Below are 142,478 nucleotides of genomic sequence, written 5' to 3' on the forward strand. Positions count from 1 at the left end.
AGGTCACTCTGGACTACCCTCCAGCGTATCTACCTCTCCCCCACCTCCTCCCCAGTTTAGTGTCATCTGCGAACTTGCTGAGGGTGCAATCCATCCCATCATCCAGATAATTAATAAAGATGTTGAACAAAACTGGCCCCAGGACCGACCCCTGGGGCACTCCGCTTGATACCAGCTGCCAACTAGACATCAAGCCATTGATCACTACCCATTGAGCCCGACAATCTACCCAGCTTTCTATCCACCTTATAGTCTATTCATCCAGACCATACTTCTTTTACTTGCTAGCAAGAATACTGTGGGACACTGTATCAAAAGCTTTGCTAAAGTCAAGATATATCATGTCCACTGCTTTCTCCATATCCACAGAGCCAGTTATCTCATTATAGAAGGCAATCAGGTTGGTCAGGCATGACTTGCCCTTGGTGAATCCATGTTGACTGTTCCTGACCACCTTCCTCTCCTCCAAGTGCTTCAAAATGGTTTCCTTGAGGACCTGCTCCATGATTTTTCCAGGGACTGCGGTGAGGCTGTAATTCCCTGGGTTATTCTTCTTCCCTTTTTTAAGGATGGGCACTATATTTGCCTTTTTCCAATTGTCTGGGACCTCCCCTGATTGCCACAAGTTTTCAGAGATAATGTAACACTCTTCTAACAGCAGCAGGAACATCCCCCAGCTTCATTTGTAATGTAGATACTTCCCCATTCATGTTTTATACTTTCAATTTCAGTTGTTCACTCTCTCCTGCTTTTGCCTGTAGTGCTGTTGCATTCTGTAACGTTGAAGCCGCCCTGGCACACTGAGATGCCTTATCCTGAGCCAAATTATCCTTAACTATATCCCACACTAATCCTGGTCAGGCAGACGAACTTTCCCTGTTGGCCAAGCAAGGTTGGTCTCGTCTGGGTCCTAGTTGCTGCACATCACAGTCGTGCAGAGAATTCTTAACTACTCTGATCTTAGGCTGTCTTTGGAGTGAGATCTTCTTCCAGGTCCTTTCTTATTATTCTTCTTCTCTTCCCACAGGTCTCCTTCTTGGACCCCAGTGTATATAGTGAAACTTGAGTCTTGCTTAGCTATACCTTAACCATCATTTTACTGAAATCTATCTAACCAATCCTAATATTGTAACATAATTCTCTAACCAATTATATCCCACTACCCTAATTAACTTACACCTAGCAAAATTAATTATACAGCAGACAGAAACAATTAAAGAACCAGACAGAGACCATACAGATAAACAATAGGGAAGTGGGGACCATAATGACAAGACAATAGAGAAATGAGGATTTCACAATCACAACTATTGATAAGTGATTTCTTGCCAGAAAGGATGCTGTCAAACTAAGTTTTCTTTAACCATCTTAAGATTTGTTTCTTTATCTGGTGATAGTGGGTGCCATTAGGATGGGGTCTCCATCTTAACATCCTGATATTACATTGTTTTAATGTAATTTAGACGGAAAGTGAGGACATGACGTCCTGCTTCTCAGCTAATGGCTGCTGCTCGGCTGCTCTTTTAATCTGGCTGCAGATGAAGGCTTTAGGCTTTAGGCCTTACAATATGGCTGCAGACAAAGGCCTTATCCTTACAGTACCCCTACTATTCCTTCCCCAGTTTCCTCCCCTGGGCCCCCTCCTAAGACACATTTCTCTGTGCTCCCTAGGAAGGGTTCTATCTCCTGTTCAGCTGCAAAATTGTGCTAGCTAACAACTGGGACAGTTTCCTTAATCACTGACCACACCTCTCCTGCCCCTGTGCCTGAGGGCATGTTGCCTTAATGTGACGCTTGTACGGCAGAAATTACGGCGCTTACCATTTTCATTCAGGGAAGCTGTTTCAGAGGAACTTAGAAAACTTGTGCAAAGGGACATTATTGACAAGATTAATTCCTTGGAATGGGTTTCACCTATAGTAGTTACACAGAAGAAGGGTGGAGGCATTCGCCTTTGTGTTGACTTAAGGGAGCCAAATAAAGCTATTGTGATTGACAGCCATCCTCTTCCTCACATAGAAGAAGTATTTGCAGAACTCCGTGGAGCAAAGATGTTTTCTTCTCATGATTTGCAGAGCGCATACCACCAGGTTATGTTGCATGAAGATAGCAGAGACCTCACAGCATTTATTACACATGAGGGACTATACCGTTTTAAACATGTTCCATATGGTCTCGCATCTGACCCAAATGCCTTCCAAAAAATGATGTAATTGATTCTGAAGAATCAACATGGAGTTCAGTGCTATCTGGATGACATTATCATGTTTGGAACTACTTCTGAGGAGCATGACAATAACCTGCAGTCTGTACGAAACTGCATCAGCAAAGCAGGCCTCAAGCTCACTAGGTCCAAATGCAAATTTAGGCAAACTGGAACCCCCGTCCCTGACTGCCCCCCATCCAACCCCCCTTCTCATTCCTGATGGCCCTCCCAGGACCCCTGCCTCATCCAACCACCCCTTCTCCCTGTCCCTTGACTGCCCCTGGAACCCCTGCCCTGACTGCCCCCCACCACCCCATCCAATCCCCCCTTTTCTTCCTGACTGCCCCCCTGGGACTCCTGCCCCATCCAATCCCCTATTCCCCACCATCTGAGTGCCCTGACTCCTATCCACCCCCCCTGGTCCCTGCCTCCTTACAGCCGCGCCCCCCGGCTGGAGCCAGTCACGCGCTGCACAGCACAAAGCACCGGGACAGGCCAGGCTCTGCAGCTGCGCTGCCCTGGGAGCTCACCGCCCACCACCCAGAACACTGCACCTGCGGGGGAGGGGGAAAAGTGGGGGAGGGGCCAAGAGCGAGCCTCCCTGGCCAGGAGCTCAGGGGCCGGACAGGACGGTCCCATGGGCCGGATGTGGCCCACGGGCCATAGTTTGCCCACCTCTGTGCTAATACCACAGACATGGACAATCTAACTTTGTGGGAGGAATTTAGTGTCGATCTAACTGAGCCAGTGACAATCCGTAAACATAAAACTGCTGCGTGTGCAATTGTATGAGTTTCTGGGCATGGTAGTTTTGAGCACTCGCTGAGAGAGCCTGTCATAGGCGTCATGTGGTGCAAGTGGTATTCTCGTCTATCCTCCCTGTGCAGGGAAAAGGCCTGGGTAGGGATCATCAAATTGTGGAAGTCAACGAATGGCTATGCAGGTGGTGTAGGAGAGAAAGCTTTGGATTCTTCGACCATGGGATGGTGTTCCAAGAAGGAGGAGTGCTAGGCAGAGACGGGCTCCACCTAACGAAGAGAGGGAAGAGCATCTTCGCAAGCAGGCTGGCTTACCTAGTGAGGAGGGCTTTAAACTAGGTTCACCGGGGGAAGGAGACCAAAGCCCTGAGGTAAGTGGGGAAATGGGAGACCGGGAGGAAGCACAAGCAGGAGAGTGCAAGAGGGGAGGACTCCTGCCTCATACTGAGAAAGCGGGACAATCAGCAAGGTATCTTAAGTGCCTATACACAAATGCAAGAAGCCTGGGAAATAAGTAGGGAGAACTGGCAGTCCTGGCACAGTCAAGGAACTATGATGTGATTGGAATAACAGAGACTTGGTGGGATAACTCACATGACTGGAGTACTGTCATGGATGGATATAAACTGTTCAGGAAGGACAGGCAAGACAGAAAAGGTGGGGGAGTTGCATTGTGTGTAAGAGAGCAGTATGACTGCTCAGAGCTCCGGTATGAAACTGCAGAAAAACCTGAGAGTCTCTAGATTAAGTTTAGAAGTGTGAGCAACAAGGCTGATGTCGTGGTGGGAGTCTGCTATAGATCACCAGATCAGGGGGATGAGGTGGATGAGGCTTTCTTCCGGCAACTAGCAGAAATTACTAGATTGCAGGCCCTGGTTCTCATGGGAGACTTTAATCACCCTGATGTCTGCTGGGAGAGCAATATAGCAGTGCACAGACAATCCAGGAACTTTTTGGAAAGTGTAGGGGACAATTTCCTGGTCCAAGTGCTGGAGGAACCAACTAGGGGCAGAGCTTTTCTTGACCTGCTGCTCACAAACAGAGAAGAGTTAGTAGGGGAAGCAAAAGTGGATGGGAACCTGGGAGGCAGTGACCATGAGATGGTAGAGTTCAGGATCCTGACACAAGGAAGAAAGGAGAGCAGCAGAATACAGACCCTGGACTTCAGAAAAGCAGACTTTGACTCCCTCAGGGAGCTGATGGGCAGGATCCCCTGGGAGAATAACATGTAGGGGAAAGGAGTCCAGGAGAGCTGGCTGTATTTTAAAGAATCCTTATTGAGGTTGCCGGAAAAAATATCCCGATGTGTAGGAAGAATAGTAAATATGGCAGGCGACCAGCTTGGCTTAACAGTGAAATCCTTGCTGATCTTAAACACAAAAAAGAAGCTTACAAGAAGTGGAAGATTGGACAAATGACCGGGGAGGAGTATAAAAATATTGCTCAGGCATGCAGGAGTGAAATCAGGAAGGCCAAATCCCACTTGGAGTTGCAGCTAGCAAGAGATGCTAAGAGTAACAAAAAGGGTTTCTTCAGGTATGTTAGCAAAAAGAAGAAAGTCAAGAAAAGTGTGAGCCCCTTACTGAATGAGGGAGGCAACCTAGTGACAGAGGATGTGGAAAAAACTAATGTACTCAATGATTTTTTTGCCTATGTCTTCACAAATATGGTCAGCTCCCAGACTGCTGCACTAGGCAGCACAGTATGGGGAGGAGGTGACCAGCCTTCTGTGGAGCAAGAAATGGTTATGAACTATTTAGAAAAACTGGACCAGCACAAGTCCATGGGGCCGGATGCGCTGCATCCAAGGGTGCTAAAGGATTTGGCGGATGTGACTGCAGAGCCATTGGCCATGATCTTTGAAAACTCATGGCGATCAGGGGAGGTCCCGGATGACTGGAAAAAGGCTCCTGTAGTGCCATCTTTAAAAAAGGGAAGAAGAAGGATCCGGGGAACTACAGGCCAGTCAGCCTCACCTTAGTCCCTGGAAAAATCATGGAGCAGGTCCTCAAGGAATCAATTCTGAAGCACTTAGAGGAGAGGAAAGTGATCAGGAACAGTCAGCATGGATCTAGACTGTTCTCAGTGGTACCTTATGACAGAACAAGGAGTAATGGTCTCAAGTTGCAGTGGGGGAGGTTTAGGTTGGATATTAGGAAAAACGTTTTCACTCACAGTGGTGAAGCACTGGAATGGGTTACCTAGGGAGGTGGTGGAATCTCCTTCTTTAGAGGTTTTTAAGGTCAGGCTTGACAAAGCCCTGGCTGGGATGATTTAGTTGGGAATTGGGCCTGCTTTGAGCAGGGGGTTGGACTAGATGACCTCCTGAGGTCCCTTCCAACCCTGATATTCTATGATTCTATGATAGATGACTCAGGCAGGACTCTCCCTAGTGGGGGTGCAAGGCTTGGGACAAATCAGCCCCTACCAGCTTGGCAGCCCTGCTGTGCACCAGTGGATGGACCAGTGGGATGGATTTAGCCTGGTGCTGGGCCACCTGCTGCTGCTGGCAGTTGCCAGCACCTACCGTGGGGCTATTGTTGGCCATAGTGGCATGGCAGCTCAGGGCTCTGGCCAGGGTGGCAGACTTGCTGCACTGAAAGGTGGGTGGCCAAGCCGGGGCTGTCTCCGCTAACTGCCAACAAAATGGCAGCCCTGTGGCAGTGATGGATTTGTCTTCTGGGTCCAACCACGCCGGCCAATAGCACCGGCCTGTGAGGCCCCCTAAAGGGCAGGGCCTGGAGTGGTCTCCCTGTTCACCCTACCCAAGGGATGGTTCTGGCCCCAGGCACAATGTAGCCAAGACTGAGTGACCTGGACTTGAGAGGATGTGAACCATGAAATGTCAGTGATCCACCATGGTCAGAACACAGGATGCACCACTGTGGCTGGGCTCCACCTTCCAGGAGTCCAATATTACATACTCCAAGGGTGCACTGGTCTCTGCCAGCTAGAGAGTGGCCCTGCTTCTGGCCCCAGGTTTCTTCTGCTGAAAACTGGGCAATTGCTGCATTACTCCTGGGAAGCTTGAGCCATCACCACCCTGTAAAATCTTCTGCCAACATTCAGCTCAGTCTTTTTGGGTCCAAGGTGACCTGAAGCATCATAGAAACATCACGCTGGAAGGGACCTGGAGAAGTCATTAAGTCCAGCCCCCTGCCCTGTGGCAGGACCAAGTAAACCTAGACCATCCCTGATAAGGGTTTGTCCAACTTGTTTTTAAAAACTTCCCATGATGGGATTTCCACATCCTCCCTTGGAAGCCTATTCCAGAGCTTCACTACCATGATAGTTAGAAAGTTTTTCCTACTGTCAAACCTAAACCCCCTTGCTGCAGATTAAGCTCATTACTTCTTGTCCTACCTTCAGTGGACATGGAGAACAATTGATCTCCATCCTTTTTATAACAGCCCTTAACATATTGGAAGACTTATCAGCTCCCCCTTCTGTTTTCTTTTTTCAAGACTAAACATACCCAGGTTTTTTTTAACTTTTCCTCATCCTTTTCCACCTTTTCTAAACCTTTGATCATTTTTGCTGTTCTCCTCTGGACTTTTTCCAATTTGTTCACATCTTTCCAAACTCGTGGTTGGACACAGAACTCCAGCTGGGGTCTCACCAGTGCCAAGTAGAGCGAGACAGTTACCTCCCACGTCTTACATACAACACTCCTCTTAATGTACCCCAGAATGATATTAGCCTTTTTCACAGCCATGTCACATTGTTGACCCACATTCAGTTTGTGATCCACTGTTAACCCCAGATCTTTTTCAGCAATACTGCCTCCTATTCCCCATTTTGTAGTTATGCATTTGATTTTTCCTTCCTAAGTGAAGTACTGTGCACTTGTCTTTATTATAATTCATCTTGTTGCATTCAGACCAATTCTCTAATTTATCAAGGTCATTTTGAATTATAATCCTGTTCTCCAAAGTGCTCATGCGACCTCTCCCAGCTTGGTGTCATCTACAAATTTTATAAGCTTTCTCTCCACTCCATTAGCCAAGTTGTTAATGAAAATATTGAATAGGCATCAGACCCAGGACTGACCCCTGTGGGACCCCACTAGATATCCCATCCCAATTTGACAGCAAGCCATTGATAACCTCTCTTTGAGCGCAGCCTTTCAGTCATCTGAAAGTACACCAGTTATAAGTATCATGGGAGGCCTGGAGAACCATCTCAGCTGCTGTCTGGAACAGCACCATCTGGGTGATTTCTTCATTCACCCCAGGTCTTGCCTACCAGCCTGCTCTCCTCCTCTTGTATCTAGACCCACTGCTTCCAGGGGCAGGCTGCTCCACTCAGGGGCAAAGACCCTGGCACTTGGCTGGATGATGTCTCTTACTTTCTGGATAACAAGACTCCAAACTTGGTGTGGATCTAAAGGCCCACACCATCTTCAGACTCTTCCAGGGTTTCCTCATGAGTCTCCGGGTTGACTCCAGATGCCTAGGAACCTGGCCCACTTCAGCAGAGATGGCCGTGAATGGTAACTTCTCTATGTTTTTGTGGTCATCGGACACTTCTGGTTCTGGTGGTGTCAGCAGCCTGGACAGGGCATCGGAACACCAGAATTCCACAGAGGAGCTATAGCTGGCCAATCTGGATGCCATGGGTTGCAGGTAATGGAGGCTGATGGAGGTTAAGTCTCCCCAAACCTTACCAGTGCTCCCTGCCACAGCCACAGGGCCAGGCTGCAGCGGGGCTCAGAACTGGGCGGCCCGGGGTCGGGGCTGCTCTGGGCTGGCTGGGGTTTGGGGCTGCACTGGCAGGCTACCCGGCAAGAGCAGGGGGACAGAAGGGTCGGAGTGGGGCGGGGCCTTGGGCAGAAGGCGGTGCACACTCTGCCCATGCTGGATGCTCAGCATTGTTCTAGCACTCCCAATTTTGCAGAACAGATATGTGTTAGGGTATAGTCAGACCTGTCTGTAAAGGCCTATACTTTAAGAATTTAGATGTATGTTTATCATTTAGCTAGTTATAGAGCTATAAAAGAAAGAATCTGTGTAAGGGCCTCCTCTCACTGTGACAGTCTGAGACCCTGTTTTTAAGCTAAGGCCTGTGGCTAAGCAGTGGGAGCAGCCATAAGCTGGGAAGCGTATGGTAGTCACATTGAAATAGCGCAATCTGGGGCTGTCAGAAAGGTGATCTGATCTATCACCTCCAGATAAAGGGAAGAGGCTAGAAAATGTAAAAGGAAATTTAGTTTGATAGTTTTCTGTTTGGTAAGAACTTACTTATCAATAGATATAGCTGGGAAACCCTTATGTCTTTATAGATGTCGTTGTGAAATCCTCACTTCTGTATTGTTTTGTCATTATAGTTCCCACTTTGCTATTGTTTATTTGCATGGACTCTGGTGTTGCCGGCCCAAAAGGCCTGAGGCAGCAAACAGTGGTTCGTTGCCCGGTGTGCGTCGCACTAATTATCACACCAGGGTGGAGAATGCAGAAAAAGTTTATTTGAGCCCAAGTAAGGTGCAAAGGGAGATATTACAATCTCAAATCCTGCACACAGATGCAAGCTGTGTGTCTCTTCTTATACATGACTTCAACAAGGCATCCTCATTACCCCCATTGCCCACTCACCCCCCCTTCTACCTTCTAGTCCCCTCCCATATAATAGGCATATTGTATAGCCGGCAATTACATCAAACAGGTTAAATCATCCTTGACAGCAAACAATTTATCTCGTAACTTTTCAAGGCTGTTACCTTGGTTTACTTCTGAATTTATTACTTTGCCCCCCCCTCCCCTCTTTCTAAACTAAACACAAGTAGTAAAAAGGGGCCCTATCTTCTGGTGTCTTACACTGATAAGGAGCAGTTACACATTCCATTCTCAATTCTGACCTGGGAGTTCAATCAGAGTTTAGACATGGAGGCACTCTGGACAAGCATAAAATAACTTTGGTCCATTCAGGCCTGGTACAGAAAAGCTTCATTAATACTGTGGTTTTCTACCCTCCTGAGTTATCTAGGGATATGCCTAATGGCACCAACAATCCCCCCCTTTGAGAATACTCAACAAACATTTGGCTGAGTTTTCTCATACTTTGAAGACAAAAAACAATTAAGCTCTAGGGAGCTGGAGTTATTAATGAGGGGGTACTCAGTTCTACATTCATCCTCCCCATGGACCCGGTAGGATTCGGTATGTGGAAGCCCACACCCACTCTAACCGGTCCATATGCTTGGAAGGAGCACTGTGAATGTCCATACTTCCATCCAGAAAGTGTCCAAGTATGTCATCCCCCTGACCACAGATCAGATGGTTCCTGATAGTCTGTAAGGGCAGTGGGCCAAGTCTGGTGCTCAAGATCCATCTAAAGATACCAGATCCCACTGCAATACCTTCCCAGTCTCAGTGATTCTCAATACCATCTCTGTCAGCAACTTCTGGGTCATAGAACTAAGGGTGGAAATGACATGTAACTCACCAACTCCAGCCTGTACTCGGGATAGCTGAGCTTTAAAAATAAGGCTAGTGGCCTTTTCTAGTTGGCCCAATTTCTTATCATGTTCCCGGCTTTGAAAAATATTTCAAATGGCCGCTGTATTATCGGCCTGAGTCCACAGGGATCCGATCAATTCCCTCGTCTTGCAGAGGAAATAACCCAGGCTTTCTATTGTACTAATCTAATGGCAGCCCCTTGTGAGCAATACATACTGAAGGATTTATCCCAAAACACAGGGCGCAGCCTGTAGAATAAACCCCAAAATCTAATCAATACCACAGTCTCAAACAGGGGTCCCACAAATTTCTTCCTGCCAGTATATAATTCTTGGTTTCTACACCAGGGTCAGTCCTTAATGTCCTTTTTGGTCAGGAAATCCTGGATTCTGACACTTCACAACGCTGTTGGTGGTCAGCAGGACTTAATAAGGGTCTTTCCAGCATAGAGCCAAAGCAGTCTTTCGCTGGTGGAGCTTTACATTAATCCAGTTTCCTGGTTCCAAGGGTGGCAGGGCTCGTAGGGTCTTTATGTAGTGCGTCTTTACCTGTGAAAAAAAGAAACCTAACACATTTCATTAGTGCCTGTCAGCGATTTGCAGACTTTACAGCTGTGTGGGCACATTTAAGCCCCCCTTGTCTTGGTTGTTAGCTAAATCTTAGCTGAGAGCAGTGTCCTGAAATGGGGCTAATGCCCTATCTTTAAACTCAGCATGTTAGCTATTTTTCCTCAGTTAACTCGTTCTTCTTCCTTTTTCCTGTTTGGCTTCTTTTAACCTACAAAGGAAACTTAGCCTTCACTTATACATCTTTTTCTAACAATGAACACATATACATTGCCTTTATACAGTACATTAGTCTTATTATTTAAAGTTTGTCACATCTATCCTTTTACTAAAATAACTTTTTTCAGAGCTTTGGGACAACAAGCTAGGATAAGCACACCCACTTTGATGAGTTTATTTCATAGAGCCTCTAGTCCAATAGTTTCCCACCATCCCCAGCCCTCTGGCTAGAAATCTGAGATAGCCAGAAGGATCCCATGTACAATATGGGGAGTGGGTTAACTTTCCATGTCCTTGCTTCCAAAAACTATTGGTATGCAAGTTTTATTAACAATTTTCAATTAAAAGATTTGGCCAATAAAATTTCTCTTTCTCTTACTTAAGAAAATGTATTAGGCTTTAGTATATCATATTTTCCCAATTTATCCAAGCACTTTGTATTCCAAGTTGAACAAAACAAGTATCTGTATTCCAATCCAGACTATCCCATAAACAAAACAATTCTGGCCACGAGACGAACACCACAAGACAGAACATAAAACACAAAACATAATTTTTACTGTGCCATCAAAGGCATGATATGTTGAATGCTGTTCAGCTAGCATCAGTTTTCTCTGATTATCTGAAAGACAAAAACAGAAGTCTACCCTTTCTGGGCAATCAATCATCACTGAAAATATACAAATACCTTCGTTGATTTCAGGCAAAACAGGGGAATTACCCCATATTTTCATATATATGTTTCATAGGCAGCTTAGGTCTCAGTGACTTCTACTTTATCAGTTAGATAACTTGCATCAATACAGATGCTTCCTGACTTGCTCTTTACTTTTAACTCCTGCTTTTAAACACTGAAAGAAAACATCACCACTTATAGTGCCTTTAGACCCTAATAAGATTTCAATTACATAGCACTATATAAACATTTTTAGATAATTCAACTAAATGGGTCATAACCAAATGATTGCAATCTAAAAATTTCTTTGCCTGAATTTATTTACAAACATTTCAAAAACACCAAGAATTTTTCTCTTCAGCATTTTTACAAAGTTCAACTGCTGTTCCCTCCAGCAACTATGGAGTTAACTTTTCACTCTGCCTTAAATCACTCACTTGTTTCTCCAACAACCACTTTTCTCAACTTAAATCACTATTCTAAGTATCCTCCTGGGTATTTGAAATCCCCATGTTTATACCTATTTACTCCTTTCTTCCACTAGACCCTCAAAAGTTTCCAACTTGTTTTCCAATCTCTCCGTCTGTTGCTTGGCCCGCCTGGGCCCGATCCTTCTTTTCTAGCTGAACCGTTCTTTCCATAGACACCAATTTGCTCCACTACCAGTTTTAACTAGGAGGGTTGGCTTCTCAACTAGCCCCCACCCTTCTGGTCTTTTCCCTAAAACATTTGAACTCACAAGACTACCCGAGTCCTCCCTTGTGAGGCTTGCCACCTGGGCAAAACGCATGGCCCACTGGTGTTTAATTATTTAATTTCCTCTTGTAGCAAACACACTGCTGTTATGACTGAGCACAAATAGTTAAATTTTGGCAAGTCCCTGAAGGACTGGTACTTGCTTAGCCAGGGCTTCCTTTTCTAACTGGAAATCCTGTCTCAAAGCCTGCAACTTGCCCTGGGCGCAGGTTTGAGTTGCTGTCTGGGTCATGATCTATGCTCTTAATTGCTCAATTCTAGTTATCAAGTACATATTTGTTCTTTTTCTCCAACTACTCTATTGCCCAGTCCTGCTGCAACTGGGGGTAGAACCCCTTTCCAGTTCTCAGACTTACTGCAGCTGAGAGTAGGCTCACCTTTAATCATGTTCCTCAACATATAACACCAACAGTACCAAACAAAAGAAACACAAAATAACAAAGATAAAACAGATAGATGGTGTAAATTCTATAGGGCTCCCCCATTCTCAATTACTCACCAAACTGTGACAAATCTGTTACCAATTTATCTACTGCAGGACGTTGGGGGAGGATAAAACACACCATATAACCAAACCCCAAAGCTTCCCCAAGCCTTAAGCCACTTTAATACTCACACATATCCAGACTGACCACGTCTGTGTATAACATTCAGAGAAGGGGAATAGGTGGACGGGAGATTATCCTGTATACAGCTTTGCCCAGAATTTCCAACATGCTTCCACTCTTGGGAGAGCTGTTCTTTTACACCCTGGAATCTCCTGCAGTGTTTCTTTCAGAGATTCCAGTTCAGGTCACCAAGCCATACCAGCTCTGGGATTGCAAAGACTGTTAAATCTCACTGAACAGTTAAGCTTTGCAAATGCAATCTCAGTTCTGTAACTTATATTACCTTTAATTTACCTCTGTCTATATTTTCCCACAGCCAGCTGGGGCCAAAAGCAGTTTTTCTTTATACTTAGCATAGTCTGACCTAATACGCAGAGCAGCTCTCTTTATCTCTGGGCTTAGCTGAATTTCAAATTAACCCATTCCTAGACGAATTGCTCACACTGTGTCAGAGGCTTTTCCTTTGGTAATTAAAAGCTCCTCTGAGATATATGATCTCATCTAGATTGAAGGTACCCTCTAATGGACATTGTTTAGATGGATTTTCACACGTGTAAAGATTCCAATTCTCTAAATACCTGCAGGTTTCAGGACCATAATGTACGTACATGTACTATGCTGGGGTACCCTTAGGGGGTGAGGTAGAATGTTTAGACTGTCCCTTCCCCCATTTTCCACTTACACACACAGAGAGGGGGCCCTGTCCGCGCTAGCGGCTCATAAACTAAGAATCTCTCCCTACAGGACACTCACACAGGAGAGATTAACGAGGATGACTGACTCTTCTACACCTCCTTTCAGCAAAGAGCGTCGGCTAGTCTCTGGGAGAGGAGCCGCTTACTCTGATTGCATCCAGTGAGATGATCAGACTGTCAGTAGCCCACACAGAAAGGAAGGGGGGGAGGGAAGATGGGTTCACACATTCCTAGACCCAGGCAGCTTCCTCGCCGGACGATGCCAGGCCGAGTCAGTCCACCGTGGGTCGGATCTCCTAAAGATCCACTAGTTACTGGGCTTGCGTTAGAATACTCCTGATCATTAGCTTCCGCTTCACAGGGTAATCTGGGCGTCTTCCAGTAACAGACACTCACACTGGTTTACACACACACACACACCAAGACCATTATTCCCACGGACAATCCTCCTCCCAGTGCAGCTCTGGGGCATATGATGGGGGATTTTGTACAAGAGCTCTCTATACAAACAGTTTCAAAAGCTACCCATTCGCTAACAAAACAAAAGTAATTGAAGGATCATGTTGTAATTAAGTGATCCTTCTGGTGGCCACCTTTCCTGGCTCTCTAGTTGATATTGAGGCCAGTCAACTGTACAGAACCTTTTTAGTTTACTCTTAGTCATTGGATCCAAACCAAACACTTTCCAATTTGCTAGAATGCATTCTGGGGGCATACACCGTGCCCTGCCTGTACTCTATCCCTCCTGCTGCCGCAGCCCTGGGTCACTGGTAACTGGCTCCCAGGGCGGGTCATTCAGCAGGAACTTTGGATGTGCACAGAACACAGACAGGACTGGTTCCCATATGGTTACAGAGCTGCAGTAAAGTGGAACAATTTTCAGCTTGTGTGATTGGAGGATATCTGGATGCATATTATAAGACTGTCCTCCATAAATGAGGAAAAGTTGAGGTGCCTTTATTATTCTTTTGTTCCACTCTTTCTTTCTATGTGGAATTTGCCAATGCAATATCACTGTCTTCCTTTTAAACAAACAAACAAAAAAAAGGCAATGGCTGTTGAAAATAGCAATTCCAGTCCTAATAACCACTGGGAAGCATTTCTTGCTCAATTTTATCCTACTTTTTCTACAGCAAGTTACAGTGGATCAGTATATCTGATTTGGGAGAAATGAAGTAACAGCTGCCCAAACTGAGCTTGAGCACTCCTGAATGTTGAGGTGTTCAAATCTGGAAGGCAGGTGTCATCACGAGTGCATTTTTTCACCTTCTAATCTGTGATAACTTCAGGGATGGAGATGACAGGGGGAGAGTAGAAACATTCTGCGCTCTATGATTCTGGGGGGACTGCATGGTCACCTGTGCTGCTGAGTTCGCCACGCTGACAAACAGGAAATGAAATTCAAAAGTTCCCGGGACTTTTCCTGTGTACCTGGCTAGTTCATCGGAGTTCAAAGTGCTGTCCAGAGTGGTCACAATGGAGCACTCTGGGATAGCTCCCGGAGGCCAATACCATCAATTTGCATCCACACTACCTCAAATTTGACCCAGCAAGGTCGATTTTAGTGCTACTCCCCTCGTTGGGGAGGAGTACAGAAGTTAAGAGCCCTTTAGGTCGACGGAATGGGGTTGGTTGTGTGGACGCATTCATTTTTAAATTGACCTAACGTGGCTAAATTCGGCCTAACCCCGTAGTGTAGACCAGGCCTTGGTAACTAGTTCATTTTAGCTAGGTTGGGAGGGAGAGAGAGGTTTTATCCATATGTAAGCAGAGTCAGGATGAGCCCCACCCTGACATCTGGTGGTAAATTATGGGGAGTGCGGAAAGAAGTTTCGGTTATTTGCATTGGCACTCCCACCCCACTTAGCATACTGCAAAGCAGCATGGGATGGTTATTTTCACAGCTGTGGGACCCCCAATTTTGTTGTTATTGGGGCAGGAGCAATAAAATGTTGTCACCCCGATTAAGTAAATGAGGAACTACAAAACTGTCTTATGATAGAGGGTTTCATTGTCAACTAAATAGCACTTGTTAGACAAGGGACATGGGTTCCAAAACCCAGTCAAGGGAGAGAGGCTGGGGACAGATATCTGTACTGGGTGGTGCAGGTGTCTTGTGTGAGCCAGAAGCACCAGTTCCACCTGTGCCTCTCTCCACTGTGGAATGTCAGAGTTAATTTTTGATTCCCTTAAGAATCTAGCTACAGGTTGCTGAGCTGAACTCACTGGCACTGGGGCTCCCCTACTATGAGCTGGAATCACTAAGAGCTGAAATCACTGAAGAGCTGGACTTGCTGAGCTGAGAGCACTGAGTACTGTGCTAGTGAGTGGGGGAGCCTGAAGCAATACCGTGGAGCAGAGCAGCTGGCAGAGCGGAGTGGAGCAGTTTGTGCAGCCACTAGTTGAGTGGAGCCAAGCAGCTCGCGAGGACGGCTGGAGTGGCTCACAGGACAGCTGGTAGACCAGAGCAGCTGGCAGAGCGGAGCTGAGCTGTTTGCGGGGATGACTAGTGGAAGCAGAACCCCACGAAGAGGCAGGGCAGTTGGCCCCGAAACCACGTAAGGTGCCCCTTTCTACCCAGGCTGGGGAGGGGGACCTCTGCAGAGAGACTCTTGAACTCTGGGGCTGCACTGACCCGGGACAGAGACTTTTGGATTGTGGGACTTTTGGGACTGTGGGTGATTTGGGGGTTGCTGGACTCAAGGGCCCAGAGAGAAGGACACGGCCCAATTTGCTGGGGTGGGTCTTTGCTCACGGTTTGACCTATGATCTCTAGCTGAGGTATTTTCCCAATTTAATGCTTGTTGTTTCTCATGTTATTAAACCTTTTCTGCTACACCAAGACTCTGTGCTTGCGAGAGGGGAAGTATTGCCTCCTCGAGGCGCCCAGGGGTGTGTGTAAGATTTTCCCAGGTCACTGGGTGGGGGCTCGAACTGGTTTTGCATTATGTTGTGGGGAAGGGACCCCTATGTATTGAACCCGGCCCTTGCTGCTATTGTTTCGGCCCGGCAGAAGGGTTACACATAGGCAAATTATGAGAGATTCTTGCCTAGGTGATTAACAATAATCTCTTTTAGCTATTTTAGTTTCAATTCTTGGGGAAACAAACTCCCAACCTTGGCTGATCTATGGGTCCCTGTCTCAGTGGCCATCAGGGTCTGAGCCCCAGGAACAGGGATGCTGAGATACAGTGTGGCCAGGATGTAAACAGCCTTCACTTCTCTGCATCCACAGGAAAAGGCCACTGTTTGGACCCACTGGGCACAGAGCTGAGTGGGGACAGATGCTGGAGACAGTGCTGGGGACAAGGAGCTGGGCTGCTCCCTGTCTGGCCATGTGCCTGGCTCCGGCCTACTGGGAGCCAGTTTTGGGGGGCTCACACGCAGCTGGAGCACCTGGATTCTGCCTGGGAGGCTCGTTAACCCCTGCAGCAATTAACCCCCACCTAAGGTTAATGAGCCTGGCACTTTGCTCCCTACAGCTAGAGCTCGAGAACAGGAAATTCTCAGGGAGACGAGGGATTCACAATAAACATTTTATTAGGAATTTATCTGGGAAAATCAAAATCCAATTAGGTAAAAACTTTAACAAGACAATAAACATTCCTCCGAAACTTGTGTTTCCAGAAGTAGGAACATAGAACTGGAAGGGGGCTTCTGTGTCATTCGATCCAGTCTCAGCTATTGCAGAAAACCAAAAAAACAGGACTCCACCTCTCCCCTGCCCCATCCAGAAACAAAGCGAAAAGCCCTCCCAGGGCAGGCAGCTCAGGAATAAGCCCAGTATGTGACAATGTGAGCTGACCCCCTCCCTAAAAACAGATGAAACCCTTCCCTTCAGCTCAGTAAATCCCCTCCACTCATGAGACAGCTGGAGTGGGATGGGAGAGGATCAGATAATAATAAAACACAGTAACAATGACACTTCCCCTCCCTTGGCATCTCCGTCCTCCTGAGCCTCTGAACACACAGTAATTAGTGATGACTCCCTGGGATGGTGTGTGACTTATCCCCATTGCACAGATGGAAGAGACACACGCAGAGAAAGGAGGGAAAGCGACTAGGATGAGGTAACACTAGCAGAGCTGGTTATTGAGCCCAGCAGTCACCCCCACGCTGCTCTAACCACTAGATCACACTCCCCTCTTGGAGCTAGGAACTAAACCCAGGACTCCTGAGGCCCAATTCCCCCTGCTCTCACTACTACACCATATTGTCCTCTCAAGAACAGGGCAATCCCCCATCTCTCTGGGAATCTCCCCCATGAATTCCCCAGTCTCCAGCCCCAGCCCCTGCATTTACAGAGTCCATCCTCTCACTTCAGATCAGCAGCTCTTGTTGCTTTATACTATGGCCCCGCAGGGCCCCCCACTCTTTCCCTGAAAAACTTAAAACTCTCCTTTGCTGTGTGGCCTGCAAAAAAACCTGACAGTGGTTAGGGTGCTGGTATGTTGAGCATGCTACTGTCTCTCCACTTAGATTGTAAACTCTTTGGGGCAGGGACTGGCTTTTCATTCCATGTTTGCACAGCGCCTGGTGCAGAGGGATCCTGGGCCATGGCTAGGGCACTGTGATAACACCAATAATTAATAATAAAACCTTCCCCTGCCCTCACCCCCACCTTGAGAGGCCTTGGGAGCTGCAGAGACAACATGGACACAAAGTGCAATGGGGCATCTTCACCTCTTCTCTGACCTGGCAAGTGTGTGTAACCCTGCAGAAATGTCTCCTCACTAATTTAAACACCTGCTCCCTCCAGACCTTGAAATGACCCTTCTCCCCAGTACCCTGCTCCCTCCTCCGGCCACACTGAAACCCAAAACATCCACCCGCTGGCCCCCCTCTACCTAGACCATCCTGAAACGAAGCACGTTTGTAAGTTGCGTCAGCAGGGCACAGAATCATTACATTCAGGGAGAGCTCCTGCCACCTTCTCTGTTGCGTGTCTAGTGGGACATTAGAGAGACCTTCCACTTGCAGCCTTCCCCACAGAACGGACATTTATAGAGTCTCCCTTGTGTGGATTCTCTGATGAGCAATAAGGGTGGAGCTCAGCAGGAAACTTATCCCGCACTCAGGGCAGTTATAGGGGGTGTTTCCTGGTGTGGACTCTCTGGTGTTTAATCAGGCTGGAGCTCTGGCTGAAGCTTTCTCCACACTCGGGGCATTTATAGGGTCTTTCTCCCGTGTGAATCCTCTTGTGCTTAGTAAGGTCTGAGCCCTCACTGAAGCTCTTCCCACAGTCCAGGCATTCATAGGGTCTCTCTCCCATGTGGATTCTTTGGTGGGAAACAAGGTGGGAGCTCCGAGTGAACCCCTTCCCACACTTGGGGCATTTATAGGGTCTCTCTCCCGTGTGGATCCTCTGGTGGGCAATAAGATTGGAGCTCACACTGAAGCTTTTCTCACAGTTGGGGCATGTCCAGGGCCTCTGCCCAGTGTGGGTTCTCTGGTGCACAATAAGGTTGGAGCTGGCAGTGAAGCTTTTTCCACACTCGGGACATTTGTAGGGTCTCTCTCCCGTGTGCAGTCTCCGGTGTGAAATAATGGAGGAGAAAGTGGCAAACTGTTTCCCACAGTCAGGGCAGCCATAGGGTCTCTCTCCTGTGTGGGTTCTCTGGTGCTTTGTCAGGTCGGCACCCTGTGTGAACCCCTTCCCACAGTCCAGGCAGTCGTAGGGCCTCTCTCCCGTGTGGATCCTGTGATGCACAATAAGGTGTGAGTTGCGAGTGAAGCTCCTCCCGCACTCAGGACATTCATACAGTTTCTCTTTAGTGCGGGTTCTAAGATGGAGCATGGTTTCACTGCTGTCCTTCAAACCTCTCTGAGTGGAGGTACCCCGTCTCTTCACTGGGGGGTTCCCTGCTGCCTCTCCGGCCCGCACCGACCCTTGAAGGCTGCTCTCTGCTCGCCCCTGAGGGAAATGTTCCCTTTGGATGGTCCCAGTGCCATCCCATGTAGTTCCACTTGCTCGAGGATTTCCTGCTTAGGATTCGTCTCCTCGTTTTCACTCACCATCCCATCACCTGCCGGGATAGAGGGAGTATCCAGACAGGAGTCATCCCCTGTGCCAGGGAAGAGGCAACCTCAGAAAGGGGACTGGGAAAGGGGGGAGGGGAGACAAAATAATTACTGGGAAGATTGAAAACTCAGGAGCCCAAACCCCCACCAGCGCTTCCCCAGAGAAGAGGGGACCAATTCTGCTGCCACGCCCCGTCTGAACATTCAGGAGAAGGGAGCAATTGCTAAGAGACAAGAGCAATGAGTGACAGCTCCCATGAGGATCTGACTCCGGCTGGGCACAGTCGTGACCTGGGTGAGATGCAGCAGAGCTGGGAGACCTCACGGGGCCTCGGCAGCAATCCCAGCTGTTTATGTCGATGGTGGATGGTTTCCATGGCCATGTAGCCAATTCCTCACCTGTATGAACATTTCTCAGGGTCCTTCTTTCCTCAGAGCCTTGGGAGATCCAGGACACAACGGCTCTTCTCCTTGTTCCAGCCGGGAGATCATGTCAGGACTGAAAACTGGAAGACCTGCTCAGAGGAAGTAAAATAGGTGAGCCCAAGGGTTTATTATTATCATTATTCATGTTTGTTACTTTGTGCCAAAGGGCCAGGCAAGAGTGGGGCCTCAAACACAGAGCAGTAGTTGACCCCTGCCCCAAAGAGCTAACAATTTAGTCATTGCGAGACAGAGTTGATGCGGGGTGGGTGCCTTCGTATAAGCCAAACGGAGGAGGAAATGTTCCTGAAGGCCCTCTGGGGCGGTCAGGTGGTTCCTGGGAGGCGTGTGGTGCCCCCTGCAGGAGATTCAGGGGTTTTCATGCACTGGGGAATTTTATGACTCAGTCACAGTGTAGTTGCGCAACTTCATCCCCCTTTCTAGCCCTGCTGAGACCAGAGCCCTCTCTGAGATTAGGGACAGTCCTGGCAAGGGAGGGACACGCAAAATCTCTCTGTGTGTCACTGCACGCCCACACGTAAAGATGCAGCGAGGTATCTCCATCCTCTCCCTTGGAAGCTCTGGGGATGGAGATGAAGCCAGTAGCCTCTCCACTATGTCTCCAAATCTCCTCTCCCATGGGTGGGGGTGTGGAGGGGACAGTCGCTCACACGGGGGCTTAAGGGGCAATGGAGCTGAAATCTGAAGGACCCAGAAAGAACCCGGAGCAGAAGCTGCCCTGGGTGTGACAGTGGGGACTGGAATCCTTAACCAGCAAGGTCACGGCCTCACAATTCTCCTGCCCGACATCCCTGTCGAGGGTCACTGGCTGAGGTCCAGCACAGCCCACGGCCCCTCAGTGAAATGCACAACCGGCCCCTGGAACAGAGACATTCCCCCACTCAGAAACTGCTGCCACAGCCACAATCACAGCAGCACCGTCAGGGGCAGGGCTGGGGGTCGCGCGGCCCACCGAGAGCAGAGAACTTTCCTGGGGTGATTCCCAAAAGCTTTAACTTAAAACAATCTGCATCTGCAGAGAAACCAAGACACCCTCAGCTGCCAGCAGGCTCCCAATATTTAGCTCAGTGTTTCCCACCATCTCGCAATTCCCAGCACAGAGCTCGCCCGTTTTCCCTTTTCCAACTCGTGTGTCATTTCCTGTTACTCTCACTGGGGGGGGCGCGGAGTCAAACTGCCCTTATTCCAAACAGCCACCGTCTCCCTGCAGCTCTGGTGTGTGGAGGCACAGCTGCCCCTGCTCTAGTAAAGATGGCAACCCAGTCCCATTGTTTTCAGTGAGACTGAAGCCACGTTTTCCCTGGGGAATATGGCTGCGGGTTTCGACTGGATGGGAAACTCTGAGAAACAACGGAAATGTGGGGGCAGAAGCAGACTGAAGGAGGCAGGAGGACATGGGGGGCAGGAGTGACGTTGAGGAGGTGGCAGGGAGGCTGAGGGGTGCAATGGAATATGGGGCAGAAATGAGATAGAGGAGCAGAGAAATGGGAGAGAAGGTTACTGGAGGGGACGGGGAGGTGGGGGCAGGATGGAGGCTGTGGAGGGTCAGGGGCCTGTGGGGAGCAGAAGGGAGGGCAGAGGGAGGTGGGGGGGCAGGAGGCTGTGGGGGGCAGGTGAATAGGGAGTGCAGGGCCAATATAGGGTGGCAGATATGGGATATAGGAGACTGTAAAGGGAAAGGCCTAAAGGGACAGGTGGCCAGAGGAGACAGTGGGGAGTGTGGGGCAGGAGAGTGGCTGTGGTAGAGAGGAGGCAGAATAGTGACAGGGGAGGGGGGTCAGTGGGCAGAATCCCTCCGAGAGCAGGGGACTGAGAGGCTACATTTTTGCATGTGCACTGCTGCAGCTGAGTTTTGTCACTGAGATGTGGTGCACATGCACACTGGGAATAGGTTCACACATGCACACACTGGGAGCAGGTGCACGTACACACACACTGGGAGTAGGTGCACACACACACACACACATACTCTGGGACTAAGCAGCCTCTCCGCAAAAGTCAGAAGGGAAATAAAATTGCCACAAATGCTGGGGGGGGGTTAAGGACTTGTGGTTTTCAAGCCCATCTCCTGACCCTCTGGAGGGATTTGTGGCTTTGAGTGCTGCTGTCTGGCACTAGGCTTCGGATACCAGCCCACTGAGGGGGTTGTTTCCTCACATGGGGGGATTTCCATCCCCCTCCTGCTGGGTCTTACCCTGAGGTTCAGGCCCCACACTGAAGAAGGGGAAATGGCTAAGAGTAGGGTAATATCTCTTTAAAAAATTGTGAGCCCTCTAGTAGTGCGCACCCTGTTCTCCATTGCAGGGTATGCCTACCCAAGCTGGAAATTACACCTCCAGCTGCAGTGCAAGCAGACACTAAGAGTACGTCTACGCTACCCGCTGGATCGGCGGGTAGTGATCGCTCTATCGGGGATCGATTTGTCGCGTCTAATCTAAAATTGATCCCGATAGCTCTGCCGTCGACTCCAGAACTGCACCATGGTGAGAGGCAGAAGCGGAGTTGACGGCGGAGCGGCAGCGGTCAATTTGCCACCGTTCTCACGGCCAGGTAAATTGACCTAAGATATGCCGACTTCAGCTATGCTATTCGCTATTCGCATAGCTGAAGTTGCGTATCTTAGGTCGACCTCCCCCCAGTGTAGACCTAGCCCAAGATTACAGAAACCAGACCAGGCAGCAGTGCCTTTGTAGCTTGGCCTTGTGCGTTAGGGTTATTTGGAACCCAGCTGTGATTTCTCCATATTGTGTTTGTTGGGTAAAAAGCAAAAGACCCAACAGGTTTTTCCTTTCCCCTTCTCTTCTCCTCCTGTATTACTGTCCCTCTCCCACATCCAGACGAACCCCCCACCCCACAGCTCCCCAACAGCCATCTCCCTTCCCCAGCCACTGGGAGGACAGGATGGTCTGGAGCAGTGGTTCCCAGACTATGGTATGTGACTCCCAGGCACAGCAGGAGCTTGATGTTCTATCCACATGTTTGAGAGGGGATGTGAACCACTCAAGTCTGGGAGCCGCTGAGCTGCAGTGAACCATAGACATTATTCTGCAGCCTGTCAGGGAGGTAGAAGGGGCTTTAGGACATGTCATTCCCCAATTCGCCACAGGCTCTTTCCCTGCATACAGATGTTCTAGACACCGTGATGCTGAAAACACTCAGGGTATGGCTACATTTGCAGATGTAGAGTGCTTTGAGTTAAACTAGCCTTCGTAGAGCGCAGTAGGGAAAGCGCTGCAGTCTGTCCGCACTGACAGCTTCAAGTGCACTGGTGTGGCCACATTTGTGGCACTTGCAGCAGCATTGGGAGCGGTGCATTATGGACAACTATCCCAGCATGCAAGTGGCTGCAATGTGCTTTTCAAATGGGGTGGGGTGGAGTGTGACAGGGCGTGTGTTGTGTGTATGTGGGGGGAGAGAGAGTGGGTTTTGGCGGGACTGAGAGCATGTCAGCATGCTGTCTAGTAAGTTCAGACAGCAGCAGACCCCCTCCTCTTCCTGCCTCTCTCCCTCACACACAGCATTCCACAGTAATGGTTGCTTTGTCTCGGAGCAGATAAGCAGTGAGCTGTCAGAAACGGAGCTTTCAACGGGCATTTCCGCATTCCTGCGTCCGATTCCAAACAATGACATGAGTGGCCACTTGACATAAGGGGATTATGGGATGTTTCCGGAGGCTGATCAGAGTGCAGAAAAGCAACACCTCATTCACAATGGCGCTGCGGTGCTCCAGCAGGGGCGCAGCAAACGTTATTCCTCTCGCCAAGGTGGAGTACCAGCAGCGCTGTAGCTGCGGCGTCAGAGCACTCTACGTGCCTTGCCAGTGTGGACGGGGAGTGAGCCAGGGTGTCCAGGGCTCCTTTATTGCACTGTAACTCGCAAGTGTAGCCAAGCCCTCGGTCACTTCATTCCAGACCAGACCCAGCTCCTGCCACCCGGACTAAACCCACCGAGACAGGTTTACACCCCCCACCAACAGAGTCTCTGAACCTAACGCTGGAAAAGAGCAAAAACAAAGGAGCCACTTTGGGAGAATCCCCCTGACTTTGTCCCTGAGGGCAGCACATTCCCCCCAGCAGCACAGCAACGAGGCAGAGGAAGAAGCTGGCTTTTCCTCTCTCTGCTCCTCATGTCGTTCCCAGGAAAGTCAATCTGCCCAGGAATTGCTGATTCTTGAACTAACAGACCTTTTCCACCGAGCATCTGGAGTTAAGCTATTTTACAAAAACAAACCAATTTCGAAAATATGCTTAAACTGACTGAACAAAAAGCACATGCCTCTCTCAATCAGCCATTTATACTGTAAGGTCACTGACATAAAAAAACTCCTGATTTCATGTGCTAGATTCCTTGGATGTAACAAAGCTACTAGTTCTCCAGTTCCCCACAGATTCTTTTGGGAAAATTAGGGCTAAAGCCATATTTTGTCATTTTAAAAGGAATAAAATACCTCCCAGGCCTTGACTGAGCACAAAGGAGCAAAAATGGTCACAAAACCAATGATCTGATCTTTTTCAGGTCACCTTTAAAAATACTGGATACATCATCTCACCTTTTCATCCATAAATCACACCTTTGTACCACTAGTTAATCACACTAATGAAGACAATGCTGATGGGATGGGCAAAGTGCTCACACAAGGGTGTGAAATTTAATAGATTGAGGGCAGAAAGTGACCATTGTGATCATCTAATCTGAATTCCTGCATAAAACAGACCAGAAAATATCCCTGCATGAAGCCCATAACGTCTCATTTAGCTAGAGCAAATCTTTTAGGAAAATTCCATTCCTGATTTAAACCCTTCCACTGATGGACAATCCAATCTACCCCATTTTGGATTAAATTTGATGGGCATTTTCTCCCCAGCAAAACATTACTTATTTTAAGACTGCTTTGAAGTCTTGGGGATGTTCAGAGATTTATTATTTTAAAAGACAAACAGCTGAACATTAAGTATTCCCCCTCTGTAGGTGGCTATAGCTCTTGGTAAGGAAAAGTCATTTACATTCAGACAGGCACAAACACTGAGGGTCCAGATCCCTCCACAGGATCTCTGGGATCACTTACAGGAAGCCTCATAGTATTTACAAGGATTCATAGATTCCAAGGCCACAAGAGATCACTGTGATCATCTCATCTGATCCCCTTATAACAAACCAGGCCAGAGAAAACCCTCAAAATAATTCCTAAAGCAGATCATTTAGAAAAGAACATCCAGTCTTGATATAAAAATTGTAAGGGATGGAGAATCCACCATGACCCTGGGTAAATTGTTCCAATGGTTAATTACTCACACCATCAAAAATGTACACCTTATATACTGTGCCAATTTGTCTAGCTTCAACTTCTGGCTGTTGGACCATGCTGTATATTTTTCTGCTAGACTGAAGAGCCCATTATCAAATATTTATTCCCCATGTAGGTACTTATACATGTAAGCAGAGTCAGGATGAGCCCCACCCTGACATCTGGTGGTAAATTATGGGGAGTGCGGAAAGTGTTGCATTGGTATTTCAGTTATTTGCATGGGCACTCCCACCCCACTTAGCATACCGCAAAGCAGCATGGGATGGTTATTTTCGCAGCTGTGGGAGCCCCAATTTCTTTGTTATTGGGGCAGGAGGAATGAAATGTTGTCACCCTGATTGGGTAAATGGGGAACTACAAAATTGTCTTGTGATGGGGGGTTTCATTGTCAGCTGGATAGCGCTTGCTAGATGGGGCACATGGGTTCCAAAACCCATTGAAAGGAGAGAGACTGAGAACAGAGATCTGTACTTGGTGGTGCAAGCTCTTTGTATGAGCCAGAAGCACTAGTTCCACCTGTGCCTCTCTGCACTGTGGGATGTCAGAGTTAAGTTTTGATTCCCTTAAAAATCTAAATTCAGGTTACTGAGCTGAATTCACTGGTACTGGGGCTCCCCTACTAAGAGCTGGAATCACTGAAGAGCTGGACTTGCTGAGCTAAGAGCACTAAGTACTGTGCTTATGAGTGGGGGAACCTGAAGCAATACTGTGGAGCAGAGCAGAGTGGAGCAGTTTGTGCAGCCACTGGGTGAGTGGAGCCAAGCAGCTCGTGAGGATGGCTGGAGTGGCTCACAGGACAGCTGGTGGACCAGAGCAGCTGGCAGAGCGGAGCAGCCCACAGAGCAAGCTGAGCTGTTTGCGGAGATGACTAGTGGAAGCAGAACCCCACGAAGAGGCAGGGCAGTTGGCCCCGAAACCACGTAAGGTGCCCCTTTCTACCCAGGCTGGGGAGGGGGACCTCTGCAGAGAGACTCTTGAGCTCTGGGGCTGCACTGACCCGGGACAGAGACTTTTGGATTGTGGGACTTTTGGGACTGTGGGTGATTTGGGGGTTGCTGGACTCAAGGGCCCCGAGAGAAGGACATGGCCCAATTTGCTGGAGTGGGTCTTTGCTCACGGTTTGACCTATGAACTCTAGCTGAGGTATTTTCCCAGTTTAATGCTGCTTGTTTGTCATGTAATTAAACCTTTTCTGCTACACCAAGACTCTGTGCTTGCAAGAGGGGAAGTATTGCCTCTTTGAGGCGCCCAGGGGTGAGTGTAAGATTTTCCCAGGTCACTGGGTCGGGGCTCGAGCTGGTTTTGCATTACGTTGTGGGGAAGGGACCCCTATGTATTGAACCCGGCCCTTGCTGCTATCGTTTCGGCCCGGCAGAAGGGTTACATACACTGTGATCAAGTCACCCCTTAACATCCCCTTTGTTAAGCTAAATAGACTGAGATCCTTGAGTCTGTCACTCTCAGGCAAGTTTTCGAATCCTTGTGGCTCTTCTCTGACCCCTCTTCGATTTATCACCATCCTTCTTGAATTGTGAGCACCAAAACTGGGCACAGATTCCAGCAGTGGTCGCACCAGGACCAAATACAGAGGTAAAGTAATCTCTCTACTGATATTCAAGATTCTCCTGTGTATACAGCCCAGAACTGCATTAGCCTTTTTGGTCACAGTGTTGCACTGGGACCTCGTATTCAGCTGATTATCCCCCTCAACCCCCAAATCTTTGTCAGCATCACTGCTTCCCAGGCTAGAGCCCCCCCAGCCTGTAAGTGTGGCCTGCATTCTTTGAAGGGGGGTTGTGTGGAATTGATCATAGAGACACGCCCAGCCCAAGTCCTTTTAGCTCTGATGCATCCGATGGAGCAAACAGGTCCCTGTCAGCACTCAGATATGGTGGAGAGGTATCCACTGGGAGGACCCATGGCTAATTTGGGGGGAGGAGGGGTCAGTAATGGTGGAAGAGTTTAATACGGAGAATTAACACACAGCCCCCATTCTTCTGTCTCCTCTGTGCTGCCTCTCCTCTCCCTGTAACCTCCCTCACTGGGCAGAGCTGGTTAAATCTACCACCTTGCACTGTCTCTCCCACTCTGCCTTATCCCCCCCCTCCACCTTCCCTTCCTCACTCCATCCCCAGAACGCAAAGGGAAACCCTCCCAGGGCCTGTTCAGGATCCCCTCTGCCCCTGGTACCGCATCCCAGCTCCCTCCTGCAGGGACCTCAACAAGGGAGCAGATTCCCAAGAGATCTGAGGTTCCTGGGGCTGTTTGTGCAGAGTCACTTTCCTGCCCATCCCCAGCCCTTCCCCCCAGTTCTCTCTGTTACCTGGAGCCTCCGGCTCAGGTATTAATGTCGGGGCTGCCCTAGGAGGCTGGTTCCCACTGGAGAAGGTCACATCCCAGCTGGGCACAGAGGGGACTTTAATGAAGGTCTGTCCCCAGCACAGACTCCAGGGCTCCGGGAAGGGATCACATTCACAATGGAGCCAGCAGCAGCAGTGTCTAACCCAGGAAGCTCAACCTCCCATATCCTGAGCAGAGAAATCAGAGACAAATGCTGCCAGGGGGCTAGATCTAAAGAAACCCTTCTGATGCTACAACACCGCCCCTCTCCCCCAGACACTGAAATGCAGCACGGGAGTCTTGGGGCTGGATCAAACAAAAAACAGAGGCTGGAGACCAACATTCAACCCACCAATCAAGGGATGCACTGTGTTCCCAGCCAGCCAGCCTCAGATCTAGCCTGGGCCCATCCCTGCTCAGTATTGACAAACTCAAGCATCTAGTAATCACCAGATTGGCTTCAAAACCCTGGGGTGTGTTTTGCAGGAACCACATTTGGGCTTCCTTTCCCACGGCTCCTGGTGCCTGAGCCCTTACGGTGCCCTCCACTCACCTTTTTAACCTTTTCCTCTTCAACTGTGAGGGCTGGAAAGTGACTTAGCATTTGTTTCTGAGATTCACGTGGTCCACGGAGCTGAGGCTTTAAGAAACCCACCAAATATCATGAGACTTGTCTTAAAATCCTTAAAGTTGGCTGCACTCAGCCAAAGCGCATCAGAAACTGGTTCAGCCAGAGTCAGGTTTCCAAAGGGCAGGAAGCACAGTGGGGGCTAGGCTCAAGCTTCCCAACCCCTTAGGTTTCATGCCATTTTTCACCTGCCTATCAATGAACCTCACTTCCCCATCAGGGGGCTCAAACCAGCTCGCCCTATTGCAAACACTGGAGTTTCTGTCTCAGGCACTTTTATAGCTCCCATAGTATCTGAGCCCCTCAAAATCTATCCCCAAAGCATCCCTGGAAGGAAAGGGAGGGTTATCGTCATCCCCAGCTCAGAGGTGGGGAGCTGAGACCAGGAAAGATGAAGCGATTTGACCAAGGTCACACAGCTAGTCTGTGGCAGAGCCAGGTCTCCCACATTCCAGACTCACATCCTAACTCTTGGGTTAGCCTTCCTTTCTACCCCGCTCTGTGATGGAAGTGATTCTCCCCTGGTCCTGAAGAACAGAGAGGAATCTGGGGTGAACTCTCATGCTGCATCTCCAGGAAGCACAACCCAAAGCAAATGAGGGGGAACACAGCCATCTCTGTGCCCTTCTGATCCCGGACTGCCAGTGGGGCTGAAATGGGGCCTGGCATAACATAGGGAGGCCACAGGGCCACTCTATGTTACAGCAGCCTCCCTGGTGCAGCAGTGCAAGACAGAACAGCTGTTGTGAAGTGTGCTGCAGCCTCACCCAGCTTTGCTACAAGAGCCCCAAGGTTTGCATTTCCCCTGGGTTGCAGCACATACACGTTCCCAGATTGTCTGAGAGAACATCTGAGCTCTCTCCTTGGAAGATCAGACACTAGGGTGATGGGCACCATTGTAAGAGCCAGGATGAACATTGTCCACACAGAACATTTTCCCTTATTTAAATTAAATCAGCTTAAAAACCACTTTAGTTAAACTGGTGCAAAACCATGTGGACACTTCTGTTGGTTTCAATTGGCTAGATCAGTTTAGCTGGGCCCTGTGCACAAGCTAAGCCGGGTTTGGAGTGACATAACCTGTGGGATGACAGCTGTGACTTGAATGACGCGGAAGTAGAAAGCAGGCAGCTGGACTGTGGGACGGCGTTATCAGCACCGGGCAGGGCTCAGTTTGCAGAAGGATCTGACCCCATCTGGTTGGTGTGCACCCCATCTGGTTAAGTGCACAGGGGCAGAAATTGCCTTGATGTGCCTCTGCTTTGGGGTCAGTGTCCCACCTTCCATCCGATGGGCCCTAGGTTCTCTATGCTTGGTGCCTCCTCTAGGGCATTGCAGAGACGGGGTGCAGGGAGCGCAGGGCCATGATTTACCCCTGGGGAGGGTAAATTCATAGAAGGGGAAGGAGTGGGACAGAGGAATGGGGGGGATAACAGAGTCACTGCCTCCACCCCCACGCCTCATAGCAATAACCACTGCTAGCCCCCAACCACACAGACACAACACGTGCCACAGGAGTATCAGCATTGACTGGCTGAGGGATACGCTTAGAATCATAGAATATCAGGGTTGGAAGGGACCTCAGGAGGTATCTAGTCCAACCCCGAGCTGCTTGAGGAGGCAGGTGTCCATGGTGTGGAGCTGAACTCCACGCTGCTTTGAGAACTTGACTACACCAATGACATGGTCTTGCTGGCTCTCTTTGTCCAACATCAGCTGCAGTGATTCACCAACCTGCTCAGGCAACAGCAGCGAGTGGTGGGCAGATTATTAACTGGGATGAAATGCACTCCATGGCCATTACCCAAAGAGCCTCCAGACTACAGTAGTAAAGTATTAACCTGACCGCACAGGACATTGAGCAGGTGGCAACTGTTGATTACTTGGCAAGATTCAGGAGGATGAGAAATTAAAGTCAAGACAATAATGACTCAGTTGGGGACACCCCAGGCTCTCAATTAGTAAATGCCCTGTGCTGTAGAAATGCTGAGGATAATTATACATCCCCAGCCTGTCCTGGGGCACTTCTCAATGTTTCCAACTCTGACAATTTTCTTGGGAGTCTTGGGTTGCTTGGTGTTTTTTTCTCAAAGCCCCAGGTCCTGGAGTCCTGTAATTACAGAGCACATGGAGAGTAGTAGCCAGATCAGTCCCTTTCAACAAGACAGGAGCTTATTGTAACATGGATCCCTTCCCTGACTAGCTGCGAAGGGACTACACATCTTGGTGCAGAGCAGATCTTGGGGTGCAGGGCACAGAGGTGCTGGAACTAGAGGTACTGCTCCCCCCCCGCTTGAAGCAATTTCCATCATATACAAGATTTACAGTTTGGTTCAATGGCTCTCAGCACCCCCACTAGACAAATTGTTCCAGCAGCACTGCCTGGGCTCCTGGCTCCTACAAGAGTCCACACAGCTAATGTCCCTGTCGAGAAAACAGAACAATCACCCCCCTCCCCTAGGAGCTGGGTCCCCTCCAGCAACAACACAAACAGCTTCTCACAAGTGAGGGGGGGGGGATTCTCAGGCGCTCCCGAGCTTCCCTGCCCCACCCAGCCCAGACAGGCCCCTCCATACCCCCCAACCCCAACTCCCTGCACTGACCCCCCCCACAGCCCGGCTCCTCCCACCTCCGCGCCCGGCTCTCCGCGCACAGCCCCCAGCCCAAGGCTGCAGCGCCGGTCACGCCCTGTCCCCACCCCTAGAGACTGAATGGCAGCCCCACGGACACGCGATCCCGGGGGGGGGGGTGTGAAGGGTGCCAGGGGGCAGCTCTGCCCAGGGCCGGACTGAGTGTCTCGCGAGCCCCACGCCCACCCCCGTGGTGGGGCGGACCCGCCGAGCTCCCCCCGCCCGGGAGACGGGTCCAGCTGGGCAGAGGGCGGGGCAGGACCTGACTGACAGCGATCGCCGCCAATCCCCGCGCGGAGAGATTAACCCTGTGCTGGCCGGGGCGGAAGCTTTGTCGGGGGAACCGGCCTCCCGAGTACCCCTGCGGCCGGGCGGGGCGGCGAGGTGAGGGACGTCTGGGAGCTGGGGGGCAGGGAGGGGTCTGGCTGTGCTGAGGGGGGATGAGCTGGGGGGCAGGGAGCTGGGGTTACAGGTGGGGGGGATGAGCTGGGGGGCAGGGAGGGGCCTGGCTGTGCTGGGGGGCAGTGAGCTGAGGTTACAGGTGGGGGGATGAGCAGGGAGGGGCCTAGCTGTGCTGGGGGGCAGGGAACTGGGGTTACAGGTGGGGGGATGAGCAGGGGGCAGGGAGGGGCCTGGCTGTGCTGGGGGGCAGGGAACTGGGGTTACAGGTGGGGGGATGAGCAGGGGGCAGGGAGGGGCCTGGCTGTGCTGGGGGGCAGGGAACTGGGGTTACAGGTGGGGGGATGAGCAGGGGGCAGGGAGGGGCCTGGCTGTGCTGGGGGGCTGGGAGCTGGGGTTACAGGTTGCGGGGGAGGAGCTGGGGGAGGCAGGGAGGAGTTTGGCTATGCTGGGGGGCAGGGAGCTGGGCTTACAGGTGGGATGAGCTGGGGGGCAGGGAGGGGCCTGGCTGTGCTGGGGGGCTGGGAGCTGGGGTTACAGGTTGGGGGGGAGGAGCTGGGGGAGGCAGGGAGGAGTTTGGCTATGCTGGGGGGCAGGGAGCTGGGCTTACAGGTGGGATGAGCTGGGGGGCAGGGAGGGGCCTGGCTGTGCTGGGGGCAGGGAACTGGGGTTACAGGTGGGGGGATGAGCAGGGGGCAGGGAGGGGCCTGGCTGTGCTGGGGGGGCTGGGAGCTGAGGTTACAGGTTGGGGGGAGGAGCTGGGGGAGGCAGGGAGGAGTTTGGCTATGCTGGGGGGCAGGGAGCTGGGCTTACAGGTGGGATGAGCTGGGGGGCAGGGAGGGGCCTGGCTGTGCTGGGGGCAGGGAGCTGGGGTTACAGGTGGGGGGATGAGCAGAGGGGCAGGGAGGGGCCTGGCTGTGCTGCGGGGCAGGGAGCTGGGGTTACAGGTGGGGGGATGAGCGGAGGGGCAGGGAGGGGCCTACCTGTGCTCCCTTGTGGCCTCTGTCTCCTGCTCTTCTCCCTGCATTTGGCTCTGGAATGGTCGGAGCTAACTCTGTCCCCCGTCCCGATGTCCCCCCAGCCCCTGGCTGCCCGGTGACCCGTGTGGTTGGTTCCCAGGTCACAGTGCGTGTGAAGGGTGAGGATGTGACCCCGAGGAGATGGATGCCCCTGAAGCATTATGGGAATCTCAGCGCACCCAGCAGCCCCATCCCGCATGGGGATCCCTGGAGGAGGCGGCCCTGAGGAAGTGTGAGCTGCCAGGCGCCCCTGGAAAGGAGCCTGGAGTTGGAAGAGAAATGGGTAACAAGCTTGTGAAGGGGCCTGGGGCAGGTCTTCTCGGGGGCACTGAGGGGACAATGGGGAAGGGAGTCTCTCGGGCTGTGTGTGTGTGGGAAAACAGGGGAGTGGCTGGCTCAGGCTGTGGGGGTCTCCCCAGCAGGATTGCTGTCTGGGGAACGTGGGAGGCTGTGTGGGGGTTGAGGTGGCCAGTGGGTGTCTCTGAGATGACGGAGTGGCACGGGCAGTGGGAATGGGACTGTGGGAGCTGGGTGGCCCCGTAGCCAGCAGCAGTGAACCGCCCTTGTGGTGGTATTTTCAGTGGCATTACCCAACAGGTGCCCTTCCCCACCCCCATCCACTCCCTGAGGTCTGGGAGGCGGGTCCCTCTTGGCTGGGGAGGGATGCAGACTATTCAGACCATGACAGTCTTCACTGCAGAAGGGCCTTAGAAGCCTCAGCAGGAAAGCCTGAGGCAGTAGACGCTTATGGGACATTATTGGGGTGCCCCCAGTCTGGGACTTGAGAGGAAATCCCTGGAGCTGTGATCCATCCCCAGGGCAGCCCTTCCAGGGTAGCAATGGTGAGAGCTGTAATGCAGAGGGCTCCGTGTTCCCGCTGTCTAACCTGGCTCAGGGCTTTGTGCAGATGCTGTCAGACGGGAATTTTCACCTTTCCAGAGCTATGTCATGTCCAATGAGTGGGTTCTCCCTGGCTTGGCCTAGATACCCACCCAGCCCATTTCAGAAATTGCGCTGCTCGTCCTAGATACATATCCCTCTCTGGGTATGGCTTTGAGGGACGTGGTAACAAAGTCCCTGATCCCAAGGCTAGAGCAGTGTCCAGACTCCAGTGTAATGGTTTCGCTGCATCCACTGCTCTCCACTGGGGAGGAACGGAAACAATCAGAAGGGACTGCAAAAGAGTTGGCCCTTGTGAGCAGAGCTGGAAATGATCTGTCCCTGCTCATCTGGCAATGGCTCTACATAGCCTGGGCCGTGCTGGGCCATGGAGATCTCTGCCCAACGCAGACATAAGTTTTCTATTGCCTCGGATACCAGGCCCATGAGCTAGTGCCCGAGGTCAGAGGCCGTCATCCCTGCAGCTCTTGGGCATGGCCACCATTTTCCCTGTGAATCCTCCAGGGAGAGGGTGTTGTTCCCAGGATACACCGGTCACCACCATACTGAGATGTTCCCTCCACCTTCGCCCGAGCTGCTGCCACTGCTGTTTGGAAGGGAGATTCTGGAGCTGGGGCCTAGGGTCTTCCTGGAACCCTCCCACTTCCTACAGACCCAATATCTGGCTTGCTGGGTCTAACACAGAAACCCCCTCATGTTCCTCCCCATTGCTGGCAGCTCTGAGAGGATTTCCTACCCTGCTTGTGTCACTCCCAGTGGCCCCTCTCAGCCCCAGATCCCATTCTGTTGTAACCCGAGACCTGTTAGTCACCTTACAGCTCCCCCCTGGCTGAACCAAGGCAGGAAAGTTGGGGAGTCCAGACCAAGAATGATCTCTTAGACAGTGTCAGATACCAACCCGCCTGTGACCAGCATCCCTGACCCTTCTCCGATTGTGTTCAACTCTTGCCCCTCTGCCAATCACACTTTTACCATCACTTACAAGGTGGGATGGACCCAGCTCTAATGATGTCTTGTTTACATGTGGTGCCAGCCAGGGCCTGAGTGGCCAAGGTGCTGCCAGCAAAGCATGTGACCTCTCTGGGCCCTGGGGTTGGCAGCTTTTCCCCAGATGTTTTACGTTGTCCTGAGGTGCAGCAAATCCCCCATCAGTCTGTGGCTTTACATCCCTGCTCCTGCCAGTCCAGAGGTTCTGCTCTGCCAGCTTTACTGCTGCTCGCCTACCTGGGTGGTAGATTCTCCTTTCCTGACACTGGATCCTGTGGTCTCAGCATGCGCAGGTGGTGGTTCTCCAGCTGCTTCTTTGTGCTGTTCACCTGACTTCATCAAGCATCTGCACAGTCACCTTCAGTCTATTGTCAATCTCCAGCGGGGGGTGTCTCTAGGGGCTTGAGCCTTTGCCTGTAGCTTCCCACACACAGCAAAGTGGCCCAGGACAGCTTCTTTACTAGCTTTATCAGAGTCACAGTCCGTCATTCCTGGCTCTGGTGCCTTAGCAGCAAGGGGGGTGTCTGGTCTGAATGGCCACTCCTTACCTGTCCAGCGCCTAGGCCTTGCCATCCACTCACGTCCTCTGTGTCTTCTCGTCCCGGGGCCTTGGGATCTCTGGTGGGGGAGTGCAGGAAATGGAATCCATCCCCTCGGGCTCAGGGCCATTCTCTGGGCTTGGGGAATGTCGGAGGGCAGTGCTGTGCTGCCCAGCTGTGACATCCTCAGCTCAGCAAACTGACTCTGAGCAGCGACATATCTCCAGATTCTCACCCCAGCTCCCGCTCCCTGTGGCGTAACAATTGGAGTCCTGTGGTCCATTCCCTAGGCTCTTGCTGAGGGGTAGGTCTGCAGAATAGCACACACAGAGCAGCCGGTATCTCTAAAGAGGCTGCTCTAACACAAGTTCTTTTTTTTTTTGGTGAAAAATAATTTTTTCTGAATTGAAACTTTTTGTGAATGTTGCTGACACTTGACATTTGCCATTTTTGTGCCTATTTAAAATCAGACTCTTTAGCTAAATTTCCATCATGTAAAACCTACTTCTACATAAATTAAATATTTCAGTTATGATTTTCCTAAAATATTTTTATTTAAAGTCAGAAACCCAACTCAAGTCAAAATTATAACAGGGTTTTAGCCAAAACTATAACAAGGTTCAAAAAAGGATTAGATAAGTTCCTGGAGGATAGGTCCACCAATGACTATTAGCCAAGATGGTCAGGGATGCAACCCCATGCTCTGGGTATCCTTAAACCTCTGTTTGCCAGAAGCTGGGAGTAGATGACATGGGATGGACCACTCGATGATTTCCTGTTCTGTTCATTCCCTCTGGGACACCTGGCATTGGCCACTGTCAGAAGACAGGATACTGGACTAGATGGACCATTGGTCTGACCCAGTATGGCCGTTCTTATGTAACTTCCCAAGTGATCCATTTTCACCCCAGGGGACAAAACAAATTTGACACTTCAAAGTTGTTTGTGAAGATACCTTTCTGTTTTTCAGTCATCTCTAACGTGGAAGCGGCTATGGGTGGGGAGCATGATCACTGCCTAAAAATAGCCTGGACAGCAGCTTTGTCTAGTGGGGCAGGGGCTCCAAAGAGATTGGTTAGTGCAATTTACAAGGAGATTGATCTGCAGAAGAATGAATGAATTGTGTCTTGAACGGAGAGCAGGATTTATTAGTAGTAGTTTCAAATCTTAAAACCCAACTCAGAGTGCTCTTCCAGTGCTCTGGGTGTGTATCCTACACCATAAAAACACCAGCAGTAAATACATCCATCTCAGCCCGCCCCCTCCTCACAGCCTTAGTGAGAAGAGAGAAAGATGGGCTTTGCAGCATGCTGGCACGCTAACACGTCTGGGCTCTGATGAACCAAGTGGAGGAGCAAGATCCAACATTAGGATTCCTCCCAGAGAACCTCCTGCCAGCAGCTTCCTCCTGCGGAGGATCCAACTCAAGCACCTCTGCTGATCTCAGCTTTGGCAGCGTAGCACCAGGAGAGGTGATCCCTCATGTAACCAGGAGCCAAGAAAAGGAGAGGGCCAGGGATAAGGAGTCTGTGGGTGGAAGAAGAGCTAAAGATGTGGGACAGAGAGGGGACAGAGGGAGTTTGGAGGGGAAGTGATGGGACTGGAGGAGAAAAGCTATTGTGGGCCCTGGGGAAAGAGGAAGGAGACAGGGACGCAGGGTTTTCTGGTTGTGCCCCTCCATAGCCCCCTATTTCTGCACAGCTGACTGAGGGGCTCCTGCTGGGGGTCTCTCCAGTGGAGGATGTGCAGTCACTCCCACTGTTGGACATACAAGAGGTGAAATAATCTCTGGATTCTCTTCCATCCAGCAGGTGCTGGAATCCTGAGCCGGGCTGAAGAGCAGCCTTGCAACAAAGGGCTTGAAATGGTGCTGCCCCCGAGTGTATCACAGAGTGGCTCAGGAGAGAGCATTACCCACAGACCTGAGCAGGGAGGAGCCTGCAAGAGGCAGAAGAAGATCCCAGCGGGGAAGGAGCCAGGCCCCCCAAAGGAACATGACAGCAGATTCAGGAAACTAACCCAGCTCTTTGCACAGGGGAGACCTCAGACCACAGGGGATCTTCACCACGAGCAACACCATAGATGTCGAGACTGTGGGGAAGGCTTCAGGGAAAAGCAGGAGCTCACGGCTCACCGCAAGGTCCATGAGAGAGAGAGACGCTATCCCTGCGCTGAATGTGGAAAGAGATTCAGCTGTCCAGCACATCTCAAAACCCACCAGAGAAGCCACACGCGCGAGAAGCCCTACTCGTGTGGAGAGTGTGGCAAACTCTTTGGCTATCTCTACACGCTGACTACCCACCAGAGAACTCACACGGGGGAGGGCTTGTTCCCCTGCGACAAGTGCGGGAAAACCTTCACCAGCCCCTCGGACCTCAACAAGCACCAGCGCTCCCACACGGGTGAGCGGCCCTACCCCTGCACCGAGTGCGGGAAGCGCTTCAACCGGCTCTCCAACCTGAAAATGCACCACAGGACTCACACGCAGGAGAGGCCCTACCCCTGCGCTGAGTGTGGGAGGCGCTTTGGCCACCTCTCCACGCTCGTGAGGCACCGGAGAGCCCACACAGGGCAGAGACCCTTCCCCTGTGCTGTGTGTGGCAAGACCTTCACTAGCAGGACAGGGCTGAGCAAGCACCAGAGAATCCACACAGGCGAGCGGCCCTACCCCTGTGGCGAGTGTGGAAAACACTTTGGCTACCTCTGCGCTCTGACCACACACCAGCGGCTGCACACAGGGGAGAGACCCTTCTCCTGTGCTGAGTGTGGGAAAACCTTCACCAGCCCCGCGGACCTGACCAAGCACCAGCGCTCCCACACGGGCGAGCGGCCCTACCCCTGCGCTGAGTGCGGGAAGCGCTTCAGCCAGCTCTCCAACCTGACGATGCACCAGAGGACTCACACACAGGAGAAGCCCTACCCCTGCGCTGAGTGTGGGAAGAGCTTCAAGTACCTGGCTTACCTCGCCATTCACGAGCGCTCCCACACCGGGGAACGGCCCTTCCCTTGTGACAAGTGTGGGAAGAGCTTCAGCAACAAGTCAGCTCTCACCCGGCACCAGAGAATCCACGCCAGAGCTGCAGGTGGGGACGAGTGAGGCCATCCCGGCTGAGAGCTCCGCTCCAGGCATTCACCAGGAATATTTGAATTGGAGGAACAGAAAATGGTTCTACAGAACCCAAGGGAAATCAGGAGTCAAAACCCAACTCCTATTATCCCTTCACACACAGTGTGGGTCTTGTCTTCACTGCACAGTTAACGCCAGCTCTCATCTGGGTTTTAGCCCAACCTACTGCTACCCACACAGAAAGTCTTCTGACCCATGATTCCGGGTATTTTAATCCCAGGCTAGTTTACAAAGCTGGGAATATAGATTAGAGCTCAGGCTGTCATTAAACTCAGGCTAAAACTCACCCACATTGCAGTGAGGACACAGGAAAAGTCCCCTCAGTGCTCATAGTCTTCCAGTGCTTTCCCACAATGCATCCCGAATAATAGACAGGTTCTTCCATCATTGACTGGGAAGGAATCGTACAGCATCTCAAAACAAAGAACCACAGGTGTGTCCCCAGACCGGACACACACGGGGAAGTGTAGACACAGTAATGCAGGTAGGGCTTGCAGTAGGGACATTCGCACCTGGGTTAGGCTAACCAGGGTGCCCAGATCCAAGTGCCAATCTCCTGAATTAACTGTATTAAAACTTACCCCAATGGCGATGAGGAGGGCTAGCCTTTGCTTTGTTCTCCTGAGGGGTCTCAGGGCCTGAATCCCCCAGCAGTGCCTGATCACTTTGGGTGTGTCCACATGGCAGAATGTAGGCATGTCTGGATTCCTGTGCCTGTGAACTCCTGCTTGCCAGGCCTGTCTGTGAGTGTCCACCCTGCAGAGCCCCACACAACCCAGACTCATGTAGCCGGGTTCACATGGCAATGACAGGGGTTTGGCGCTAGGATTTCTGGGGGTGTATGCCAGGATGCTGGAGCCATTCTAGGAATTGGTTTATGGTGTATTGTGGGAGAGCTTGTCTGTCTTTCCCAAACTCCTTTGTCTTAGAAGTGTTCTTAACCCAGCAACACCTGTAGCTAAGGCACTTCAGGCCCGGCACACTTCTTGCTTCTACCCACTCCAGCTGGTGCCACACCATGGATCCAGCACGGTTGGAATTGCTGTTCCTGCTTGTGGCTTCACTGTTATTGCAGAGTACGGGTGGAGGGGCTAATGACAGCAGACAGCATTTTAGCACCAGTTGCTGACCCACAGATGGCAGCAGTGGATCTTGGAGGGGAGTTAATTCTTGGCAGACTGATGACACCTTTTGCATGCTGTAGTTGCTGTGGATTGCCTATATGTAGACCAGGGCTTCTGATGCAGGATGGCTAGCACAGCGTGGTGGGGTCACATCATCTTGCAGACCTGGGGTGACCAGCAGTGGCTCCAGAACTCCTGCATGAGGAAGCAGACCTTCCTGGAGCTGTGTGAGGCCAGTCTGTGTCTGTGACTCAATCCCCCCCTTCCACTGGGATCTCCAGTTCCCCCAGGCTAAAACCCATTTGGTCCCCACTCAAAAGCCTGTGATGCAGGACTGTGGACTCTGTGCTCGAGGTGGGGACGGGTGCTCCGTCAACAGCTCTGTAGTAAGGGCAGATAGTTGACCATCTACCACAAGGCAAAGGCTGGCACCTGACATTAGGTTTGTAATGTGCATCTTTGCTCTGCTCAGCCATCTGCTGGATCCCCACCCCACCTGCCTCTGCAAGGTCTTCTCATGCAAGGGAATGTTTTGGGTGCTTCTCCCAAAATCAGGTTCCCTGCTATACGCACACCAGAGATTAACCCAGCTAGCATCTTGCTGGTGGGCAACTTCTCTGACTGCTCGGCAGAGCTGCTCTGAGCTGCCCAGAATATGGAGCAGGCTGCATGGAATGAAGGGCGTACATAAACCAGCAGGGATTATCTAAACAGCAGCTCAGCTACATATGTGTTGCTGAGGGGATTAAAGCACAACTTTAACCCAGCGTAAACTCTCTGGGGAAGCAACCATCTTTTGTACAGCACCTAGCATGATGGGGGCCTGGTCCACCACTGGGGCTTCTGGACACTACCATAATATAAATAATAACCCCATTAGGCAAGCAAGCATGTTTTTTAAGGGTTGTGTGGGGATGCTAGGCTAAAACCCATGTAAGAACATAGGCTAAGCCAGCAGTGTAGAACTACCATCCCCTCTTGAAAGGAGCTGAGGGGGTCCTGGATGCAGAGATGATGGCAGACTGAGTTAGAGTGAATGGACGGGCTACAGCACTCCCCTTCAGTCTAACAGGAGGGGAGGCTGAGACTTGTGATGCAAAGCACCTGGATGCACAAAGGGTGGGGATGGGGTGGAGGGCTGACTTTCAGGGCCATCTGACAAACCCTCTGTTCCTGGGGGCCGTGGTGCTAAAGGGCTTTCCCAGGAGAAGCCCACAGGAGCTGGGTGGGACAAGGTGCTGTGCTGAGCACTTTGCAGAGAGCTGGCTGTGAACTCTAGACAGCAGCAGAGGTGCAGAATAGCTGCTTTGTGGAACAGGGCTGGGGTACCTTACCTGAAGTTTCCATGTAAGGAAGGAACAAAGCAGTACAGGCAGCTACCCCTCTCCAGGGAAACAGGACTTGTGTACAGCTTCTGAATAAACAGATTACACCACAATAATACTCTGGCTCCTTCTGTGCAGCCCAGTTAGCAGAACCCGGCAGGAGAAAGGGGCCTGGTGGTCCGGAGGCAGTAACGCTATTGCAGAATTTCCATGGATAATGGAAGAGCGCCTGCCCCTGTGCACAGCTATTCATTTGACTGTTTGGGGAGGCAACACTTCGAGGAACTCACCCCAAGATGTTACAAGAGAACCAGGGTAGCCAGAATTGGTGCAGGCCCAAGCCATTGGGCCCGTGTGTTTGCATCCTCACTGAGTGCCCGGAAGAGCAGTTCACGCTCTAGAGCAGGTGACCTGCTGCTCCCATGCAGACATCACGCATCCTGTAGCACTGGGCTCCCAGAGCCAGCAAAGCAAAGCCAGATTTGCAACTTCAGCTGCCACCGCGGTTAGCAAGTCGTGTGCGCTGTGACTGGATGCTGTTTTTCCTGCAGTCCTGGGGGGCTAAGGACCCCTTTGCACCCAGGCCTTGGGTACAGCAGGAAAACAAGGACCTGTAGTTCACCTTTAGTCCAGATCCTCCGCTAGCGGTAGTGGCAGTGCAAGCTGTGATGAAGATGCAGGATTGTAGTGCTGTTACCACGTGTCATCTCTGCCAGTTAGGGTGAGATGTTTGGCAGATTGTCCCAAGAAGATCTCATAGCTTTGGTCAAAGGGTTGGTGCTGAAAACCAAGGTGCCCCAGAAAAACAGCTCTGAGATGTCAGGGCAGGATGGCTGGGTGTCCCTTTGCAAATGCTCGGTGAGTTGCCTCAAGAAGAGGGAAGATGCTCTGCGTAAGGAATACAAGGGAATTAGAATCTTCAGATGAGGAATGGGCTGTGGGGGGGAGGGAACTCCAGTGAAAGCAGAGGAAGAGGAGGGAACTCCAGTGAAAGTAGAGGAAGGGGAAGAGGATGTAAATCAGCCACTACAAACTCCAACACCTCTGAAACATTCCTAATCTGGGAGTCTGGCCTCAGGCCCAGAGAGGGCAGAGAGCTGGTTATGTGGAACAAGCCTCACCCCCTTTATGATTGGAGAATTCCCCTGCTTATACCGATGCTAGAGTTGGCAGACCAAATGATCTGCATATCCGAAAAGAGGCCTGTGAATTTGCTCTCGCCTGCTGCTCCTATGTCCCAGTGTCTTGCTGTCCTGGCTACAGATCCTCTGCAGGTGCAGATCTCTGGCTTCAGCCATCAAAAGGCTGTAAAACTCTCCAGGCTCCCAGGCAGTGGAATTGCATGAAGCACAGGTGCTGCATGTCCATGCTGATGTCGCACCCTTGCAAGATGGCCCTTTTCACCTTCCCATAGGCTCCAGCACCTCGTGCATCCAGGTTCCTGTAGGCCTGTTGGGATTCCCCAATTTGGGTCACCCAGTCACTGGCAGGCTTCAGCCATTCACTCAAAGGAAGCCAAGGCCTCATCCAGCATTATGTCTGACTGCTTTGTGTTTCCCCATTAGGGCTAAAGCTGACACAACTTCATGCAGGGTCTGTATAGGGCCTGCAGCGCCTCCTAAAATTGGACTCCAACACTGGAGCAACCCCTCCTGTCCCTCACTCCTGACCACTTATGCCATCTCAGCAGCTGCCCAAAGGTGGCTATGTGGATTTTCTCTGCTCCCTTTGGTTCCTTCCATGCATCAATTTTCACTTTAGTTACCTTCTCTCCTGGTGTCTGCACCTGGAGACCGAGGAGTTGACGGCTCCCCTGCTTTGCAGCCGTTCTCTATCTGCGGGCCCCAGCCTTATCCAAGCTCTCGGTCTCAAACTTCCATATTTCACTCCTGTTCCTGCTGGAAATAACCAGTCTCTAGTCTCGCACTTGAGTGTCTAGTGTTTAAATCTCACTTTCCACAACAGGTCACAACCCACCATCTAGGCTGGGTTGGGCAGTATGAGACCAGGTAGTTAAAAGTGCAGAGGGGGCAAGTTTTTAGACAAAGCAACTGTTTGGTCCCTTTGTGGTGGGAGGGGCTTCTGGCAGGTGTCAGATGGAGAGACAGAAAGAGAGCCAAATTCACTGCCAGAAACCCAGGTCGGGTTGCCTAGTGCCCTCCCAGCATGTTGAGTGTCACCAAACCTACAGCTCTGAAAATCAGCAACTACAGAGTTAAGGAAACATCTCCCAAACTGCAGCCCCACACAATCTTTCCTCTGCCCCCCCCCCGGGGCTCCCAATTGGTATGAGGACCGCACCAAACCTGCCCTATCCCAAACAGTGGTTGCTGTTTCCTAGGCTGTGTCTAACAATCCTGTATCATCATTCCTCTCATCCCCTTGCAGGGCTAGTAGGATCAGTGGCCAATCCAGGATGCATTTGCAGCTGGTTGTCAGCGTTCGCCCTGCCAGCTGAGGAGGGTGCAGCTGCAGCTAGAGAGCAGGAGAGCCCCCGTTTCCTGGCTGGGTCATGCAGAGAGTCATGTAAATTATCCCAGTGGTCCCTCGACTCGAAATCTCACAATCTATGATAATGTTTGTAATGGGTTGTAGTGTTTTAGGGCCACTAGAACAGCTGCCCCTCTCTCCTCAGGGGTGACAGGGAAATAGAGGAGCATTTCATCCTCTGCATGTTCTCAGTGCCTAACAGAGCCCCACCCTGCCTTGGGTTACACACACCACGCTGCTGCATGCTAGTTCTGGCCAGTACTAGCAGTCTCGTACAAGGCTCAGTCCAGGTTCACAGAAGTGATGTTCCTGAAGGATCCCTTACCACAAGGATGGATGGATGTAAGCAACTACTGAGTCCTCAGGGGGGTGTTTTGACTAGGGAAATTCTCAAGTTCAGGTTGCACTGAGCTATCTCGTGTTCGCTAAGTCTGGCTTCAACTCACCCTTTTTCCTAGTGAAGACAAGGCCTTGGAGTTTCCCCTACACTGCCCTTGGACATTTTCCCTGCTGTCCTCCAACACTCAGAAAGGATACAGGCCTGTTATTTCTGATGAGGACAGGCTGGGGCCTTGCTCAGAGGGGATTTCTAGACAGTCTTCCTACATACATGGATTTTGGAGCACTCTGGATAATGGGCCCTAGTGCTCCTCTATAATACAGCCTGCACCCAGGGAACTACTTCCCAGAGTAGCCTCCTGGAGAAGGACAAAGGCAGAGGGTGGCAATGTGCCCATCAGCCATTCTCTAAACCAGCTGAGCAGAAGACTTGAACTCACGCTCCTCGGCATTGCCTTAGTTCATAGGCTGTGGTCCGGCTTCCTAAGCCACCCACCAACCATAACAGGAGTTGAGCTTGTCCACAAAGCTAATGACCAGAGTCAGTGCCCAGGCTCCTGGTGCACCTGTCTCACACTGCCTGCACAAATCACTTTCACTGGCACATGAGCCCATTTGTAGAGTCACACAGAACCTCTAGTAACTGCTGAAATATTGCTTCCCTGGCCTGGCACAGAGCATTGGTCACTACCTGGGGTCAAACCCCATTGGGTAAACTCTAGTTGGTGGGGTGTGGCACAGGGGCATGGATTCAGCCACAGCTGTGTGCCAAGAACATTATGAGAACAAGCAAAGTGTATGGACCCTTTACTCCAGGCGCTGTATCTCTGGACCCCTGAGAGTGAGTGACCCCATTTTCACCAAAAATCCTACCCGGGGCCCTGATGACTTTTCATGGCAATGTGTGCTTGTGTGTGGACTTCAGAACAGTTTTGAAACACAGGCTCTTAACATGCGGAGTCGACTCCTGCTTCAATATGATGTGGCAAAGGGCACCCCATGCTAAGGACCCAGGTGGGGATGGGCTGGACTCTTAATGAACTCCCTCCCCAGTTAAGGTACAGGCAGTGGTGAGCTGGAGCCAGTTCACACCAGTTCGCAAGAACCGGTTGTTAAATTTAGAAGCTGGTGTAGAACCAGTTGCTAAAGGGATGGCCTGGCTTCCCCAGGGAGCAATTTAAAGGGCCTGGGGCTCCCGGAAGGGTCTGGAGCCTCAGGCCCTTTAAATTGCCACCAGAGCCCCACTGCTGGAGCCCTGGGGTAGGGCTGGGGGCTATTTAAAAAGGCCCGGGGCTCCCCCTGAAGGGCCAGGGCAGTAGAAGCAGGGGAGCCCTGGCTCTTTAAATAGCTCCCGGGGCCCCAGGCTGCTGCTGCTACCCCGGTGGGGGAGGAGGGAGGAGAAACTTGTGGGTTTTGAGGGGGACAGTGAGGGGCAGGATGTGCGTTGGGGTTGGACGGGGGGGGGGACGACACGGGCACCTGGGGCTCGTACTGTACTCACCTCGTGGTTCCCTACCCGGTCTCCGGCAGCACTTCAGCAGCGCGGGGGGGGGGGGGGGGTCTTCACTCGCTCCAGGTGAAGAACCTGCTGCTGAAATGCCACCAAAAACCCGGAGTGAGTGAAGACACACACCCCGCCACCGAAGTGCTACCGGGGACCTGGTAGGGAACCGATTCTTTGGCTTTTGGGAGCTCATCACTGGGTACAGGCGTTAATAGACGTGTTTGTGCAGGGCTGTAACCCCCTGCACATCGCCCCCAGCCCATACAGGTCCCTGCCTGAGCCCCTCCAGCTGGGACCCCAGCTCCCTGCCCTGGCCCCACCTTGTAACGCCCGGCCCCCTGCACAGCCCTGTAACTCCAGCACAGAGCTTGCACCCCGCTAGGGTCTGCGGGGAATTGCCCGCCTCGGGCTGTGCCCATCCCCGTGGAGTGGGGGCGCCGGGCTCCCGCTGCCCCGGCTTCCGGAGACGGGCCCAGCTGGGCAGGGCGGGGCAAGACTTGACTGACAGCGATCGCGGCCAATCCCCGCGCGGAGGGATTAACCCTGCGCTGCCCGGGGCGGAAGCTCTTTGTCTAGGGAACCGGCCTCCCCCTGCGTCCGGGCGGGGTGGCGAGGTGAGGGGCGGCGGCCGGGAGCTGGGGTGATGGGTGGGGACAGGGCCTGTCTGTGCTGGGGGATGGGGGTGGGGACAGGGCCTGTCTGTGCTGGGTTATGGGGGGTGGGGGCAGCGCATGTCTGTGCTGGGGGATGGGGAGCTGGGTTATGGGGCTGGGCAGTGGGGTGGGGCAGGGCCTGTCTGTGCTGGAGGACGGGGGTGGGGGCAGGGCCTGTCTGTGCTGGGGGATGGGGAGCTGGGTTATGGGGCTGGGCAATGGGGTGGGGCAGGGCCTGTCTGTGCTGGAGGACGGGGGTGGGGGCAGGGCCTGTCTGTGCTGGGGGATATGGGACTGGGCAGCGTGGTGGGGCAGGGCCTGTCTGTGCTGGAGGGCAGGGAGCAGAGGTTATGGCTCGGTGGGTGTTTGGGAGAATCATGACTAAGTCTCTCTTTTCCCCTCTGTTTGTTGTGGTTCTGACTCTCCCATCACACAGTAACATCCTGATCAATTGTTTTGCTGCAGCCCCCACAGGAGCCTGGACGTGTCCAGTGGGACCGAGGGAGAGATGCAAGTTGGAGAACTAAAGCGCAGGCCCTAGCAGGGATAAGCTGGTCCCTGAAGACAGATGAGCAGCTCCTGGGTCTCCACATCCAGGCTCCGCGAGAGAATATGGAAACAGCAGAGCCAACGGGCCCAAAAGCAGGGAATGAGCTGGAGAGAGACGGGAAGGAGCCAGTCCTGGGACCACCCATCTCAGTAAGTCCTCGATGGTCCCGCACAGGATGGCGACAGCTGAGGACTGAGCAGTGTGACAGGATGTCCCAGTATTGGAAAGATCAACTTCAGGAGGAGCTACAGCGCTTACGGACACCTGCTGAGGTTGTGCCGACATCAGTCCCTACATCAAAAAACCCTCCGCTGCTGGATTTGAACCCAGAGGAGGATATTGAGGCCTATCTGGCTTCCTTCGAGCAAGTGGCTGAAGCCTGCCAGTGGCCCAGAGGAGAGTGGGTGACCCGCCTTGTGCCAGCCCTCAGCGGAAAAGCTCGGCAGGCCATTAGCAGCCTGGATGCCAGAGATGCTGGAGATTATGGGAAGGTGAAGGCAGCTGTCCTGCGAGGGTGTGACATTGGCATGGAGACACAGCGCCAGCGCTTCAGGCAGTTCCGCTACCAGGAGGCCGAGGGGCCCCGGGCAGTTTTCTGCCGACTCTGGGAACTCTCCCATCGATGGCTGAAGCCGGAGATCCGCACCAAGGAGCAGATCATGGAGCTGCTGATCCTGGAGCAGTTCCTGACCATCCTGCCGGAAGAAATCCAGAGCTGGGTTTCTGAACATTGCCCAGAGACGTGTGCCCAGGCAGTGTCCCTGGCTGAGGATTTCCAGGTAGGACTGCAACAGGTGGGGATATGAGAGCAGCAGGTTATGAGCAGGTGCAGGGGAATGTCCAGGGGGCTCCACTGGGCTCAGCACTGGGGTTGGGGCTGTTTGGGGCTCAGGGTTCAGCTGGGTCCCCAGCCACAGGGATTTTCACAGCTCCCTGCTCTGCACACCCTGCCATTCTCTCTGAGTATAAATGTCACTGCCTCCCTTATGCAGAGTCATGCAGGACCCTTGGGCAATAATTTCACTAGTACCTGCAACCGCTGGGAGAGTGCAGTGACGTGACGTCTCTCAACATCTGAATTGATAGGGAGCCTCTTTAACTGACTGGGGCTCCGTGTGAATCTAGCGTGTGCCGTTAGGAGGCAATGCAGCGTGGCCTGATCCTAGAGACCCAGCCCTGAGCATCCTCTGTGTGTCACATGCAGCCGTCATGTCCATGGGGTAGGAGTGTCTCCTGAGCTGCCTCACCTCCCAGGACGTGAGTGGCATAGTAGCTGCAGGTACTAGTGAAATTGCGGAAGGGTCCTGCGTGACAGGGCATGGCTTCTTTCCTTCAGCTCCTCCCAGAGATGGCATCCTGGGGAGCCTGCGTCTCCCTGCGGTCCAAGCTCCTCCCAGGCTCATACTGCACAGCCTCAGCCTCCCATTAGGTACAGGACCTGCTGGCCAAAGCAGCGTCTGTCTGAGGAGAGGGTGCCCTTTGCCACAGGCACTATTCAGGTATGATTCCTCCCCTGACTCCCAGCCCCTGGCTGCCCGGTGACCTGTGTGGTTGGTTCCCAGGTCACAGTGCGTGTGAAGGTTGAGGATGTGACCCCAGAGGAGATGGATGCCCCTGAAGCATTATGGGAATCTCAGAGCACCCAGCTGGAGCCACCGCAGCCCCATCCCGCATGGGGATCCCCGGAGGAGGCAGCACTGAGGAAGTGCGAGCTGCCAGGCGCCCCTGGAAAGGAGCCCCGAGTTGGACAAGAAATGGGTAACGAGCTTGTGAAGGGGCCTGGGGCGGGTCTTCCCGGAGGCACTGAGGAGACAATGGGGAAGGGAGTCCCTCGGGCTGAGTGTGTGTGAGGACAACAGGGAAGTGGCTGGCTCAGGCCGTGGGGGGCTCCCCAGCAGGACTGGAGAATGTGGGAGGCTGTGTGTGGGGTTAGGGTGGCCGGTGGGTGTCTCCTAGATGACAAGTGGCCCAGGCAGTGGGAATGGGACTGTGGGAGCTGGGTGGCCCTGTAGCCAGTGCAGATGTGAACCCTCCTTGTGTGTGTCCTGTTCTGTGGTGTTACCCAGCGGGAGCTGTCTCCTCAAGGCCCATGTCATTCAGGGCTTCCCATGCATCCTGGCCAGCTCTGGTGGAAGCCCCTTCCCTCACCCATCATGGACTGAGCGCTCAATTGAGAGACTGAGGCAGGATGGACCATTCCTCTCCTCTGGGTAGTGAGTTAGGGGGATGGGGGTGTGTCTTATTTTCTCCCGGTTCTGGCCGGCTGAGTGAGAATGAGGAGTATCTCAGCAGGAAGGGCCTACAGGAAGCTTCAGGGATGTTATCATGGAGGCCCAAAAGGAACATGACCCAAGCCTGGAAATCCCCTACATCTGTAATCTGTCAGTGGGGCACCCCCCTCCCCCACCCCGAGTAGCAATGGTGGGAGCTGTAGCATAGGGAGGGCTCACATGTGTTTCCCACCATGTGACCCAGCTGCCAGGGATGTTACAACCAACAGGTGGGTTCTCCCTGGCTTGGCCAGTCCTAGGCTTGTACCCTGCCCAGCCCCTGTTGCAGTGCCTGCAGCTGCAATGCGTTTTCAGGAAGAGCACAATGGGTTGCATCCCCTGGTGTCCAGGCTGAATATCCTGCCTCACTGGCTGTAACACAGGAACCTCTCATGATTCATTTCCTTGTTTTGATGGTGGTTTTTAAGGAGTGTCCTGCCCCCCACCCCCACCCTCTTGCCTAACTCCTCCTCCAGGTTGGGTAGCCCTTGCCAGCCTGAGACCTCTTAGCTGGTGTTAAGTAGCCCTTCACCTGTGACCACCATCCCTGACCCTTCTCCGGCAGGTCCCTCTGCTCTGGGATTGTCATGGTCAACACGTGTCCCTCTGCCAATCACAGCTTTCCCATCACTTCCAAGGTAGGATGGACCCAGCACTAATTATGCCTGGGGTATGTGCGGTGCCAGCCAGAGCCTGAGTGGCCAAGGTGCTGCCAGCAAAGTAGGTGATGGCTCTGGGCCCTGGGGTTGGCAGCTTTTCCCCAGGTGTTTTACATTTTCCCCAGTCACAGCCCATCCCCCATCAGCCTTTGGCTTTACATCCCCACCTCTGCCAGCCCAGGGGTGCTGCTCTGCCAGCTTTGCTGCTGCTCTGGTGGTAGATGCTCCTTTCCTGACACTGGACCCTACAGTCTCAGCATGCGCAGGTGGTGGTTCTCCAGCTGCTTCCTTGTGTTGTTTACCTGGCTGTATCCAGCACCTGCACAGTCACTTCAGTCTATTGTCAGTCTCACACAGACTTTCTCCAGGGGGTGGGTCGGGGCCTCACACCCAGCATACAGGGCCAGGATGGCTTCTTCACTAGCCTGATCAGAGCCAATCAGTCTGTCATGCCTGGCAGCGTAAGGCTCTAGTGCCTTAGCGGTGATGGGTGAGCTGGTTGGCATGGCCATTCCTCCTGTGCCCTCTACTCCGGCTCAGATCACTCTGTGTCCTTTCTCTCTGGGATTTTGGGATCTCTGGCAGTGGCAGGAACTGGGGCCTATCTCCTCTCAGCTCAGGAATAACTCTGAGAGCATTGGCATAGTCGATGGTGTAGTGAGAGACTGCCTGGAGATGGAACCCACCACTGCAGAGGGCAGCCTGGGAACCCTCGTCTTAGCAAGCCACTCACCCAACCCCAGCTCACTGCAATGTAATGCAGTCGCAGTTTGTGTCTCCTGGACGGGTTAAGCAGGAGATGCGAGTAGCACCTCTACTGTCTTCAATGGAGCTACTCAACATTTCTTTAACAAACTTTTTTTAATTTTTGGTGTACAAGTGGACATTTTTCTAAAGCAAACTCTTTTTGCAAATAATTGCTGACACTAATGACATTTTTCACAAAATTATTCATCCCGGTTTTTAAATAAAATATTGCATCTAAATGTTTTGTTCATATAAAGCCAACCATTTCGATAAATAAAAAAAATTGTGAAAGTAGACAATGGGTCCCTTTCCAAACACCACTTTGAAACATCATTGTGTCCGTTTGTTTTTTATCTGGCTCTAACCTGTAAGTGGATTTCTGTAGGGAACATCATTGTCACCTAAACAGCAGGGCCGTTGAGTGGGGCAAAGGAACCAAAGAGACAGCGCGATCAATTAGCAAAAGAACAAATGAGTTGGGTCCTGAATGAGAAAGGGATACTGCAGTGAGGGAGAGAAAGGTCTGTTGTGGGGTGGGCGAACTTTTTGGCCCGAGGGCCACATCTCGGTGGGGAAATTGCATGCAGAGTCATGAATGTAGGGCTGGGGCAGGGGGTTGGTGGGGGGTAGGAGGGGGTGCAGTGTGCAGGAAGGGGCTCAGGGCAGGGGGTTGGGGTGTAGGGTGTACAAGGGGGCTCAGGGCAGGGAGTTGGGGTGCAGGAGGGGATGTGGAGTGCAGGGGGGGCTCAAGGCAGGGGGTTGGAGTGTGAGGTTCAGGAGGGGGCTCAGGGCAGGGAACTGGGGACTCAGGGCAGGACGAGCGGTGCCTGCAGGCGAGGGCAGCGCACGGAGCCCTCTGCCCCCCCACCCCAGGGCCACAAGAACATGGTGCCAACCACTTCCAGGAGTGGCCAGGGGCTTGCAGCACCACGGATCCGGCCCGCAGGCTGTAGTTTGCCCACCCCTGGTCTATAGTCAGGAGAAGAGGGAAGAAGAGAGAGGTGGAGCCTAAAGGGGAATTGAGGGGCTGGAGCACAGGGAAAGGGAAATGTTGGGAGTTGAGGAAAAGCTATCGTGGGCCCTGGGAAAAGAGGAAGGAGAAGGATGTGGGGCTTCCTGCTTGTGCGCCTCCACAGCCCCCTATTTCTGCATGGCTGACTGTTTGGCTCTTCTTGGGGGTCTCTCCGGTGGAAGGATGTGAGGAGCCTAAGCCACTTCCACTTGGAAATATGAGAGATGAAATAATCTCTGAATTCTCTCTTCCATCCAGCAGGTGCGAGGATCCTGAGCAGGACTGAGAAGCAGCCTCACGACGAAGGGCCTGAAAACCTGCAGCCCCCCAGCATATCACAGCAGGATTCAAGAGAGAGCATTAACCACAGACCTGAGCAGAAAGGAGCCTGCAAGAGGCAGAAGAGGAGCCCAGCGGGGAATGAGCCAGATCCCCTAGGGGAATGTGAGAGTGGATTCAGGAGACTAATCGAACCTCCTGCATCGGGGAGACCTCGGACTGCAGGGGACCTGCACCATCAGAACAGCATTCACAGGACAGAGAAGCCCCATAAATGTCGAGATTGTGGGGAAAGGTTCTGGGAGAAGCAGGCGCTCACGGCCCATGGGAGAGTCCATGAGAAGGACAGACCATATCCCTGTCCTGAATGTGGAAAGAGTTTCAACAGACTGACCCATCTCAAAACCCACCAGAGAACCCATACGGGAGAGAAACCCTATTTCTGTGCCGAATGTGGGAAGAACTTCGGCCACCTCTCCACGCTCATTACACACCAGAGGCTGCACACAGGGGAGAGACCCTACTCCTGTGATGAGTGCGGGAAAACTTTCACGAACCCCTCGGACCTCAACAAGCACCAGCGCTCCCACACGGGTGAGCGGCCCTACCCCTGCGCTGAGTGCGGGAAGTGCTTCAGCCAGCTCTCCAACCTGACGATGCACCAGAGGACTCACACACAGGAGAAGCCCTACCCCTGCGCTGAGTGTGGGAAGAGCTTCAAGTACCTGGCTTACCTCGCCATTCACGAGCGCTCCCACACTGGGGAACGGCCCTTCCCCTGCACTGAGTGTGGGAAGAGCTTCAGTAACAAATCCTCTTTGGCCCGCCACCTGAGAATCCACTCCAGAGCCGCAGCCATGGACAAGTGAGACCCTCCCACCAGAGGGCTCCGCTCTGGTCGTGTGTGTATAAGAACGTGAAGCAGGGCCTGAGAGAAGCTAGCCCCATGCCCACTAACCAAACCATCCCTGTCACGGACACCAGGGGGTGTGAATTGGGGCTTCACCTTAGTCCTCTGAGGTGTCCCGATTCCGGAACTGCCCCAGCAGTGATTTGCTCCTTCCTGCTTGAACTAGTGAGGAGAGGGCCACTCTAGGGGCTTGTCTGTGCTGTAAATTAACTTCTTGTAACTCAAATGTTGTCCCACACTCAAGTCCCATCCACATACAGTACCTTTAAGTGGGTGCAGTGGTGCTGTGACCCCAAGTTGGCCAGCCCAAGGAGGGGGCATAGGCTAAAACTGGAGCACAACTCATCAGCTGCTAACACAGCGCCTCTGTAGTGTGGCTCCAGGCTTGTGTCACGTGCATATCGCTAGTTCTCCAGTGCCTAGCCCACGAGTCCCCTAGCGTGCCCAGAAAGGACAGAAGTTCTCCCACTACACACTGGGATATGCGTGTGCGCAGAAGCCATAGCACTGTACTTGGGGGAGCGCAGAACCTATGTGGGCATAGCAGTGTGGCTGTTCTCAGCTGAGCTCGGCTCACTCGAGAGGAGTCACTGGAGCACAGATAACTCAAGATAACTCTGTAGTGAAGGCAGACCCGGTGAGATTGGCAGGCCTCAGTCCCAGCGGTACCAGGAACAGCACTTCAAGGGGAAGGCATTGGGCCAGCTCTACCTCCCGCCCCACTGCCAACCAGTTCTGCCTCGATGGCCCCGCACGGCCACCTTCTTCCACACTCTGCCCTACTCAGAGGCACCCAGCCTCACCAGCGCTTCAGAGCCCTCTATCATCTCTCCCCAGCAGCTGCGTGTAACCGGGGCCCAAGCCTGCTGCATTGACTCCCTGCCTCCCGCTCACCTGACTGGCTCTTCCAGCTGACTCTGATCTCAGCCTAAGCATTTATGTTCTCCGTGTACATTTCTGTATTTAGTCATCGCCCCCCGGTTTTCTGCTCCTGTCCTGCTAACTCTTTCTGTTTGCTGTCCTGTCTCTAGTACGTTGCGTTGTCCAGACCACACCATTGCTCCCTGGCTCAGCTGCCCATCAGCACAACCGCTGATTCAGTTCTATTGGTGTGAGATTTTGATCAGACGACCCCAATCCTGCACTGAGCTCCACATGGGCAGATTCCTCCGGCGTGCTGCCTGGCTACTGGGGTCCCCAAGCGTAGCTCAGTGCAAGATTGGGGCTTTAATTTTAAATCTTCTGATCTTCCCTACCTCATTGGTTGCCCTTCTGAATTGCTGGTATTTTTTATTTATTTCCTGCTGATTTGATTGTAATGTACTGAAGAGCACTCCTTGTCAATCAGCCACGGCTCTGCACACTTCATTACCTCTCTCTCCCTGTTCCTTTGGCTCAGTTAAACCCACTCTCTTGGTTTGGCCCTTGTGTAGCTGCCCATTGCCATTCTCACTGTTGTCCCCCTGGCTTCTCGCCCTGTCGAGTCCCAACTCACTGCGATGATGTTTTATCAGTCTCCCTGGCTGGATTTAGTTTCTGGCTGAGAACAGGGAGAAGGGGTGGAAAGTGGGACCTGCGTGGTGGTGGCAGGTATCTAGCACTCCTAGGAAAAGCTAAGGGGTGCGTCAGGACACTTGGTAACACATGTGATCCAAGGACAGCCCTTACATCTCCAGCTGCAACCCGGTGCCGCTCTGCTTTTCTCCCTGCAGCCTAGCCAGCAGTACACCATGGGAATAAGTGGCCCAGCGATTCACAGGGGCAGTTTTACTATTACAGCGTTTACATTGGTAAGTGAAGAACACTTGCCATCCCCACACAATTTCCTTGTTGGGGAGGCAACATTTGGAGGAACCCAGTCCAAGATGTTGCAGGGGGAAGAACCAGGGTAGCTAGAACTGATGCAGGCCCCGCATCTTTGCATCCACACTGAGTGCCTGAGAGAGTTACTCTCACTTGGGAGTAGCTGTCCTGCTGTTCCTATGTAGATGTTGAGATACCCTGTAGTTTTGGGCTCCATGAGCCAGCAAAGCAAAACCGGACTTTAGACTTCAACTTCCACTGTGGATGGTGAGTCCTGTGTGTTGTGACTGGATGTCTGCTTCCCTGCAGCTCCAGAGGGGCTAAGGAGCCCACAGCACATAGGCCACATGTACAGGTGGAAAATGAGGACCTGTAATTCATCAGTGTAGCTCCATTGGCAGAAGCAAAAGTGGAAACTGTAGTGTAGACAGGACTTTGGCATTGTTACCACTGTGTCATCAACCCCTAACCAGCAAGTGACTTATCTCTCTTTCCAAATACCAAAAAGCTCTGATGGAAGAAGGGGCTCTGAGAGCATCAGAGAAGATATGCAAGCTTCTGCTGAGAAATTTCAGCTCCTACTATGATCTGCCCATTCCTGGATGCACACCTTCAACACCGGTCTCTCTGGGTTGCTACCTCCACGCTTCCTCTCTGGACACTTCCCTGTCAATAGTGGGTGATCCTGGCTTTTTTAACTATTTAAAGGGCCTTGCAGATCTCTTCAAAACCTGATTGACTACACCTCGGTCTCCTGGGTTTGAAAAGCTACTAACCCCAATAAATGCAATATACATAATAGTGTTCAGTAACCCTGCTACGTCTCTGCAGGAGGGAAAGCCTAATCCGATAACAGCCCAGCCATGCTTCTCTTCCTGATCGCAATCTACCCCCTCTGCACGCCTGCTCCCTGTCTCTTTCAGAGCCACCCAACAATCTTCACATTAAGCCCCCAAAAGCTCCAAACAAGATGTCTAGAGTGGCCCTCCATGAGTCCCAGCTTCTATGTCTCTGGGCACCCAGTAGTCCATGTTCTTGGTGCCACAACATACCTCATCACAGAGTTTCACTTAACAGTTATAACACCATCTCATATCTCACAATTTCATGTTAACATAGTCCCTTCTCTACAACTCCAGTGAATATGGAGGGAGGAGAGGATGATCCAAGTGCAATACATCAAAGTTTGGCATCAAACATGGGAAAGTTGCATGGTCCAGCTCCTGCACTCCCATCACTGGAGCTCCTGAACCCCCATAAGGGGAGGACACTGAGGCTATGTCTTCACTGACAAAAAGGGGGGGGGGTTAACAGTAGGATAATTGAGGTGTATTAGCTCTCATGCTGTACACACACAGTGGAGTTACTGTGAGGTAAACCAGGCAAAGTCAACCATGGGCAGGGGGCTTCGTTCTGACCTCACCCATCTGCCTTTTGAACACTATAAGCAGCTTGTCTCCACTTAGGATTTTACAACACAATAATTATCCCCAATTGTTATCTCGCTGTTTAAAAAACGGGCACCACTGTAAAATACACAGTAAGCACAAGGCAATGCCTTGGGATTAGCCATGATAAGAAGAGGCATGCAGATAGATCTCATCCTCCCCCGAAAGGCACATAAAGTTCACACTGCATAGAAAAATGAGTGACTCTTAAGAAGCCATCCTGGCACAGCTCTAGGCAGGTGCTCAGATACTCCCTGGAGAGACTCTATGTGAACCTAAGACTGGCCACACTGGATCAGACCAATGGTCCACCTGTCTTCCCATAGTAGCCAATGCCAGGTGCTTCAGAGGGAATGAGCGGAACAAGCAATCCTTGAGTGATCCATCCCCTGTTGTCCACTCCCAGCTTCTGGCAGTCAAAGGCTAGGGACACCCAGATCATGGGATTGCATCCCTGTCTGTCTTGGCTAATAGCCATTGATGGACCTGTCCTCCATGAGACCAACTATAAACTGAAGTGACTGTCAGATGCTGGTTTCTGCCATATCTGAGGAGCAAGGAAGAGGGTGTGAAGTCATCTCACTGGGACAATAGCTTTGCAAACAGATCAGAGGTTGAAACAGCAAGCTCAGCAGAGCAGCACATGGGTGCTCGCCTAGCCCCCCAGGTCCTGGCAGGGGTGGGAATGTAACACCAAAAGCTAGCAAGGGGGCTCTGGGAAGATGGTAAAACTGTCAGGAAAACCTTGGAACACCAAGGGCTAGAGGCACCAGGTGCATTATTGTCGCTATGGACCTTGGCTCTTGTAGTGCCCAAACTTTAGATGGGGCTAGGTAGACCCTGGACTTGTACATCAGAAGGGACTTGACTCAGACTGATAAAGGTTTAAAGTTTTGCTGGTCCTGGATGTAGGTTACATGGGATGGGAGGGAAACCCTGTAACCACCACCATCAGGAAAAGGGAGAAAAATTATGTGCAGGTTCCTGTGTTAGAACCAGAGATGGGCTATTGGGCAAATGGGAGGTTCCAGGGGACAGCAGGGACCCCAGGCCTCAGCCCCAAAATCCCCCATCCAAACAGCAGTGGCAGCAGCTGGAGAAAAGGTGGAGGGGACACTGCTGTGAGATGACCAGTATATTCTGGAGACAACACCCTCTGCCTGGAAGATTCACGGGAAAAGGCTGGCTGTACCCCCAGAATAATTCGTTAGAGCATCTGTTTGCAACAGACTATTAATAGTAATTACAGCTACCACAACCTCTCTGCTGGTGAGATTATCAGGCCCCAAGTGCCCTAACACCTTTCTCTACTGGACAGAAGAGAGGTCATCGCCTGTAGGGCCAATCCCAAACATTCAACAATCATGAAAGTGGCTTAATGATCATGAGATTTTTTTTAAAATCAGAATTTTTCTTCTGGTCTGTGAGTCTCCCACCCCTGAGTAAGTCTGAATGTACCAGGATCAACATTTAACTGGAAGTGCACAAGCAATAATGCTCTAGTTCAGGGGTAGGCAACCTATGGCATGGATGCCAAAGGCAGCATGCGAGCTGATTTTCAGGGCCACTCACACTGCCCGGGTCCTGCCACCGGTGCGGAGGGCGAGGGGGACTCTGCATTTTAATTTAAGCTTCTTAAACATTTAAAAAACCTTATTTACTTTCTTTACATAGAACAATAGTTTAGTTATATATTATAGGCTTATAGAAAGACTTTCTAAAAATGTTAAAATGTATTACTGGCACACAAAACCTTAAATCAGAGTGAATTAATGAAAACTCAGCATACCACTTCTGAAAGGTTGCTGACCCCTGCTCTAGTTCAAACAGGAATTAGTTCAGGGAAGTCCTATGCCCTGTGTTATGCAAGAGGTCAGACGAGAGGATCACAGTGGCTTCGGGCCTTATAATCAAAGACTCTGTGAACCTCCGGGTCAGCATCTCCAAGGGGGACTCCCCAGGCCCCCTCCTAACCTCTGGCTTCAGTCCCATTGAAAACACTGGGAGATAGTGGCCATTTTGACTTATGGGCAGTCCCACTGCTGCATGCAAAGGCTGTAGGAAAAGTGTGGCCAGATTGACTGAGGGCAGTTTGTCTTCATCCCTGTTGAAAGTAGAGGGAGGTAGTGGCCATTCTGCATAGTGTTAATCTCACACAGCAGCTGCCACGAATCACAAGAGTGTGAGGAAACACCAAATAACAACAGACTTGGGATAAAATGGGCAAGGTAACTCTGAAACAGTCTCACCCTCCTGGCTGATCATGAAGAAAAGGATGAGGGAGGAAAGGGGCTCCTACCAGGCCTTGGTCAGGGTGGGTGGGAAGCTCTGAGTGACAGAATCAGAACTGAAAGGGACCTCGAGAGGTCATCTAGTCCAGTCCCCTGCACTCAAGGCAGGACTAAGTATTATCTTGACCATCCGTGACAGGTGTTTGTCCAACCTGCTCTTTAAAATACCCAATGATGGAGATTCCACAGCCTCCCTAGGCAATTTATTCCAGTGCTTAATCACGCTGACAGGAAGTTTTTCCTAACGTCCAACCAAAACTACCCTTGCTGCAATTTAAGCCCATTGCTTCTTGTCCTATCCTCAGCTGTTAAGAAGAACAATTTTTCTCCCTCCTCCTTGTAACAACCTTTTATGTACTTGAAAACTGTTAACATGTCCCCTCTCAGTCGTCTTTTCTCCAGACTAAACAAACCCAGTTTTTTCAATTTTCCATCATAGGTCATGTTTTCTAGACCTTTAATCATTTTTGTTGCTCTTCTCTGGACTTTCTCCAATTTGTCCACATCTTTCCTGAAATGTGGTGCCCAAGAACTGGACACAATACTCCAGTTGAGGCCTAATCCGCACAGAGTAGAGTGATAGAATTACTTCTCGTGTTTTGTTTACAATACTCCTGCTAATACATCCCAGAATGATATTTGGGGGGTTTTTTTGCAACAGCGTTACACTGTTGACTCATATTTAGCTTGTGATCCACTCTGACCCCCAGATCCCTTTCCGCAGTACTCCTTCCTAGACAGTTGTTTCCAGTTTTGTATGTGTGCAACTGAATGTTCCTTCCTAAGTGGAGTACTTTGCATTTGTCCTTATTGAATTTCATTCTATTTACTTCAGTTTGTCCAGATCATTTTGAATTTTAATCCTATCCTTTCATTTCCTATGGAGGGGGGGGAAGCACTTACAACCCCTCCCAGCTTGGTATTGTCCACAAACTTTATACGTGGACTCTCTATGCCATTATCTAAATCATCGATGAAGATATTGAACAGAACCAGACCCAGAACCGATCCCTGCATGACCCCACTCATTATGCCCTTCCAGCATGACTGTGAACCACTGATAATTACTCTCTGGGAACAATGTTCCAACCAGTTATGCACCTACCTTATAGTAGCTCCACCTAGGTTGTATTTCCCGTTTGTTAATGAGAAGGTCATGTGAGACAGTATCAAAAGCCTCACTAAAGACAAGATATACCACATCTGCCACTTCCCACCTATCCACAAGGCTTGTTACCCTGATATGGGCCATGAGGATATGATACATGCTGGGTGAACAGCAGACACAGGAGGCGGCCTTACTGCAGGTGGCCAAGCCATCATTCACCTCCTATGCTCAGCCCCAGTCCTCCATGTGGGACACTGGCCTCCCATGAGACATCTGATTCAATCTGGGAGCTCCCCAGATAGATACACCCCCACCTCTTCTCAATCTCAGTGTGAGCACCCTCCATACAGCACAGTCACTTACACGACCACACACACCAAGTGACCTGGGCATAAGCCAGTTATGTCACTGTGGAGCCAGAGCCTGAGAATTACAGAGGAGAGGTGTATCTACAAGGCACCACTGGCAAAGCAGTCCACCTACCCGCAGGCAGAGGAGCAAACTCTATCTAACATCTCTTATCACAGCGGGGTACTTGGACAAATCAGTGCAAGGAGGAAGAAGGGGATGAAGGCCGAGGCTCAGAGGAGAAGGCTCCATTACTGCCCTAATAGAATCTAGGAGACTCAGAAGCTCTTCTTCACTGAGGCCCAAGCCAGAGAGTTACAGCTCACACCAAAGCCAGCTAACGCCCTTGTGATGGCTGGTGCAGGAGCTACAGAGGCCAGCCCACAGGATTTAGGCACTGTTCCTATGTAGCAGTCTATTAACTGTGATCAAGTCACCCCTTAACCTTCTCTTTGTTAAGCTAAATAAATTGAGCTCAATAAATTGAGTCTTTGACTGTAAGGCAGGTTTTCTAACCCTTCAATCATTCTCATGGCTCTTCTCTGAACCCTCTCCAGTTTATCAGCATCTTTCTTGAATTGAGGTCTGGACACAGTATTCCAGCAGTGGTCATACCAGTGCCAAATACAAAGGTAACACAAACTGTACACCTACTTGATAGCCAAGGATCAAGCCCTTTTGGCCACAGCATTGCCCTGGAAGCTCATGTTCAGCTGCTTATCCATCATGAGCACTTTTTTTCAGAGTCACTGCTTCCCAGGGTAGAGTCCCCTATTCTGTATGTGTGGCCTGCATTCTTTGCTCCTAGATGTACAGCTGGCTATATTAAAACACATATTGTTTTTGTGCATCCAGCTCATAAAGCAATTCACTTGTAGGTGTAGAGAAGGGATCCCCCCTGATGTATTATGGGAGGGTTTTGCTATCCCCTTCCTCTGAAGCATCCTCCATCATGGCTGGAGATGGGACACTAGGGTATTCTGTCTCTCAGGTGCTTGACTGGCTGGTTCTTGCCCACATGCTCAGAGTCTAACTGTTTGCCATATGTAATAATAATTGGAGATATAACAATCTCCTATAACTGGAAGGGACCTTGAAAGGTCATTGAGTCCAGCCCCCTGCCTTCACTAGCAGGACCAATTTTTGCCCCAGATCCCTAAGTGGCCCCCTCAAGGATTGAACTCAAAACCCTGGGTTTAGCAGGCCAATGCTCAAACCACTGAGCTATCCCTCCCCCTGTCAGGAAGGAATTTTTCTCCAGGTCAGATTGGCAGTGACCAATGGTTTTTGTTTTTTTCCTTGGCCTTTGGCTTCCTCTGAGTGAGTCACATGCCAGGATTATTTGGATGTATCTCATGTAATCATTTCTCTGCCATTGTGGGGGCCTCAGGCCCTGGTGCACCTTGGTCCTTCCCTGTGCAATGTAATAGTTGAGTCTCCTAAGGGCTGTCACACTTTGGCCTAATTTCAAGTAATAAGTTTAGTGTGTGGGTGATGGGTGGTGCTGGTGGCCTGTGGTATAGAGGAAGTCAGACTAGATGATCTGGTGGTCAGTTCTGGCCTTGAGGCCTATGACTGCATGACCTCCTGTATAGCACAGGCCAGAGAAGTTTTCCCAAAATAATTCCTGGAGCAGATATTGCAGTAAAACAGCCAATCATGATTTAAAAAGTGTCAGGGATGCAGAATTCCCCACAACTCTTGGTAAATTGTTCTAAAGGTTAATTCCCCTCACTTTTAGAAATGTGTATCTTATTTCCAGTGTGAATTTGTCTAGCTTCAACTTCCAGCCATCGGAGCGTGTTCTACCTTTCTCTGCTAGCTTGAAGAGCCCTTTGTCAAATCTGTGCTCCCCATGTAGGTACTTATAGCCTGTGAGCAAGTCCCCCCGTAACCTTCTCTTGATTCAGCTAAATAGATTAAGCCCCTTGAGTCTATCACTCTAAGGCAGGTTTTCTAATCCTTTAATCATTCCTGTGGATCTTTTCTGAATTGTCTACAATTTATGTACATCCTTCTCGAATTGTGCACACCAGAACTGGACATAGTATTCCAGCAGCAGCTGCATCACAGCAAAACACAGAGGTGAAATAACCTCTCTATCCTACTCAAGATTCCCTTGTTTATGCGTCCAAGGATCACATTAGCCTTTTTTGCCACAGTGTCACACTGGGAGCTCATGTTCAACTGACTATCTCCCACAACCCCCAGGTATTTTTAGTACCACTGCTTCCCAGGACAGAGTCCGTTCCCCTCACCTTGCCCGTAAGTCTGGCCTGCCTTCTTTGTTCCAAGATGGATACATTTACATGTAGCCATATTAAAATACATGTTTGATTGTGCCCAAGTTACCAAGCGATGCAGCTTGTGCTATACCAGTGACCTGTCCTCTTCATTATTTACCACTCCCTCAATTTTTATGTCATCTGCAAACTTCATCAGTGATGATTTTGTTTTTTCCAAGTCATTAATAAAAATGTTAAATAGTGTAGGGCCAAGCACCAATCCCTGCAGGATCCCACTAGAAACACAACCATTCAATAATGATTCCATGTCTATAATTACATTTTGAGATCTATCAGACAGCTTTTAATCAATTTAATGTGGGCTAAATTTTATATTGTTCTAGAATTTTAATCAAAATGTTGTGTGGTACCAAGTCAAATATTTTACAGGAGTCTACATATATTACATCAACATTATTATCTTTATCAACCAAACTTGTAATCTCATAAAAAAAATCAAATTAGTTTGACAGGATCTATTTTCCATAAACCCATGTTGATTGGTATTTCTGTAATTATGTTAACTCATTTTAACTGTTTATTACTCAAGTCTCATATCAACCGTTCTATTATCTTGCCTGGGATTGATGTCAGACTGACAGGCTTATAATTATCTGAGTCATCCCATTTACCCTTTTTAGATATTGGCACAACATTGGCTTTCTTTGTGTCTTCTGGAACTTCCCCAGTGTTCCAAGACTTACTGAAAATCAATATTAATGGTCCAGTGAGCTCCTCGGCCAGCTCTTTTATAACTCTTTGATGCAAGTCGTCTGGACCTGCTGATGTTAAAATGTCTAACTTTAGTAGCTGCTGTTTAACATCCTTGTCAGATACTAGTGGAATGGTATGATGACACATACAAACCCTAAACTGAAGAGCAAGGTGTTAAGGAAAAGCTCCGGGCCCAGGCAGCCCTCCCATAACCACACCTGCAAAGCCTGAACAACCTGGAGGAGGGGCTTGAAAGGGAAAGCAGAGCAGCTCAGAAGGAGGCAGGCAATGGAAGGGAGCAGATAGCTGCTCAAAATTCTTGGGAGAAGTATGGCCTAGGAGCTCTTTGCCAGAGACTTGAGCAAACCTACAAAAAAAGAGGCAGAGGACTGATTGTGCAGGTCAGAGACTTTACCTGAGACTTTTTGATTTATGCTGTGGGGAAAAGGAGACTTGTGTCGGAAGTGGCTGGGGGAGGGGGCTGATTAGCACTCCAAGGTGCAGAGCGTAACTGCTCACCATTGGGCCCTGGATCACAGAGAGGTGCTTCCCTACCCATTCCAAGAAGACATGAGAACAACAGGAGTCTTCACCTTGGGGAAGAACCCAGCTGGGGAAGACCCTGACCATTCGAGGGCCCAGACCCCCCAAAGTCCCCAGACTAAAGGGAAGGACTGAAAACCCTTGAAGGGGCATTGAAGGACAGGATGATATTTGCAACTGAGAGGTGACCTGCCACACCCCTGCCTGCTCACTAAGCAGCACTGTTGGTAGTGTTCCATCTTGTACAAATCCATAGAATCTCAGGGTTGGAAGGGACCTCAGGAGGTCATCTAGTCCAACCCCCTGCTCAAAGCAGGACCAAACCCAACTAAATCATCCCAGCCAGGGCTTTGTCAAGCCTGACCTTAAAAACCTCTAAGGAAGGAGATTCCACTACCTCCCTAGGTAACCCATTCCAGTTCTTCACCACCCTACTAGTGAAAAAGTTTTTCCTAATGTCCAACCTAAACCTCCCCCTCTGCAACTTGAGACCATTACTCCTTGTTCTGTCATCTTCTACCACTGAGAACAGTCTAGATCCATCCTCTTTGGAACCCCCTTTCAGGTAGTTGAAAGCAGCTATCAAATCCCCCTTCATTCTTCTCTTCTGCAGACTAAACAATCCCAGTTCCCTCAGCCTCTCCTCATAAGTCATGTGCTCCAGCCCCCTAATCATTTTTGTTGCCCTCCGCTGGACTCTCTCCAATTTATCCACATCCTTATCACCTTATGATGAGACTATATCATCTGTTTCTTTCCAAATACAGAACAGAAATATTTAATACTTTTGCCTTTTCTATATTGTTACTGATATTTCTACCATTTCCATCTGGGAAGGGACTGATACCACTGTCAGGATTCTTTTTGTTCCTACTATATTTTAAAAAACCTCCTCCTTATTTTCCTTAACTCTGCTAGTGACAGATTTCTCCCTTATCAATTTTCTACAGTTCCTAGCTTCTGATTTATAGTATCAGCTTCCTCTTTCTTCCATGTGGGATCTATCATTTTTTGTTATTTATAGGTGCCTTCACTTCCCCTGTAAACCATGTCGGTTTTTTAAACAATATGGCCTTCTTCCTTGATTGTGGCTTTTCAGGCATCCAGTAAAGTGTTTTTAAACAAGTCCCAATTATCATTCAAGTTTTTCCGATTAAATTCTTCCTCCCAGCTGATTTGGCTCATAACTGTTCACAGCTTTGTGAAACTGGCTCTTTTAAAGCATTATATATATAATTACTGGTCTGGACTGTATTCTATTTGCACATTATAAATGTGATCATACCATGACCACTTGTACCTAAGCTACCATTAACTAATAGTTCTGTGATCAGTTCCTCTTTATCTGTCACGATGAGGTCTAATATATAATTCTACCATGTTGGATTCAACACTTTTTGACTTAGGAAATTGTCAGCTGTAATGGTCAGAATTTCCAGGAATGTTTTAGTACTGGCAGCATGAGACTTCCAGCTGTATGTTTCTCACATTAAAGTCCCCCACGATCACACAGTTTTTCTCTCTACTACACATTACAGATTGGTGCATGGCAGCTGGTGGCTCTGAGTAGCAGCCTGGGCAGGTCAGCCCCACTCAGTTCCATTTGTAGCCCTTTCCTCAAGGCTCTGTTTATTCTCCAACATACAAACAGAAGGGCAGTGTGGAGTAATAATAGCAATAGCCTCCTGTAGCTAAAGGAGCAGGACCTCCCTCAATTCAGGGGGTTCACCCTCAGAGTCTTCGCATACAGCCCCAAGAGAGCAGCAAAGAGTCTTGTGGCATCTTATAGACTAACAGACGTTTTTAGAGCATGAGCTTTTGTGGGTGTATACCCACTTCGTCGGGTGCACTCTCAGCTCTCTCCTGGGCCCTGCCTCCCTCAGGTATCTAGGTCCTCATTTATAGCCTCAAGCTAAGAATCAGACCCAAGTGCTAGGTGCTGGTCAGCAGGTTAGTTGTTTCCCAGCACCTGCCTGATCAGCTTCCCTCCATAACCACACCGATTGCTCCCTGTCCCCGCCTCCAGGCTCTCAAAGGGGCAATCTGCCCTGTTATAGAGCATGAGGAGCTAGTCATCCAGTACCCTAGTGTGATTAGAGGGGCTGTAGCAGACACCAGCTAACACCCATCTTGTGTGTTACCTGCTAGGCTGTTGATCCATAAGCGTTGAAGATCATTTTCTTCCATGTTATCAATGATTCAGAAACAGACAATCCCATTTTGGACATAGAGTAACCCTCCCCCTCTGCCCACTCCAACCTTCCCAGATAGGCTGTACCCATGGATTCAGCATTCCCACTCCAGGTGTCAGGAACACCAACTAGACAAGGTAGGCTCACACATGAGCCATCCCAATTCCTGTTTGTTGCCCAGGCACCTAGCACTAGTGGCTAGGCAATGAAAGCCTTTCTTCTCTGAATAGTCCTTCATTCATTCTGCCCTCAGCAGCTCCATAAGACAAAGCCCTGTAGCGGGTGATGGCGAGACACTGGGTCCTGCCGCGGAGGAAGGGGAGCTGGACTAAAGGGCCTCTCGAGGTCCCGTGCAGCCTGGGATGACTCCCCCTTTCCCGTTACACCCGCTGCAAGGGGCGCAGGACGGGCAAAGGGCAGCAGCGACAGGTCCCAGACCAGCGCCTGGTTTCCTGCCCGCAGCCTGTTTCCGCAGCGTTCACACGAGCCCTCCAGCGGGGCGGGGACTGCAAATCCCATCCGGGAGCAGCCGGCAGCACCTGGCGCCGAGGGCCGGACCCCGGCCAAGCACCGCCCCGCTCTCCCGGCCGGATTCCCCCAGGCCGAGCTGCGCAGCCGGGCTCCGCCCTCCCCGCTCGCAGCGCGGTGCAGACGCCAGCTCCGGCCGTGGGGCCGCCGGGAAGCCGCGGAGGGGGCGCAGGGAAGGGTTAAGCCGCCTCTCCAGCTGAGTGACAGCGATGGTGGCCAGTCCGCGCCGTGCGGAGGGGGGATTAACCCTGCGTTCGCCGGGGGGAGTTCCTGTCTGCCTGTCCCTGCTAGGGAAGGAGCCACTGCGTTTCTTTGTGTCGGGCGCCCCGCGCTCCCAGCCCCTGCGGAAACCGGGGGTAGGCGAGGGGCAGTGGAGGGCAGTGGGGGCTGGGGGGAGCGCGGGGGGGAAGGGGCCAGTGGGTGTTTGGGGAAGTCGAGGCAGGGGCTCTTTTCCCTTTTGTGTTGTGGGTCCTGCTCCCGTCACAGAGGAGAATCCCCATGAACTGTTGTGTTGCAGGTTCCCCGGTGTTTCCAAGAGGGGCCCGAAGGAGGAAAGCAGGTTTGAGAAGCGGGGCTTAGACCCTAGCTGGGAAAAGGCCGAACCCCAAAGCAGAGAGCGGCTGCAGAGCAGGCGGCCCAACAGCCCCTGCACCTCCAGGTCCAGGCTCGGCTGCAGCAGGTGGGGCCCACGAAAGCGAAAATGGAAAAGCGAGATCCCGTGGAACCGGGACCGGGGAAGGAATCCGAGCGGGCTGCAAAAGATCCCATTGTGGCACCCCCCATAACAGTAACTCCCAGATGGTCCCGGATTAGACTACACCAGGTCAGGACGGAGCCACAAGAAGGGATGTCCCAGCGACGGCAGGTGCTGCAGGCGCGACAGACCTCTCCTGAAATTGTGTCAGCTCCAGACCCTGCCTTGGGAAACCCTCAGCTGCCGGAGCTCGAGCCGGAGGATGACATTGAGGTCTATCTGGCTTCCTTCGAGCGAGTGGCTGAAGCCTGCCACTGGCCCAGAAGAGAGTGGGTGACCCGACTCCTGCCATCCCTCACTGGAAAAGCCCAACAGGCCATTAGCAGCCTGGATGCCCGAGAGGCCCGAGACTACGGGAAGGTGAAGGCAGCCATCCTGCGAGGCTGCAACATCAGCACAGAGATGCAGCGCCTTCACTTCAGGCAGTTCCGCTACCAGGAGGCCAAAGGGCCCCGAGAGGTCTGCAGCCGCCTGCGGGAACTCTCCCATCGATGGCTGAAGCCGGAGATCCGCACCAAGGAGCAGATCATGGAGCTGCTGATCCTGGAGCAGTTCCTGACCATCCTGCCTGAGGAAATCCAGAGCTGGGTCTGGGTACGTCACCCGGAAACTTGCGCCCAGGCTGTGTCCCTGGCAGAGGATTTCCAGCTGGGACAGCGAGAGGCTGGAGTGTGGGAGCAACAGGTGAGAGCAGGTGCAGGGGAATGTCCATTGGGCTCTGCAGGGAATTTGACGGGGCAGGTTTGGGCACTGGGTGAACATAGAAATTCTCAAGGCGGGACATGAGTGGGGCTTATTCTGCGTAATCCTGCTCTCAGCCCTGGGGTCTGGGCTGTCTGGGGCTTAGGGCTCAGCTGGGTCCCCAGCTGCAGGGATTTCCAGAGCTCCCTGCTGTGTATGCTCTGCTCTGCAGGTCCTGGTGTCCTCTGGTTTGTAAATGGCACTGCTTCTTTAGTATGCAAGGTCCCTCATTACCCTTCAGCAGCCCTTCTTGGGGATGATGGTGACAGGATGACGACCTCCTCAGCACTTGGCCTGGTAGAGATGCCTCAGCAGCACACTGCAAGCAGAATTGGTCACTGGTTTGAAATGTGCTATTAGAGAAGCATTTGTTGCTTGGGGCTAGATGCTGCACACTTGGCATGTGAGCCAGGGAAGGGGCAGTTTCAAATCACACTAAATGACCCCATCTGAAGCCTAAGGGCAGGTACCCAGCTTTGCCCAGACAAAGGTTCAGTGGACGTTTTGTGCCCAGGGAATTTTCAAAGTTGGTCTTGACTGAGCCCAAGTTGACCAAATGCCCAGGAACGTTGAATGGGGGGGCTCAGGACTGAGTGGACTTGGCCACTAAGTATACATCACCATATGCACTTGCCATGTACTAATGACAGCTAAATGCCAATTTTCAATCAGCATACAAGCATGCTGTAATCAGACCCTGATGGTGAGGTCGAGGGTGCAGGACTCTCACTTGGACCAGACCCCAGAACTTCTGCCCTCATTGTACCCCCCGGAGGAAGGGGTGTGGTGCCTCCCCCAAGCCATTGGTGGTGTCTGCAGGGCCCAGCACTGAAGGAAATTCTCCACTGCTGAGAATTCCTGCACACCATGGTGTCCCTCAGGATAGTTGTGGGTCTGTCACCCTGCAGATCACACCCATCTGGAAGCCCCCTAGGCTCGCAGGCCGTGGAACGTTACGTGTCTGTCGCGTCCCCAGTGGCAGGGATGTACAGTACTGGGCAGTGTTCAGTACCTACCCTGACTGGCAGGGATCCTCTTGGTCAGCCTCATTGGCTCATCACTTTGGGGGTGAGCCTTCCCATGTGTATGCCTGTACTTTGGTGTGGAAGACCCTCCAAGTCCTATTGACCCTGGTAGGGGTTGGGGGAGCCTTCACCCTGGGGGTGGACCTCTTTGCTAATGGGGCCTTTTAGATATGACTCTTCCCCCTCCCCCGTAATTCTCAGGCCCTGGTTCCACAGTGACCCATGTGGTTCCTTCTCAGGTCACAGTGCGTGTGAAGGTCGAGGAAGTGACCCCAGAGGAGGTGGAGACCCCTGAAGCATTATGGGAATCTCAGAGTTCCCAGCTGGAGCCACCACAGCCCAATACCACGTGGGGATCCCAGGAGGAGGTAGGACGGAGCAAGTACAAGTTGCCACGTGCCCCTGAAGAGGAGACGGAAGCTCTACAGGAAACTGGTAATAAGCCATGTAGGCTGGTTAGGGGTGCCTTTCTGAGGAAAGGGTGTGTGGAGGGGACGGCGTGGAGGTGAGATTTGGGGGAACCGAGTGTCTCAGAGAATTTATAGTGAGGTGTGGACCCATCAATCTGTAGGTTAATGCACAGCAAGATTGGCGTCTGCGGAACAGGCCAGATAATGGTGGTAGGTCAATCTTGGTGGCAATTGTGGGCTTCATAGCTAACAGGAACCTTAGAGACCTTGGAAGGTGGGGAACTATGCGAGGCGTTCACAGGTGGGATCAGAGTTTCAGAGGAAGAGTCTATGTGGAGGCTGATGTCTCGTGTAACATATGGCGTTATGGCTACAATGTGGATTGCACTCTGACTGCTCCCTAATCACGTGGCTGCCTCCTTCTGCCATCTCTTGTCTCCTGTTCAGGATCCTACCAAGGAAGTGCCTTCTCCTCCTGACCTACATCCCTAGGCCTTCCCGTGCATCCTGACTGATTCCTAAAAGGAGCCTCTTCCTCCCATCCATCCTCTAGGTGCTAATATGGGGAGTGAGGGCAGAATTGGCACCTCCTAAATTGCTCCCCAGAATGTAAAGGGGATTCATATCCCTGATGGTCTCCTCAACAGAGGCACCGTGGTTATTTTCTTACTCTTCCAGCAGATAAATGAGAATGAGGAGAATCCTCAGCAGAAAGGGCCTGAGATAGTGAGTTCATGGGATGTTATCCCAGAGGGAGCCTGGTGTCCATCCCTGGAGCAGCCTCTCTGGGGGTAGCAAGGGTGGGGCTGTAGTACAGAGAGGGCTCAGGCATGTTTCTCACTGTCTAACTTGACCCAGGGGCTCTGTGCAGATACTTTTGGGTGGGACTGTTCACCTCTACAGAAAAGTTCTGTCCAGCAGGTGGGTGCTCCCTGGCTTGGCTTATAACAGTTGTGGACCCTTTCCCAGCCTTTCTTATAGCCTCTACTGCTGACTTGCCTCCTGTGCATCAAGTCAGGTGGTAGGTTTCCCTCCTCTGGTGGTGGTATTTTCTCTGTTCACCTTCCCCTCCACCTGTGTCTCTCCCACTCAAGGCATCCTTTGAGGAGCAGTTACTCCTTCTGGGCATGATGACAGGGCAGTTTTCTGGGCTCCTTCCAGGTTTTCTTCAGCAGATGTGTTCAGCTGTTCCTCCACAATCTAGCAAAGGTGTTAAGTCCCACCCAAGAGATCCCTATTAGTAGGAGGGGTCCCACCCCCAGCTATCCCTGACAGTTCTCGGGCAGCTCTAGGACTGTCCTGCTCACTCTCATGCACCCAGCGTAAACTCCTGTGATGCACTAACTGTTGTAAGGGTTGATCTGCAGAGCTGTTCTAATCATGGCTTGGGCAGTGCCATATCCAGCAAGGCTGGTAACAGCCAAGTGGCTAACAGAGAAGATGGTCCCACTGATTCCTGCTGTGCCAGGCTTTTCCATTCCCACCCTGGCTGGCCCGTAGGGGCTGGGGGAACAATCTGATGCTTCTCTGCCAGCCTCACTGCTTCTTGTCTACTGGGAGGCTGATGCCCTTTGCTGGTCTCAGCATGTGCAGCCATCGTTCTAGTCAGATGCCTCCCCAGCCTTTCCCTTGTGTCATTCACCTGGCTGCATTCAGTATCTCTACAGCCACGTCTGTCTATTATCTGTCTCACACAGACTGTCAACAGGGACCCATGCCCCTGCACGTAGTTTCCTTTGGACACAACTTCCTGGGACTGATGGCTGCTGTACTAGTGTCCTCAGAGGCAATCAGTCCATCACCTCTGGTAGTGCTAGGTTCCAGGGCCTTAGCAGAGAGGGCTGAGTCCAGGCTGCATGGCTGTTCCTCATGGCCAGTGCTGAGTCCTTGCCATCCATTCACCCAGTGTCCTCTCCTCCCTGGAATTTTGGGATGTTTTGGCAGGGGGAGTGTAGGAACCACAATTCACCCCCTCTCTGGGCTTAGTGCTACATTGGAAATGTCTCTTGAGACACTGATGTAAGTGACACAATAGTGAAGTACTGTCTGGAGCATGTGATCCAGGATGGCACAGAGCATTACTGTACTGATGGGATGGGGCATCCTGGGCACTTGCTGCCAGGATAAAAGTGATTCCTCCTGACAACAGCAGGATCTCAAATAAATTCTCTTTTCCAACCAGCAGGTGCCAGGATCCTGAGCAGAGCGGAGGAGCGGCCCAATTTGGGAGAGCAAGAAAACTTGGATCTGGCCCGAACATCGCAAGGCGGATCAGGAGAGAGTGTCGCCCGCAGACTTGAGCAGGAAGAAGCCTGCAAGAGGCAGAAGAGAAACTCAGCTGGGAATGAGCGAATTCCGCCAAGGGTGTTCCCACAGCTCCCTACTCAAGGGACACCTGGGGCCGTAAGAGACCTTAAAAGCCAGGAGAGCAGCGTTCACATGATGGAGAAACCCCACAGATGTCGAGATTGTGGGGAAAGGTTCTGGGAGAAGCAGGAACTCATGGCCCATGGGAGAGTCCATGAGAAGGACAGACCCTATCCCTGTCCTGAATGTGGGAAGAGCTTCAACAGACTGACCCATCTCCGAACCCACCAGAGAACCCACACGGGAGTGAAACCTTACTCCTGTGGGGAGTGTGGGAAAAGCTTCGGCCACCTCTCCACACTGACCACGCACCAGAGACTGCACACAGGGGAGAGACCCTACTCCTGTGCTGAGTGCGGGAAAACCTTCACCAACCCCTCGGACCTCAACAAGCACCAGCGCTCCCACACAGGCGAGCGGCCCTACCCCTGCGCCGAGTGCGGAAAGCGCTTCAGCCAGCAATCCAATCTGACAATGCACCAAAGAAGCCACACCGAGGACAGACCATACCCCTGCACTGAGTGCGGGAAGAGCTTCAAGTACCTTGCTGATCTCACTGTGCATGAGCGCTCCCACACGGGCGAGAGGCCCTTCCCCTGCCCTGAGTGCGGGAAAAGCTTCAGTAACAAATCCTCTCTGGCTCGTCACCAGAGAATCCACGCTAGAGCCGCAGCCAGAAACAAGTGAGACCTGCTGGCCAAGAGCACCACTCCAGCTGTGTGTGTATAATAACGTGAAGTAGAGGAATGGAAACAGTTAGTGAAGGAACTTGGAGAAATCAGCCCCCTTCTCCCAGTACCAATTCCATCCCTCCCTCACAGACCCCATGAGGTGGATTAAGAACCATGAGAACAGAGGGTTGCTTCACCTTATGCTCTGAGGAGTCCCAGCCCCTGAAATGAGCAGGAACTGCTCCCTTACCTACTCTACTTAGCAATTGAGCAGCCTGTCTCTCATGTCCACATGAACATCAGTTAATCTGCTCTGGTTTCCCTGTAGCTTCTCTAAGGGCTGGGCTGGGGCCTATTACAGGCTCTGTATTTCTGCTGTTTTGGGGTGGGTGTTTGCAATACCTAGGGATTTGCCCAGGCTGTGAGCAGGTCACTCGAGATAGGGAAGGGATTTCTCCCAGGGGTTGGGAGGCCCACGATCTCTCAGCTTCATGAGGAAAAAGAACCAAAGAATTCCTCAAGGGCTGCTGCTTATGTCAAACTCACGAGGTGACATCAGACCCAGCACTGCTGGGAACTGTGGATCCAGGGGGAGGTGTTTGGCCACATCTGTGTCAACCAGCTTTGCCGCTGTGGCCTGCACAACCACCCTCTTCACACTCCAGACTTTCCAAGCCCTTCAGTGTCCCTCTGTAACTATGCCCAAAGTCTGCCGCATCATCCCATCTCCTGAGAGGAGCTTCCTGCTATTTCCTGTCCCAAACTAAGCATTTATGTTTGCTATGTAATTAATTGTGTGTGTTTATTCATTGCCTCATTAGTTTGCTGCTCCTGCCTTGCTCGCTGCCATGTTAACTCTTTATTTACTGCTCTGTCTCTGCAATGTGGTTGTTTTTTTTTGTCCATACTGTGTGACTGTTCAGCTGCCCATCAGTACAACTGTTGCTTTAACTGTTTCTTCTGAGAGTTTGAGCATGTAGCCTTGATCCTGCAATGAGCTCTCCACAAGCAAGATCAGGGCCTTTATTTTTATTGACTGACCTACCTCGTCTGCTGCTTTTCTGAATTGCTGGTATTTTTTAGTTGAATCGTGTGAACAGTCATTGTAATTAAGTGAATAGTGTTCATTAGCAGTTATTGCTCTTACATACTTAATTCTTATTAGTCACTTGACATGGTCTAACTGCATTATTATGTCCCTTAATTAGCTATCCTGTGTCATTTGCCCTTTTGTCATTTTTGTTTCTTGTTAGCTGCAGTCCTGACTTCCCAATCACTATAATGAGGGGTTTATCAGACCCCTGGGGGGTTTGTTTGTCGAATGGTAAGGGAGAGAGGCAGAAATTGGGACAACTGGGGAGGGGAGAACTCAGACACTTATAGGGGAGACTGAGATGTGCATTGGGACACTGGGCACCATGAGGATCAGGCGTGTAGCCTGATCTGAATCCTATGTGCTGAACTAGGTCACCCTATTGCAAACAAGATATTGCAGAACTAGAGGAGGTTCAGAGAACAATGAAGGGAATAATCAAGGCCTGGAAGAACTCTCCTATGAAGAGAGATGGATAAGAGGGGGGTTGTTTCCCTTAGCCAGGAGATGAATAAGAGTGGGCAAGATAATAGCATATAAAATAACAGGAATAAAGATAGATAGATCAGGACATTCTCTGTTCTCCTTGTCTCATAACACGTAAACCTGAGGATCCTGAATGAAACTAAAGGGGGGCAAATTAGCCTAATAGACTTTAAGGCCAATAGGGACTATCATTGAGTCTGTCCTACTGCCCATCACAGGCCACAGAACCTCACCCAACCACTCCTGTAATAGGCCCCTAACCTCTGGCTGAGTTACTGAAGTCCTCAGATCTTGACTCAAAGACTTCAAGTTACAGGGAAGCTACCGTTTACTCTAGTTTATACCCCCAAGTGACCCATGCTGTAGAGGAAGATGAAAAACCACCAGGAACTCTGCTAATATTCCTTCCCTACCCCAGATATGGAGATCAGTTGGATCCTGTGAATGTAGGTGTGACCCACCAGCCGGACACCTGAGAAAGAATTCTCTGTACTAACTCAGAACCGTCCCCATCTAGTTTCCCATCTCTGGCCATTTGATATATTTGCTGCTAGCAGTCTCAGATGGGCAACCTCATAATACCATCTCCTCCATAAACTTAACAAGCTCAGTCTTGAAACCAGTTAGGTTTTTTACCCCCACTCCTCCCTTTGGAAGGCTGTTCCAGAACTTCACTCCTCTGATGGTTAGAAACCTTCATCTAATTTGAAGCCTAAACTTGCTGAGGGCCAATACATCCATTTGTTCTTGTGTCAGCATTGGCCCTTAACTTAAATATCTCCTCTCCCTCACTGGTGTATATCCCTCTGATGCATTTATAGAGAGCAATCATATGTCCCCTCAGCCTTTGTCTGGTTAGACTAAACAAGCTAAGATCATTAAAACAACAAGGTATCCAGTGGCACCTTAAAGATTAAGATTTATTTGGGCATAAGCTTTCGTGGGTAAAAAACCTCACTTCTTCAGATGCATGGAGTGAAAGTTACAGATAATGCCTGCATTTGTAACTTTCACTCATGCATCTGAAAAAGTGAGGTTTTTTACCCACGAAAGCTTCTTCCCAAATAAATCTGTTAGTCTTTAAGGTGCCACTGGATGCCTTGTTGTTTTTGTGGATACAGGCTAACACGGCTACGCCCTGATACTTAAGATCATTAAGTTTCCTCTCCTAAGGTTGGTTCTTCTTTCTTCTGATCATCCTAATAGCCTGTTCCAGTTTGAATTCATCTTAAACGTGGGAGACCAGAACTGCACACAGTATTCCAGCTGAGGTCTCACCAGTGCCTTGTATAATAGTAATAACACTTCCATAGCTCTATTGGAAATACCTCATCTGATGCATCCTAGGATTGCATTAGCCTTTTTCACAGTTTTATCACATTGATGGCTCAGGCATTCTGTGATCAACCAATACATTCAGGTCTTTCTCTTCTTCTGTCACTTCCAATGGATAAGGTGCCCACTTCATAGCAAAAATTCTTATTAGTATCTAAGTGCATGACTGTGCACTATTAAATTTCATCCCATTTCTATTACTCCAGTGTTCAAGGTCATCCAGATCTTCATGTATGATATTCTTCCTCCATACCGGCAATACCTCCCAACTTTGTGTCATCTGCAACTGTTATTAGCACACTCACACTGAAAAATAATAAAAGGAAATACTTTTTCACACAGCATGTAATTTAGACGGAGGAACTCATTGCCACAGGAAGTCCACGAGGTCAAAAACTTAGCAAGATTAAAAAAGGATTGGATACGTATGTGGATATTCTTATATCCAGTTACAATAATTATTACATACAAAATTATGGTGATGATATTACACCTCATGCTTCTGGGTTTAAACCAGTCTCTATTTGTAGGCAATCAGGATAAGACTTTATGTGGGAGTGGATTGTCCTATATTTGCTACTGCAGGGGGTTCTTACACCAGCCTCTGAAGCATTTGATGCTAGCCACAGTCAGACAGGATACAGGACTAGATGGACCTTAGGTCTGATCCAGTCTGGCAAGTCCTATATTCCTACGATTTCCATATCATGGGATAAAGGGACAGCTTCTCCACCCCCAGCCATCTATCTCCTACCTTTTTGTCTGCAGTCCAGGTGGAACTACACAGTGGGGAAAAGAGACCTAACACTCCAGAAAAGACGTTACAGTATTTGAGAATTTACAGTAAGAAGGAGGCAATTGGTGTCGCTTACCTTAAAATGTTACCAGTGTAAGAACCAGGGTAGCCAGAATGGATGCTAGCCCAGCATCTTTGCATCTGCACGGAGTGCTTGGAAGAGATAGTTACCCTTTGGAGCAGGCATCTTGCTGTTCCCATGCAGACATCACATGTCCTGGAGTGTTGGGCTCCCTGAACCAGCAAAGTAAAACCAGACTTGGAACTTCAAGGTAGTTAGTGAGTCTTGTGCATTGTGACTGGATGCCTGGCTTCCTGCAGCCCAGCTGTTCTCAGTGTGGATGAATGTGTGACTTGGCAAGTTAGGTCATAACTCACTCCTGGTGCACCTGCTCTCTGGGAAGGAACAGGGGTAGCTGTAATGGAGACAAGACTCAGGAATTGCCACTGCCATCGACCCCTGACTAACAGGCTAGCCAGTGGCCAAATCCTCAGAAAGGACTCTGACAGCTGCTGCTGAGGAGTCGGTGTTGGAAACATGCATGTTGCAGGAAAGCAGCCCTGAGATGTCAAAATGGAATGGCAGACTGTCCTTTTCCAAGGACTTTGTGAGTTGCCAAAAGAAGAGCAAAAGGGCCATGAATAAGGACTGGAGGGGGACAAGACCTGCTTTGTAGACTTCATAGGAGGAGTGAGAGAGACTCCAGTGAAAGTGGAGGAAGAGGAGCCAGGTCTAGGTCAGTTTTTGCCATCTCCAAGAACTCATAAATATTCCTAATCCCAGTGTGGCTCTGAGCCAAGATGGGCTGGATCCCAAATCCTACACTCCCACTGCCCAGGGAATAGATGACACCGAGGCCTGTCTGACATAGGGTATATCTACACTTCACCTGGGATGTAACTCGCAGCTCGAGGAGATGCTCTGAGCCAGCATACTAAAAATAGAGTGTAGTTGGAGTGGCAGGAGGGATTAGCTGCCCACATATACCGGTCCAACAAGATGCCTGGCACGTTCTCAGGACAGCTAGCCCCCACACCGCCATGGCTACACTCTATTTTAGCACACCAGCTCAATCAGAGCTAATGTGGCTAGGGCTCCTTGACTGGGAAATTACACCCTCTGCTCAAAACGTAGATGGACATAAAGTGCAAGCAGGTGGCAAGGACGGGCACATGGGGCTGGCCACGGGGAGCTCACCTCTCCCTGGAAAGGCCCTGGAGCCTTACACTACTGGGGAAGATATCAGAAGGAAGTAGGAGGGTCCAGGGAACAGCAGAGATCCCAGGCCTCAGCCTCAGCTCTAGAAATCCCCCTTCCAAACCGCTGTGGCAGCCTGCCTGCTGGCTGCTCAGAGAGGCTCTGCCCCTAGTTTAGGGGTTCTCAAACGGGGGGTTGTGACCCCTCAGGGGGCTGCAAGGTTATTACATGGGTGGTCGCAGCTGTCAGCCTCCACTCCCAAACCCTGCTTTGCCTCCAGCATTTATAATAGTGTTAAATATTTTTAAAGGTGTTTTTAATTTATAAAGGGCAGTTGCACACAGGCTTGCTGTGTGAAAGAGGTCACTAATGCAAAAGTTTGCGAACCACCACCTTAGCTCGTCTTCCTCCTTTTTCTTCGTTTCCCGCTCAGCCCTCTGACCACTGAGCCACAGCCATCTTCCCTGAGAAGTTTGGCTTCAGTCTCCTTGAAAACAATGGGAGTTGGCACGGGCAGTCACCTATACCAGGGGCAGCCTCACTGCCGCACACAAAGGCTGCAGGAAAATGGGGGCTATCTTGACTGAGGCCAACTTGGCTTTAGATCAGCTGGAAATAATGGGAGACGATGGCTATTTTGAATAGGGGAATAGTCACAGACTTGATGCCAAGAACTACACGATGGTGAGAAACTCAAAAAATCCCCCACCAAATACTGCCTGGCAACTCTGCCTGCCCCTCCTGCAGGGCTGTGAGAACACAGCACCTGCTGGATAGAATATGAACAGGGCACTTGGGGATGGCAAAAAGAGGTGGCTGTTTCACTGTGGGATGCCAAGCTACCACAACCCCAGACCCACAGGTCCTGCCCCATATGCCCCAAAGGCTCATCCCTGTGAGACACCTGATTCTCCCTGAGAAGTCTCCAATGAGATGCAACACCCAGCATGAGCTTTCTCTACATTAGAGCCCCAAGCATCTGCTCCCCTCTTGAAACACCTGTCAGCTGAGACCTCTATTATCTCCCAATCTTCTTGGTGAGGCCCCCACTACCACTGTGCAATCTCTGTTATCCAATCAAGTGCACAATGCTTTAGCAATAAAGGATTCCATGCCTCAATTTAATTCCCTAAGCCAACCTGTCCCTCCATATTCTCAGCCAGGAAACTGATAATTTGCATCTATAGGGATCAGGGGCTGCCCCTCCAGTGTGTAAAGTATGGGGGGCACTGAGGGACTTCCCTCCCCACTATCCCCTCAGTGCCCCCCATACCTTACACAGTGGAGGGGCAGCCCCTGATCCCTATAGATACAAATTATCAGTTTCCTGGAGCGCTCACAGCTCCTTTTAAGGACACTGGGCAGTTAGTACTATGGTCCTAGGGTGACCAGATGTCCCAGTTTTATAGGGATATTTCCTATTTTTGGGTCTTTTTCTTATATAGGCTCCTATTACCTCCCACCCTCTGTCCTGATTTTTCACATTTGCTGTCTGGTCACCCTATGTGGTCCCAGGAGTCTGGGACATATACTCAGGACTGGGCTGCAATCACTGAGGCTGGGAGCTCTGAGACTGCCATAATGCTCCAGGCGGTGCTATCTCCTCTAAGGTCAATTCCTTGCCCTTCAACCACACTGGGAACAAATATGGCCACAGACCCAGGTCTTGAGAATTACCAGAGGAGAACAACATCTAAACAGCAAAGAGAAAGGATGAATTTCAGCCTAGCTATGCCAGGTCTACACACAATGGAACAACTCTGTGAAAGGAGGCAGAAGAAAAGGCCCTGGCTTGATGGAGGCTGGGTAATGGGAAAGGAAGAACTGCAATAAACGTAAGATACACTCAGCTCCCAAATCACCTACATATTGCCCAGACCGGTAACCCCCTCTACTGCCCCATACAGTACAGAATCCTGCCCCCAGGCCCTGTATGATCCTCCTATACATCCCACCTACCTGGCCTGTAATTTCAGCTACTCAGAAGACCAAGGCCCTGTTCTGCCCCCTCTGCCCCACATACCCTTCCCGATGGGGGTGGATTTTTACCCTGTTGCTTTTGTTCAGTGTGTCTCATCCCAGTGAGGAGCGTGTGAGGACTCAGGGGAGCTGAGGAAGGGGCTCGAGAGGCCAGAGGGCCTGAGATGGGTTCACACCGGCAGGTTCCTGAGAACTAAGGGGTGTGCGGGGCAGGGTGTCTGGCGGGGGGCAGCCCGAGGAAGATGCTGGGGGGAAGTGGCCCCTCTGGATCCCTTGACTGGTGATCCTGGAAGGGAGCTGGCCCTGGGCGGGGGTCTCCGCTCTCTGCGGGCAGCCCCTGCCCGGGAGCCCCAGCCCCAGCCCGCTGCAGAGGGGCAGCCCCGGATGGGGGGGGGGCGGCAGCTCTGGCCCGTTGCCCCCTGCCCGGCTCTAGGGACTGAGCCCCCGAGGCGGCCGAGCAGGGGCCGGGGCCGGGGCCGGGCTGTGAGTGACTGACAGCGATCGAGGCCAATCCTCGCGCTGGGGATTAACCCTGCGCTGGCCGGGGCGGAAGCTCTTTGTCTGGGGAACCGGCCCGGCCTCCCCCTGCGTCCGGGCGGGGCGGCGAGGTGAGGCGGGGGACGGCCGGGACCGGGGGTTCCGGGTGGGGGAGGGGCCCGTCTGCGCTGGGGGGCAGGGAGCTGGGGATATGGGCGGGGGGGAGGGTGTGGCTGTGCTGGGGGGCAGGGAGCTGGAGGGGGGCAGGGAGCTGGGGATATGGGATCTGGCTGTGCTGGGGGGCAGGGACTGGGGGAGGGGTCTGGCTATGCTGGGGGGGCAGGGACCTGGGGATATGGGCGGGGGGGAGGGTGTGGCTGTGCTGGGGGGCAGGGAGCTGGGGATATGGGCGGGCGGAGGTGTCTGGCTGTGCTGGGGGGCCAGGAAGCTGGAGGGGGGCAGGGAGCTGGGGATATGGGATCTGGCTGTGCTGGGGGGAGGGGTCTGGCTGTGCTGGGGGGGGCAGGGAGCTGGGGATATGGGCGGGGGGGAGGGTGTGGCTGTGCTGGGGGGCAGGGAGCTGGGGATATGGGCGGGGGGGAGGGTGTGGCTGTGCTGGGGGGCAGGGAGCTGGGGATATGGGTCAGGCTGGATGGGGGTTAGGGACTCAGGGAGGGGCCTTCCTGTGCTGGGAGCGGGGCAGGGAGCTGAAATGACCATTATTGCCAGTTCTCAGGAGCTTATCACAAGACCCTGGATATGTGATGATGTTCTTAGAGCTTCAGCTCAGTCCCTGCATTGGTTAAAATGAATGAAGTAGTAAGTTCCTAGCTCTCAAGGCTGCAGAGAAAAGCTTGGAAACCTGAATCCTACAGGGTGCAAAACAGAACCCAACATTTATCATTGTAAATCTTATGGTGATAAAGCTAAACTTGTGAATTTTGAGTGCTTAGTTATCAGTACCGGATTAGGGGTCAGCAGGGGACTAGTCTGTGCTGAAGGGGACCAGGCTGTTTGGGTGAATCAGGCCTGGGTGTCTCTTTTCCCTTCTGTTTACTGGGGTCCTTGTTACACAGTGAAATCCCTAGTCAGTGTTTTGCTGCAGGAGCCTGGACCATTCCAGCAGGAACAAGGGAGAGATGCAGGTTTGAAAACTAAAGCACTTACCTCAGCTGGGATAAGGCTGTTTTCACAAGACACAAAATGGCTGCAAAGCACAGTGGTCGGAAGCCCCTGGGGCTGCAGATCCAGGGTCCACTACAACAAATGGTGCTAACGCATGTCAAAGTGGAAACAGAAAATCCAGCAGGGCCCAAACCAGGGAAGGAATTGGAGAGAGAAGGGAAAGACGCTGCTGTGATGCCACCCATCTCAGCATGTCCCCCATTGTCCCGGACAGGACGACAAAAATCCAGCTCTGAGCAACAGGAGAAGATCCCCCAGCATTGGGAAAATCAAAATCAGGACATGCTGCGAGCCCCATGGACCTCTTCTGAGGCTGTACCGGCATCAGCCCGGGCCTGGGGAAACCCAGAACTGCCTGAGCTCACACCAGAGGATGACATTGAGGTCTATCTAGCTTCCTTCGAGCGAGTGGCTGAAGCCTGCCACTGGCCCAGAAGAGAGTGGGTGACTCGACTCCTGCCATCTCTCACTGGAAAAGCCCAACAGGCCATTAGCAGCCTGAATGCCAGAGACGCCCAAGACTACGGGAAGGTGAAGACAGCCATCCTGCGAGGCTGCAACATCAGCACGGAGATGCAGCGCCTTCACTTCAGGCAGTTCCGCTACCAGGAGGCCAAAGGGCCCCAGGAGGTCTGCAGCCGCCTGCGGGAACTCTCCCATCGATGGCTGAAGCCGGAGATCCGCACCAAGGAGCAGATCATGGAGCTGCTGATCCTGGAGCAGTTCCTGACCATCCTGCCTGAGGAAATCCAGAGCTGGATCTGGGTACGTCACCCGGAAACTTGCGCCCAGGCTGTTTCCCTGGCAGAGGATTTCCAGCTGGGACAGCGAGAGGCTGGAGTGTGGGAGCAGCAGGTGAGAGCAGGTTCAGGGGAATGTCCAGGGGGCTGCCTCCTTTGGGCTCTGCAAGGAATTTGACGGGGCAGGTTTTGGTGCTGGATGAACACAGGGAATTCTCAAGGCGGGACGTGAGTTGGGCTTGTTCTGTGTAATCCTGCTCTCAGCACTGGGGTCTGGGCTGTCCAGGACGCAGGACTCAGCTGGGTCCCCAGTTGCAGAGATTTCCAGAGCTCCCTGCTCTGTGACGCTCTGCTCTGCAGATCCTGGTGTTCTCTCTTTGTAAATGTTGCCATCTCCCACCTGTCCCCTTCACTCAGTACCTCTCAGCAGGCCCATTGTGAGCAACTGTGGCTGCTGTTACAGTGCACTCAGTGCCTCACCAAGGCTTGGATCAGTAGTGAAGCCCCAGTCAGATTGGGGAAGGTGAGAGGGAGAATTGGTTACTGTATTTGAACATGCTGGTCAGTGGGTTATTTTGGATGTTGCAGCTGTGGAAAGGGGGCAAGGAAGAAGCCATTTTTACTCAATAAGAGCAACATTATTAAAAGCCTGAGTGGGTATAAATATGCATCCACGTGCACCTGGGAGCTCTAGTGAGAGCTGGATGCCCTGGGATTTTCAAAGTGAGGGTAGGACTCTGCCTGAATGCCCAGGAAACATGTGTGGGTGTGCAAGGCTGAGAAGAAAAGCTTGTGGTGTTCTAGTTGGTAACAAAGCCTGAAATGTAGATGTGATCTACAAGATTCAGAGTAGCAGCCGTGTTAGTCTGTATCCTCAAAAAGAACAGGAGTACTTGTGGCACCTTAGAGACTAACAAATTATGCTCAAATACATTTGTTAGTCTCTAAGGTGCCACAAGTACTCCTGTTCTTTTTGCGGATCTACAAGCCCCTACTGCAGGGTGGCCAGATCCACAGGACAGGTGATTCAGACAGCAGTCAAGGGGGCAAGGTGGGACCCTGCCAATTTGAATGCTTTGGAAGCCCTCCAGGCACATTGACAGTGGAGTGCCTGATGCCTGTAATGTCCTGCTCAGTCCTTTACAAGGCTGCAGTTGCAATGCTGGCCCTGACTGGCTGGGACAGGACATAGCTCCAATAAATTAACCTCTGTGGCTTCCCCTTCAGCTCATCAGAGGGATAAGTCTGTACTTTAGTGAGGCAGGTCCTCCAAGTCCCCTTGACCCTGTTAGGGGCTAGGAGCCTCTGGGTATTGCTTTGCCAGCATGGCCTTTTAGATACAGTACAGCTCTTCCCCGTGATTCTCAGGCCCTGGCTTCAAAGTGATGTGCCTGTATGGGGTTCATTCCTAGGTCACAGTGCACGTAAAGGTTGAGGAAATGGAGACACCTGAAGCATTATGGGAATCTCAGAACTCCCAGCTGGAGCAACTGCAGCCCAGTCACAAGTGCGTCTCCCCAGAGGAGGTTGGACAAGACAAGTCCAAGTTGCCTTGTGCCGAGGAGAATCAAACACTACAGGAAACTGGTAATGAGCCACGTACAGGGAATAAGGGGTGTTCTTCTCACCAAGGGGGGTGGGGGGCAAGGGAAGGGGGCACAGATGATAGTAACAAGGGAACCTCTAAGTCAGAGGGTCTGTGGAGGGTAACTCAGTGGCTTTGGAGAACTGTAATGATGTACAGAGCCTTCCATCTACAGGTAAGCAAGAGTGATGCCTGAAAAAGAGAGGGGGCTGCATAGTGAGTGGCAGTAGGTGCTCATTAAGGGAATTTGGGGTAGGTATTGTGGGTCACAGTTCATCATCCCTGGGCCAGGAAAGCTTCAGTGCCTTAGCAGTGAGTGAGGTGGGGTTGGCCATGAAAGGAACACCTGTGCAGACCCTAGTCCTTGCCACCCGCTCCCACGATGTTGAACTGTCCTCTGTGTCCTTCCTGGCATTCTGGGAGCTGTAGCAGTGGGAATGCAGGAGCCCTCTGAATTCACTGCCAAACTCAGGGACAAGAATATCTGCATGTGCTGGTGTAGTGTATGATATAGTAAAAATAAAGCCTGGAGAATGAGCCCCAGCACGGGGCATTGTGGTGCAAATAGGCTGAGAAATCCTGAGAGGAAGAAACTGTCCTGGGCAGCAGCAGGTTTGGCAGTGGATTCTGACACGGTTTAGCAAAAGGGCACGTACACAGGATAGCTAATCCTTTAAGTGGATTTCTGTAAAACGCCAAGCATGATTGTCACCCTCTGATCACCTTAGGAAGAGCAGGAAAAGCAGTTGCCTGGAATGGAGGGGTGTACCAAATAGATTAGCTAGTCCTGCTTCTGTGGGGACTGATCTGCAGAGAAACAGACTACTTGGGGCGAGCTGAAGGGAGCGAGAGAAGCCAGGAGCAGAGAGCCGGCTAAAAGGGAAGGGGACAGAAAGATTTAAGGGGATATTCAGCTAGGAGAAGAGGTAAAGAGACAAGTACAGGAGAGGCACAGAGTGAAGGTAAAGGAGGTGAGCCGAGAGGGCAGGAGTGAGAGAAGGGAGGCTGCCGGCAAAGAAGCCTGTATTGAGTGGCTGGTATGGGTCTTAGCAAGGTGATAGGGGCTGAATGGGGGGAGGAGAAGGCTGTAAAAACCTTCTGGTGGGGTCTGAGGGGAAAAAGGAAGGGAATGAAGAATGGGATGTGGGCCTTTCTGACTTTTCCCCCTCCACAGCTCCCTTCAGCCCTATTTCTGTGTGGCTGACTCGGGATCCTCTTGGGGTATCTCCAGTGGGGAGGATGTGAGGCTGCCACAGTCATGGCCATGAGATGAGTGACTTTCCTTTACAACAGCAGCACATGAAATGGATTCTTCTTTCCATCCAGGTGCTGGGATCCTGAGCAGAACTGAGGAGCAGCCTTGTGACGAAGGCCCTGAAAACGTGCTGCTGCCCAGCGTACCAGAAAGGGGATCAGGGGAGAGTGTTACCCACAAATGTGAGCAGGGAGAAGCCTGCAAGAGGCAGAAGAGGAGCCCAGCACTTGAGACAGATCCCCCAGGGGAATGTGAGAGCAGATTTAGGAGACTAACCCAGCTCCCTGCACCGGGGAGACCACGGACCACAGGAGACTATCACTGTCAAAGCAATTTTCTCAGGACAGAGAAACCCCACAGAGGTAGAGACTGTGGGGAAAGGTTCGGGGACAAGCAGAAGCTTACAGAGCATGGAAAAGTCCACAGGAGTGAGAGGCCCCATCCTTGTGCTGACTGTGGGAAGAGCTTCAACCGCCTAGCTCATCTCAAGACACACCAGAGAACCCACACAGGAGAGAAACCCTATTTCTGTGCAGAGTGTGGGAAACGCTTCGGCCACCTCTCCACACTGACCACTCACCAGAGACTGCACACAGGGGAGAGACCTTACTCCTGTGCTGAGTGCGGGAAAACCTTCACTCACCCCTCAGACTTGAATAAGCACCAGCGCTCCCACACAGGTGAGCGACCCTACCCCTGCGCTGAGTGCGGGAAGCGCTTCAGCCAGCTCTCCAACCTGACTAAACACCAAAGAAGCCACACTGAGGAGCGGCCTTACCCATGCACTGAGTGTGGGAAGAGCTTCAAATACCTCGCTGATCTCACTGTGCACGAGCGCTCTCACACGGGCGAGCGGCCCTTCCCATGCCCTGAGTGCGGGAAGAGCTTCAGTAACAAATCCTCTCTGGCCCGTCACCAGAGAATCCACGCCAGAGCCGCAGCCAGAAACAAGTGAGACCATGTTTAGACTATAGACTAAGCAAGAGCTCCCCTCCCGTTAGCCTGTATATGTGATTGGAGCAGAACATGAGCCACTACTACACAGCCTGAGGGAAGTCAGCCCTCCACCCTCCCTTATGCCATCATCACCCCCTCACATCCTACAGGAGAATGAGGGAGGCTTAAGTGGAGTCCCAGTGCCTGAAACCTCCAGAAGATATTCTGTTCTTACCTGCTTTTACTAATAGCACCTAGCTCTTGTATATCTCTCTCCATATGTTGAAGTGCTGCAGAAAGGCGGTAAGGTGATAGGAGAGCCCTGGTTTCCTTTCTGCTGCTCTGGGGCAGGTGTGTATTTGTAGTATCCATAAGCAAAGCAGGCCAGCCAGAGGAGAAAGGATTTTTGTTTTCCAAGGCCCCAACATCTGAGATCTATCAACTCCACAGGAGAAATGGTCCTGCTTCCCAACAGCACTCTGCTAGCAGCACCTCTCACTGCCTGGCCCCTGCAATGCCTGATTTGTAACTCAGGCCTGGTCTACACTATGCGTTTAAACTGAATTTAGCAGCATTAAACCGATTTAACCCTGCACCCATCCACACAATGAGGCCCTTTATATCGATATAAAGGGCTCTTTAAACCGATTTCTGTACTCCTCCCTGACGAGAGGAGTAGCGTTGAAATCAGTATTGCCATGTCAGATTAGGGTTAGTGTGGCCGCAAATCAACGGTATTGGCCTCCAGGCGGTATCCCACAGTGCACCACTGTGACCGCTCTGGAAAGCAATCTAAACTCGGATGCACTGGCCAGGTAGACAGGAAAAGCCCCGCGAAGTTTTGAATTTCATTTCCTGTTTGCCCAGCGTGGAGCTCTGATCAGCATGGGTGGCAATGCAGTCCCAAATCCAAAAAGAGCTCCAGCATGGACCGTACGGGAGATACTGGATCTGATTGCTGAATGGGGAGACAAATCTGTTCCATCAGAGCTCCGTTACAGAAGATGAAATGACAAAGCATTTGAAAAAATCTCCAGGCTATGATAGACAGAGGCCACAGCAGGGATTCAGCACAGTGCTGCGTGAGAAGCGTAATGGAAAGCCAAAGAATCAAATGGATGCTCATGGAGGGATGGAGGGGGTACTGAGGACTCCAGCTATCCCACAGTCCCTGCAATCTCCGGAAAGCATTCTTGGCTGGGCTCCAAATGCCTGAAGGGTCAAAAACATTTTCCTGGGTGTTTCAGGGTGTATGTCATCAATTTACACCCTTCCCTCCACCCCCCGAAGGAAAAGGGGAAAAAAATCGTTTCTCGCCTTTTTTCAATGTCATCCTATGTCTATTGCATGCTGCTGGTAGACGGGGTGCTGCAGCGCTAAAATGCAGCATCCTCTCCCCTCCCCTCCCCGGTGGCAGATGGTACAGTACAGAAGGACTGATAGCCGTCCTCATCGTCATCCTGAGAGTGCTCCTGGCTGGCCTCGGTGAGGTTGGCCGGAGGCGCCTGGGTAAAAATAGGAACTCCTGGTCATTCCCAGCAGATGGTATAGAACGGCTGGTAACCGTCCTCATCATAGCAACTGGGGGCTGAGCTCCATCAGCCCCCCCTTTCATGTCTAAAGAAAAGATTCTGTACTGCCTGGACTATCATAGCAGCTGGGGCTGGGCTCCTCTCCCCCCCGCCCCTTTAATGGCCTGCCTGGACTATCATAGCAGCTGGAGGCTGCCTCCCCCTCATTTTATCTCACTAAAAACTCTGTTTCTTATTCCTGCATTCTTTATTACTTCATTACACAAATAGGGGGACACTGCCACGGTAGCCCAGGAGGGTTGGGGGAGGAGGGAAGCAACAGGTGGGGTTGTTACAGGTGCACCCCCTAGAATGGCATGCAGCTCATCATTTCTGCGGGATCTCTGGGGCTCTGACACGGAGCAGCTGTGCTTTCTGGTTCTCTAGTACACTTGCCCCATATTCTAGGCAGGACTGACTCTGTTTTTAGACAAAACATAGGAAGGGAATGACCCGGGGAGTCATTCCCATTTTTGCCTATGCGCCCCCGGCGGGGAGCACCCATGATAGCAGCAGACAGTACAGAACGACTGATAACAGTCATCTCATCACCAATTTACAATGGCACGGCAGACGGTGCAATATGACTGGTAACCGTCTCTGCTACCTTGCAAAGGCAAATGAATGCTGCTGTATAGCAGTGCAGTACCGCGTCTGTCAGCAGCATCTAGTACACATACAGTGACAAAAGGCAAAACGGGCTCCATGATTGCCATGCTATGGCGTCTGCCAGGGCAATCCAGGGAAAAAGGCAACCCACGAAATGATTGTCTGCCATTGCTTTCCCGGAGGAAGGATTGAGTGATGACATTTACCCAGAATCACCCGCGACACTGTTTTTCCATTGGGATCTCAACCCAGAATTCCAATGGGCAGGGGAGACTGCGGGAACTATGGGATAGCTACGGGATAGCTACCCACAGTGCAACACTCCGGAAATCGACGCTAGCCTCGGTACATGGACGCACATCGCCAAATTAATGTGCTTAGTGTGGCCGCATGCACTCGACTTTATACAATCTGTTTTACAAAACCGGTTTATGTAAAATCAGAATAATCCTGTAGTGTAGACATATCCTCAGTAGGAGGCACCAGGGACTGTGCCTCTGTGACAGGCAATCTAGCCCCTCTGCGCCCACCACTGACCAGCTGTGTCGCTGCTGTCTTCCCTGCTCTGCCTCACTGGCCCTAGCTGCATCCCAGTCCTTTTGTCCCTCCCCAGCTGCACCCAGTAAATATGTCTAATGTCTGCCATGGTGCATTATTAAATCCCCTTCACCTGGCTGACTTCCTGCTCCCTTGTCTCAACTAACACCACTGATGATGCATTTACTGCTTACTACTTAATTAATTGGGCACCTTCCTTGAATAGCCAGCTATTTATTCATCTCCCACCTTTGTCTTCTGCTCCTGCCCTGATCACTACTCTGATATCACTTCTATTTACTCCCATTTCAGAAGCTGTCTTGTTGCTCAGCTGCCTTTTATCACAACTACCAATTCAGTTGTACTTATGGGAGGTTTTGATCACACTACATACACCCTGATCCTGAGAAGGAGCTCCATGTGAACAGGCTCCTTTGGAGTTCAGTGCTGGAATGGAGCCTCAGTATTTAACTCACTGATATACCTCATTTGCTGCTGTTCTGATTTATTTATATGATTTCCTATTCACCTGATTATGAATTTAATGACTGTCAGTTCAGTCATTAGCATGGTGTACTTAACTCCTTCCCTAGTCACTTGTCTTACCTACAGAACTGTCCCTTAATTGGTAATCATAGACTTCAAGGTCAGAAGGGACCATTATGATCACCCCGATCGAATTGGCCCTGTCAGCACTGGTTCTCCACTTGTGAGGTAACTCCCTTCCCTTCATGTGTCATTATATAATGCCTGCATTTGTAATTTTCACTCCATGCATCTGAAGAAGTGGTGTTTTACCCCCGAAAGCTTATGCCCAAATAAATCTGTTAGTCTTTAAGGTGCCACCAGACTCGTTGTTGTTTTTGAGGATACAGACTAACCTGGCTACCCTCTGATAAATCAAGATTGGATGTCTTTCTGAAAGACACATTTTAACCAGCTTGATGGAGGAATTCACTGGGTGAATGCTATAGCCTGTGTTATGGAAGAGGTCAGACTAGGTGATCATAAAAGTCCTTTCTGGTCTTAAAGAACTGTGTCATTCACACTGTTGTAGCTTCCTTTGCCTGAGTGTTGTGACTTGCACTATTCCCATGCTATATGGATGAATACAGGAATATCTATGAGACTGGGTAAGTCATTAACCTGCTTGACCTCTGCTTCTCAATGGTCATTATGGAGTAAAAGCAACCACCAAAGCCCCTATAGATGCTGCTTATTTTCCTAACTTCTTCTCTAAGGCTTTGTCTAGACAGGACTTTCATCAGTAAAACTTTTGTTGTTCGGGGAGTGGAACATACACCCAAACGACAAAAGTTTTACCAGTGAAAATGAATAGTGCTTTGTTGGCGGGAGAGCGACTACACTGTGCACCTTTTAACAGTATGGCTGGAGCAGCACAGCTGTATCACCAAAAGATGTGTAGTGTAGACATAGCCCAAAGCTACTGTGAGGCATGTAACCCATCATCTTGTTACTTAGTGCTCCTGACGCTGTGTAGACAGACCCTTTTCCACGGGATCTGCATTTGAGTGCCAACACCACAAGAAATCAGTAGATGAAAACATACAAGGAGAGGATTGGAGCTGAGGAAACATCATTTATTTTGAATCCTGAACAACTTTTTCCTAGGCTGGTTCCAATAAAGCCAGAGTTTGCAAACATTTCAAGTCACTGAAAGTGGGAAAATTCAGGGTCTCTCCTAATCTTAGATTGTAATTAATTTTTCCATTAACTGAAAAATTTGTAAAAGTTTTAAATGAATCCGGGAAGGAAGCACTGGGCCTAATGATACCAAATAATCAAACCCACATTAAAACACAGGCTGTAACTGGTTCAGGATCAAGTATTTGGGGAGAGGGTGCAGTAAGAGAAGGGATTGTGGTCATGTTCAGCACAACATGAATTGCCAAAAAATATGCTCTGAAAATAAAATAAAGGCCAAAGGAACAAGGTAGCTTTTCTGTCTGGGCCAATGAGCTGCAGGAAGCCTGAAAGCACCTCCCATGCAAGTTACAGCATTGCTTCCTTTGCAGAAATATGGTCCACAATCCTAGAAGTGTAGGATTAAAATACCACGCAGAACTACTAAATGGCTCCCATGAGAAGAGTCTATGGAAGGAGCGACTCCACCAAGGAGAGATCCTAAATCTGCTGGGAAGTTCCAAACAGTCCTCAGACACCAACAGTCTGATCCTACCCAAAGGCCACATCTATACCTCAAATCACTTAGGCAGGGGATTCTGAGAATCCCGACAGGAATAAAATCTATTCTTAGCTTCCAGGGGAGGCTGGTCCTGGTCCTCCTCTGACTCCCACTGGTGTAAGTCAGGAGTAACTCCACTGAAGTCAAGAGAGTGACAGTGTAAAACTGCTGTAAGAGGACGATCAGGTCTGGAATCTAAAAGATTTTTAACTGACTCTGTTGTGCAAGGTTCTGTAGCCATCTCTCAGGTGGATGCTGGGGCCTCCTCAACCCATGGGACAAACCCTTTCTCTACCTCCTCCTGCTCACAGCCCTAGCAAGTCCCAGGGGAATCCCAAACACCTAAAGAAACCTCCCTTACCCAAAGGCAGAGAGCCCTAAGTAGGCTCCATCCCAGCCACAGAGGAAGCCAGAGCAGGGAACAAAATGAGTTCACACAGATGCAGAGAAGAGACAAGCTACCCCTGACTGGTAAAACACAAGTAAGGGACTAATTGCTGCTGGGGGATTTCTGGCACTGGACAACTCTTCAGAGAAAGTCCTTCCTCATTTCCCAGTGGTGGTTAAAACCCCTGGTTCTGGGAGGGGATGGTGGGAGTCAGGGGCAAGGGTCGATGTCTCTCAAACTCTGTAGTAGTGGTTCCTGTTCCTCAGTTCCACATTATTATACACATATGTCTGGAGCAAAGTCCATATCTGGCAAGGTCTCACTTGTCTAGCCGAATTCTCTGGTAGGCTCTAGCTAGAAATCAGTCTGGGTGGCACTCGATCTGCAAGGAGGCTCTGTCCCTTGGGATCTGCCATCGTGATGCTGCTGATTCTCTGGCAGTACATCAGAGGCGCTCTCTCCCCAAAGCCTTCCCCAGGGTCACTCCCCCATGTGGATTTTCTTGTGTTTAATGAGGTTTGATGGGTGCGTGTACCCTTTTTCACACACGTCGCAGACGTAGGGTCTTTCTCCAGTGTGGGTTCTCTGGTGTAGGGTGAGTGCGGAGACCTGGCTAAAGCTCCTCCCACACTCAGTGCAGGGATAGGGCCGCTCACCAGTGTGCACCCGCAGGTGCTTATTCAGATCCGACCTATTGCTGAACCTTTTCCCGCACTCAGCACAGGGAAAGGGCCGCTCGCCCGTGTGTACCCGCAGGTGTTTGTTGAGATCTGAGCTCTGGCTGAACCCCTTCCCACACTCAGGGCAGGTGAAGGGGCGCTCACCCGTGTGCATTCGCAGGTGCCTACTCAGTTCGCAGGGGTGATTGAATCCTTTCCTGCATTCAGGGCAGGAATAGCGCCTCTCGGCAGCATGCAACCTCTGGTGATCGCTGAGATCTGAGGGGCAGCTGAACCTCTTCCCACACTCACCACAGGGATGGTGTCTCTCCCCCATGTGGATTTGGTGATGCGCAGCAAGTGTGGCCAGATGCCGGAAGCTCTTCCCGCATTCCCCGCAGGAATGGGGGCTTTCCCCGGTGTGGGATCTTTGGTGTTTAGAAAGCTCTGACCGATGCTTGAACCTCTCCCCACATTCAGCGCAGGGATGGGATCTTTCCCTCCTGTGGACTCTCCCATGGGCCAAGAGTTCCTGCTTTTCATGGAAGCTTTCCTTACAGTCTATACATTTATGGGGTTTCTCTTGGCTATTAAGATCTCCCATGGTCCCAGGTCTGCCCTGTGAAAGTGGCTGGGGAAGTCTGAATCTGTTCTCACACTCCCCTAAGGGGTCTGACCCATTCCTGACTTGGTTCCTCTTCTGCTTCTCGCAGGCTTCTTCCTGCTCAGGACTCTGGCAAGCAGTCTCTCCTGATCCCCCTTGTAACATGTCAGGAGGCTCCAGGTTTTCAGGCCCTTCCTCATGAAGCTGTATCTCGGCTTTGCTCAGGATCCTGGCACCTGCTGAGTGGAAAGAGAATCCAGGGATGATTTAATCTCTCACATTTCCAGTAGAGGTTGTGCCCTGGCAGGCTCACATCCATGATAACTGGAGATACGTCCAGAAAGAGCCCCACACTCACCCAGGAAAAAAATGGAGACCAAGAGGAGCTACAGAGGGGCACAATCCATAGCCCCAAAATCTGATCACCTTCTCCCCGGCGTCATAATTTTCTCACAACTGTGAGGGGTTCAGCTCCCGCTCGGCTCTCAACTGTGTCAGGCCGGAAATCTCTTCCTTTCCTCCCAGTTCCCTCCTTTTCTTGGCTCATGTCCCTTTGTCTCTTCTCTCATGCAGAAATCCCCTCACCTCTCTCCCTCTCCCTCATTTCTGGCACACGTGTGCACTCTCCCCACTTGCTCTCTACTTCGCTCACCTGCCGCCAGTACATTTGGTCGGCACATTAATTCTTCTGGAAATCTCCCCTTTGGTCATGAGTCTGACCTCCCCCCAAAAATCATAAGTTTAAAAAAAAAGAAAAGAAAAACCTCTAATGATCTGTAAGCCCGTGTGAGGTTCTGAACTGCATTCTGGTTTTGCATTCTTTAGCAGGAGCTGCCTAGCCCCACTGTGTGTGAGATCATTTCAGGGTCAAAATTCCAAGTGAAGCACACAATCAGAATGCAGCCTCACCACTGAGGGCTCCAAGGGGGACTCCACCTAACCCCTTAACCCCTAGAATGGTGGAGCCGCTGGCCAATGCTTCTCCACTCTCCTCCCTTATCCCTGACCTATTTATCTCCCGTCAACACCTCCTTATCAACCCCACCAAGTCTCCTCTTCCCACTCACATTACCCCCCTCTGCCTCCAACACTCCTGTCCCCCATTTCCCTCCCTATCACTTTATAGCATCTTACCCCTCACATTTTCCCTTGCACTTGAAAGATGTTCCCAAGCCCTCTCTTGCCTCTCTTCAGTTTCCTCCTGCACCTCAATCTCCTGCCCCACCTTCCTCCCTCTCCTTCTGCACCCCATATACCCTACATCCCTGTCTCTCTCCCTGTACCCCCATTCATCCCTCCTGTCCCTCATATCTACTTGCACATCTTCAGCCTCCCTTCTGATCCCTGTATTCCCCTGTCACCTAATGGCTTCCAGTTCAGCCTCCGAACAGAGGCAGCCATCTTCCCTGAGAACAGTCTGGCTCCAGTCTCCATGTCCACTAGGGGCAACCTCACTTCCATGTGCAAAAGCTATAGGGAAATGGCCAGCTTGAGGGAGGCCATCTTGTCCTCAGCTCACTGAAAGTAATGAGAGAGGACACATGGCCCTGTGAGAAAATGTGGGAGTTTGCTGGGAGATCATGGGCACATCCCCCCGACCGACCTGTGTAGCTCCCTAAATACCCCAATAGACAGGCCGCTCCCTGCACATCCCCCCATCTCCCTAAGCCCCCCCACAGACAGCTCCCTCCCTGCACATCCCCCACATCCCTAACTCCCCCCCCCGACAGATCCCTCCCTGCACATCCCCCCACATCCCTAACTCCCCCCCCGACAGATCCCTCCCTGCACATCCCCCAACCTGTAATCCCGTCCCCATAAACTCCCCAATAGACAGGCCTCTCCCTGGCACATTTCCCCACCTCCACCTGTGACCCCAGCCACCCCAACTCACTCACCCACATGTCCCAAACATATTGAGACGGGTTCGCCTGCAGTACACAGCAGCGGTTTCCCACAACACACCTACTAATCAGCGCACACGTGCTTCCTGCTTGCAAACTGCAGCCTCCATCCAGCGCAGGGCTCATCCCACCTCTGCGTGACAGGGACTGGCCGCGATCGCTGTCAGTCAAGGGAGGGGGGGCTGCTTTATCCCACCCCTGAGCTCCCCCCTTGTAGCTGCCCACTGCTGCTTCGGGGCTGAGCCGGTGTCTGTGCAGGGAGGGTAAAGGTGGAGGGGGAGACCTGTTCTCCCTGCCCCCTTCGGGAGGCGCGCGGCACTCAGCGGGGATCCCGGAGCAGGGACTAGGAGAGGGGACTGTGGGAGCGGAAGACAGTAAAATCTCATTCCCGGTCACGTGAGTAATGGAAACAGAAGGGAGGTAAAACCTACAGAATCATAAATTCAGTGACGTCACCCTCTGAAGCACCCTTAGGGGGGCCTGGTTTTGACCCAGCCTTTCGCTCAAGCACTCCTACACCAGGCTGTGAGATAAAGCAGCAGCCTTGTACTCCGCTTGCTTACTGGCCTACTTGCTGGTGCTGAAGTCAGGGCAATCACTGCCCAGATAAAGTTGTTAGTCTCTAGGGTCCAGAAGGACTCCTTGTTGTTTTTCTGATACAGACTAACACAGCTACCACTCTGAAACCTGCACCCCGTAAGAAAAAGTACAGGTCACATGGCATTATTTTTTCAGGTTTGGGCTCAGCCCTAAAACTCCCATGTACTTCAGGACAAAATGCTTTTCTGTTTTTTAAAAAAAAACACAAACAAACATTTAGCAGCTGCAAACAGCATCTTCATGTTACTGTTGCTGTCAGCCCTTTCTTCTGCATTTGGTAGAGCCAGATCTTGTGCAGCTTTTAAGGAAATGCACTGATTCATTTCTGTGGCTAGGATTGCTAAAAACTATGTTTGTACTATGGATTCAATAAGTGCTTGAAAAACCTTTCCTGCTGCATTTGTTCTGCTGCAGTCTCATTCAAAGCACATATTTCTCTCTACTTCTGCATTGGCCATGGCCATCACTTTCCCATCCATTAGAGTCTGTACTAGATGATTTATGAGTCTCACAAGTCGGAGTAATAAAATCAGTATTTGTTTCTGTTGCTTTTACCTTTCGACCCAATGCATTATATACATTCACTGTGATACTCAACGCTGTATGCGTGGGCATCTTTTGAGTTACTGCACCCACTTAATTATACTTTCCATGCAATTTTTTTTCTAAGTGTGACTCTTTATACAGTGTCTGACCTGCCTCATGTTGACACTATGCTTAATGGGTGCCTTTGGGCTTTGGATTGCCCTCAGAAGAACCAAGGGTTCTTCTCAAAACATGCTCTGCTGCGACCTAGTAGAAGGTGAGTCTTACCCACAGCTGGCATAGCCCAGCATCTTCAAGGTTTGTCTTAAGCCTGATTTACTTCCCTTCAGCCTTGCCAAATTCAGTTTATGGATGCATTTCTGTACTCCTTGGGGAATTCTGCACCAAAAATTAAAAATTCTGCACAAAATATTTTAGAATTCTGCAAATTTTTATTTGTCAAAGTATCACAATATAATCACACCAGTTTCAATTATTTTGGTAATTTATTTCCAAGTACCCATCGGCAATAATCTGTAATAATGACAATGAAAAAGATTCAGGAGATGTTTTCAGACAAATTGATTCCTTACTAGATATATAAATACAGAACTTTGAGCAATTCATTTAAACTACAATACAGAGTTGTATTTCACACCCGCCTCAGAAGCAGTGCAAAGGCTTGGGGAGTCGGGGATAATGGAGGAGCTGAGGGAGAGGGAAGGAGCCTAGGAATGAACCTGAAGGGTTATTGGGCGTGGGTGGGAGAAATATGGAATGGACTTTTTTGGGGGGAGGGGGGAATTGTTAGGGAGCCTCAGCCATGCACAGAATCATAGAATATCGGGGTTGGAAGGGACCTCAGGAGGTCATCTAGTCCAACCCCCTGCTCAAAGCAGGACCAATTCCCAATTAAATCATCCCAGCCAGGGCTTTGTCAAGCCTGACCTTAAAAACCTCTAAGGAAGGAGATTCCACCACTTCCCTAGGTAACCCATTCCAGTGCTTCACCACCCTCCTATTGAAAAAGTTTTTCCTAAAATCCAACCTAAACCTCCCCCACTGCAACTTGAGACTCCTTGTTCTGTCATCTGGTACCACTGAGAACAGTCTAGATCCATCCTCTTTGGAACCCCATTTCAGGTAGTTGAAAGCAGCTATTAAATCCCCCCTCATTCTTTTCTTCTGCAGACTAAACAATCCCAGTTCCCTCAGCCTCTCCTCATAAGTCATGTTCTCCAGCCCCCTAATCATTTTTGTTGCCCTCTGCTGGACTCTTTTGAATTTTTCCACATCCTCCTTGCAGTGTGGGGCCCAAAGCTGGACACAGTACTCCAAATGAGGCCTCACCAATGTTGAATAGAGGGGAATGATCACGTCCCTCGATCTTCTGGCAATGCCCCTACTTATACAACCCAAAATGCCATTAGCCTTCTTCGTAACAAGGGCACACTGCTGACTCATATCCACCTTCCCATCCACTGTAACCCCTAGGTCCTTTTCTGCAGAACTGCTTCCTAGCCATTCAGTCCTTAGACTGTAACAGTGAATGGGATTCTTCCATCCTAAGTGCAGGACTCTGCTCTAGTCCTTGTTGAACCTCATCAGGTTTCTTTTGGCCCAGTCCTCTAATATGTCTAGGTCCCTCTGTATCCTATCCCTACCCTCCAGCGTATATACCACTCCTCCCAGTTTAGTGTCATCTACAAACTTGCTGAGGGTGCAGTCCACGCCATCCTCCAGATCATTAATGAAGATATTGAACAAAACCAGCCCCAGGACGTCCCTTGGGGTACTCCACTTGAAACCGGCTGCCAACTAGACATGGAGCCGTTGATCACTACCCGTTGAGCCCGATGATCTAGCCAGCTTTCTATCCACCTTATAATCCATTCATCCAGCCCATGCAGACCCTGACTGACCCCTAGCTTTTCTAATTCAGTCAGTCACATCTGCCCAGTCTCCATGTATCCCACCACTCCCACTCAGACCCCCTCTCCCCCATCCCCATGTGTCTCTGTGCCTCCACTCAGCCACCACCCTTCCCCAATGTGTTCTGCACCCCCTTCCCCTGTCCCCATGTGGCCCTGTGCCTCCATCCCCATTCAGCCCCTGCCCCAATCTGTCCTCCACCACTAGCCCTTATGAACCCCAGTCTGTGACTTCCTCCAGCAGCCCTATGTGCCCCACGCTGCCTGTCCCCCCATATCCCTTCTGTTCTGGCCGCACCAGCAGGGCACTGCTGTCAGGAAGGCAGCCACTTTCCTATCACAGCTGGAGAGGGCCTCAGAACAACTGCTCTGTTCTGACACCACGGCAGCCCCTGGTGGGCTAAAGGTGTAACTGCAGCAACTTTTCGGCTGAAGTTATTTTCTGCAGGGGGAAAAAAAAATTGTGTGTGGCATATCACACATAGAGTGGCACAGATTTTCCCCAGGAGTAACTTACAGCATGTACGGTGCCACCGAGTAATGTGTTTAACCGGGTCCTCCACAGTGGTACTGTCCAAATATTCAGCTATTAGCTGGTACTCTTTGTTTCCCCATTGATGCCTAAAAATGATCAAGACCAAAGTAAAAAACAAGGATTTTGTAATAAATTACTTTGGGATTGTAATTATGTTTGGTAATGTATGTTATGTAACTATGTGCATACCCAGTTTGCAGATTGATTTTAGTAATTTTTGGCTGGATGCTGACATAGAATATCAGGGTTGGACGTTAAAAATTCTGAGTGTGACCCTCACCCTTTTCCAGCCCAAGATCCCCTTTTCAGCTCCTTCTGAGATCTCAAACATCCATCACTGTGATGAGAGACACTAAACAACGGTTCAAATTAGCCCCTGGGACAGTGCACAACTTCATCCCACAGAAAGTGATGCCTGGATGAGCTGGGGATGATTCATTACAGTATTGGAAGATCTTGACACAGGGACGGAATTGAAGAGGAAAGGGAAAAAAAGCCTATTGTGGTCTCACTCATCTCAGTAGCTACCCAGCAATCTTGGACTGAATGACAACAGGCCACATCTGAGCAATGTGAGGGGATTGCTGGGAAACGTTCCCCTTGGATCCTCCGATAATGTCCCTTTGATTCTCAGGAAGGGTCTGAGGGTGAATGAGAATGAGGAGAAGAATTTCCACTATCGCCTGGAACAGGAAGAAAAACCAAACCCAACCAGCCTCTCTGCCGAGAAGACTGCCAGAGTCTGAGTCCCCTAAACCCTTCCCCCAAAAGGAGGAGGGGCTCATTCTGCCTCAGCGATCCACTCATACCGTGTTGGATAGTTTTCAACACCCTCTCCTCTCTGGGTTTTTGCAATCTCAGGCAGGAAACAAGTTCAGGAAGTGGAAACCCATGCTCAGTTAACTCAATACTACAATCTGAGATAGGGAATATTTACTTCACAGGGGATGGCAGGGGTTACAGACTGCCAGGTGCTTAGATACTATAAAATTATTGTTTATTATTTAGCACCAAGGAGTCCCAGTCATGGATCAGGTGCCCATTGTGATGGGTGCTCTATAAACACAGAGCAAAAAGACAGTCCCTGCCCCAGAGAATTTACAATCTACTGATCTAGCTACATTGTTCATGAGTGTGAAAAATCCACACCCCTGAGTGACATAGTTAAGCCAACCTAACCCACAGTGTAGACAGTGCTAGGTTGATGGAAGAATTCTTCCAGGGAGCTAGCTACTACCTTTCATAAAGGGCCAGAATAAATAGAAGCTGGAGTAAGGGGTCTGTAGCTGGGAGAGGACAAAGAGACATGAGCATAGGTGCATGCAGAGAAGGGAGATGGGCTGAGATGGCAAGCTGTTTTTATTATTATTTCAGTGCCTAGAGGATTCAGTCAGGGCTCCACTGTGACAGACACTGTACCAACAAGTGATGCAAATGTAGTTCCCACCTCAGTTCAGAATCTAGGATCATGAAAAGATGCAAACGGATAAACAGGGATGGGGAGCTAGGTAACAATAAGGATGGGTGTGTTTGCAAAATTTAGTCAACCTGATCATAGTAATTATAGATGGCCATCAGTCAAGTGGCAGTGATTGGCATAGGCAAAGTTAGGTTTTAAGGGGGGATTTACAATAAGATACTGTGGGTGTCTTTACGAAATTGAACCTCAGCAGTGGGCTGTGACATTTTCCCCATTCATTGGGGTCAGCTTGGGAAAAAGTGTGAAGGTGCTTGTGGGAAAAGCAGACAACATGGTAGGGTCTAAGGAAAAGATTTGAAGGCAAAAAGGAAGGGTCTGCAAAAGGGGAAAGGAATATGGAGCTTCCACGTTGATCCCTCCACAGCTCTCCTGGGACCCATAATTTTGCTTGGTTGACTGTTGAGCTCCTGCTGGGGGTATTTCCAGTGGGGAGGGATTGGAAGCTGCCTCAATCACACCCACTGCTGGGAAATAGGAGTGCTCTCCTCTTGCAACAACACATTAAATAACCCTGGATTCTCTTTTCCACCCAGTAGTGATATTATTCGGAGTGCAATGGAGTAACAACCTGATGAGGAAGGGCCTGAAAAATTGGAGCCATGCAGAAAGATAGGAGGATTGTGAGAACGTGTTTCCCAGGTCTTGAAAAGAGAGATGCCTGCAAGCGAGTGAAGGTCATTGAGGCAGAAGAGAAAACCCCCCAGGAATGAGTAAGGTAACCCTAGGGAATGTGAGAGAGGACTGAGGAATCTGCCAGAGCTCCGTGCACTGGGGAAGCCTGGGACCATAAGGGTATGTCTACACTGCAAGCAGACACCTGCTGCTGGCCCGTGCCAGCTGACCAGGGCTCCCAGGGTTCGGGCTAAGAAGCTGTTTAATTGCAGTGTAGTTGTTTGGGCTCAGGCTGGAGCCTGAACTCTGGGACCCTCCCATCTCGCAGGGTCCTAGAACTACTTTTTTTGTGTCAGGAAAGACAAAGCCAGAGAGAGAGAAACCACGTTGTGCAGAAAAAGAGTGGAAAACGCCTCATCCCCTCACACTGCACCCACACAAGAGAGAAATCCTATTCCTGGTCTGACTGTGGAAGAAGTTTTAGCCAGCTACTAGTCCATTTTACTAAGCACCAGTGAACCCACACAGGAGAGAGACCCCATCCCTGTGGTAAATGCAGGAAAAGAGAATCTGCCCTCCTCCAAAACCATAGAAAAGGAGAAACTCTTCTTTCTGTAGAGTTCACTCCAATCATGTACATATAATTAATTACATATAACCCCTCCCACACCTCTGACATTACAAGAAGGTTATTTAGATTGCACAGTCAAGCATTCAAAGGTCAGGAAATGCCAGCATTTAGACTGCTCATGTAACATTACTTTTGCCCACTTGTGTCTATGAGTTAGGGGGAAAAGAACATTTTTTCAAAGGCACATTAGGAGTTGGTCATACCATCAACCTGTGCAAGTCCAGCCACATTGTCAACCCACAGCTCCCCATGCGACTCTGGCCACACTATACACCAATAGCACTTTCCAGGAAGAGTATTCCTGAATCTCACCATTGTCAGTGAGAAGAGACCCAGGCCCAGACTCTTGGGGTCCGATACCAGGCCTGAGAGTCAGGAACAGTTTTCTTCCTGTCAGAATTCCCAGATTCCCAACATTAGAGTGTGGACTCCAAGGAGTAAACATGGCCTTTCCTCCATTGCTATGATGACTTCAGGTTAGGAGCCATCTAACCAAGATCAGAAAAAACTAAAATCCAAACCCTTCACACCATGATATAAAATGGTTGTATTGCAAATATAAGAAGTTTAAACCATTACAAATATAATAAGCTTACACCATTACACATGGGCCTCCTTCAGGAATCCAAATCAGAACTTCTCTCCAATGGCATCTAGTTGAGTTGCACGTTAGAACTCAGCTGCCAGCATTTCACAGTAACTGTTACAGTCCTGTAGCAGACAGCAAAATCCTGATTGCTTACACTGTTTATATCAACCCCCCGACATTTATCCAAAATAAAGTCAGGGCCCTTAACTTGCATAATTCTATATTCAAATCATACTTGCTTTACCCACCCTTCCATGAATTAATTTAATGTCTGCCATTCTATTTGAATAATTGGGTCTCTACTATATACCACACATTGTCTTCAGATTTACCTCTCTGTCTGACTCTCAATTTTTTTTCATCTGCCTTTCCATCTTTCTAAAGAACTGGGCACAAGACTGTGGAGTCAGGACTCCTGGGTTCTAATCCAAGCTAACACTGCCTCATTCTGTGACCCAGAAAGTCACATCACCACATTAAGCCTCAGCTCCCACTCCTGTAAAATGAAAGTAGTATTTCTGCACGTGCACAAATTTCTGTCTCTCTTTCTCAACCTTGCTTTTCCTTTAGATGCATTTTTTTGCCTCTCTTGGTCTTTTTGTTTTTCTCTTGATTCATGCTTTTCCAAAACCCCTCATTTCAATCACTTTCTTTTAACATACCTTCTCTCTATATTTTTACCTCTGTATCAGACTTCTAGACTATTTTCTCTCCCTGTCACCACCGGGACTTAGCCCTAGGGCGGCGATCTCAGCAGAAAGACCATGGACTGCACAGACCATGAAGACTGAATTTCTCTCTCCCTTGCCAATGGAGTCTCTCATCAAAACAAGGCTGAGAGCCTGAGACATATTGGCATGGGTTGGGCAGTGGTGTGGGTCAGTCACTGCTGTAACGGTTTTGGGGTTAAAAGGAAGGGATTCAATCACCATGACTCAGTGTAACACTTTTCACTACCATAATGTCAAAGCCAAATGAAAACTAAGCCTTTCCTTCTAGCCAGAATTGCAGCACGAGGTGCCTATGGACAGGGCAGAGTTTGTGGTAAAGGGCATGGAAGAAGTGAAGTATTACAGAGCTATAGACCAATAGCCAGAAGTCACAGTTCATGAGTCATGCTCAATGCCCAGCAAGGATCAAAAAGGCTAGCAATATGTTAGGAACCATTAGGACAGGGTTACAACATAAGACACAAAATATCATAATGCCACTATATAAATCCATAGTGCACCCACCCCTTGAATTCTGTCCAGGTCTGGTTGCCCCAGCTCAAAAAAGTGGAACTGGAAAAGGTCCAGAGAAGGGCAACAAGGATGATCAAGGGTATGGAAAAACTTCCATATGAGGAGAAAGTAAAGATATTAGGGCTATTCATCTAAAAAAAGAGAGGACTAAGAGGGGGGGAGGGATATGATAGAGGTCAATAAAATCATAAATGGTGTGGAAAAGTGAATATAGAAGTATCATCTACCCTTTCATTCAAGAAACAAAACCCAGGGGTCACCTGATTAAATGAATAGGCAGCAGGTTTAATACAAACAGAAGTACTTTTTTCACACAATGCACATCTAACGTGGAACTCATTGCCATGGGGTGATGTGATGGCCAAAAGTATAACTGGGATCAAAAAAGAACTAGATACATTCCTGGAGGACAGGTCCATCAATGGCTATTAGCCATTTTGCTCAGGGATGAAACTCCATGCTCGGGGTGACCCTAAATCTCTGAGTACCAGAATGGGAGTGGAAGACAGCAGTCAATTCCTCCAAAATTGCTTTGTTCTATATACTTCCCCTGAAGTTCTGGTACAGGCCACTGTCAGAAACAGGGTACTGGGCAAGATAGACCTTTAGTCTGACCCAGGGTAGCAGCTCTTACATTCTTATGAGTAAGGCTAAGTTTATGTTACAGAGGTCATGGAAGTCACAGAAGCTGTGACTTCCAGAGACCTCTATTTCATTTTCTGCTTCAGCCCCTGGGGCCCCAGGACTGGAGCTGGCAGCCATCAGGGCCCCAACAGGGTTCCAGCCAGGGGCAACAGCCTCCTCAGGGTCCCCCTGCAGGTTTCTGGGGACAGCCTCCTCAGGGGGCCCTCCTCTTGGTTTCAGCAACGGGTGACAACCTTGCATGGGGGTGGCCAGGGACCCCGCAACTCCCAGCCACCATGGTGTTGGGGGAAACCATGGAGCCGCAGCAGCAAAAGTCAGACAGGCCATAGCTTCCGCGATTTTTTGTTTGTTGCCCGTGACCTGTCCATGACTTTTACTAAAAATCACCATGGCAAAATCTTAGCCTTAGTGATAAGTAACAGCTTGCTTTGACAGGGTATAAGTCTTGTGGATAGGGGGGAAGCAATAGATGTCATATCTTGACTTTAGTAAGGCTTTTGATACTGTTTTGCATGACCTCATAAACAAACTAGGAAAATACAATCAGGGGTTTTCACAAGAAATTTTTTGTTGGCCTCAGAGTGTGGCCACCAACTCTTGCTGGTGGCCACACTGACAATTTTTCCTAAAATACTTTAGGAAAAACTAATAAATATGCACATATACATGTCCAAATCATTGTATTCTATTTATGCAGGGTTTTTTTTTTTCAGACGTCACTATTCATTACTGGACCTAAACGGAATAGAAACACAGTTAAGGTACTTTGCATGTTCTTGTCTTTTTGTTGTTGTTTCTTTTGCTTTTTTCATTGCTTTTTTTTAAGGACTTGCTAGCTAGTAAGTCTGCTACTGTGAAAAGTGAGATTTGTGTGTTTGTTAATATCACTTTTCACAGCAGACTTACTCAGCCGTGGCAACTCCTGGGACAAATTAAGCCTTGGATGGGAAATGAGGACAAATGCAAAGTACTCCACTTAAGGAACAATAGGTAGCCTTTAGAAGGCAGAGATAGCTCAGTGGTTTGAGCATTGGCCTGCGAAATCCAGTGTTGTGAGTTCAATTATTGAGGGGGCCATTTAGGGATCTGTGGGGGAGATTGCAGCTTGCCTTGTGCAGGAGGTTAGACTAGATGATTATAATGGTCCCTTCTGACCTGAAAAATATATGAGTTGCCCACAAAAAAATGGGGAAAAATTACTGCCTAGGAAGGAGTACTGCAGCAAAACTGCTGTGGATCACAAGATAAACATCAGTCAACAACGTAACACTTTTGCAAAAAAAGCTAATATTCTGGGATGTATTAGCAGGAGTATTGTAAGCAATACAAAAAGAGTAATTCTTCTGCTACTCTGCACTGATTAGGCTTCAACTAGAATATTGTGTCCTATTCTGGGCACCAGATTTCAGGAAATATGTGAAGAAATTCCAGAGAAGAGTAACAAAAAATATATTCAGGTCTAGAAAACATGACCTATGAGATAAGATTGAAAAAATTGGATTTGTTTAGTATGGAGAAGAGAGACTGAGAGGGGACATGATAGCAGTTTTCAAGTACATAAAAGGTTGCTATTAGGAGAGGAAGAAAAATTATTCTTCTTAGGACAAGAAGCAATGGGCTTAAATTGCACCACGGGCAGTTTAGGTTGGACGTTAGGAAAAACTTCCTGTCAGGGTGGTTAAGCACTGGGATAAATGGCCTAGGCAGGTTGTGGAATCTCCATTATTGGAGACTTTTAAAAGCAGATTAGACAAACACTAGATGACCTTTCAAGGTTCCTTCCAGTTCTAGGATTCTCCCCATGGCTTTGGCTCCCTGCAGTGGGCTGTGGCCTAGGCATGTGGGTGGGGGGCTCTCCAGGGCCATGGGTGGCAAGTTTGTAAAAATTTTGGTGGTGCCCAGAACCCGTCCCCCAATTCCGCCCCTCAAACTCCGCCCCAACCTGCCTAAGGCTCTGGGAGGGGGCTCAGCGGGGGAGGTCTGGGGTGCAGATCCTGGGCTGGGGATTAGGGTGCAGGAGAGGTGCAGGCTTTGGGATGGAGTTTGGGTGCTGGGTGCAGGCTCTGGGCTGGGGCAGGGGGTGGGTGTGCAGGAGGGGGTGAAGGGTGCAGGCTTTGGGGCGGAGTTTGGGGTTGGGAAGGGGTGTGTGGGAAGGGGGAGGGAGTTTGGGGATAGGAGGGAGTGCAGAGTGAGGGCTGTGGGGCTGAGGATGAGGGGTACATGATGCAGGAGGGGGCTCAGGGCTAGGGAAGAGGGTTGGGCTGTGGGGTGAGGGCTGTGGATGAGGGGTTCATGATGCAGGAGGGGGCTCAGGGCTAGGGCAGGGGTTTGGGGTGTGGGGTGAGGGCTGTGGGGCTGAGGATGAGGGGTTCATGATGTGAGGGGGCTCAGGGCTGGGGCAGAGGATTAGTGTGCGAGGGGATGAGGGTTCTGGCTGGGGATGAAGGGTTCATGCTGTGGGGGGAGGCTCAGGACTGGGGCAGAGGATTAGGGTGCAGAGGGATGAGGATTGGGGCTGAGGATGAGGGGTTCATACTGCAGGGGCGCTCAGGGCTGGGGCTGAGGATTAGGGTGCGGGGGGATGAGGGCTCCGGCTGGGGCTGAGGATTAGGGTGTGGGGGGGATGAGGGCTCTGGCTGGGGATGAGGGTTTGGGGCATTGGAGAGGCTCAGGGTAAGGGCAGCCTGCCTTGCCATTAGTGAATGGCAGGCACTAGGACTCTGCGGCAGCAGACAGCAGTTCTGCTGGGAGCCCTCCGGCAGCACAGAGCAGGCAAGGGAGAGGCACGTACTTACGCGACGCGGCGGAGGGGGGACACACGCGCGGGGGGTGGTGGTGGCAGGCAGGGGCTGAGACCTGCTCCAGGCAGGGTTGCGGCGGCGGGGGGAGACCTGCGGGGGCCAGGGCCCGATCCAGGCAGGGCCGGGGGAGAGACCCAGCTCCAACTATTGCTGAAGCAGGGCACCCGGCCCTGAATATTCCTGGAGCCCGGGCACCGCACAAATATATAACCTGCCGCCTATGCCAGGGCCTGTGGGGCTGATATCATTATTAGCTCCATCCCACTAACGTTGGGTGCCCCCCAGAGGTGTAATGAGGGGCCACCCCCAGGACAGGGAGCTGCAGCCACCTCAGTCCCCCCACCATGGCATGGCACTTGCTCTGACCCCGCTCCAACCAACCACCATGGAAGCTTCCAGCTCTGAAAGGGGCTGGCTCCTGTTTCTCGGGTTAGGGTTCTTCTGGGGCAGCGGCTCCTCACTGCCATGGGGCCTTGAGCATTCCCAGCCTGTTGCAGTCACTGTATTGTGTCTCCCCCAGCACACACCAGTGCAGTTGATCACCCTACAATTAAAAATACAGTGTGGTCACAGCTCAAGCACACACAAGCAATCCTACAATAACAAACCAGAGTGACTGCAGCCCCAGCACTCACAAACAGCTCTCCAATAACAAAACAATAGGAGTGATGCCCCAGTGCTCATGAAGAAACCCTACAATACCAAATCATTATGCATTATGCAGTCCCACCACTTAAAAACAATCCTACAATAACAATTCAACACGTAAACTGTCCCAGCACTCATGGATGAACCTACCCAATTGAATCACACAGTCACAACCCTACAACAACAAACTGGCTTGTCTATTCACAAATAACCCTACAATAACACACAAGTAAATGCAGCCCTGGGGGCTCATGAGTAACTTTGCAATAATACAGAAAGAGAAGCATCGAAAATGGATGAAACTCCAGACCTTGGGGCAGCCACTCTGGCTTTGAGATTCACCTGGCAGCCTGTAGGGCTCTCTGCCATCCCAGCTCCCACTTGCTTCCCCTGGTCTTGGTCACTCAGGGGCCTGTCATGTCCCCTGTCCTATTGGGATCCAGGAAGTGGGTGGGCACAAGCCCACCCACCGCTAAAGGACCCACCCCCAGCCTAAGGGGAGGTCCACAGGTCTGGGAAACCAAGTGATTCCAGGGGACAAATAAGGAAAGAACAGGGATGGGAGTGGGGTCAAAGGGTCAAACAGAGCGAACCCGATGAGGACACTGAGAAAAGAACCCCGGACAGCGCCCACTGCTCCTCCAAGGCATCAAGGGAGCCAGTAGACGCTGCCCAGAGGAACTCTGCCCGGATGTGTGAACAGACGGAGGAGCGGAAGTAGGTCCCACAGCCACAGGAGACCCCGTCCGCCAACCTCCTCTCCCTGGTTTTATAGACGGCCAGTTTGGCCAGGGCTAGGAGGAGGTTGACTAGGAGGTCCCATGACTTTGTGGGGCCACGGGTAGTTAGTGCATAAAGGAACAAATGAGGTGAAAAGTGCAACCAGAAACGCAAAAGTATATCTGAAAGGAGCCGGAATAGGGGCTGCAACCTGGCGCACTCCAGGTAAACGTGCGCCAGGGTCTCCCTCATGCCACAGAAGGGGTAAGGTGCCCAGGATGGAGGTGAAGCATGCCAAGTACATGTCCCTGCTCACGGCCCCATGAAGTAGCCACCAGCTGATGTTCCTAGTGAGGCAAATAGAAAGGAGCACAAACACTGCCAACTTAAGTGCAAGAGTGTAATAAGAAAAGCCAAAGAGGAGTTTGAAGAACGGCTAGCCAAAAACTCCAAAGGTAATAACAAAATGTTTTTTAAGTACATCAGAAGCAGGAAGCCTGCTAAACAACCAGTGGGGCCCCTTAATGATCAAAATACAAAAGGAGCGCTTAAAGACGATAAAGTCATTGCGGAGAAACTAAATGGATTCTTTGCTTCAGTCTTCATGGCTGAGGATGTTAGGGAGATTCCCAAACCTGAGCTGGCTTTTGTAGGTGACAAATCTGAGGAACTGTCACAGATTGAAGTATCAGTAGAGGAGGTTTTGGAATTAATTGATAAACTCAACATTAACAAGTCACCTGGACCAGATGGCATTCACCCAAGAGTTCTGAAAGAACTCAAATGTGAAGTTGCGGAACTATTAACTAAGGTTTGTAACCTGTCTTTTAAATCGGCTTCGGTACCCAATGACTGGAAGTTAGCTAATGTAACGCCAATATTTAAAAAGGGCTCTAGGGGTGATCCTGGCAATTACAGACCGGTAAGTCTAACGTCGGTACCGGGCAAATTAGTTGAAACAATAGTAAAGAATAAAATTGTCAGACACATAGAAAAACATAAACTCTTGAGCAATAGTCAACATGGTTTCTGTAAAGGGAAATCGTGTCTTACTAATCTATTAGAGTTCTTTGAAGGGGTCAACAAACATGTGGACAAGGGGGATCCGGTGGACATAGTGTACTTAGATTTCCAGAAAGCCTTTGAGAAGGTCCCTCACCAAAGGCTCTTATGTAAATTAAGCTGTCATGGGATAAAAGGAAAGGTCCGTTCATGGATCGAGAACTGGTTAAAGGACAGGGAACAAAGGGTAGGAATTAATGGTAAATTCTCAGAATGGAGAGGGGTAACTAGTGGTGTTCCCCAAGGGTCAGTCCTGGGACCAATCCTATTCAATTTATTCATAAATGATCTGGAGAAAGGGGTAAACAGTGAGGTGGCAAAGTTTGCAGATGATACTAAACTACTCAAGATAGTTAAGACCAAAGCAGATTGTGAAGAACTTCAAAAAGATCTCACAAAACTAAGTAATTGGGCAACAAAATGGCAAATGAAATTTAATGTGGATAAATGTAAAGTAATGCACATTGGAAAAAATAACCCCAACTATACATACAACATGATGGGGGCTAATTTAGCTACAACGAGTTAGGAAAAAGATCTTGGAGTTATCGTGGATAGTTCTCTGAAGATGTCCACGCAGTGTGCAGAGGCGGTCAAAAAAGCAAACAGGATGTTAGGAATCATTAAAAAGGGGATAGAGAATAAGACTGAGAGTATATTATTGCCCTTATATAAATCCATGGTACGCCCACATCTCGAATACTGTGTACAGCTGTGGTCTCCTCACCTCAAAGAAGATATTCTAGCACTAGAAAAGGTTCAGAAAAGAGCAACTAAAATGATTAGGGGTTTAGAGAGGGTCCCATATGAGGAAAGATTAAAGAGGCTAGGACTCTTCAGTTTGGAAAAGAGAATCATAGAATCATAGAATTCAAGATCAGAAGGGACCATTATGATCATCTAGTCTGACCTCCTGCAAGATGCAGGCCACATTAGCCGATCTACCCACTCTTTTAGCAAGCGACCCCTGCCCCATGCTTCGGAGGAAGGCGAAAAACCTCCAGGGACACTGCCAATCTGCCCTGGAGGAAAATTCCTTCCCGACCCCAAATATGGCGGTCAGCTGAACCCCGAGCATGCGGGCAAGACTCTCCAGCCATACCCTCTGAAAGAGGTTAAGAATATCATATCATTGACCCAATTTGACCCAATTAAGTACCAGTTTGGCACTTAATTGACCTATTGACTAAGCCCGTTATCCTATTATACCATCTCCTCCATAAACTTATCTAGCTTAATCTTAAAGTCATGGAGGTCCTTCGCCCCTACTGTTTCCCTCGGTAGGCTGTTCCAGTATTGCACTCCCCTGATGGTTAGAAACCTTCGTCTAATTTCAAGCCTAAATTTCCTGACTGACAATTTATATCCGTTTGTCCTCGTGTCTACATTAGCACTGAGCTGAAATAATTCCTCTCCTTCCCTGGTATTTATCCCTCTGATATATTTAAAGAGTGCAATCATATCTCCCCTTATCCTTCTTTTGGTTAAGGAAAACAAACCGAGCTCCTCAAGTCTCCTGTCATACGACAGGCCTTCCATTCCTCGGATCATTCTAGTGGCCCTTCTTTGTACCCGTTCCAGTTTTAACTCATCCTTCTTAAACATGGGAGACCAAAACTGCACACAATACTCCAAATGAGGTCTCACCAACGCCTTATATAACGGGACTAGCACTTCCTTATCCCTACTAGAAATACCCCGCCTAATGCAACCCAAGACCGCATTAGCTTTTTTAACGGCCACATCACATTGCCTACTCATAGTCATCCTACGATCAACCAGGACTCCCAGGTCCTTCTCCTCCTCCGTTACTTCCAACTGGTGCGTCCCTAGCTTATAACTAAAATTCTTGTTAGTCATTCCTAAATGCATAACCTTACACTTCTCACTATTGAATTTCATCCTGTTACTAATACTCCAGTTTACAAGGTCATCCAAATCTCCCTGGAGGATTTCCCGATCCTTCTCCGAATTGGCAATACCTCCCAACTTGGTGTCGTCCGCAAACTTTATCAGCCCACTCCTACTCTTGGTTCCCAGGTCAGCAATAAATAGATTGAATAAAATAGGACCCAAAACCGAACCTTGAGGAACTCCACTGGTAACCCCCCTCCAACCCGACAGTTCCCCTTTCAGTACTACCCTCTGCAGTCTCCCCTTTAACCAACTCCTTATCCACCTCTGGATTTTCATTTCGATCCCCATCTTTTCCAATTTAACCAATAATTCCTCATGCGGTACCGTATCAAACGCCTTACTGAAATCCAGATATATTAGATCCACCGCATTTCCCTTGTCTAAAAAATCTGTTACTTTCTCAAAGAAGGAGATCAGATTGGTTTGGCACGATCTACCTTTCGTAAATCCATGCTGTAATCTATCCCAGTTGTCATCGGCCTCCTGCTCCTTAACCACTCTCTCTTTCAAAATTTTTTCCATTACTTTGCATACTACAGATGTTAAACTAACAGGCCTGTAGTTACCCGGGTCACTTTTTTTCCCCTTCTTGAATATAGGAACTACATTAGCTAATCTCCAGTCCAACGGTACAATCCCCGAATTTAGAGATTTATTAAAAATCATCGCTAACGGGCTAGCAATATCACTCGCCAATTCCCTTAATATTCTAGGATGAAGATTATCCGGGCCCCCCGATTTACTTCCGTTAAGCTGTTCAAGTTTGGCCTCCACCTCAGATACCGTAATGTCTACCCCCATATCTTCATTCCCATCGGTCCCTCTATCACTATTCCTTAGCCCTTCATTAGCCTCATTAAAGACCGTGGCAAAATATTCATTCAGATATTGTGCCATTCCAAGATTATCCCTAATCTCCACTCTGTTTAAAGTTTTAAGCGGTCCCACTTCTTCCTTCTTGGTTTTCTTCCTATTTATATGGCTAAAAAACCTTTTGCTATTGGTTTTAATCCCCTTCGCTAGGTCCATCTCCACCCGTCGCTTTGCCTTTCTCACTGCATCCCTACACCCTCTGACCTCAATAAGGTAGGTTTCTTTGCTGATCCCTCCCATTTTCCACTCCCGGTACGCTTTCTGTTTTTTCTTAATGACCCCTCTAAGACGCTTGGTCATCCAGCTCGGTCTAAAACTGCTACCTACGAGCCGTTTTCCCTTTCTCGGGATACATGCCTCTGACAACTCCTGCAATTTCAACCTAAAGTAACCCCAGGCGTCATCTACCTTTAGATTCCTAAATATGTTGGTCCAGTCCACTTCCCTAACTAGTCGTCTTAATTTAGTAAAGTTAGCCCTTTTGAAATCGTAAACCCTAGTCTCAGATGCAATATTGATTATCCTCTCATTAATTTTGAAACGAATTAGCTCGTGATCACTCGAGCCAAGGTTGTCCCCTACAACTATTTCCTCAACAAGATCCTCATTACTCACCAAAATCAGATCTAAAATGGCATCCCCCCTCGTCGGTTCAGCAACCACTTGATGGAGGAATTCATCAGCTATCACGTCTAGGAAAAGCTGAGCCCTATTGTTATTACTAGCATTTGTTTCCCAATCTATATCTGGGAAGTTAAAGTCTCCCATGATCAAGCAGTTCCTATTAGTGTTTACCTCCTTAAAAACATTAAAGAGCTCTCTATCCGTCTCCAAGCTAGATCCTGGCGGTCTATAGCACACCCCAATCACTATCCCGGGTGAGGCTCTGGTAGTTTTCTTCCCTAATGTGACCATTGCCCACACAGACTCCGTATTAACCATTGCATTGCTAGTTATTTCATTACATTTCACCTCATTATTGATATACAATGCTACTCCCCCACCTTTACCTTTGCATCGGCCTTTTCTAAACAGCACATACCCTTCCATACCTGTACTCCAGTCATGGCTATCGTTCCACCATGTTTCGGTTATTCCTACGATATCCGGTTTCAATTCTCGGACCAGGAGCTCCAGTTCCTCCATTTTATTACCTAAGCTTCTCGCATTGGTGAACAAACATCCTACCTTTTGCTGTTGGGCTCCTCTCACTCTTCTCACCCCGCTCGGTAGGGACACAGTACTACCAGTATGACCTGTCGATCTAGTATCTGTCCCCCCCCTCTTCCTTACACCTAACCGTCCCCCTCTGGCTATATCTGTTGTTATCTTCTTGTTCCCACTCCCAATGTATAAATTTGGCGTGGAGTGCACCAGGGCCTCTCCCAACCGTCTCCCCCCAGTGTCTAGTTTAAAGCTCTTTTAATCAGATGAGCCAGCCTCCCTCCTAGAAGTCTACTTCCTTCCCTACTTAGGTGGAGCCCATCCCGTGAGAACAGTTGTCTGTCCCCAAAAGCCTCCCAGTGCCCATACATCCCAAAGCCCTCCTTGTAACACCACTCTCTCAGCCAACTATTAATCGTCAGGATTCTCTCACCCCTTTGGCGCCCTTCCCTAGGGACAGGTAGGATCCCACTAAAGATCACCTGAGCCTCAATTTCCTTAAGCGTCTTACCCAACCTGGCATAGTCTCCCTTGATCCTGTCTAGCGAGAATCTAGCAGTATCATTCGTTCCCACATGAAGGATGACCAAAGGGTTCTTACCTGCTCCTCTTAGGATCCTTTTCAACCTCAGGTCCACATCCCGTATTTTAGCGCCCGGTAGACAGCACACCCTTCTGTTCTCCGGATCGGCCCTGGTCACTGGCCTGTCCAACCTTCTCAGTATGGAGTCCCCAATCACGTAGACCTGCCTTTGCCTGGGGACAGTGCGGTCCTCTAACCTATCCCCCGTTCCCCCTGGTTGCAAGCTCCTTCCATTCCTATCTTCCCTTGTGGTTCCCCTTAAGCCATCCTGTAATCTCCCCTGACCCAAACTTGGTGTTGCCTCCATAGACTCCTCCCCTCTATCTATGGGACTGGCCGCTCGTCTCTTTTTCCTTGGCCTCCCACCATCAGCTACCATATTCTTTACCCCTTCCTCATTCTCCAAACCTTCAAACCTGTTCCTTAGCTCAATTTCCCCCTCACTGGCTCTCCTTTTCCTTGGCCTGCTTCTCACAGTCACATGCTTCCACCGCCCATCCTCCTCGTCTGGTGGTCCCCCCTCACTGGCCTTAGCCCCTGCTCCCACCTGTGCCCCTGGGCGTTCCCCTTCAGTTACTGCCTGCCATTGCTCCATCAGCTGCTCGAACCCCCTTCTATTCTCTATCAGGGTTTCTACCTGCAGCTCTAGGCCCTGGATCTTTTCCTCCAGCAGCGCTATTAGGCGACACATAGTACTGCTCTGGGTCCCCCACTAGAACCAGGTACATACCGCAGCTGCTGCATGCTCTCATCCTCGGTGTGTCCTCTGCTGCTTGGCTCATGGCTGCTGCTGTCCCGGCCTCGCTCGGTGCTTGTACCTAGGGAAACACAGGGGACACGGCGCGGCCCCCTTCCTCCTCCCCCTGCTAACTCCCACGCAAACTCCCCTGTTAGCAGCTCTGTTTGCTGCCTCCTGTGCCGCTGCCTGGCTGGGCGGCCGCTTTTATAGGCCCCTCCTAGCCTGGCTCCACCCCCTAATCAGGTGAAGACTGAGGGGGGACATGATAGAGGTATATAAAATCATGAGTGATGTTGAGAAAGTGGATAAGGAAATGTTATTTACTTATTCCCATAATACAAGAACTAGGGGTCACCAAATGAAATTAATAGGCAGCAGGTTTAAAACAAATAAAAGGAAGTTCTTCTTCACGCAGCGCACAGTCAACTTGTGGAACTCCTTACCTGAGGAGGTTGTGAAGGCTAGGACTATAACAATGTTTAAAAGAGGATTGGATAAATTCATGGTGGCTAAGTCCATAAATGGCTATTAGCCAGAATGGGTAAAGAATGGTGTCCCTAGCCTCTGTTCGTCAGAGGATGGAGATGGATGGCAGGAGAGAGATCACTTGATCATTGCCTGTTAGGTTCACTCCCTCAGGGGCACCTGGCATTGGCCACTGTCGGTAGACAGATACTGGGCTAGATGGACCTTTGGTCTGACCCGGTACGGCCTTTCTTATGTTCTTATGTTCTTATGTTCCTGGTGGGTCTCGGGACCAGGGTGGAATATGGGCTGGCCCACCGGGGCTCCTAACCCTCTAGAGGTGATAGGAGGTCCTGCCACTTTGTATGGGGGTGGGATGTGAGGGTGAGGAAGTGATATGATACTGGAAATATTAAAAATCAGTTTTCCAAAGATGACCTCATGAAGCACTGCCAAGACCTACATTTAGCGCTCAGTACTGATAACGTTGCTGACATTGATGAAGTAGAATTGTATGATGAATTAATAGCTTTATCTGAGCCAATAAGTTCTAAAACTTCTATAAAAGTATTAGAATTTATAGCAAGTGTTTTTCACTCCAAACACTGCTATAGCATTATGCATTCTTTTAATATTACCAGTATCAGTGGATTCTGGTGAGCGCAGTTTCTCAAAACTGAAATTACTAAAAAATTATTTGAGGTCCACCATGTCTCAAAATCGTTTGTCAGGACTCACATTAATTTCAATTGAAAATACTATTGCAAAAAATTTAGAGTTCACAGAATTATTAAAAGACCATGCAAGTATAAAAACCAGAAAAAATCAGTTCATATAAATTCTTTTAATTTATGAGAAACTGGGTGCATCGGAGGACACTAACGTTTTTCATTACAGTGTATAGTTGAACCCAAATTGTTTGTAATTGTGATTTTGTTAAAATTAAATGAGTACACTAGTAGGAAATTGTTTTATTTCACTAACTACAAATTCTCTGTTTTCATTTAAAAATTTTTTTTAAAGTCAAAGACAAAAACAAAAAAAATTGCAAAGCGCAAACGTGTAAAAGCCAAAAAAAAAAAAAAAATAGAGGGGGAGGGGGAAAATGTTTTTTGTTTGGGGTTGCAAAAACCTAGAGCCAGCCTTGAGTGTTAAATAGCAGTTAAGTAGTTGTTTAGTGTTAGTTAGTTAGTAGTTAGGGTCCCATAGGGACTTTGCCCCAGGCAGGGCATGCCCCAGTTTCACGGGTTTATGGCCTGCTGAGACTGCAACAGGCCTATGCCTATGAGTGACCCCCATAGCAGCTGCCTTAAGTGCTTGGGGGAATGACACGTTAAGGATAGGTGCTGGATCGCCAAACACTTCGGCCCTGCATCCAAAAGGAGCAGAATATCTGCCTCAGGACTCTCCTGATGGAGTCTGTCCTCTGCCCGGTTTCCAAGCCATCCAGGCAGGTTGCACTGAGCACTGTGGTCTCAGTGCACAGCGTACCACATGCACCGGTTCCTCTTGGCACTGTTTGCTATCTCTGAAGCTGAAGAAAAAGGCCAAGAAGGGCTCCCCAGCACTGAGCAAGAAGGCCCAGGGTCACCTACTAAGAGACCTGGGCCTGGCTGCAAGGCTACTCCAGAGCCACACAATTGTGCCTCCCCAGGGGGCTCCCAGCCCCCTTAAAGGTGCACCACCGACTCCCGGCAGCATATGGGACCCACACCCCTGCCTGCACCATCATCATCCCGGGCCCTTCAGGCGCAGAGAGAGCACAGGTCTCCACCTGCTGCAGTGACAACCTCGGTGCCACAGAACCCGGCTAAGGCTCCCCAAGAGGACAAGCTTGCCATTCAGACCCCTCAGGAGACGGGGGAACACCGCCAGTCACTGGACAGAAGACGACAATCTACTCTGCCGCATCAAGAATCCTGGGGCAGGTCCAAGATACATTGTCAGTTGGCCAGGCTGATGTTTAGATCCCCATGGAGTTACTCACCAGCATGGTGCAGTCCACCTGCAATGACCTGGGCCTGTTTATAAACACATAAAAGTCCACATTAACACCAGTCCAGCACATAGAGTTTATTGGAGCAGTTCTTGACTCCATGTGGGCCAAGGCCTTCCTCCTGGAAGCACGTTTTCATGCCATGTCGGACCTGATCTCCCACATAAAGAGCCAACCGCTCACCACAGTAAGGTGACCATTTTTTTCAAATTTAAAACCAGGACATTTAAAATAGCTCAGCCAGATTTTGGTGGGCTCTGTGTGATGACGTCATCATCGAGTTCCCACGGTCGGGCTGTATGTAATGCGCGGGAGTATTATCGAAGAGTTGCCGCGGCCACAATATAGTGAGAGTGCGTGTGCTGAATGCCGAGTATTGCCGAGATCCAACGACAAGAACTGTCGTGTAAAATAAAACTAAAACTAGGATAAATTAATAAAATTGATTTAGGCTGGTTTATCAAGGATTGATTTGATGTACTCAGTCTTTTGATAAATTAATAATTTTTGATTTTGTAGTCCTAAACTGTACTGGTTACATCTCACGACTAACCAGACCAATGTCCAAAAAACCAGTACTGTACTGGTAAAACCAGTACGTATGGTCACTTTACACCACAGCCCACACATTCCTGCAACTGACGGACCACATGCAGAGGCGGCTCTAGGCACCACCAAAGCAAGCACCTGCTTGAGGCAGCCCATTTGCAGGGGCAGCAGGGATCCAGCATGGGAGCTGAGAACCAACAGGGGGCTCTGGGAGCTGTAGTTCCTTGGTTAGCTCCCTGCCTTTAGAGCCGGCCCTGGAGCAGGGAAGAACTACATTTCCCAGCATTCCCTTGGCCGCTACCAACTGGAAAGGAAAGAGGGGGACCTCATGCGGCAGCGTGCTCTGAGTGCTGTGAATGGTAGGGAGACCATATTTTAACATTCAAAAAACAGGACACTCCAGGGGGAGGGAGGGTAACCCCACCCTGCCACCATCCACTCCCTCCGACTGCCCCCCACAGAAACCCCAAACCATCCAACCCCCCCCACTCCCTGTCCCCTGATCACCCCCTCCCAGGACCCCACCCCTAACTGCCCCCCACGACCCCACCCCCTATCTAAGCGCAGCTGGTCCTTGTCCCCTGATTGCCCCCTCCTGAGACCCCTGCCCCTAACTGCCCCTTGGGACCCCAGCCTCTATCTAAGCCTCCCTTCTCCTTGTCCCCAACTGCCCCCTCCTGAGACCCCCCCAACTTCCCCCCAGGACCCCACCCCCTACCTGTCCCCTGACAAACCCCTGGGACTCCCATGCCTATCCAACCGCTGCCTGTCCCCTGACTGCCCCCCCGACCTCTGACCCATCTAACCCCCCCTTCTCCCTGCCCCTGACTGCCCTCCCGATCCTCCACCCCATCCAACCCCCCCCGCTCTCTGTCCCTTGACTGCCCCCCCGGAACCCCTGACCCCTTCTCCAACCCCTCAGCCCTCTTACCGTGCCACTCAGACCAGCGTGTCTGGCTCCGTGCAGCGCCAGACACGCTGCTGCATACATGCTGCTGTGCTTCCCTGTGGAGCCCCCAGCCCCCACCCCCCAGCACCTGCCTTCCAGATTTGAACACCTCAAAATTCAGGAGTGCTCAAGCTCAGTTTGGGCAGCTGTTACTTCATTTCTTCCAAATCAAATATACCGATCCACTGTAACTTGCTGTAGAAAAATTTTTGTTAGATAAAATTGAGCAAAAAATGCTTCCCAGTGGTTATTACACTGGAATTGCTATTTTCAACAGTCATTGCTTTTTTTTGGTTTGTTTGTTTAAAAGGAAGACAGTGATATTGCGTTGGCAAATTCCCCATAGAAAGAAAGAGTGGAACAAAAGAATAATAAAGGCACCTCAACTTTTCCTCATTTATGGAGGACAGTCTTATAATATGCATCCAGATATCCTCCAATCACACAAGCTGAAAATTGTTCCACTTTAATGCAGCTTTGTAACCATATGGGAACCAATCCTGTCTGTTTTGTGCACGTCCAAAATTCCTGCTGAATGACCCACCCCAGGAGTGAGTTACCAGTGACCCTGGGCTGCGGTGGAAGGAGGGTGCAGGTTGTGGGGGGGAGAGCCCAGGGCTGGGGTGGCAGGGGGATGGGGGGAGGGCACTGGTGTGGGGGGAAAGGGGGAAGCCCAGCGCTGGGGCGGCAGGGGGTATGTGGGGGGGGAGAGCCCAGGGCTGGGGCAGCACGGGCGGGAGCCCAGGGCTGGGACGGGGGGCAGCCACATTTTTTTTTGCTTGGGGCGGCAAAATACCTAGAGCCGGCCCTGGCCACATGGCTGCATGCACGTACATGGTCAGCCATGCCCGACTTCATCTGCTGGAGTGGCTGGCCTCGGTATATGTCCCCAGTGGCATGACCTAGACCAAGTGGTCACGGTGCCAAGCCATGTCCTCTCATCCCTGGACTGGTGGCTGGATCCCAGGTTGGTGCTGCAGGGAGTTCCCTTTGCAACCCTGTCTCTGTCACTCACCCTGGTCTTGGACGTGTTGGATCTGGGCTGGGGAGCCCACCTGGGTGAGCTCAATACCCAGGGCCAGTGTCTATAAAATGATCTAGCCCTTCATATCAATGCCAGGGATCTCAGAGCGGTTCGCCTGGCCTGCCAGGAGTTCTTACTTCACCTGAAAGGCAAGGTTGTGCACGTCCTGACGGGCAATGCTGCCATGATGTATTACATCAACAGGCAGGGAGGCACCAGGTCTTTGGCCATTTGTTGGTAGGCGCTCAGCCTTTGGGACTTTTGTGTGCAGCTTGCCATTCATCTGGTAGCCGCCCACCTGCCTGGAAGCAAGAATGTCAGCAGGACCTTCTCATCTCGTCATGAGTGGTAGTTAGCCTAATCTTCTGCGGGTGGGGGACTCCTTGGGTGGACCTGTTTGTGTCCAGACAGAACAGAAAGTGCCATGTGTTCCGTTCTCTGCAGGGCAAGGACAAGGGCTCCCTGTCACACGCCTTCCTGATTCCATGGTCTGGAGTGCTGATGTACGTCTTCCTACCAGTGCCGTTGATCCACAGGGTCCTGCTAAAGATGAAGCAAGACAACGCATCTGCTATCCTCGTAGTCCTAGGGTGGCTTTGTCAGCACTGGTTTGTCATGCTGCTGAGCTACCTCTTCAGCCAGATCTGCTGTCCCAGAATCATAGCAAAATGCTGCATCTGAACCTGATGACTTTCCACTTGGCTGCTTCATGGCTAAGTATGGACAAATGGGAGTGCTCCGCTTGTGTCCAGCAGGTCCTGCTGGTCAGCAGGAAACCCTCCACCAGGGCCACCTATGTGGCAAAGTGGAAGCGGTTCATGTGTTGGGCCTCCAACTGACACATTAGTGTGGAAGAGGCACCGCTGCAACACATCCTGGACTATTTGCTACACCTTAAGCTCCAGAGCCTGTTCATATCCTCGGTCAAGGTTCACCTGGAGACCATTTCAGCATTTTACGGTTCGCTTCAAGGTAGGTGTCTTTCCTATCCCATGATGTCATGGTTCCTGAAAGGTCTGGAGCACCTCTACTGGCATGTCTGGGAACCAGTCCCCCTTGGGACCTGAATCTTGTGCTGTCAAAGCTCATGGGTCCCTGCTTCAAACCCTTGGCTTCCTGCTCCATCCTGTTTCTCTCCTGGAAGATCTCCTTCCTGGTGACGATAACTTCGGCTGGTAGGGTGTCCAAGATCAGAGTGCTCTCATTAGAGCCGCTTTATAGGTCTTTTGTAAGGATAAGGTCCAGCTGCATCAGCACTGGCCTTTCTGCCCAAGGTCATCTCCCAATTTCATACTGGTCAAGACATATACTTACCGGTCCTTTGTCCAAAGCCTCATGCGACGGATGAGGAATGCAAGCTGCATACGCTGGACGTCATATGGGCTCTGGCTTACATAGATAGAACCGAGAAATCTGTCGGGCTGCCACCTGGTCGTCTGTCCACATTTTCACATCTCATTATGCACTTACCGGCAAGCTTGAGATGACGCTGCCTTTGGATACTGCTTGTGAGTTACCTAGAATGGAATCAACATGAGCAAGCACTTGAAGAAAAAATGATTACCTACCTTTTGTAACTGTTGTTCTTTGAGATGTGTTGCTCATGTCCATTCCATTACCCACCTCCTGCCCCTCCGTCGGAGTTGTCGGCAAGAAGGAATTGAAAGCACGTAGGGCTGGTGGTTCCTGATATACAGTGGCATGAGCGCGGCACTCCAGAGGGTGCCACTGCCAACCCTACAGATACCACTAAGGCAAAAATCACCAATGGAATGGACATGAACAACACATCTCAAAGAACAACATTTACAAAAGGTAGGTAACTATTTATTTTTTCTCATTTGAGCCAGGTAAATCTATGATCTCTGTTAGCCCCATCTCTTCCCCCACACCTTTCCCCTGAGCTGTTTTCCTGGGGTCTCAGTGCCCTCAATATCCGAGTCCTTTCCCCGGAGAAAAGGGGACGATTCTGCAGCTGGAAGGATGGCTGGACGGGCAGACAGATGGAGGCGAGTGGATCTGTGGAGACGGATGGCTAGATTGTCCTGTCTCACAGCTGGGGATGCTGAGGAACCAAGAGGGGAATTAGCCCCCCTGCACAGAGCGGGGCCTCCTGGATATTGTCTCTCTGTGCCTCACTGAGGCCCTGGCTGCACTAGGGGTTGGCGCTGGATCTGCCCAGTGCTACCCCAGTCCAAACCCACTAGTGGGTGAGACGGGGCAGATGAGACTCCGTGGTCACCCTCCATGGGGTGTGCCCCCCTGAACTGAGCCAGCTCCCCACCGTCACCCTGGGTCTCTGCTCTGAGCCCCCAGCTTTCGGGGAGGAGTCTGCAAGCTGAGCACAGGGTCCTGGGAGTGTGTCTCCCCCTAGGGCCAGATGAAGAGGACTCTCGGCCATCCTGCCCACAGCCCCAGTGACCTGTTCTGCAGCCATGGCCCATTGCAAACCCTTGCCCTTAGCTGCCCGTCCACCCTTGGCCTCCCCAGGCTCCCTGCCCCCATCAGTGGGACCAGGCCTTGGAGAGGAGTTGGGGGTGGGGGCTGTGCTAGGCCGGGCCTTGACGGGGAGTTGGGAGTACAGTTGCCAACTTTCTAATTGCACATCACCGAACACCCTTGCCGCACCCCCTGCCCTGAGGCCTCGCCCCCTGTCCCACCCCTTCTCCGAGGCTCCACCTCCACTCACTCATAGAATCATAGAATCATAGAATTTGAGATCAGAAGGGACCATTATGATCATCTAGTCTGACCTCCTGCAAGATGCAGGCCACATAAGCCGATCCACCCACTCCTTAAGCAAGCGACCCCTGCCCCATGCTTCGGAGGAAGGCGAAAAACCTCCAGGGCCACTGCCAATCTACCCTGGAGGAAAATTCCTTCCCGACCCCAAATATGGCGGTCAGCTGAACCCCGAGCATGCGGCCAAGACTCTCCAGCCATACCCTCTGGAAAAAGGCTAACAATATCCTATCATTGTACTAATTACCAGTGTGGCACTTAATTGACCTATTGACTAAGCCCGTTATCCTATCATACCATCTCCTCCATAAACTTATCTAGCTTAATCTTAAAGTCATGGAGGTCCTTCGCCCCCACTGTTTCCTTCGGTAGGCTGTTCCAGAATTGCACTCCTCTGATGGTTAGAAACCTTCGTCTAATTTCAAGCCTAAATTTCCTGACTGACAATTTATATCCGTTTGTCCTCGTGTCCACATTAGCACTGAGCTGAAATAATTCCTCTCCTTCCCTGGTGTTTATCCCTCTGATATATTTAAAGAGTGCAATCATATCTCCTCTTATCCTTCTTTTGGTTAAGGAAAACAAACCAAGCTCCTCAAGTCTCCTTTCATACGACAGGCTTTCCATTCCTCGGATCATTCTAGTGGCCCTTCTTTGTACCCGTTCCAGTTTGAATTCATCCTTCTTAAACATGGGAGACCAAAACTGCACACAATACTCCAAATGAGGTCTCACCAACGCCTTATATAACGGGACTAGCACCTCCTTATCCCTACTAGAAATACCTCGCCTAATGCATCCCAAGACCGCATTAGCTTTTTTAACAGCCACATCACATTGCCTACTCATAGTCATCCTACGATCAACCAGGACTCCTAGGTCCTTCTCCTCCTCCGTTACTTCCAACTGGTGCGTCCCCAGCTTATAACTAAAGTTCTTGTTAGTCATCCCTAAATGCATAACCTTACACTTCTCACTATTGAATTTCATCCTGTTACTAATACTCCAGTTTACAAGGTCATCCAAATCTCCCTGGAGGATATCCCTATCCTTTTCCGAAGTTGCAATACCTCCCAACTTAGTGTCATCCGCAAACTTTATCAGCCCACTCCTACTCTTGGTTCCCAAGTCAGCGATAAATAGATTGAATAAAATCGGACCCAAAACCGAACCTTGAGGAACTCCACTGGTAACCCCCCTCCAACCCGACAGTTCCCCCTTCAGTATGACCCTCTGCAGTCTCCCCTTTAACCAGCTCCTTATCCACCTCTGGATTTTCATTTCGATCCCTATCTTTTCCAATTTAACCAGTAATTCCTCATGCGGTACCGTATCAGACGCCTTACTGAAATCAAGATATATTAGATCCACCGCATTTCCCTTGTCTAAAAAATCTGTTACTTTCTCAAAGAAGGAGATCAGGTTGGTTTGGCATGATCTACCTTTTGTAAATCCATGCTGTAATTTGTCCCAGTTGCCATCGGCCTCATGCTCCGTAACCATTCTCTCCTTTAACATTTTTTCCATGATTTTGCATACTACAGATGTTAAACTAACAGGCCTGTAGTTACCCGGGTCACTTTTTTTCCCCTTCTTGAATATAGGAACTACATTAGCTAATCTCCAGTCAAATGGTACAATCCCCGAGTTTAGAGATTTATTAAAAATCATCGCTAACGGGCTTGCAATTTCACTCGCCAATTCCCTTAATATTCTAGGATGAAGATTATCTGGGCCCCCTGATTTACTTCCGTTTAGCTGTTCAAGTTTGGCTTCTACCTCAGATACCGTAATGTCTACCTCCATATCTTCATTCCCATCAGTCCCTCTACCACTATTCCTTAGCCCTTCATTAGCCTCATTAAAGACCGAGGCAAAATATTCATTCAGATATTGTGCCATTCCAAGATTATCCCTAATCTCCACTCCGTTTAAAGTTTTAAGCGGTCCCACTTCTTCTTTCTTGGTTTTCTTCCTATTTATATGGCTAAAAAACCTTTTGCTATTGGTTTTAATCCCCTTCGCTAGGTCCATCTCCACCCGGCTCTTTGCCTTTCTCACTGCTTCCCTACACCCTCTGACCTCAATAAGGTAGGTTTCTTTGCTAATCCCTCCCATTTTCCACTCCTTGTACGCTTTCTGTTTTTTCTTAATGACCCCTCTAAGACGCTTGCTCATCCAGCTCGGTCTAAAACTGCTACCTACGAGCCGTTTTCCCTTTCTCAGGATACATGCCTCTGACAACTCCTGCAACTTCCGCCTGAAGTAACCCCAGGCGTCATCTGCCTTTAGATCCCTAAATATGTTAGTCCAGTCCACTTCCCTAACTAGTCGCCTTAATTTAGTAAAGTTAGCCCTTTTGAAATCGTATACCTAAGTCTCAGATGCAATATTGATTATCCTCCCATTTATTTTGAAACGAATTAGCTCATGATCACTCGAGCCAAGGTTGTCCCCTACAACTATTTCCTCAACAAGGTCCTCGTTACTCACTAAAACCAGATCTAAAATGGCATCCCCCCTCGTCGGTTCAGCAACTACTTGATGAAGGAATTCATCAGCTATCACGTCTAGGAAAAGCTGAGCCCTATTATTATTACTAGCATTTGTTTCCCAATCTATATCCGGGAAGTTAAAGTCCCCCATGATCAAACAGTTCCTATTAGTATTTACCTCCTTAAAAACATTAAAGAGCTCTCTATTCATCTCCAGGCTAGATCCCGGCGGTCTATAGCACACCCCAATCACTATTCCGGGGGAGGCTCTAGTATTTTTCTTCCCCAATGTGACCATTGCCCAAACAGACTCCGTATTATCCATTGCATTGCTAGTTATTTCATTACATTTCACCTCATTATTGATATACAATGCTACTCCCCCACCTTTACCTTTGCATCGGTCTTTCCTAAACAGCACATACCCTTCCATACCTGTACTCCAGTCATGGCTACCGTTCCACCATGTTTCGGTTATTCCTATGATATCCGGTTTCAATTCTCGGACCAGGAGCTCCAGTTCCTCCATTTTGTTACCTAAGCTTCTCGCATTGGTGAACAAACATCCTAATTTTTGCTGTTTGGCTCCTCTCACCCAACTTGGTAGGGACACAGTACTACCAGTATGACCTGTCGATCTAGTATCCGTCCCCCCCTTCTTCCTTACACCTAACCGTCCTCCTCTGGCTATATCTGTTGTTATCCTGTTGTTCTCACTCCCAATGTATAAATTTGGCGTGGAGAGCATCAGGACCTCTCCCAACCATCTCCCCCCACTCCATCTCTTCTCCCTCTGTTGCTCATTCTTCTCCACCCTCACTCACTCACTCATTTTTACTCGGCTGGGGCAGGAGGTTGGGGTGCGGGAGGGGGTGAGGGCTCCAGCTGGAGGTGCAGGATCTGGAGTGGGGCTGGGGATGAAGGATTTGGGGGGCAGGAGGGGGCTCTGGGCTGGGGCAGGGGGTTGGGGTGCAGGAGGAGGTGAGGACTTCAGTTGGGGGTGCGGGCTCCAGGGTGGGTCCAGAAATGAGGGGTTTGGAGTGTGGGAGGAGGCTCAGGGATGGGTCAGGGGGTTGCGGTGCAGGAGAAGGTGAGATGTGTGGACTCTGGGCGGCGCTGATCTCAGACAACTCCCAGGAAGTGGTGTCACTTTCCTCCGTCTCCTAGGTGGAGGGGCAGGCCAGGGGGCTCTGCGCTCTGCCCCTGTCTGCAGGCACCACTCCCACAGCTCCCATTGGCGGTGATGCCTGGCAAATGGGAGCTGTGGAGGTCCCACTTGGGGCAGTGACAGCTCATGGAGCCCCCATGGCCATCCCTGCTCCTAGGAGCCGGTGGGACATGCTGGCTGCTTCCCAGGAGCCATGCAGAGCCAGGTAGAGGGCCTACCAGCCCTGCTGCGCTGCCACCTGGACTTTTAACAGTGCTGACTGGAGCCACCAGTGTCCCTTTTCGACTGAGTGTTCTGCTCCAAAACCGGACACCTGGCAACCCTAGTTGGGGGGAGGGAACTGCACTTGGCTGGATCCTGGAGGGGAGGTGTAGGGGCTGCTCTGGACTGGGCCCTAGAAAGGAGTTATGTGGGTTGCACTGGCCAGGCCCTGGAGGGGAGTGGGGTGTGGGGGAGGGCTGCTCTGAGCTGGGTCCTGCCAGGGACAGGAATTGTGCCCAGAGCTGCATTGTGTGTGTGTGTGTCATGCTGTGTTATATGTTGTCAGAGTTGTACCGGTATGGTGCTCTGCTCTCTCCAATGTTGATATCACTCAGCTGCGTGCGTGTGTTCCCTCTGTGTGCTGCCCCAGCTCTGCGCAGATAGCTGACACAGCAGACCCGACAAGAACCCCCAATAACCACAGAGTCCAGTAAGATGCAAAGCCACGTCAGCTAGGTTTATTGCGACCTCGGACACAATTGCAGTTCCCTGTAGGTTTCTTAGCCTAACTCAGGGCATACTACGAGAAAGTGCCTCTTGGCAATGGACCCGGCTCAGTCAGTGGCGGGACTTTCCACTGCCCCCTCGGCTGGACAAAGACACCGCCCCAGGGATGCATTCTTATACACAGGTACAAACAAATTACACATCACTCCTGACGTATGCTTCCACGTAGCAAGGTACAACCCCTCTACGTATTAAGGTGCCGCCTTCTACCTTGTACATGTTGGTTCGATCAAAACAACTCTATCCATCATTTTACCCTTTTGCCCCTGTCATTGGGATGGGCCAGCCTGTTCTTTGTTATCTGTGTGGAATGTGCAAGTATGTGAATGTTCAGTACCTTTTAGGTACGTATCAGCTTCTGTGAGCAGGGCCTGTCTCTGGCTCACAGCTTAACTTTGCTTTATGTTAGCAAAGTCTTGACCATTACTTTAGTTCAGGCCTTAGGCCTCATATCGGGCCTCTGATACCAAGGTTTATATCTTAGGGCCTCCTCTTACTACATTCCCCCACTTTTTGTCTTTTTATGGGGAGGATGTTTACCCATCGTCCCAGAAAAGCATAATGCATGGACTAAAGATAACCCAGTGGGCTAAACACTGTTATGTGGTTACCTTATTTTACCATCCATACACTCATGCCCCGTCTGTCTGTTTAGTCTGCACATTCCCTCATACGACTGGCAGACAGTTTTTATTATCCAATTCATTTAGGCCCCTTATGGTGGGCCTGGGAATGTTAGGCCTGGGACCATGAATACATGGGGGTCAATAGCCTCTCTGGTGTTTTATTAAGGGCCTCGTGAGAACATACAAATATAAATGTAAATGTAAAATATAAATGTAAAATATGGAATATACATATTGTGTATATAGGTATAAATATGTATATTATATAATATATGTAATATATTCTAATTATTACACCTATATATAAGTATATAGCTTATAAATGATTGTTATTAATTTGTTAATTAGTGTGCTTTAACTTCTTATTCCATGACATGATTGTTTGGGTGTACCACAGCAGTGTTGATTGTCATTTCCATTCCTTTGTTCACTCTACCTTGCAGCTTGGCTTTCTTTGTTTGATGGAACATATAGCAGCACATGCCTATTAACACCACAACCGTTAGGGCCTGGATCCCCATTAGGAATATGCTTAGAGTACGAACTACTGGATGTAAAGTTACATCCTCGGGGATTGCCCACCAGGGTGTTTCCACCGCTTGTTGAACCCCATCCACTTCATGCATTTGCTGCTGGATTAAGTGGGCTATTGGTATGAGGGATTCCTTAGTCCTTGTTACTAATTCATGTATATCTAAATATAAGAATTTTACAGGTGGAAACAAATCAACCAATAAGTTTTGCAAATGTTCATGAATAATGACCGTTTCAGTGACTATCTCTTTCATTATTAGTAGTAGGCTGAGTGTTTTAAAATACTGGGATAGGGATTGTGATAGTGTGTCCCACGCTGCTATGTATATGAGAAGTAAAACAAAAATTTGGAGTAGTGACACTACCACTGAGGCCTTTATATAAAAATATATTGTAATTAGTTACCACATGTACTGTCCATTCATGTTATAGAATCATAGAATCATAGAATCTCAGGGTTGGAAGGGACCTCAGGAGGTCATCTAGTCCAACCCCCTGCTCAAAGCAGGACCAAACCCAACTAAATCAGGTTATCCTTAAGGCTGGCTGTCACCCTCTGGTCAGCTTTACTGGGCAGGAAACAGAAGTGGGTAGCTTCTCTGTTCCATTGGTTGATGTAGATCTAGTTGTTTCTTATGGATGCTGTCTTCCAGATAACCTACTGAATGGACAGTAACCAATTTATGAAATATTGCTGTGTCAGGATTTAATATTGGTACCCAGACACTGAACAAGATTGTTTTGAATAACATGTGCCTCAGTTAGGATGCAGTGTTACTGACCCAAATTATGACTGGCACTAACAGGCAATTTGTTTACCCAATTTGTAGTTACTATGTAACTTAGTTTCTTTACCAATTTGTTTTTTCCTTGTCTTCATGTTGTTTGCTGCTATTCGTTTGTTGAGTTTTACCTGTGTGTTGGTTAAACAATTTAGCAAGGTTATACATATTGTACATATTGTACATCAATCATACAATACAGCAATAATACAGCAGTACAATAATAATACAGTAGTACAGCAATAATACAGTTGTTTTTACACAGTAACCAAGTTGAAATTAAATGACAGTTTTTCTGGTCCAGCTAGTGGTTTTTAGCTGATTGTTAAATTAATTGTCCATATATGGTAGATAGAGGTGTATTTGACCAGTCTCTTATTTATAAAGCACTTCATTTTTCTTTTCTTGATGCTTGGGGGTTTCTTTACTGTATACAGATATGAACTGGTGTCTTCAGGGTGTGATATTTTCTGGCATCTTTGGTCTGTGGGATGCAACTTAAACAACTTTTGTTAGTTAACATAGTAAAGGGTTTTTTTTTTGTTTGTTTGTTTTCAGTAACCCAAACTTAATACACAATTTTAACTTATTTTCTTTACAATGTAATAAGAACAATATAATAGGGACCAAGTCTTTTATAACACAAGCTATACTTTTGCAATTGTTGTATAGACATTCATTTTCATTTGAGGTACTAATATTTCATAGTAAATATAATGCTTAACAGCTAAAATAAATGCTCACAATCTTCCATGAGAAGGTGTATTACTTTCCTTTGCTGAACACTTTGTTTCAGCAAAAGAGTTAGGCCTGGTCTACACTAGGACTTTAATTCGAATTTAGCAGCGTTAATTCGAACTAACCGCTCAACCGTCCACACCAGGAAGCCATTTAATTCGAACTAGAGGGCTCTTTAGTTCGAATTTGGTACTCCACCCCGGCAGGTGGAGTAACGCTAAATTCGACATGGCTAGTTCGAATTAGTCTAGGTGTGGATGGAAATCGAACTTAGTAGCTCCGGGAGCTATCCCACACTGCACCACTCTGTTGACGCTCTGGACAGCAGCCCGAGCTTGGATTCTCTGCCCAGCCACACAGGAAATGACCCGCGAAAATTTGAATTCATTTTCCTGTCTGGGCGGTTTGAATCTGACGTTCTGGTTGCACATCGGGGCGAGCTCCGCAGCACCGGCAGCAATGTAGAGCTCTCCAGCAGAGGAGTTCATGTAATCTCTGAATAGAAAGAGGGACCCGGCATAGACTGACCGGGAACTCTTCGATCTGATCGGTGTGTGGGGCGAGGAGTCTGTGCTTTCGGAGCTGCGCTCCAACAAACGGAATGCAAAGACCTACAAGAAGGTCTCCAAAGCCATGATACAGACAGAGGATATAGCCGTCATGCAACGCAGCGCCGCGTGAAAATCAAGGACCCCAGACAAGGCTACCAAAAAATCAAAGCGGCCAACGGACGCTACGGAGCCTGCCACCACTGCCCCACCAGTGACCATGGACTCTGATGATGGGACAGTGTCAACGGACAGTTCCTCGACGATGTTCACGGACGGGGAAGATGAGGAAGGGTTTGTGGAGGACGAGGCAGGCGATAGCGCTTACAACGCTGGTTTCCCCGACAGCCAGGATCTCTTCATCACCGTCACGGAGATCCCCCAACAACCCTCCCCGGCCAGTAACCCGGATCCTGAATCAGGGGTAGGAGCAGTCGGTAAGTGCTTTAACCATGTTAACTTTTATTCTTAATATAACAGGAATCTGAAGTGTGTGAAAAGGAGGTCTCTGTATATATGGTGATAGAACAGAAATCCTCCTGGGAGAATGCCACGAAGCTCTCCTGCCGTTAATCGATAAGCATCAGCAGGAGGTTCCTGGGGAGAGCTGCCTTATTGGGTGCTCCGTGATAGCACACTTTTCCGCGCGAGGCTTTCATGCGGTATTCAGGGAGCACTGCCTCCCAGAGCACTGCTGCATAGGTCCGTGGTTCGTGCTAGATTTCACGCAGCATGCGCTCTCTATCTCCTTCAGTGCCCGTCCTCACGGTGATCTCGCTCGGAGACTCCTGCATCTAAGTAGGGGAAGAAATGTTACGTTACGCCTGGTCCAAAGTATTTTTAATAAATAAACGGACAGACGGCATAGCACAGACTCAGCACGCAGCTGCGTGACGAGCGTAACGGAAAGCCAAAGAATCAAATGGACGCTCATGGAGGGAGGGGGGAACGAGGACGCAAGGTATCCCACAGTTCCTGCTGTCTCCGAAAAGCATTTGCATTCTTGGCTGATCTCCAAATGCTTCTAGGGTCAAACACAGTGTCCGCGTTGGGTCGGGGCATAGCTCGGCAATTTACGCACCCCCCGGCCCCCAGAAGTTAAAGGGAAAACAATCCTCTGTTGACTCTTTTACATGTCACCGTATCTGTACTGAATGCTGCAGATAGACGCGATGGTGCAGCACTCAACACCAACATCCTTGCTCCCCCCACGCTATGGATGGCTGATGGTACAAAACGATGGAAATCCATCCTCATCATCAGCCTATTGGCACATGGGGCAGTGCAAAAGGGCTGGTAACCATGACAACCGTACCAACTTGCTTGGGACCGGTCGGTCAAGGCCGCCTGTTGCTAATTTTTCATGGTAGATGGTGCAGTATGGCTGGTAACCGTCCTCATCATTGCAACAGGGGGCTGAGATCCATCAGCCCCCACCCTTCATTGTAAAGAAAAGATTCAATTGCCCCTGGACTAGCAGAGGGATGAGTGGCTCCCTCCTCCACACCCCTTAATGTCATCTCTGGACTATCATTGCAGCTGGAGGCTTCCTTCCACTCATTTCTCACAAACGACTACCTGTGTCTTATTCATGCATTCTATATTACTTCATCACACAAGTGGGGGGACAATGGTATTGGAACCCAGGAAGGCTGGGGGAAGAACGGAATGAACAGCTGGGGTTGTTTCAGGAGCACACCCTGTGAATAGCGTTCTGCTCAAAATTTATGCAGGATTGGACAGAGAGCAGCTGTGGTCTCTGGTTGTATGATACAGTGGTTCTCTAGTACACTTGCACATAATCTAGGCAGGACTGATTCTATTTTTAGATACCCAAAAAGGAGGGATTGACTCGGGGAGTCATTCCCAAATTTTGCTTTTGCGCCCCTGGCTGATTGACCAGGGGCACTTATGACAGCACCAAATGGCGCAGTGCAAAAGGACAGGTAACCATGACCATCTTATTACCGTCTTCTTACCAGTTCATGGTATGGTAGACGGTGCAGTATGCCTGGTAACCATCGCTGCTGTCATGCAAAAGCATAAGCATGCTGGTGTGTAGCGCTGCTGGTCCGCCTCTGTCAGCGGCATACAGTACACATACGGTGACATACACAAAAGGCAAAATAGGGTCCATTGTTGCCACGCTATGGCGTGTGCCAGGGCATTTCATGGAAAACGTGATCGAAATGATTGTCTGCCCTTGCTTTCCCGGAGGAAGGAATGACTGGCGACATTTACCCAGAATCCACCGCGCAAATGATTTGTGCAACAGCAGGCACAGGGGTCTCAACAAAAAATTCACAGAGACAGCCTAGACTCAGTTAATTGTTCGCAAAAAAGTATCATTGCAAGGAATTAACTAACTGTTTCCCATCTCACAGCTTCCACTGTCTCCAGACCTTCCACAGCATCCCCCTCGCAGAGGCTGGCGAAGATTAGGCGGCGAAAGAAAAAGACAAGGGACACGATTTTCGATGAATGTGTGGGCTGCTACCTAGCCGAGGCGGACCAGCAGAGGCAGTGGAGGGAGAAAGTCTCTCTGTACCAGCGCTCACACAGCGAATGGGAGGAGAGGTGGCGTGAGGAACACAAGCAGGCGAGTCAAGCAATGCTTGTACTACTGAGGGAGCAAACGGACACGCTCCGGCGACTTGTGTATGTTCTGCAGGACCGCTGCAGGACAGAGCCCCCAGCAGTATCTCTGCAACCGCCCTCCCCCGCCACAAAGTCACATACCCCCCTCACCCTAAATAACCAGGAGGATGCCCGCCCTGGGCCGTGAATACTGTCACTGCACCCCAGCAGAGTGCTCAAGTAACCAAAAGCTCTCATACCCTACGTTTGCATAAGTCCTTCCCTTCCGGACTCAAACAAGTCCCAATCCCAGTCCCATCCCATAACTGTGTACTTAAGTAATAAAAATACTTTGCTGTTAAGTACTGTTTCCGTCATGTTTCCTCACTGAAGACTGTGTTTGAATGGGGTGCGTGGGGAAGTGCGTTGCAAATTGCATAGGACAGGCACCTTTCGCAGGGTACAGACACGGGGGCCGGATCAGCAGCGGGTAACACACACAGTGCAGTCAGCAGGCACCGTGGTCGGTATGGAGGGTGGTTTCCAGGTTCTGTGTGGGCGGTGGGGATGTGACTTTTTAGCGGGGGAGGGCGGGTACAGATCTTATACAGCGGTCCTTGTTGTGGACCGCTGAGTCACGCAGCAGAGGAATCTGTATCCGTCCTCCTCCGCCACAAGGCCACATAGCCCCCCGCACACAGAATCCCAAAAAGGAGGGATGGCAGGCTCCGTTGAAACAAGCAGTCCGGCAATGCGGACCGCTGTAGGAGCAGGAGCCTGTCATTCCTTGAGTTTAGAGGCGGTCTTTACATCAGCGCACACCCTACCCACCGCAGTCTGCGTTCCAGTTTCGACCCTTTAACGAAAAGTCATGAATAAAGAAACCTCTCCTCAGTAACAGTGTGACATGTATTTTATTTTTACACGTGTCTTGGAAGTGGAGGAAACGGGGAGAACGGGGTATTTAACCGAAGAGGAGAGTCAACAGTAACTGGGTAAAGAAACAGGGGCAGGTTCAGCTTCTCTGTAAAGAAACTGAACAGTCACAGGTCACGCTGCTCGCTGCTCGCTGGTATTTAAAGAGTTCCTTGTCGCTGTCCCAGGCGCCTGTATAGGGCTTCATGAGCAAGTGCATTAGCGGGCAGGCTGGGTCACCGAGGATCACTATAGGCAAATGCACATCCACAACAGTTATTTCGTGGTACGGGAAGAAACTACCTTCCAGCAGGCGTCTGAGCAGCCCACAGTTCCTGAGAACACACGCATCAGGAACCTTGCCCGGCCATACGACGTTCATGTTGGTAAAAAGGCCCCTATGGTCCCCCAGTGCTTGCAGAACCATTGAAAAGTAGCCCAATTTCTCAGCAGCTGAATGTGGAAGAGGTGGACGATAAAGTGCGAGGAGGAGAAAACGGCGAGGATCGCAGTGGGCTCCATGCTTGCAGTGCTGTGGCGTCCACGCTGTCACTGACCAGAAAAGTGCACGAACAGATTGCCCGCAGGCGCTTTCAGGGAGGGAGGGAGTGAGGGCGTGATTGACGGTTCAATGACGACAGTTACCCAAAACCACCCTCGACACATTTTTTCCCCCAGCATGCATTGGGGGGAAATCCCAGAATTCAAATGGGCAGCGGGGACTGCGGGAACTGTGGGATAGCTTCCCACAGTGCACTGCTTTGAAAGTCGACGCCGGCCCCGTGAATGTGGACTCAGAAGTTCGAATTAGTGTATTTAGTATGGATACACAAATTCGACTTCATAAGGTCGAATCCACAAATTCGAATTAAGTAGATTCGAAATAGTCCTGTAGTGTAGACAAGGCCTTAGTAACATAATTTTAACAAGCTTTTTTAGAGTTAATTTGCTTGTGATACCAACTTCATTCTTGTTAACTGTTTAGAAGCACAAACCTTAACAACCATTGCTTCCCATTAACATAACATAACAAAAGAAAAGCATATAAAACTAAACCAACTATAAAATTAAACCAAAATAAATTTTAAATACAGATACATGCAAATACTTTGAGGGTATACTTTCATGATGCTCTGTTATGTTTGGGAGCCAAAGGTTGAAAATGTGGAAACCTGTTGAAATTGTTTGACTAGCTTTATGCATAAATTGTTATTTTAAAACATTTTGGTTATGACATTATTATAACTATATTTAAAAGATCAAACAAGTTTATAAAAAGCCCAAACAAGAAATTAACATCTGTTAATATTATCTTTACCTTAATGTTGAGGTTTCCCCTTACATTTTTTTCTTTGAATAACAAATTTAAAAAACAAAACAAAACCAAAAACTTAAAAAAAAACCAAACTGTGATTGATAAAAGTGAATTATTTTTGTTTGCAATTGCATTATTTGTTGAGGCAGAAATATATGTACATATATTTGTAACTGAAACCTTTTTGAACTTTGCACAAAAAATTGGTGTTAATAATAGTATGATTACCCCAACCATGATTTTAAAATAGTGTACCACATCTTATATATATTTTTAAAAGGGTATAAAATTGACTTTTGTTGCAACAAAATAAAAAATAATTTTAAAAAAAATAGTCACGTGACACACACAACATAGACACAACACACACACATGACATACAGGACAAACTTACAATTAAAAACAAATGGCGCCAAAATTCTATTCATAACTAAACACAATAACACAACCAAAAATAAAAAATACAAAGGGTTAAACATTTGAATAAACAAGTTATTACCTTATTTAAAACTTGTAGCATAAATTTGATAAAAAATATATTTATATTTGCTAAATATATTGTATTAATTTGGTAACAAGGAATTTTGCATTACTTTATATTTAACATTATTTTAAAACTCTGCTATATGGAAATAAGAAAAGCCCATGTTTCAAATATTAGTGCTTAGGATTAGAAGCAGAGAGTGCATTTCTGTTGCTTGGCAACCATATCTTCAAGAAAGTTAGGAATAATTCCAGCTGTTACATTCCTGAAGGGTTAAAATAATTAATTTACTGGATTTAAAGTTTTTACCTTGTTTTCTTTTTGTTTCTTGTTTTGTTCTGTTTTCAATTGCTTTATTTTTTGGAGGTCTCTGTAAAAACTATAACTTTTAACTTTTTAAAACAAAAAGAGAGAGCCGAAGTGAGGAGAGGTGGGGGAAAAGGGGGGGGGGTAAAGAGCAACCTATGAAGGTAGCGAGACCTGAGCCAAGAGAGATTAACTGTATCAAGGTATTTGAAAGTACAGGCAGCAGCAGTAAATTTAGCAAACTGAGAAAACATATAAAAGACAAAACTTAATTGGTATGTACAAATATTTGAGAAAGAAGGTTATATTTTCAGATATGAGCGCGGAGTGTGGTTCCATGGGTCAAAGCAATTGGGAACCTGCACAGTTGGGAATTGCGCCCCTGGTTTTTATCCTGGCTCTGAGAGGAGATTGGGGGTAGTTACCTGTTCTTGTAAAACCTGAATTTGTTCCTCCAGTGTCTGTTGCTTTTGTGTGCATGCCAAATGGATAGTGGGAGTGCCCTTTTTTGCTGCAGTTAAATGTTTCTGGGCAGCTCCATGAGTTAATGTATCAATTCTAGGTGTTAACCCACTTAATTTCAGTTTTGTACTTTGAAATTCTTTTTTATTCACTCCCCTGTGATCGAGTCGCAGCTCCTGTCTCCTAATGTGCTCTGTGAACTGTTCCATTTTTTCCTTCATTTGATTTACCAATTCAGTGAGAGTATTGTTTGCTACTCTTTCCTTCTGTGCACTTACTTGTCTCGTTCTGACAGGCACCAGTCTAGGTTCCGGTTTAAGTTTAACTGGAACCCGGCTTTTATCATAAGGTGATGGTTGCAATGCAGTGGACCCTGTTTCATCTTTTAATTTTACTAGGGCCACCTTTTTCCACTTCTGTCCCCATTCTTCAGGCACAGGGTAGCTACCTGAAGCCTGCTGTTTACCACCAATATTTATAACAGGGGACGGCACATGTATTTTGTGTAGGTTTCTTACAGCTGTTTTCAGTGTTTCACTCTGTTCCTGTACTGGTTGTCTCGGGGCTGCTTGCCACCCTGCAAGGGGGCTGGGAGCATTCCAGGGCTGTGTAGCTTCTTTTGATTCTTTTAACTCTTTCTTTGTTACTGTTACTTGTTTGGCCAGCATGCCAGCATGCTGTTTAAGCCATTGCACTGCCATAGACAGGAGTTGCAAAATTCTTGCTTTTTTACTTTTATTACTATTTCTCAGAGCCTCGGTTTCTACCATTGCTCTACATATGCCAGTCCATATTTCCCCACTCTCTTTTTTAAATTCATATGGACCCCCTTTACTGGCAATCCAGCGGGTCCAGGAGTTATCAAACTCCATGGGGATCAAAAGGGAGGAGATCAGGGGGTTCCCTAGCTCGAGGTTTACTGCCATGTTGGATTGCGATTCTTACCACGGCAGGTTCGCTTACTCACCAGATCAGCGGTCGGGGTCACCAGTGTTGTCAGAGTTGTACCGGTATGGTGCTCTGCTCTCTCCAATGTTGATATCACTCAGCTGCGTGCGTGTGTTCCCTCTGTGTGCTGCCCCAGCTCTGCGCAGATAGCTGACACAGCAGACCCGACGAGAACCCCCAATAACCACAGAGTCCAGTAAGATGCAAAGCCACGTCGGCTAGGTTTATTGCGACCTCGGACACAATTGCAGTTCCCTGTAGGTTTCTTAGCCTAACTCAGGGCATACTACGAGAAAGTGCCTCTTGGCAATGGACTCCGCTCAGTCAGTGGCGGGACTTTCCACTGCCCCCTCGGCTGGACAAAGACACCGCTCCAGGGATGCATTCTTATACACAGGTACAAACAAGTTACACATCACTCCTGACGTATGCTTCCACGTAGCAAGGTACAACCCCTCTACGTATTAAGGTGCCGCCTTCTACCTTGTACATGTTGGTTCGATCAAAACAACTCTATCCATCATTTTACCCTTTTGCCCCTGTCATTGGGACGGGCCAGCCTGTTCTTTGTTATCTGTGTGGAATGTGCAAGTATGTGAATGTTCAGTACCTTTTAGGTACGTATCAGCCCTTTCCTTGCCAGCTTCTGTGAGCAGGGCCTGCCTCTGGCTCACAGCTTAACTTTGCTTTATGTTAGCAAAGTCTTGACCATTACTTTAGTTCAGGCCTTAGGCCTCATATCGGGCCTCTGATACCAAGGTTTATATCTTAGGGCCTCCTCTTACTACATTATACACAGGGTGGATTGTGCGTGTGTGCACTGGGGGGTGCAGGTTGTGCTGCCCTGACCCCACCCTCCATTGTGTAGGCCAGAGTTTCAGCCAGGGGCTCTATGCCCCGTCTACAGCACCAGGGTGGTGAGGTCAGCCTTGGGCTCTATGATCTGTTGCCAGCCTCAGGGTGGCGAGATTGCCCAGAGCTCCAAGCCCTGTCACCGGCTGCACAGTGATGGAGCTGGGGGCATGGAGAATGGCTGCTTGTGGCCTAGGATGGTGGACTGAGGGGACCCATCTCTGGAGCAGGGAGCTGAGTGGCTGTTCCCCAACCTGGAATCCATTGTCCCCCCAGCGCCAGCCTCGCTGGAGCCATTCCAACAGGCAGGAGGCCCCTCAAAGGGAGATGCTGGGAGACCTGGGGCCAGGGCAGCTGGGAGCAGTGAGGCCTGGACTCTCATGTGCCCCTTGGCCAGCCTCTCTCCACATTTCTTCAATGGCCCCAGCTCCGTGGAACACCCAGCCCCCTGAGAGCCGAGGCGCTTGGGCTGGTGCAGGGGGAGGGGCTGGTTGCTGTGTGGTGGGGGGCAGCAGGGTTCTGAATGGGGGGGATGCAGCACAGAGAGACCAGAGACTTAGGGATGCTTGGAAGCTTTATTGGTGCCAGTCACAGCGATAGCCAGACCCAGGCAAAAATGCCAGCGGAGTAGGATCCACCCTTGACCGACTGCAGAACTGCCTCCCCTGCCCACCCCCCTGAACTTCAGCTAGGAAGTCGGGACTCCTGGGTTCCATCCCTGGCTCTGTGAGGGGAGCAGGGTCTGGTGTTTAGAGCAGGGGGCAGGGAGCCAGGATGCCTGGGTTCTGTCCCCAGCTCAGGGAGGGGAGCAGGTTCAGTAGTTATAGCAGGGGTGGAGGGAGGGGGACTGGGCATCAGCACACGCGGGTTCTAGTCAAAACTCCAAGAATGTAGTTAGAGAATGGGCCAAAACTCCTGTTTCGTTTTTTCCCCCCGGCTCAGCCACTGACTTCTGTGTGACTTTGAGTGGGTCCTTTCCCTCCTCTGTTCCTCTGTTTCTGCTGTTGTAGACTGGGGCTACTGCCCCAACCTAGCTTTGGGGGTTTAGGTTGGGGAGCTCTATGGAAGTGCCAGCATTACCGTGAGGGGCGCTGCTGCCCAGGCTGGGAATCCAGCTCCATCAGGCCATGGTAAGAGGAGCTGAGCCTGGTCCTCCTAGATCCTAACAACCCTGGCTCCTGCTGGCTGGGCAGAGACTGACTCCAGCCCCAGGTGGGTGGGTGTGGACCCAGGATTCTGGTGAAGGAAGAGGGGATGTTGTACCCTCCTCCTGCAGAAGCAGCGCCCCTTGGAGGGCAAAGAGCCTAGCAAAGCAAGAGAAGCTGAGTGTGGCAGAGCCATGGCGAGTGCCCCCCCCTCCATCCTCCATGGGAGGTTAGCCGAAAAAGTTGTCGTAGGAAAATGGCAAGATTTCAGTAAAGCATACATTGTCTGGGGTCTCCATGCATCTTGTGCAGTGGGGAGAGAAGAAGCAGCGGAACAGGGGCATGGGGATCCTGCGCCAGGCCTCCCACACCTGAGTATTGCCCTTGTTTTTATCCTCATTGTAAGCATACTTGAAAGCAAAGGCTTGGAAACGGGGATCGAAGCCTTGCAAGCTCTGCTTCAGGTCTGACAAGATGTATGTGCTGCTGTTGGGGTTCAGGCAATAGTCTAGGCAGGGCGAGATCAGGGAGAAGAAGATGAAGCAGCTGTTGTTGGGTGGATACCTCTGTCTGTTGTTGGCCAGGAACCCTTCCAGACTCTCCCTGGAGTTACGTTTGTTGATGGTGCCCACCAGCACAGCCTCCACGTGCGAGGTCGTATACTTGTTCCTCTGCAAAATGGCCACCCTGAAGTTGTCCTGGTTGACGGAGAAGTCTCGATCCAGTTTTCCCTTGGCCCGGACATCGCGCAGACTGGCCTGGATGGTGAAACCTTCCTGTTCTGCGATGGCTGGTTGCTGGCAGGCTGCGCGGGGCAGCAGCGTGGCCACTGCATACTGAGGGATATCACCCATGCCCCTAGAGCCAAAGCCAGACAAAATTGGGAGCGGGGAGAGGGCAGCATCAGCTAACCAGCCCCACTGCTACTCTGACAGCCCCCCACTGCCTGGGACATGTACTAATTAAGCCTACCCCAGGGCACGTGCCAACCAATCCCTCTTCCCCTCCCTGTGACACCTAACAGCCAACCCCTTCCAGGGCACCTGCCAGCTAACCGCCCCACTCCCATGGGACACCCTGGGAGCTGTGAAGGCAGCAGATATGGAGCCAGGGATGGGTTGGGGAGTGAATGGAGACAACAGTCCCAGGGAATTCAGAGTGAAGGCTGCACCTCCCCGTGCATGACTCTGCCCCACCATGGTCCATGGGCCAGCTGGTCCACCAGCACCCCAGACTGCTGGCCCCTTTTCCTCTGCACCCCCAGCTGCCATATTCCCTGCTGGCTCTGGTGCATAGCTCAGCTTGTGAGCCCTGCCCAGGAGCTGCCTGGCTCATTTGACTGCCCAGCACTTGGCACCATGTGCATGGGATGGTCTCTCTGACAGCCCCTGTGGAGGATTTCAGAGGGGCCCCCCTAACCTGTCAGAACCAGCCTGGCCCAGCCAGTCACTCACCTCTTGACGTGTATGAGGAACTTAGTCAGCGCTTCTTCATTGATGTCCGTGGGCAGCAGGCTGTTGTCCTCGATGCCCCAGACTGGCTGGGTGCCCAGGCCCAGCAGGACAACAGTACCTAGCACCAACAGCCACAGGCTGGCTCTGGGATGCTGCAGAGACAAGGCAGAACGGGGTCAGGGGGACACAAGGGTGTGACTGTGTGTGGTCAGGGTCCCCCCCTCCCACAAGATGGGATCAACTGCTGCAGCTCATGGGCTGAACCAGAGACAGTCCCAGACAGAGACCTCCCCCAACCCCAGACGGCTGGACTGGAGTGAGAGAGGCTGCCTGAGCAGATGGAACTCCCATGGGGCCAGGGGTAGGTGGGGGGCAGAGGGGATTTCCCTGGGGCTCCAGGGAGAGGTAGGGGAGGGCAGAGGGAACTTCCATGGGACCGGAGGAGGTGAAGGGCAGAGGTGTATAATGCTGTATGGTTGAAATGTGACCATGTATATCATTGATATTGAAGATAGTTTACATCCAGTCTAGTCAGAACATTGTGAATAGAATTTTCAAGCTTGATTGCCCATTGAGGACACTTAATTCTCACAATGGGCCATAGCAGAAATTCATCCTGCCTAGTAAGTCTTCCTGTAGATGCCTTGGTATGGATGCAGTCAATGGCTACCCCCTGTGAGTCAGCTAGTCATGAAGTAAGAATAGGGTTGCCAGGCATCTGGTTTTTGGTCCCTGTGACCCCTAGGCAAATGGAAGGCCATGGAGGCTCTCTGCGCTGCCCCCGCCCCAATTTCCGGCTCTGCAGCCCCCATTGGCCGGGAGCCATGACCAATGGGAGCTGCAGGGGCAGTGCCTGCAGACATAAGAGCAACGCATGGAGCATTCCTGGCCTTCCATTTGCCAAGGGGCCACAGGGAACTGGTGGTCGCTTCCTGGGAGCTGTGGTAAGTGCTGTTGGAACCCTATACCCCCTTCCACACTCCAACCCCCTGCCCCAGCCCTGTGCCCCCTCCTTTGCTCCAAACCCTTCATCCCTAACCCCACCCCAGATCCCACCCCCAGGCAGAGCCGTCACCCCCCTCCCTGTACCCCAACACCTTTCCCCAGCATGGAGCCCTCTCATGAACCCTGAACCCCTCATTTCTGGCCCCATCCAGAGCTCACACCCCCATCCCAGAGCTCATACCCCTTCACACCCCAGAGCCCTCTCCAACACCCCAAGCCCCTCAACCTTGGCACCACCCGAGAGTCCACACCTCCAGCTGGAACCCTTACTCCTGTCCTGCACCCCAACCCCCTGCCCCAGCCTGGTGAAAGTGAGTGAGGGTGGGGGAGAGCGAGTGTCGGAGGGAAGGGGATGGAGTGATAAGGGGCAGGGCAGGGATGGGGTCTCAGGGAAGGGCAAGGTACAGGTGTTTGGTTTTGTGTGATTAGAAAGTTGGCAACCCTACGTAAGGATATGTGATATGCTCTTGTGCCAATAACTTTCCATAGACAGGGTCTCTAGGCTTTGTTTGGGACAGTAGAATTCCAAGCACATGGCGGAGGATATAAAAGACCCCTGGAGTGACTCCATTTTGCCTCTTTCCTTCCCTGAGTCTCTGGACTGTGGATTTACAACTAAAAGGAGCATCTTGAACTAAGGACTGAGGACCATCCAATCTTTTGGAAGTTACCAGAAACTTTACAAGCCAGCAATCTATAACATGACTACTACAAACCTGATATAAGAACATTGCCATTAGTATATGTATATGGTCTATTAACCACTTAAACTCTTTTTCTTTTCTCTCATTAATCAATTGTTAGATTTTAGTTACTAAAGGATTGGCCACAGTGGGATTCTTGTGTGAGATCTGAGTTATACATTGACCTTGGCTTGTGAACTGCGGAGAGGCTAACAGAGGGAGTTTGACTGGGATCTGTCTCAGAGGAGCTACTGACCAGGAAAACTGAGAAGTGTGCTGCTTGCCAGGAGCTAGGATTCACGATGTGATGGAGAGACTGCCGAGACTCATCAAGCCCTTGGATTGCTACCCCTTCCTGCTTCTCCACGTAGGCACCAATGATACTGCCAAGAATGACTTTGAGTGGATCACTGCAGACTACGTGGCTCTGGGAAGAAGGATAAAGGAGTTTGAGGTGCAAGTGGTGTTCTTGTCCATCCTCCCTGTGGAAGGAAAGCGCCCAGGTAAAGACCATCAAATCATGGAAGTCAACGAATGGCTACGCAGGTGGTGTTGGAGAGAAGGCTTTTGATTCTTTGACCATGAGATGGTGTTTCAAGAAGAAGGAGTGCTAGGCAGAGATGGGATCCACCTAACGAAGAGAGGGAAGAGCATCTTCGCAAGCAGGCTGGCTAACCTAGTGAGGAGGGCTTTAAACTAGGTTCACTGAGGGAAGGAGACCAAAGCCCTGAAGTAAGTGGGGAAATGGGATAATAGGAGGAAGCACGAGCAGGAGAGCTCAAGAGGGAGGGCTCCTGCCTCATACTGAGAAAGCAGGACAATCAGCGAGTTATCTTAAGTGGCTATACACAAATGCAAGAAGCCTGGGAAACAAGCAGGGAGAACTGGAAGTCCTGGTACAGTCAAGGAACTATGATGTGATTGGAATAACAGAGACTTGGTGGGATAACTCACAATACTGTAGTACTGTCATGGATGGCTATAAACTGTTCAGGAAGGACAGGCAGGGGAGAAAAGGTGGGGGAGTTGCATTGTATGTAAGAGAGCAGTATGACTGCTCAGAGCTCCAGTACGAAACTGCAGAAAAACCTGAGAGTCTCTGGATTAAGTTTAGAAGTGTGAGCAACAAGGGTGATGCCGGGGTGGGAATCTGCTATAGATCACCAGATCAGGGGGATGAGGTGGACGAGGCTTTCTTCAGGCAACCAACAGAAGTTACTAGACCACAGGCCCTGGTTCTCATGGGGGACTTAACCCTGATATCTGCTGGGAGAGCAATACAGCAGTGCAAAGACAATCCAGGAAGTTTTTGGAAACTGTAGGAGACAATTTCCTGGTCCAAGTGCTGGAGGAACCAACTAGGGGCAGAGCTCTTCTTGACCTGTTGGTCACAAACAGGGAAGAATTAATAAGAGAAGCAAAAGTGAATGGGAACCTAGAAGGCAGTGACCATTAGATTGTAGAGTTCAGGATCCTGACACACGGAAGAAAGGAGAGCAGCAGAATATGGACCCTGGACTTCAGAAAAGCAGACTTTGACTCCTTCAGGGAACTGATGGGAAGGATCCCTTGAGAGAATAACATGAGGTGGAAAGAAGACCAGGAGAGCTGGCTATATTTTAAAAATCCTTATGGAGGTTGCAGGAATAAACTATCCCAATGTGTAGAAAGACTAGTAAAGCAGGGGCAGGTGACTAGCTTGGCTTAACAGTGAAATCCTTGCTGACCTTAAACACAAAAAGAAGCTTACAAGAAGTGGAAGATTGGACAAATGACCAGGGAGGAGTATAAAAATATTGCTCAGGCATGTAGGAGAGAGGTCAGGAAAGCGAAATCACAGTTGGAGTTGCACCTAGCAAGAGATGTTAAGAGTAACAAGAAGGGTTTCTTCAAGTATGTTAGCAACAAGAAGAAAATCAAGGAAAGTGTGCGACACTTACTGAGGCAACCTAGTGACAGAGGATGTGGAAAAACCTAATGTACTCAATGCTTTCTTCACCTCTATCTTCAAGAACAAGGTCAGCTCCCAGACTACTGCACTGGGCAGCACAGTATGCGGAGGAGGTGACCAGCCCTTTGTGAAGAAAGAAATGGTTCAGGAATATTTAGAAAAGCTGGACGAGCACAAGTCCATGGGGCCGGATGTGCTGCATCCGAGGGTGCTAAAAGAGTTGGCGGATGTGATTGCAGAGCCATTGGCCATTATCTTTGAAAACTCATGGTGATCAGGGGAGGTCTCAGATGACTGGAAAAAGGCTAATGTAGTGCCCATCTTTAAAAAAGGGAAGAAGGAGTATCCGGGGAACTACAGGCCAGTAAGCCTCACCTCAGTCCCTAGAATAATCATGGAGCAGGTCCTCAAGAAATCAATTTTGAAACACTTAGAGGAGAGGAAAGTGATCAGGAACAGTCAGCATGGATTTACCGAGGGCAAATCATGCCTGACTAACCTAATTGCCTTCTATGAGGAGATAACTAGGTCTGTGCATGAGGGGAAAACAGTAGACGTGTTATTCCTTGACTTTAGCAAAGCTTTTGATATGGTCTCATACAGTATTCTTGCCAGCAAGCCAAAGAAATAAGGACTGGATGAATGGACTATAAGGTGGATAGAAAGCTGGCTAGATCATCGGGCTCAACCGGTAGTGATCAATGGCTCCATGTCTAGTTGGCAGATGGTATCAAGTAGAGTGCCCCAAGGGTTGGTCCTGGGGCCAGTTTTGTTCAATATCTTCATTAATGATCTGCAGGATGGTGTGGACTGCACTCTCAGCAAGTTTGCAGATGACACTAAACTGGGAGGAGTGGTGTATATGCTGGAGAGTAGGGATAGGATACAGAGGGACCTAGCCAAATTGGAGGATTGGGCCAAAAGAAACCTGATGAGGTTCAACAAAGACAAGTGCAGAGTCCTGCACTTAGGACGGAAGAATCCCATTCACTGTTACAGACTAGGGACCGAATGGCTAGGAAGCAGTTCTGCAGAAAAGGACCTAGGGGTTACAGTGGACGAGAAGCTGGATATGAGTCAACAGTGTGCCCTTGTTGCCAAGAGCACTAACAGCATTTTGGGCTGTATATGTAGGGGCATTGCCAGCAGATGGAGGGATGTGATCATTCCCCTCTATTCGACATTGGTGAGGCCTCATCTGGAGTACTGTGTCCAGTTTTGGGCCCCACACTACAAGAAGGATGTGGAAATATTGGAAAGAGTCCAGTGGAGGGCAACAAAAATAATCAGGGGCCTGGAGCACGTGAGTTATGCCGCTGCGGAGAGGCTGAGGGAACTGGGATTGTTTAGCCTCCAGAAGAGAAGAATGAGGGGGGATTTGATAGCTGCTTTCAACTACCTGAAAGGGGGTTCCAAAGAGGATGAATCTAGACTATTCTCAGTGGTACCAGATGATAGGATAAGGAGTAATGGTCTCAAGTTGCAGTGGGGGAGATTTAGGTTGGATACTAGGAAAAACCTGTTCACTAGGAGGGTGATGAAGCACTGGAATGGGTTACTTAGGGAGGTGGTGGAACCTCCTTCCTTAGAGGTTTTTAAGGTCAGGCTTGACAAAGCCCTGGCTGGGATGATTTAGTTGGGGATTTGTGCTGCTTTGAGCAGGGGGTTGGACTAGATGACCTCCTGTGGTCCCTTCCAACCCTGATATTCTAGGATTCTGTGATTGTATGTCGCTGATTTCTTGACATCAGAAGAACCTTTTGTTTACTAAAATTGGTTTTCACTA

At 50.1% G+C, this 142,478-nt stretch overlaps 4 protein-coding genes and 1 pseudogene across 10 annotated transcripts in view; 2 read left to right on the forward strand and 3 right to left on the reverse strand.

The window, feature by feature from the left end:
* Positions 1–16,499: 16,499 nt before the first annotated feature.
* On the reverse strand, positions 16,500–27,183 carry LOC123350053 (annotated as a pseudogene).
* A 4,469-nt stretch (positions 27,184–31,652) lies between these two features.
* Positions 31,653–54,694, forward strand: LOC123350594 (zinc finger protein 252-like). The gene is made up of 5 exons (XM_044989243.1): positions 31,653–32,008; positions 35,960–37,244; positions 45,172–46,042; positions 46,826–47,021; positions 50,210–54,694. Exons 1-5 carry the CDS (start codon positions 31,867–31,869, stop codon positions 51,097–51,099), a joined length of 3,384 nt encoding a protein of 1,127 aa, XP_044845178.1. The 5' UTR covers positions 31,653–31,866; the 3' UTR covers positions 51,100–54,694.
* Positions 54,695–64,597: 9,903 nt separating this feature from the next.
* LOC123350596 lies at positions 64,598–84,076 on the forward strand. The gene is made up of 7 exons (XM_044989244.1): positions 64,598–64,756; positions 64,918–65,838; positions 67,160–67,355; positions 69,513–70,380; positions 78,894–79,773; positions 81,071–81,245; positions 82,570–84,076. The coding sequence occupies exons 2-7, from the start codon at positions 65,101–65,103 to the stop codon at positions 83,451–83,453; spliced, it is 3,741 nt and encodes a 1,246-aa protein (XP_044845179.1). The 5' UTR covers positions 64,598–64,756; positions 64,918–65,100; the 3' UTR covers positions 83,454–84,076.
* Positions 84,077–87,531: 3,455 nt separating this feature from the next.
* LOC123350051 (oocyte zinc finger protein XlCOF19-like) lies at positions 87,532–92,296 on the reverse strand. 7 transcript variants are annotated; one of them, XM_044988386.1, is made up of 2 exons: positions 91,911–92,296; positions 87,532–90,244 (listed from the first exon to the last, which is right to left on the reverse strand). In XM_044988386.1, exons 1-2 carry the CDS (start codon positions 91,921–91,923, stop codon positions 89,226–89,228), a joined length of 1,032 nt encoding a protein of 343 aa, XP_044844321.1. In that variant the 5' UTR covers positions 91,924–92,296; the 3' UTR covers positions 87,532–89,225. The 7 variants fall into 7 exon arrangements, with proteins under 7 accessions (XP_044844321.1, XP_044844319.1, XP_044844326.1 ...); XM_044988384.1 differs by having other exon boundaries at positions 87,533–90,247; XM_044988391.1 differs by having other exon boundaries at positions 87,534–90,244; positions 91,974–92,296.
* A 42,719-nt stretch (positions 92,297–135,015) lies between these two features.
* LOC123350054 overlaps positions 135,016–142,478 on the reverse strand; it is an 11,604-nt gene continuing 4,141 nt past the window's right edge. Inside the window, exons 2-3 of the mRNA XM_044988399.1 lie at positions 137,054–137,205; positions 135,016–136,457 (exon numbers count right to left, since the gene is read on the reverse strand). Of these exons, the coding sequence (XP_044844334.1) occupies positions 135,830–136,457; positions 137,054–137,205 (780 nt within the window). The 3' untranslated portion in view covers positions 135,016–135,829. The remainder of the gene's footprint in view (positions 136,458–137,053; positions 137,206–142,478) is intronic.

The sequence above is a fragment of the Mauremys mutica genome, chromosome 15 (genome assembly GCF_020497125.1).
Source record: "Mauremys mutica isolate MM-2020 ecotype Southern chromosome 15, ASM2049712v1, whole genome shotgun sequence".
NCBI classification, from domain to species: domain Eukaryota; kingdom Metazoa; phylum Chordata; order Testudines; family Geoemydidae; genus Mauremys; species Mauremys mutica.

Bases quoted from the DNA above. Each gene is read 5' to 3' on its own strand.
- LOC123350594 (XM_044989243.1), top strand. From the start codon at position 31,867: ATGGATGCCCCTGAAGCATTATGGGAATCTCAGCGCACCCAGCAGCCC. The intron at 32,009-35,959 runs GTAACAAGCTTG...TCTTCCATCCAG, and splicing joins TGGAGTTGGAAGAGAAATGG to CAGGTGCTGGAATCCTGAGC. The intron at 37,245-45,171 runs GTGAGGCCATCC...ATCAATTGTTTT, and splicing joins AGAGCTGCAGGTGGGGACGA to GCTGCAGCCCCCACAGGAGC.
- LOC123350596 (XM_044989244.1), top strand. From the start codon at position 65,101: ATGGAAAAGCGAGATCCCGTGGAACCGGGACCGGGGAAGGAATCCGAG. The intron at 65,839-67,159 runs GTGAGAGCAGGT...GTTCCTTCTCAG, and splicing joins CTGGAGTGTGGGAGCAACAG to GTCACAGTGCGTGTGAAGGT. The intron at 70,381-78,893 runs GTGAGACCTGCT...TGAAAACTAAAG, and splicing joins AGAGCCGCAGCCAGAAACAA to CACTTACCTCAGCTGGGATA.